General features: G+C 46.6%; 1 protein-coding gene, 1 long non-coding RNA gene, 1 other non-coding gene and 2 pseudogenes across 3 annotated transcripts; 3 read left to right on the plus strand and 2 right to left on the minus strand.

Annotated features, from left to right (window-relative positions):
* Window positions 1–857: 857 nt before the first annotated feature.
* LOC120695174 lies at window positions 858–4,229 on the plus strand. Its single transcript, XM_039978480.1, has 5 exons — window positions 858–1,261; window positions 1,356–1,469; window positions 1,590–1,821; window positions 1,905–2,065; window positions 4,016–4,229. The coding sequence occupies exons 1-5, from the start codon at window positions 1,149–1,151 to the stop codon at window positions 4,227–4,229; spliced, it is 834 nt and encodes a 277-aa protein (XP_039834414.1). The 5' UTR covers window positions 858–1,148.
* Window positions 4,230–49,021: 44,792 nt separating this feature from the next.
* Window positions 49,022–50,134, minus strand: LOC120695960. The gene is made up of 3 exons (XR_005683960.1): window positions 50,044–50,134; window positions 49,599–49,657; window positions 49,022–49,341 (listed from the first exon to the last, which is right to left on the minus strand). It is a non-coding gene; the product is annotated as an uncharacterized LOC120695960 (long non-coding RNA).
* Window positions 50,135–50,913: 779 nt separating this feature from the next.
* Window positions 50,914–97,182, plus strand: LOC120695176 (annotated as a pseudogene).
* On the minus strand, window positions 80,166–80,274 carry LOC120696291. The gene has a single exon (XR_005684069.1). It is a non-coding gene; the product is annotated as a small nucleolar RNA R71 (small nucleolar RNA).
* Window positions 97,183–142,963: 45,781 nt separating the features above from the next.
* LOC120669963 overlaps window positions 142,964–144,179 on the plus strand; it is a 1,674-nt pseudogene continuing 458 nt past the window's right edge.

Below are 144,179 nucleotides of genomic sequence, written 5' to 3' on the forward strand. Positions count from 1 at the left end.
GCATGCTAACAGTTCACTATTTTCTTTATCTGCAGTGCCCTGTGGTGAACAACAGTATCAGCTGTACTGCATTTCCTGTCGTGCTTCCGGGTATCCGTGCAACTTTGATTTTGTGTTATGTGGCAGCATTTATATCGACACCTGCCGGAAAGTGTGAAATTTAAATAAGATGGACTAGTAAGTTGATAGATTGATTGAGTATACAAGATAACACCAGAGTTCTAATCACCTTCTAACCCAACACCATACTGCATAATAATCTTCATCTGAGTTGCCTTGGCAATGATATCTGAATCTATACGCCTATTTTTTACCACACATAAATGATAGTTTTGAATAACATCGGGTACCTGTTCAAGACCTACTTCATCAACCTGTAAAATGCATGGACATAGTCATATCTGATTCCCATAAAAAGGCTTGATTATTTCTCTATACTAGTATGAGGTAAGAAACTAAACTACAACATTGTAATATGATGACTCAATATTTTTATCATGGTATTCAAATGGAAGAAATAGAATCAAAAGCACGGACATTACACATCTTATTCCAAATAAACATAGACAATGAATCAGTGACCAGCCTAACTTACCGAACTACAGAACTATTAGTAACACTGAGCTTTCACAATTAGTCACGATTTCAAGGGATATGCCAGTGGGTGCTGAGTCACCATCTCCTGTTGGTTCCTTGTGGAAATTTGTTGCCACGAGATGGAAAAGGGTCCTGTATCGCAGCAATTATTTGTAGTTCTCTACTAGTACTGAACAGCCTACTTATATCGCAGCAATTATTTGTGTGCTAGTGATTTTTTTGTAACTAAAAAAAAGGAAAAGTAATAACCTGAACTTGGCTTTGTTCATTTTTTTTGTATTTGTGATGATTGACCAAGTTTCTAACTAATGATTTGTGTGCTGCAGGTATATAAACTTTCCTATGATGATTTCTAGATTTTGGGTTCAATAAACAATCTGTAGATACATTCGCTGTTAAAAGCTGCTTATTATGTTACTAGATGGGCTGGCCGAGATAAACCACTTTTCACCTAAATAGTTACACCAACCGCACTGAGTATAACATAGAACTGTCGCTAAACCACTTTTCACCTGAATGTCACACAATATTATCAGATAAGAATTCAAATAATGGTACTGACGAAGCGTCCATGGGGCAGTGAAGGGGACAGCAACATAAGGGACCGAGTATCCCTCGAGACGTCAAATGCATGGAATCCCGGTGACTGCTGCTCCACTAACTTGTACGTTTGCGACAAAAGGTCCGAACTTCATTATTAATACAAACAGCCCATCACACCTATGTTATTGACTCTCTGTTATTGACTCTCTCTGCAGTGACCTTGTTCGCAGCGCTCCTGCACGTGTCAAGGTTTTGCGAGCGTTTACTGCTCCTGAACCCCGTCTAGCAGTTAGCTCCCCCTCGTCGTATGCAAGCTCAAACTCGTTCCAGTAAGTTATTTCGTGAATGCTTGACGTGGCCAAAAGGAACTGTTTACATGATGTCCAGAACTTATGATTGTTTTCTTTTTGGGTTAACCGAGTTACATGTCAATGTTGTTTCCATTCCAGCTGTAGGTCCATGGACAAGGTGGAGTTTGACGATGTCACGGACAGATTACTGCTACGTGTCATGAATGGCACTAAGGGGTTCATCTGTAGTGAGTACACATGGGATCCCGTCGCTAATGAATGTGTCCAGCCCTTCATTATTAATGCGAGAAGTGATCTGCACCTGGAAATTTCGTCCACGCAAGTCAAAGAGAGAATTGTCCACCTGCAAGAAAAGTTCCGCCAACACAAGGTGACCACTTCAATGAAGGCCATACTGGTTAATTACTAAAGCTTAGTAAAGTTTTCTAACCATCATGCCATTTGGTGATGCAGAGAGGTGAAGCGAACTTCGGAGCAAATATCGATATTGCGGAAAAAGTGTTCGGGGACCAGATAGACTCTCTCCCACCATCGTTGGAAATAGATGCACCTCGATTATCTATTCCACTATACGAGCATAGGAAACACTACTACAGATTTGGCCTTTTGTCCCGGTTCCAAACTGGCTTTTGTCCCGGTTTTGGAACCGGGACAAGGCTTCCGGGACAAAAGCCTCTCGAGGCTTTTGTCCCGGGTGGAAGAACCGGGACAAAAGGTGTCTGACGTTAAAAAAATTTTCGCTCACCACGGGATTCGATCCCAGGACCTCTTGCCCAACGCATGGTTTCCTTGCCAATTCACCTAAGTAGTACACGTGACTCAGTATAGAATAACTTCTTTTTGAACTATCACGTGGAGAGGCCTTTTGTCCGGGTTGGTAACACCAACCGGGATAAAAGGGGCCTTTTGTCCCGGGTGGTAACACCAACCGGGACAAAAGGGTCACCCTTTTGTCCCGGTTGGTGTTACCACCCGGGATAAAAAGGGTTGGACCTTTTGTCCCGGGTGGAGCCACCAACCGGGACAAAAGGGGGGTCTTTTGTCCGGGTTGGTGGCTCCACCCGGGACAAAAAGCCCCTGTCCCCCACGTTGGTCCGGCTAGCCGTTGGACCCGGGACAAAAGCCACCTTTTGTCCCGGGCCCAAAGGTAACCGGGACAAATGGCATGGAAGAAAGGCCTATTTTGTAGTAGTGAAACGTTCGTCCACTGATGGAGGTGCAGAGACCAGCAGGCGACCGAGCAAATCTCGTCGTTCTGCTGGCCCTTCCTATTCTAGATGCAGTGATGATGCCATCAGTCCTGAATTTGCTAAGTTGATGGACAGTGAATTTAAGTATGTCTCGTTGTGTTGCCAAACTTCAGAGGCTTGGTTTCAAAGACCCAAGACTTTTCGAGGCTATCGATTTGCTAAAGGTTGACCTAGAAGCGCGTGAAATATTCATGACGCTAGCGGACGAGACCGCAAAAGGATATGTCAACCGTCTCCTCGGCGTCGAAGGCAGCTAAATTTAGGAGTTGTGGCTAAATTTAGGAGTTGTATGGGAAGACATTGTGATGACCTGTGAATGTGCTTTGGAGCTTGTAATGAGATTTGGAGCGGTGCTTTGGAGCTTGTACTTGTGTTATGTGAATCATATGTGCTGATGTTGATGTGGGCATTGTTTGCATGTGTGTGTGTTATCGTAGGGATGCTAATTAGGTAGTTGCTAATTAGGCCGGGGGCCCGCGCTCTCCGTTCCTTTCTCTCCGGCCCGGCCCGCGCTCTCCGTTCCCTTCTCTCTCTGTGGCGCGGACCCCACACGTCAGCGCCCTTCTCCTTCTTCCCGTGTTCTCCTCCCCCCCCCCCCCGCGCTATCAGTTTTGGATCTCGACTGGCTCCGCCAAGATCTGACGCCGCGGCCAAGATCTGACGCCGCCTCGCCCTCCGCCCCGGCCTCCGCAGCCGGTCGCCTCACCCGGCCGCGGCCCGGCCCCCGGCCTCCCGCAGCGGCGTCCCCGCTCCCGGGCCTGCAGCGCGCCGCTGCCCCCTCCCAGTGCCGCCGCCGCCTCGCCCTCCCGCCCTGGCCTCAGCTGCCGGTCGCCTCACCCGGCCGCGCCCCGGCCCCCGGCCTCCCGCGGCGGCGTCCCCGCTCCCGGGCCTGCAGCGCGCCGCTGCCCCCTCCCAGTGCCGCCGCCGCCTCGCCCTCCCGCCCCGACGCTCCAGCGCCGCCTCACCGGCCCACCCCGGCCCGCCTCACCCTCCTGCCGCCTATTCAGGTCCATGCACTCTGCATTCTCTCCTATTAATCATTTTTTTTTGCTATATTTAAGAGAAATATTGTACTCTGCATTCTCTCCTATTAACATGGAAATTACTTAACAGTAAGTGATTAATATAAACTAGAAACTCTCCTATCAAAAGCATGGTGTATGAGTACAATATAAATCCAGAGGTCAAGCATTTTGGGTGCATCATAGACATGCTAGGTAGGGCTGGACGGTTGAGTCAGGCTGAGCAAATAATAGAGGGGTTGCCTGTGGAGGTTAATGTAATTGTATGGAGGACACTGTTGGGTTGTTGCAGTAAGTATGGAGAAATTGAGATGGGGCAGAGGGCAATAAAGAAGATACTAAACTTAGAAAAAGTATCTGGAGGTGATTTTGCTGTTTTGTCTAATATGTTTAATGAGCTTGGTTGGTTCAGTGATGCTGAACAAGTGCGAAAGCTAGTAGATGAGAGGAAAACTGTTAAGGTTCCTGGACTTGCTTTGGTTGGTGAAATTAGGCAGTTAGTTTGATAAGAACCAAATCTTGGGAGGAAGCTCTCTCAAAATTTTGTTGCAACCTTACTACATTATAACTCTCTCTCCCTGTAGTATGCAACTTTCAGGCAATAGCTAACTCTCCTAGCTGGAATCCTCGTATCGCACATGCTAATATTTCCCGTGAGCAATTGCCTGACCGTGTGTTGGCCTCCCCTATGTTTAAATTATTTTTAAGGTAAAAACCATTGTTAGTACTGGATCTCTCACCCACTACTAAAAGGCAAGTGTTTTGGCCTCGGTTTCATTGTACTAGTTTCAAAACAGAGACTAGCTTCTAATAAAAAACAGAGACTAGCCACTCTCAGAGTTTTAGAACATGTACAAATAGGCTGTTCTGCAGCAGTGAGTGTTGGACCAGCTTGTAATAAAAAATACAGGCATATGGTTATTTAGTTGCATTCTAGTGGATATGTAGATGCCAATACATCTGAGAGTGGCGGCCAATGCATAGGTAGCACACAAGTGTCTCATATATAGATGTATAACTTAACATAATTGATGCTATTGCTAATTTGCTATCCATGGTGGGTTAAAATTTGCTAATTGTCTATTCAGGGTTCAAATTTTCATCAAATTAGGATTCTGTCCACCGGCACAGCAAGTATGGGTGATGATCGCCGGTGGATGTATGATGGTTGGAATATAAATCAGGCTCACTCAGATGAATGGATAGCTAAGAGTAACGATTTCATCAATCGTGCCTTCTCTTTGTCAACTATCAATAAGATTAGGTGTCCATGTAGTAAATGTCAGAACGCGAAACTGTTGGACAAGGTCACAGTGAGCAAACACCTATGTCGCAATGGTTTCGTGCCATATTATGAAACATGGGTGTTTCACGGCGAGGAATACAGTACAGTTGCAGTACAAGAGGAGGAGAACGATTGGGAGGGCATTGATAGGATGGACGATATGCTTGACGATATGCAGCCAGAATTCAACCTGAACACTGAGGATGAGCCAACGCCGGAGGTTACTGAGTTCTTCAGGCTCCTGAAAGCTTCGGAAGAGCCATTACATGAACACACGAAAGTGACCTTACTCGCTTTCGTGACCCGGCTCATGGCTATTAAGTCCAAGTTTTTTTTCTCCAATAATTGCTACAACGAGCTCATGAAATTAGTTGGGGATGTCCTTCCGCAGCCTCATATGCTGCCCAAAGACATGTACCAATCCAAGAAACTACTGAAAGGACTCGGTATGCGTTATCAGAAGATTGATGTCTGTCCAGATAACTGCATGCTTTTCTGGAAGGAGCACAAGAGAGAGCAGAAGTGCTTGAAATGTGGCAAAATGAGGTACGTCGAGGTCGTAAATGATGACGGTGAAACGGTGACAACGGAGGTTGCACATAAGCAACTTCGTTACATGCCCATTACACCTCGACTGAAACGACTATTTCTCTCAAAAAGAACGGCCATGCACATGCGGTGGCACAAAGAAGGTGAGCGGGAGAACAATGAAGTGATGGTGCACCCTTCAGATGGAGACGCGTGGAAGGCTCTAGATAGTTTTGATTCAGAGTTTGCCAAGGATGCGAGAAATATTCGCATTGGGCTAGCGACTGATGGCTTCACACCTTTTGGTCAAACCGCTGCGTCCTACTCCTGTTGGCCTGTGTTTGCTATTCCGTACAATCTTCCTCCATCTCTTTGCATGAAGTATGAATTTATGTTTCTCTGCCTCGTCATACCAGGTCCAGAACATCCTGTACCAAAACTCAATGTGATGTTGAAACCCTTGATTGAAGAGTTGCAAGAGCTGTGGAAAGGAATTGAAGCTTACGACAACTTCAAGAAGCAGAAATTCACCCTTCGAGCCGCATATCTGTGGTCGGTTCACGATTTTTTGGCCTATGGCATTTTCTCCGGATGGAGCGTTCATGGCAGATTGACTTGTCCGATATGTGGCCCGGACACTGATTGTTTCCGCCTTGCCTTTGGTGGGAAGATCTGCTACTTCGATTGTCATAGACGTTGGTTACAACCCAGACACATCTTTAGAGGGCAGAAGGATAGCTTTAGAAAAGATACCGTCATAAAAAAGGGACCGCCGAAACGTCTATGCGGGCAAGAGATTGCTGATAATCTGAACAAACTGGCCGTAAATGAAGGAGATGGGTACGTAGGATTTGGAAAAGACCACAACTGGACTCACATATGTGGAATATGGGAGCTCCCATATGCTAAGGCATTGATTCTCATGCACAACATTGATGTTATGCATCAGGAACGAAATGTTGCTGAAAGCATCATAAGCACGTGTATGGATACGGAGAACACAAAAGACAATTTGAAGGCTCGAAGAGATTTAGCAGAGATTTGTAACCGTCCAACACTTGAGCTCACTGAAAGAGGGGGTAAACCTCGCGCTCCATTTTGTCTTAAACCCAAGGACAAAAAAGAAGTGCTGAGGTGGATGAAAAAATTGAAATTTCCCGATGGCTACGCGGCAGGATTGAAACGGGCTGTGAACATGAAGACGGGGAAACTTAATGGGTTAAAGCGCCATGATTACCACATAATAATGGAAAGGCTCCTACCTGTTATGTTTCGTGGTTACCTTGATGATGATGTGTGGAAAGCGCTAGCTGAGCTAAGCTATTTCTATAGACAGCTCTGTGCTAAAGAAATCAAGAAAGCTATGATGGAGAAGTTGGAGAAAGAAATACCGGTGCTTATATGTAAATTGGAAAAGATATTTCCTCCAGGGTTTTTTAATCCGATGCAGCATCTTCTTATTCATCTTCCTTATGAAGCAAAGGTTGGCGGCCCTGTGCAGTATAGGTGGATGTATCACATTGAAAGGGCCCTCAAATATCTTAGAGCAATGGTGGGCAATAAGGCAAGAGTTGAAGGTTGCATCGCCGAAGCATTTTCACTTAAGGAGATATCATATTTCTCCAGTGTATATTTTGTGGATGAACACAATGTCAATGATCCTACAATACGTTACAATGTGGATGACAATCCTCCTACCAGTAACCTCAAAATGTTTCAATGGAGAGGCACAACTTCCAGTAGTAGCAGCACGCCCTACTATCATACCCAAGAAGAACGAACGTCTGCTTTGCTCTACATGTATACCAATATGGAAGAGATGGAACCATATTTCATGTAAGTGTAGCCCGTATTATTCAGGTCCTTAGTCATGTTGCTCTAGCCCTTACCCACTTTGTCTGTACAGTGAGTTTGACAAGCAGAATTGGAGGTCTAAACAACAACCTACGAACAAGCAACTAGTTGCGATGCGACGGCGTGGGATAAACGGAGGACCTAATTTCATCGACTGGTTTCGAACTTATGTACGACCTTCTCCTATTTATCTTCTCCATCCTCTTACATGGTAATGGTATGGTCCAAGTAACTTGAAATTGTTTCCAGTGCACAAGATGTACCGAGGTCCATGATGACTTGCGGCAGCTGTCCTATGGGAGGGTGGTCGTTAGAAGCTATGGGCGTTATGATGTCAATGGCTTTCGTTTCCGGTCAGCCTCATTTGAAGCCGCTCGTCCTCGTGCTGCCACAGTTAACTCTGGAGTTGTGACTAGGGCAGTCGATGCAGAAGGACGAGAAATTAACTACTACGGAATCATTCAAAACATTCTCGAGTTCAGTTTTGCAGGCGACAAGAAACTGGAAGTATTCTTCTTTGATTGCAAATGGTTTGATAGCATTCATGGGATTCGACAAAACCAGTTCGGCATGGTTGAAATCAAACACAGCGAACGTCTATCTGGCAATGACAACTTCGTCCTTGCGCACCAGGTCGAGCAGGTGTATTATTTGTCATACCCATGTCAAAAGCTAGATGCTTGGTGGGTAGTGTACAAAGTGAATCCTCGAGAACGGTTACATACTCCTGCTGAAGCTGCTTATCATATCGAGAACGACAATGTTGATGAGGTCTATCAAGAAGAAGAAATGCCAATGTCTTTTGATATCGAGCCTGGTGCAGGACTTGATTCTTTAGTTGGAGGCGGTGACGATGTCACCGTTCTACATAGACGGAAATGACTACCTACCCAGAGAAAAGCTAGGAGGTGTACCGTAGGACGGAGGGGACTACTTGATCGTGATGCTCATGAATTTTGAGGAGTAAAACTTGTTTTGGTAAATGTTTTCCATGTGTTCTTATGTTGCTTAATTATACTTTACATAATTGTCGGACTAACTTCTACTTTGATTCACTTAACAGGATGAACCGCCGGATCAAGGAAGTCGCGAACAGAGTTGTGACCAAGGCGAGCAAGGCGAGCAAGTCACTTTTTCAAGGGAGTTCTTCAAGCAGCACCAGGCGGGAAGCGTTGATGCGATGTCTGCACCCAGAGTTGCAAGACACACCTATTGCGCTTCAAAGATCTGATGATGAAGATGAGGAGTACGAGGGCGGAGAGGGTGGACAGGAGGATGAGGGTGGACAGGAGGATGAGGGTGGAGAGGAGGAGGAGAGTGGACAGGAGGAAGAGGATGAGGGTGGAGAGGAGGAGGAGGAGGAGGAGGATGACGAGGACTCGTTGGGTGGAGATTCGGCCAGAAGCTCCGAATTTATGCGGCTGAGGCTTCGGAAGAGCCACGTCGTTTGCCCGCCTTCGATACCTACACGGCCGGATGGCAGGGTGCTGATTATCCCAACCGGAGACGGGTACGAATAACTTTGCTTGTTTAGATTATTTAATTATGTACATGACGCTTTTTTTTAATTATCTTCGTCCAGCTCGTGGCAGGATACGGGGTTCGACGGCAGAGGTCACCATAGGCAGGTTAACGCCGTCTTGGGTAACCTCTGTCGTTTGCACAACCCGGGAGTTGTGACGAACAAGCACGGTGAGCCTATTGCGTGCACAGCGTGGAAGGACTTTGCACTTGCTCCAGATGCACGGTTTGGAAATGCGCAGGGAGCAGTCAAGGATGCCTTCTGGGTAAATTACTTGGTCTTTTTTTATATTTGTGCCATTTTTATAAATACTGCACTAACAATATTAATTCTGATATTGTAGAAACGTTACCGTGTGGATCCTGCAGACAAGGAGCATGCAGATCGTGTCCTTGTAGTCTGTGCAAAGAAGGTTTGCAGAGATGCATTCTCAAATGCAAGACTCCAGGTTACAAATCAGTTCATGAAGACGGTGAAAGGGCTTCCAGTATTCCATTTTCGGCAGTATTCAGATATCTATTTGACCGCAGAGGAGTACCAACAGGTAAAGGATATCCGTGATCAAGTTTACTTATTTACCTTAAGAATATCTGAATTACATTAATATGTGTGCAGGTCCAACTCCCGTGGTTGGAGGACCGTCCAGATGCTTATCGGGCCCTTTGTGTACTATGGGCTTCTGAAGCATTTCAAGAGAAATCAAAGAAGAAAAGACACTGTGCCACGAAGGGTGTCAACCATACGTTTGGAGGCGATGGATACATTCGTACGGCTAAACGAATGGTAAGATAGTACAGAGCTCTTTCATAAACCTATATATAGTTATATGCTACTAATTGCTAAAAGCAGGAAGTGGCAACTGGTGTCGAGCCGTCACCCATCGATGTGTATCTCCGGGGGCATAGGGGACCAGACCCGGCACATCCGGAGGTCCTATGTAGTCAGCAAGCGTCAGACCGATTGGTTAGTTGTTCGCTATTTAGAAATAGTTCTCAAACATTCAAACTCTAAGTTCGAAATTTGTTTTATAATTGCAGGAGCTATATGGGCAGGAGATGATTAGACGCCATGGTGAAAACTTCGATTGGCGGAAGGGACCTATTGATCCAGAGGCGTTGCATGCTAGCAGTGGTGGAAAGGCGCATGGACGGTGAGATCACTATCTCTTAAATTGTTTTCTTACTACAATTAAAATTTCATACTTTGAATTTTGAAGGTACTCCATGTTTACCGGGGTGGTCGACTCGAGAGACATTCAAACACGTAGTGGATCTTCCTCTCAGAGTTCGGGTTGTACTTCGAGCCGATATCGCCGCACGGAGCAAGATGCCGTCATCGAGAATCTGCAAGAGGCGCTGAGGGCGCAAAACGAGTATAACTTACGGCAGCAAGAGTACCAGAGGCAGCAGCAAGATTGGATTGCTGTAAGTATGATTCCTGAACAATTAGCATTTCGACCATTCCTCACTTTGTGTTACTAACCGGTTGCATTTACAGTCGGTGTTACAGCAGCAGCATGGCCATGGAAATATCTTGCCACCGCCACCACCACTGCCACCTCCGCCAGTGTTGCCTGAGTTATATCCTCTGAGACCTCCTGCAGCCGAGGTTCGATTAACTGCCAGAAATTCAGTTTAATTAACCCAATGCTGTTGAATTTAGTTGATTCTAAACACATGTAGTCAATATAGCCGAATCAGTAAATCAATTTCATCTCCTATACACTAGGGATCAGGAGTAAATGTGAGAGACATCAGCCAATCCCCTCCAGCACAAGTACGAAATACACCTAGAGAGGAGGTTAGTTTGTTAGTTCTCAATAGCTATTGGTTACTTATAATTGATAACTCCTAATTTCTCTCTAATACCGGACTTTTCTCCTATTAACAGGATGATCGGGCTACTGACTGCCCCAACAATCTATTCGCTTCCGGAGGTAGCGGGCACAACTCCAATGACCCTCAAATGCCGTGATATATGCCTTCTTTGCTGAACTTTCTTTTGTTACCTAGCTTGTAATGACCTATGAATGTGCTTTGGAGCTTGTAATGAGATTTGGAGCGGTGCTTTGGAGCGGTGCTTTGGAGCTTGTACTTTGTTATGTGAATCATATGTGCTGAGATTTGATTATTGTCGTCTATTGTTGCGAGATTGTTTATCTATTGATGTGTGAATGTTATATGGATTATTATCTGTTGATGATATTAACAAAATATGGGTCGTATTTGACCTGGAAATACTTTTATTTTCGGCGGTCTGGACAAAACCGCCGAAAATAAACCTGAATTATTTTCGGCGGATCGGTTGAACCGCCGAAACTTAACCTGGCTAATTTTCGGCGGCTACACAGACCGCCGAAAGTTAAAGTGGCGAGGATAATTTTCGGCGGTTCACCTGAAGCCGCCGAAAATTATCAACTTTCGGCGGGGCCGCCGAAAATTGTGCTAATTTTCGGCTATCCATTTCCGGCATCCAAATCCCGCCGAAAATTAGCTAAAAGCCGCCGAAAATTACCTGTTTTCGGCGGTAGTTGCTTATTTTCGGCGGTTTTTGGCCGCCGAAAGTATCTGGATTTCTTGTAGTGTTAGCATGGGAATGAGCGGCACTGGGAAACCGTTTTATGGAGCAAGGACAGCTCACAGGGCTGTTCCGACCTCTGAGCATTGGGACGCATAGGTTGCCATCGAGGGATGTCATGCGCCTTCTCCTCGTCATGCAAGCGTGAAGCGGACCTGATCCGCAATGACTACTCAGCGTGGTCGGAGCTCCGACTAGTCCTGCTGGTGGGTTGCCACACAAGCAATTGTGACTTTTGCTGCCATGTTGCTGTTTTCTAGCTTTTCTGAACTAGGACAATTTTCGCACGCTCTCGAATTGCAGTGCTCCAAGTCCTGATGGAGTGGAGAGTTGTCCAGGCAAATAGAGAGCGGAATCTAGTTGCAAGAGTTAGCATACATTTAGCTAGAAGGAATGTATCTATTTGCTTAGGATGAGTGCCTGCGTGCGTACACGTCCTAATCAAGAATGATGATTGTAATCCTTTGGTCTAACTAACAAATAAGGTTCTTTTTTACCTGCAAAAAAAGAAGAAGAATTGAGATGCTTTGGCTTGAGTTCAGCATTTTCTAATTCTCCAACATTACAGAGGATGTATTTTTCCTAGTGCAATCAAGCTAACAAGGAGTGAGCAGCAAGACAGATATTTGAATCGATATAACTACTACTCCGTACTTAGTAATACTGCAAGAATTAATGGAAGGGTCATTAAAGATAAGATTGAAACTAGCTAGTTTGGTTTAGGAGCATCCTAGGGTGGTAAAACCTGAGGTGTTACAGCGTGCGCTTCAGCATGTCAGCGCCCAAGAAGTGCAGAAGTTTTAGTTCGATCTCCTCCTTCAAAAGTTTAAGTTTGATCATTGGTTGCCACATCACCCCCTTCATCCCCCCTTCAAAAAAAAACTCTTCATCCCCTCCTAATTTGGCCTCCCCTTTCCCCAGCTCATCCTGAAAAACCATATTTCTTTCATACCCAATAGCGGGATTTGATAAGTATGGTGTCCTCCTACTTCTCTTAGTGGACATTGAAATTCAATTGTACACATTAATTAAAAGATAAAGGTAAGGTTTCATGGCATAAAGGATATTGTGCATTATACCGTGGTAATGCAGGCTTTTGTTGTGAGTTGAGACAGAAGTAACCATGCATCTTATTGAACGAAAGCCCTTGTTACCTAGGCACATTACATTACATACCGTGGTTAAATGAGGCATTTAGTACAGGATTTCTTGCTTGTCATTCAACAGTATCAGTACTGGCCTGAAATGAGTATAATAGTTGGATTAAGCTAACACTTTTGCTGGACATAAACAAGCGCCGGTAGTGATAATAATATATCCATGCTGGCCAAAAAGTTGCAATCCTATTTGGATAGATGTTTATCCGGAATCAACTCCTCTACAGTCGACTGCAGAGTGACATCGTCACTGCACGTGGGCCCAGCAGCTCGTCGGGCCCACGCGTCGGTCACTGCAGTCGACTGCAGAGGATCTCAATCCGTTTATCCATGTCGAGTCAAAAAGTCACAAGAAGAGATAATCAATTAGCCGTGTCGGCTCCGGGTCCGACATGGACAATCAATTACCCACGTTGGCTTCGTTCTGTCAGCTTGATAATCATCATGCACGAATGAAGTTTTTGAGCCAGCATGGATGAAATCCCATTCACTAGTGAGTAGCTCGTGCAGAGATCGACTAGTTCTATGAACCATATATTTTTCGAGTTAAAAAGTTTCATCTAGTAGCAGAAAAATGAAGTTTCAGCCAATTCGTGTGAGATTTAATTTCTTGTAGATATAGATTATTGTATCTAACAGATTCGTATATTTTATCTATACCTCACTGATCCAATCTGGATAAGACAATCCTAATTTTTATGATGTTAAAATTTAGGCAGTATACATACGTCAGACAAATTATGGAAGACATGTAGACGGATAGTAAATTCATTTAGAAAGAGGGGGCCGTTCGGACCAATATGTCTGAGGGGACACATGGGAATGCTCTATACCTACGCTACCTTGTACACATTTTCATGATAAACCCATGATAATGAGTGCCAGACCAGAAGCGTTACTACCAGAACTATGGCCGTGTTTAGTTCCAACGCAAAAAAAATTTGCGATGGAATCTTGCTAATTTAAAGTACTAAATGAAGTCTATTTACAAATTTTTTTGCATAGATGGTTTGTAAATCGCGAGACAAATCTAATGATGCTAATTAATCCATGATTAATCCATAATTAGCGGATGGTTACCGTAGCATCACTGTTGCAAATCATGAATTAAGTAGGCTCATTAGATTCGTCTCGCGATTTATAGCCCATCCATGCAAAAAGTTTTGTAAATAGATTTCATTTAGTACTCCATGCATGTATCAAAACATTTGATATAATGTTTTTTTTTGTGTTTACGGGGTTTATGAGTTAAGAAACAGGGCCTATATATGGAGTCCCGAAGCGCCCACAACTCCCGAATGCAAGTCGAAGACATACAGCTATATATACTGTTGGGGCGTTTCCCATGCGAGATCTCTGTTTTTACCTGTGTGAGTGAGTAGCCCTGTCAGGTGCTGTGGAGTTTCAGTTTTTACTAGGGCAGCGATACCTTATGGTCATCGAGCAGACGATCGAACATTGTAAGGTTCCAAGTTCTGAATGATTGCATAATTTGGAGGTGAAATAATACCATCGCAGTGATAAGAACTCTTGGTTTGAACCAGCAGTGAAGACATTTTTGCCATCAATAATATTGCACCGTTTGTACAATATATATAATATATATAATTATAGCAACAGAATTCAACCATATGAGCTCATATATTGAGATTAAAACAAAGAGTCCATACATCGTGATTAAAACAAAAAGTCCATACATGAAATATATTACAATGTTTGACAAGAACGATACGATCTATGCATTACACCTATATTATGTTGTACTCAGCTATCTCTGTGGCTACATAATCATCTCTAGTACATCAGTGTTCATACATGCTCATGTGTGCTTCTTTGTTTACATTGTCCTTGTTGGATGATGGTTACATAGACAGAATGCCTTCTCAATAATAGCGCTATTGAGAGACAGAGAGAGAAATACATATGTTGAAGAAGTGAGCAATAATTGTGCTGAAGAAACTCCAGGAGTGCCCCAGGTGTTGCAACAAAGAGCTAAAGCTGCAACTTCCCCACAGCGCCGAGTGCTCCCTGCCCCGCTCCCGCCGGCGGCCACCGCCCTTCCCGCCGGCGCCCATTCCGGGTCCGGCGGCCACCTTCCTGCTCCCCTCCCTGGTTCCCTTCGCTCCCCCCGCTCGCTCTCACCGGACATGGCTCAACACAGTGAGGAGTCGGCCGTCGATGGGGACGAATCCCCCCACCTGATCTGCCCCCTCTAGCTGCTGCAGCAGTCGCTGCTGGTCTTGCTGCTTCCCCGGTGCCTGGATCGACATCCCCCAGGCTTGGCACTCGCCTCTCCCGCCCACACAGGCTGGATCTACGCCGGACGCTGGAGCATCGGGCTGCACCCCCGACTGGCTGCTATTCTCTGCCTCTTCCAGCGAGGAGGACTCCCCCGGTCGGCGTTGGCCCGCCTCAAGGGCAAGCAGGTCGCCTCCCCCTCCGACGAGCGCATCTGCCCTGCTCCTGGGCCTGCCTCGCCGGCCATTGGTGGCTTCATGGCCGATGCGCGGTGCGCCGCTGGTGGGCGTGTGGTCGGCGCTCGGCGCAATCCCCCTGGTGTTCCTTCGGTCGTCCCTCACCCCGCCTCGACGGTCGCCCCGGTGGTCGCCGCTCCTACCGGCGATGCGGACGGTTGGGTCAAGGTTCGCCGTCACTGGCGTCGTCAAGTTCGGCAGCCGCGCCCCCCGCCACGTCCGGTGCCAGCGGATCTCGTCAGGCGCTGCTTCAATTGCCTAGCCAGGGACCACGTGGCGGCGGCTTGCCGGAATCCTTCCCGCTGCCTGAGGTGCGGCAATGATGGTCACCAAGCACGAAATTGCAAGCGTAGTCGGGCTTTCCGGGGGGGGCACTACATCCTTCTCGCCCCTCCACCTCGACTCGCCTGCCGCAGACCTCGAGGTCTCCAATCTCATACGGTGCTGGTAACTCCAGGCCAGGTCGCTCACCGGCCTCCAACTCCACCCGATCGGCCAGGTCGCAGTCCACTAGTCGTTCCCCATCCCTGCCTGAAGTTTGTGCGCCTTCACCATTCCGTGGGGAAGGACCTCCCCCTCCTTCCGGGTCGCTATCCCCCTCCCCCAAGCCCGTTGGCGATCCTTCACGGCGTCCTCGCTCTGAGATTTGTGTCATTCCTCGTACACAGGAGATTGATGCCACAGAGGCGCGGCTCTCTGCCTGCGCCTTGGTCGCGGTGATTGGTGGCACTCGCCCTTCGGTCTCCTGTTGGCAAGTTGGCATGCTTCTTGAGGAATTCTTTTCTGTCCAACATGGGGACTACAGGGTTTCTTCCTTCGAACCGGAGGACTTCTTGGTGGAATTCTCCTCGGCTGCTGATGCTGACAGAATCCTCCACGCTCACCAACCTACCGAAGCTCCGTTTAAGCTGTTTTGGAAGCGCTGGAGAAGACAAGCTTCAACCTCCCTGGCTTTGCTGCGCTTCAGGGTGCTAATTGAATTTCGTGGTATTCCGGCTCACGCCAGGAGCATTACCACCGCCAGGATCATCTTGGGCACCTCCTGTTCTAATATTGTTGAGGCTCCACCTGAGCTTGTTGGGGATGACTGCAAGAGATTCTTTGTGGGCGCCTGGTGTATTCATCCAGACCTGGTACCACAAGTAAAGATGATGTTTATTAATGAACCACCTGAACCTTATGTCGAATCGGGTTTGTTCCTGCGTCCCCATGAAATCATTCATTCTAAGCATGATGGGCTTTGGTACCAAGTTAATGTGCTCATTGTTGAGATCCAAGACTGGAACCTCTCAGGTGATTCATTTGACGATGACGATATTAGGCTGGACTGTTTCGACAATGATGATGATGGACATCTTGGTTTTGAGCCACGGAGGCGTTCCAACCCCTGGCCCAAGAGGACGAGATTCCACAATGGCTCTGGTTCAAGCTCTGACCCTCAGCTCAGTCCGGGTTGGGGAGCTCCTTTCCTGCCACGGAGTCGCGCGGCTGCGGATACTTTGGTCGGCAAAATCCGGTGCTCACCGGCCTCTCCGCTGCTACTGCCACTTAGATTGGCACACACCTCCTGGACAGCCAGCGTGAGGTGGTCCAGCCTACTTTGCACGGGTATGCTACCATGTCCTAACCTGCTGATGATCCGGTGACTATTGGCACTCCTCCTTCCCCAAGCCCTGTGCCTTGCTTCTCCGACCCGATGATCGCGGAGGCTGATGGGGATCGTCAACCGTCATCGCTCTGCTGTGATTTGCTGGGCGCGGCCTGGCTTCCTCAGCACCCGACTGCTGGTCCGGCTGGAGCTCGGTGGGACCCCATTCTATTGGAAGCTCCAGTATGTCCTCTCGAATCCTTCGTCGCCGACGTCACCTCGCCATTTTTGCCTGCTGCTGTTAATGAACAGGCCCAGGTCGCGCTTGAATATGTGCGATTCAGTCTTTCTCCTTCAGAACCGGTTCGTGACACCGTTCACGACTATGTGCTGGGGGACTCCACCCCTTCCCGCCGTAATATCACGATGGCGCGAGGAACGCGTGATGCGCTGCCTCTCCACTTGGTTTCTGATATTCCGTCCTATGTTGACGATGAGGTCGCTATTTTTGCCCACGATGTCTGTAGGGAGGCCCCCCGGGCGGTCTTGGTCGCCTCGCCTCCAAGAAGAAGTTCCCGGCAGCAACCTCAGGACTTCGTAATCCAGCGCAGTGAGCGCTTGGCCAAGAAGTCACATCACCGGGCCACAAATCCTGCAACGCAAGCGCAGAATGTTATGATGAGGAAACTGGGCATCACGTCGGACATCCACCCTCCGGACGCCTCAGCTTTCCAACAATTCGAAGAAGCTTTCAGCTCCTCCCTATCAGCTTCGCACTGTGAGGCGCTTGATGCCCTGTTGCCAACTGGAATGGGCAGGTTGGCAATGGAGGTAGCGACACCGCTGCGGGTGTCCTGAGCTATGTTTGGTCGGTCCTTTTGGTCGCCTTTTGTTGATCCTATGTTATCGGAAAATTGTATGGTGTGGAATGTTAGGGGGCTGAACTCTAGGGCCCACCGTAATGTTGTACAAGAGCTGGTCGCACAAGAAAATATATCGTTATTGTCGTTGCAAGAAACTAAGCTTGATTGCTTCTCTGAAAACGTCTTCAGAGAAATTTGTGGGGTGGGTTTTGACTTCTTGTCTCTCCCTGCAATGAACACTCGTGGAGGTATCCTGTTGGCTTGGTGATGTAATATTTGGTCGGTTTCCAACCCAATTCGTAAATAATACAGTCTAATGGTGAAAATAACCCTGCTGGCTTCTGGGAAGTCATGGTGGATTTCATCAGTATATGGTCCACAATCTGACCAAGAAAAGATTCTGTTCCTGGATGAACTCAGGGAGGTGCGTGCTGGGTGCACGGGCACTTGGCTGATTTGGGGTGATTTCAATCTTATATATCAAGCTGCGGACAAGAATAACTCCCGTCTTAATAGGAGTATGATGCGACACTTCAGGCAATTCATTAATGACTGCGAGTTACAAGAGCTGTTTCTTAAGGGGAGACTTTTCACCTGGTCGAACGAACGTGACAACCCAACCTTGGAACGGCTGGACCGGGTTTTCGTTTCCGAAGATTGGACCTTTACCTTGCCCAACCATGAACTGTCCGCGCTGGCCTCGGAATGTTCTGATCACACACCCCTTCTCCTCAAAACTGATTGCTCCCTCCCTCGGTGCCTACGGTTTCGTTTTGAAAACTTCTGGCCCAAGTGTGATGGCTACCTTCAGGTAGTCGAAGAGGCATGGAACTCCCCTCCTCCCTGGCCACCAGAGTCGGCCGATGTCTTCCGTTGCCTGGACTACAAGCTAAGAAATACTGCCAAGATGTTAAAGAGCTGGAGTGCAAAGCACGTTGGGGCGGTGCTCCTACAGCTAGCAATTGCGAAAGAAATTGTTCTAAGATTAGACGCTGCATAGGACAGACGCTCTTTGGCACCTCATGAGCTTGCCCTGCGCCGCAAGGCAAAACTTTGCTCGCTGGGCCTTGCCTCTTTGCAGCGTACCATGGTCAGACAACGTGCCCGAATCACTTACTTAGCTGAGGGAGATGCAAGTACTAGATTTTTTCATCTCCAAGCTTGCCACAGGAACCGCAAAGGGCATATTCCCAAGTTGAAAACCAGTGATGATGTGCTTGTTAATGATGAGGAGATGGCCTCTGCCTTCTTCGACCATTATGACACTCTACTTGGCACACCTGGAACCCAGCACAACCTGATCAACCTAGAGGCTCTTGGGTTACCATCTTTACAAGGAAGTCTGGTCGACCACTGTTTCAGTGAAGAAGAAATTTGGCAGGCAATCTGTGACATGCCGGTGGACAAAGCTCCCGGACCCGATGGCTTCACGGGGTTATTTTATAGAACAGCCTGGCCGGTGATTAAGAATGACATATTACGTGCTTTCCAAGCCATTTGGTCGCTTGATGGTAGAAGCTTCTACCTGATGAATCAGACTTTCATGGTTCTGCTCAGTAAGAAAAAAGATGCCATTTGTGTGGGGGACTTTAGTCCAATTAGCCTCATTCACAGCTTTGCCAAATTGCTCACCAAGGTTCTTGCACGCCGCATTGCACCGTTCATGAATACTATCATCAAATTTAATCAGAGTGTTTTCATTCAGAAGCGTCTCATCCATGAGAACTACAAGGCGGTGCAACTTTCTGCAAAGCTCCTACATCGCAACAAAATACCATCTGCTTTGATCAAAATTGACATTGCGAAAGCCTTTGACATGGTGAATTGGTGTTTCCTCTTGAATATGCTTCATCAGCTTGGTTTCTCCAGGCGTTGGATTGACTGGATTGCTCTAATCCTCTCCACGGCAAGCACCAAGGTTATTCTCAATGGTTCGCCGGGTAGAAGAATTTGTCATGCCAGGGGACTTAGACAGGGAGACCCCCTTATCCCCCCTTCTCTTTGTGATGGTTATGGAAGGATTGAACCGTCTTTTCGCCTTGGCAGATAGCAGACAACTTTTGAAGCCATTGCACCCTAAGATTACTGACATGACCTTCATGTATGCTGATAATGTCGTACTCTTCCTCACCCCACATCAGAAGGATTTGTTGCTTTCAAAGTTAATACTGGGTATCTTTGCGGGCGCCTCTGGCCTCAAAACAAATCCAGATAAGTGCTTGATTTCACCCATTCAGTGTGATCTTGAGGCCACGGTGACTCTCTTGCAGTACTTCCATGGGAGAGTTGATCCTTTTCCCATCACATACTTGGGCATTCCACTTGGGCTGAAAAGATTAAACAAGACAGTACTGCAGCCACTAGTTGATAAGGTAGCCAATCGATTACCATCATGGAAAGCAGGGTTGCTGAACTGGGCTGGCAGAACTGTGCTCATCAAAAGTACTTTATCGGCCATTCCTACACATACTGCTCTTGCAGTCAGTCTCTCTCCCTGGGCTATCAAGTGCATTGACAGTATCAGGCGTGGTTTTCTCTGGACGGGTGCTCGTTCTGCCAAAGGTGGGCACTGTCTCTTGGCTTGGCCTAGGGTATGCCGACCTCCCGAACTGGGTGGTCTAGGCTTTGTGGACTTGTAGCATTTTGGGGATGCCCTACGCATGCGTTGGTTTTGGCTGAAAAGAACAGAGGAGTCCCGGCCTTGGCAGCTTCTTCCTGATGATCGTGATCCTGTCGTCGAGGCCTTGTTCCACGTTTCCACCTTCATGGAGTTGGGTGATGGTCGTAAAGCCTTATTCTGGGAAGATCGTTGGCTGCAAGGAAAAGGTCTAGCAGATATTGCCCCTTGCCTTTATGCTGCAGTGAGCCCATGTGACAGGAAACAAAAAACGGTGTCAAGTGCTCTGTGCGGTGATATTTGGATTTCCGACATTTCAGGGGCGCTGACAGTTCAGGTCATCCTAGAATACCTTCTTGTTTGGGACATGACGAGAGACATTCAGCTAACACAAGGAGTGGAGGATTGTTTCTGCTAGAGATGGACTGCTGACAAGATGTTCTCCACAGCCTCCGCCTACCGCTCCTTTTTCATTAGACAGCACCCGGTTGATGGTGCGGGGTTACTACGCAAAACTCGTGCGCCGCCGAAATGCAAATTCTTCATATGGTTGGTTATTAATGATAGGTGTTGGACGGCTGCCCGAAGGAAAAAACATGGACTCCAGGACGACGATGCTTGTGTCCTTTGCGCCCAGGCACCTGAAACTATTGATCATCTACTGGTCGAATGCTCTTTTTCAAGGGATTTGTGGTTCAATTTCTTTCACAGGGTGGGTTGGGGCACACTCTCCCCTAATGTCAATGATCGTGAGCTCATTGGTTGGTGGAAGGCGGTGAGGAAACGTCTTCAGAAGGCTGACCGACTTTGCTTTGACTCGGTGGTCGTTCTCATCTCCTGGTTTCTGTGGAAGGAAAGAAACAACAGAACTTTTGATCGTGTCTCCAACTCGATACCTCAGTTACTCTCCCTGCTGCTGGACGAGTTGATTGCCTGGTTCTGGGCAGGTTGTAAGTGACTAGAACCGCTCTTGTTGTTGCTTGGTAGATTGTCGAGTCGTGAATTGCCGACTGTGTAATTTTCCCTTTCTTGTATCTCTTTCTAGGTTGTGTTTCCGCTCTCTAAAACCAACCTGTTTGTTGTCGCTGTACTTTATTTCTCTTCCTCTTAATGAAAAACGTGCTTAGGCACGATCGCGAAAAAAGCAATAATTGTGCTAATGAGAGAGCAATAATACATGTTAACATCGTAAACTCCTAACTATATGCCCCCTCCCTCCAATCCAGTTTTTTCCCTGTTCTCTCTCTACATCAGGAATTTTCTAGTGTTGTATATACCTTGGGATGTAGAAGAAGTATAAATGATGATGCATTGTTCTTTGACCAATCATCATCAATCTTATTTATTTCATCCGAGCACCCTAGGAATTAAGATTTTTACAATAGTGGATTCATGTGCATTACATCACCATATATGACCATTTTAGTTAAACTAATGAGCATCGGTGTCTTCTTCTTGCTCGATCATAATTAGTCATATGTAAACCACTCATTAATGAAACTTAGAGTAGATGCATTGAATCTTGAGGGACCGAAGCCGGCGACCAGATGGGGGGTGAATGGGAGCCGATCAAAATTTCTTTTGAAATTCAAACCGTCGGCCTATATCCCAAAATCACCCAAGCCCTCAAGCGTTCTGACCAAAGTTTGGAATAGCTATGGAAAAGCTAAGCCAACACAAAAGGCCTAGAACGAGCAAGCGAAAACTCAGAGGCAAATCGGAAGCGAACCGGGAAAACAGCAGACTTGATCTGGCTGGACCGGTCTGACCGGTGCACTGGACCGGTCTGACCGGTCTTGTCTGTCCAAAGGCGAGCAGACCGGTCTGACCGGTCTTGCCTACCGGTCTGACCGGTGGCACCCAGAAAACTCCGAAAACTTGGATCCAAATGGTGAATCTCGACCAAACGACCAGGGAATTCGATGAAACTTGGGGGATAGCTTGGCCCCTACCCCGTGAACATATCTCCAAGAGATCTCGTCCTAAAGATCATCATAATACGAGAATTTCGGGATGAGATCAAAAGGGATGGGGATTTCTCAAGAACTCACGAAATCCAATTCGAAAGAGCTCTCGATTCCAGAGGGTTTGGGTTAGAGCTAGAAGCAAGGGAATCACAACAAAGAGCTCGTAGAACCATCGCAATCGTGTGCACCAAAAATGAAACCAAAATCCATCACAAAAGGGCACAAAAACGACGGGATTGGATTGATTCAAAAGCCCAGAGGGCACAAAGAGGATGGGGCCTCCTTTCCCAATCGAATACAATACAAAGTCTCACAAATCCATAATCAAATCCTACACTAAAGAGAGGAACGGGGAGGGAGACACAGAGGCGGCAGCCTGGGAGGAACAAAATGACCCACCAACAGAATACCCAGCCGCGCTTGACCTAACACAAGTGAAGGGGTATTTATACCCGCGGGACCGGTCAGACCGGTACGCTGGACCGGTCAGACCGGTTGGTTAGACCGGTCAGACCGGTGCCAGGGACCGGTCAGACCGGTTGGCCTGCAGCACCCCCTGTACACGATCTCATCTGACGACCGAGGTTCTTTCTTCGAAACAAAGTCTTCTCCGCGATGCCGCCATAATTATGAAGATTAGGTCCGCGGTTATGGAGGGTCCGCGAAACCCGGGTAGGTGGCCGGTTTTGAGAAAACCGCCAAAACCTCACGCGCGGGAAGATTCCCACCTCCACGCCGTGGCCCAAGATGTCATTCCCGCCTCGGCCTTCTGACGGCCACTTGACGTGAGCCAGGATCTAGAAGACTCCACAGAAAAACTGCTTGGCTCCCAAAGAAAAGGATCACAGCTCAACGCCGCCAAGAAGTTAAAGGACATCTTCGAAAGACCCAAGAAGCAAAACACTCAAACCAATTTCGACAAGCGTTGTCAATCACTCATCACCAAGCAAACCAAGGTATTTATTGACATGGTTTGGAACATTTCTCCCCCTTGATGAGTGACTTGACACGAATCAAGCACAAAGAAATGGTTTGAAGTGCAAAAACCCAAAAATCTCATCCAAATGATCAAAAGCCAAAGAAAAGTCAAGAAGGATCACTCGGAATGAGACAAACCAAAGCCAAAAATCAGTCCCCAAAGACATGGGCAACTGCTCTATGCAACCGATCAACAAAGCATGACCCCTCAAGAAAGAGGCAGGGCCCAACACAGTCACGCAATGGCAAAGCACCGGTTCCTCCAGAAAGAGGCAAAGGCTCAACACAACTGATGCAAGAGCATGCAAAAGCTCAAACTCCCCCAAAATGCTTAACCTCTCACAATATGCAGAACTCCCCATGAATGCAGCACTCAATCTGTTAACTCCCCCTGGATAAATGCTCAACCTGAATGCCTACTCCCCCTCAAAGCATGCTATGCAATGAATGCTGTGCAGAGGGTGTACGTGAAACATTCAGGCATACAAAGATATGATCATCGAGTGACAGACATGTGTGCTTCATAAACAGGAACTGAATCTAGCTCAACAGGATATATCAATCAAGTCTAGAGCTAGCAAGTTCAGTTTAGCAAAATATAAAAGCATCACCCATGATCTAGCAACAGCAAATAGGAGAAAGAAAGCAGTGCTAGTCAAACTCATACAAGGTGATCCAAGGCAGCCATTATATTTTATCACGAATTAATTCTGCATATCAAAACTTATCAAGCAAGTGATTTTGCCAGGGGTTGAAAGCTTGTCATGCTTTACTTAGCAACGAGGCCAAGCCTATGCCAAAGGCAGTCAGAAGCTTAAGACACTCGCTTCAGTCATGCATAGCCTTGCCCGGATTCTCACTAGTGCTATGTGAGCCGTCCCGAAAGCTCGATCAGTGCGACAAGCAATCCCACCTGGACCTTTTCATTCCATTTCAGACATATTTTAAACAAATTTAACAATTTTAGCTCATGTCAAAGAATACAAGCCACACTAGCATGAATGAGATAGCAAAGCACATCAATACATCCTATCATGCTAGTAGCCATGACAGGGTGACCATGTTTTTAGATTTTCAAATCAAAAAGCTTAACTCAGATGATATGACATATACTGTGGAGCAAGCTATAGATGATCAAGTCTAAGAAACTACACTAGCAAGCACTAGAAGATCATAACAGTGTATACAAGAATGCCAGTGCAGTGAAGCAATGCAAAATGCAAACTTGTACAATGCATATGCACAATGCAACTAACCAAGCTAAAACTAAGAGAAAGACAAAGACTAGCCAAAAGCTAAGCAAATGAAGCACTCAGCAAATACATAGGCTCAAAGACACACAGGACTAGACAAAATGGATCCAACTGAGTACCATGAAAAGGTAACAATCAGAAAACCACAAGTCTATCCTGGGAAGAAATCGTACAAGTCAAACACTTACATACCTCGGTGAAGATCCCGCTGGACCTAGAGCATAGCAAGCTCGAGGTCACCTCCCCTGCGTCCTCAGCGGATCCACCTTCTGCTCGAATAGGTTCTTGTAGAGGTGAACGATCGAAGTGGAAGAAGTGGTACTGGATTGTCCTCCTTAGCTGAGGTAGTCGAAGCAGAAGGGGCCGGAGCCTGCAGCCGGCGCAGTAACTCCGAATCACGGTCATCAACTTGGGGTAGAGCTCCCCCCCTCAACAGATTGGGACTTAGCACAAGACAAAGCGGCATGGAGAACCATCTTGTCTTGATCTACCTTGCAAAGGATCAAGAACTGTGGAGCACATGTTCTCCATCCGCGTCCTCTCACCTACAAAAGAGAGGAAGAAGAAGCCCGAGTCTTGGATCCCGAAGGGTTAGCGAGTATCTACTTGGGAACCCAAGACTTGGCCACATGATCACGAGAAGCATGGATAATAATGCGAGGATTAGCATGATGCAAATGCAGGTTCAAAATAGTTTTTGAAACATCCTTGGAGTTATGTCTCACAGGAGAAACTCGAGGAAAACGAGTGTCACCACTGGAAAAGAGACAATGACCATCCAAGGTCTTTTGAGACTCACCCACACACGTACCCTGGCTTACCTCACTAGAGCTAGCATACTGCTTCTCAGAAGGCTCACAAGTGTTCATGCCATGAGAAGGGCAATGAACATCCAACGGCCTAGAAACCTGAGCACGGCGGATGCATTTGGCACGCCTATAGCAAAAGCTATCTTGATGCCCATCTCTCTCACAAAAAGTGCAATGGTACAAAGGCCTAGAAGGAGGCACACCATTCTCAAACAAGTGAGAGATCCCTTGGGACTTAGCGCAAGGAGCACTAGCCTGAAACTTAGTGCTCGCACTAGGAATGCTCGTGCCATGGGAAAAGCCACGAGACTTCCTAAAAGCCTTAGCTCGAACTCTTCGCTCATGTTTGACACGACGGAAGCAGAAATCGAATGTATGTCCATCATTCTTGCAAAAAGTGCACTTGAATTTTGGTTTGGGAATCCGAGTCCCGAATATGGAAGTAGCACCATTGCCATGTGAATTCCCTTGGACATCACTTGACTCAACACACGGCTTAGGACTAGCTATGGAAGAGCTATCCTTAGCCACACCACAAGTGCTCTTGTCCATGGATTCACTCTCAACATGAGAATCTAACTCTGGTGGCAAGGGGGAAGAAAAGCCAGCAGCAGAGTGGAGAGAAGTGTGAGAACCAAGGAACTGAGCACAAAGACCCTTGCATGTTGTGACCAAAACCTCATTTTGATATTTGAGACGATCACAAGTACCACATGGAGCATTTCTCAAGTTCTCCATTTCCTTTTCGATGCACTCGGCATAAGTGGTACGCAAGAGGTCAACTTCCTTCTCAAGGTTGGCACTCATATCCTTGTGCGCAACCAACTCAGTGCTCATATCATTGCGCAAGATCTCCAAAGCCATAACCTCAACTTTCAAATCAAAACACGATGTGCAAGAAATAACACTAGAAGAGGCATCAACATCATGCAAGGAATCTGAAGCACAAGAGGTCTGACAAGCAACATCAGCAAAAGAGCAACAGCTGGCCTACATCTCATCTTATCAATCTCAGCCCTAGCATGCTCAAGATCAGCTACACATGTGTTGTGGACAAACTTAAGCTCATCAAACTTAGCATTCCAAGAATCGCAACAAACACATGGTAGAGAGGCAATAGAATGCACCAAAGAAACCTCATGTCTAGCAGCATCATGATTATCATGCAAGACATCAAGCAAAGCCTTAGCATGTTCAATAGTATCAAAGCTAGACAAGAAATTATTGTGCAAATGATCATGCTCAAAGTCACATGCAAGCAACATATCCAAATCATCCTTATCAAGCATGGCAGGATCATCAACATCATCTGGCAAGAAAGCTACAGAATGCAACAAAGCAATCTCATCTCTAGCAACATCAAGATCAACATGTGAGGCAACAATCAAAGCCTTAGCATGTTCTAATTGGTCTAAGCTAGAGGTAAGGTTCTTCTCTAAAAGCTCATGTTCAGATCTAGCACAAGCAAGTAAGGAGCACAGTTCATCATTTTTCCTATGCAAGGCTACACAATCAAGGCATGGAGCTAAAGCACAAGATTTCCAATAAACAAGCCCACATCTAAGCATAGAGCAAGAATCCTTTAACTTCCCAACTTTTCTATGTAAAGCATCACAAAACTCGTGAGACTCAACAAGATTGTCATGCAAACATTCACAAGAGTCACATGAAGAAGATGCAATAGAATCCTCAAGTCTGTCGATCTTTCTTATGAGCTCATCACTATGCTCATCATGCGCACAAAGACGAGTGAAAAGGCTAAGCATACCTTGAGCAAGACGGCTTCGGCTCATCTTGAGAAGCTTGTCCTTGAGTTCTTCTGGTTCTTGTTGCTTCTCAAACAAGAGCGTCAGCAAGGCCATCTCTTGCTCCTTCGCAGTCAACTCCTCCTCAGTCTTCAGCTCCATTTCAAGCTCACTCCTCATCTTTTGGTCATCTCCCGAAGCCATCACTTCACCACTCAAACCTGGAGACAAGGATGCACAAAGAGAAGAGCTTGGTGCCAACGTAAAGGCATGGTTAGGGTTAGTGCAACCAAGGCTCAAAACAAAAGCCCCAAAGCCAAAACTCCCACAAAGGTCGCCAAGTGGTTTTTGAACCGGTTAGGGCATAGAAAACCTTAACCAAGCTCTGATACCAATTGAGGGACCGAAGTCGGCGACCAGAGGGGGGTGAATGGGAGCCGATCAAAATTTCTTTTGAAATTCAAACCATCGGCCTATATCCCAAAATCACCCAATCTCTCAAGCGTTCTGACCAAAGTATGGAATAGCTATGGAAAAGCTAAGCCAACACAAAAGGCCTAGAACGAGCAAGCGAAAACTCAGAGGCAAATCAGAAGCGAACTGGGAAAACAGCAGACTTGATCTGCCTGGACCGGTCTGACCGGTGCACTGGACCGGTCTGACCGGTCTTGTATGTCCAAAGGCGAGCAGACCGGTCTTGCCTACCGGTCTGACCGGTGGCACCCAGAAAGTGGCACCCAGAAAATCCCGAAAACTTGGATCCAAATGGTGAATCTCGACCAAACGACCAGGGAATTCGATGAAACTTGGGGGATAGCTTCGCCCCTACCCCGTGAACATATCTCCAAGAGATCTCATCCTAAAGATCATCATAACACGAGAATTTTGGGATGAGATCAAAAGGGATGGGGATTTCTCAAGAACTCAAGAAATCTAATTCGAAAGAGCTCTCGATTCCAGAGGGTTTGGGTTAGAGCTAGAAGCAAGGGAATCACAACAAAGAGCTCATAGAACCATCGCAATCGTGTGCACCAAAAATGAAACCAAAATCCATTACAAAAGGGCACAAAAACGACGGGATTGGATTGATTCAAAAGCCCAGAGGGCACAAGGAGGATGGGGCATCCTTTCCCAATCGAATCCAATACAAAGTCTCACAAATCCATAATCAAATCCTACTCTAAAGAGAGGAACGGGGAGGGAGACACAGAGGCGGCGGCCTGGGAGGAACAAAATGACCCACCAACAGAATACCCAGCCGCGCTTGACCTAACACAAGTGAAGGGATATTTATACCCGCGGGACCGGTCAGACCGGTACGCTGGACCGGTCAGACCGGTTGGTTAGACCGGTCAGACCGGTGCTAGGGACCGGTCAGACCGGTTGGCCTGCAGCACCCCCTGTACACGATCTCATCCGACGGCCGAGGTTCTTTCTTCGAAATGAAGTCTTCTCCGCGATGCCGCCATCTTGATGAAGATCAGGTCCGCGGTTTTGGAGGGTCTGCGAAACCCGGGTAGGTGGCCGGTTTTGAGAAAACCGCCAAAACCTCACGAGCGGGAAGATTCCCGCCTCCACGCCGTGGCCCTAGACGCCGTTCCCGCCTCGGCCTTCTGATGGCCCTAGACGCCGCCCGACGCCCGTCACCTCCTCGCCCACAGCGGGCCCTAGACGCCGTCGACACCCGTCGCCTCCGTCAGTCCCGAGACCGACGCCCGTGCCTCCACAACTTGGCGTCTTCAACCGCCGTCCGCCTCCTTGGTTTTGTGGCCGCTTGTGCCCTCGATCCAGGAGTGGACGCCACATCTGCCGCCCGGTCCAAGCTCCGGTCCCGGCTGCCCTTCACCGCCGTTCACCGCTCGGTCCATCGGCCACAGCACCTCCACGGCAGCTCCCCGTCGACACTCGACGCCCGTGTACCTGCAATCCAAAGACCAAGCGCACGGCGCAATCTCCACAGAATCGCGACTACACCACGGTTAGTCCACTCCACGTGTTGACCACCCGTCAACACCTAACGCTCCACACGGGCACTGAAGAAGGAAACACAAGAACATAAACAAAACGCACACACAGCGGTTAACCTGACACAAACACAAGCCAAAATCAAGCTAACACGCCAAAACCTCCAAGTCATCACGACAATCACTCATCACAATATATGAGGTCAAGGTACTTGTCAACTTGACCTCTCAATTCTGTTGTAGAATAAGTGTATATATAGCTTAACTAGACAAGTTTTGAAATAACAATGGGTTGCCTTTTATCACAGAAGATTTCTCGAGAGTGATGTAAATGCATGTAGTATGTATTTGACTTAGTTGAGGTGCATTTACTAGAACCTTTTGGTCATTGTACTTAATAAGATGGTGTGTATCTATATATATCCATTTCACCCCTCTTTCTTCTGGCTCCATATCTCTTTAGGTTTCTGTCCTATGCAGTTGAGCCCACAGCTATATCTCTCTCTCACACACGGCAGAAGAGCTTGCTAGGAATGAGTAGCAGAGGGAAGCAATCAACATCCCCAACGCGTTTAAAGCGTCTAATTGGTTGCCTGTATGTCTCGGCACAGCTCATATCTATGAGTCAGGCTACCTCAATCTGGCTGAGTTTATGCGAGCATCCTATGTTTGGTTGGTTGTATCATTTCGCCTTCAAAAGACATGTAGTTTGGTTGACCGTACCAGGATATATTGTTAAATAATCATCATCATGATATTTGTTTTGCATGGTTATACACCAATTGCCCTTAACGTATCTTATTATATACTATTTTTTTTCAAATACATTAATATGAATTAATACATACTAATCGCGTACTGATTTTATCATTAACTATGCTAATCAAGTATTGCATGAGCCAAGCCTGCGGGAAACGCCCGCTTGCTGTGTTTCTCGCGAGCCAGGCTCTGGCCTCCATTTTGCATCTCTGGAACCTATCTCTGATCGGAGTGCTGGCAACCAAACAGACGGCACCTGCACCTATAGAGCTTGGCTTGGGGACTTGCGAGTAACCAATAATCAGGGCCATAGTGACGGCGGCAAGGCATGGCGTGCATGCTGGGCAGTACGGTCCGGGCAGGAACAGAGTTGGAGACACTGTCGACGACCAGAACACACATACATGGCAGCACGGTCGGGATAGCTAGAGATCATGATTATCGAAGTAGGTGCATGGACTCGATCCACCCCACATGTAAGTGGCGATGCAACAAGCAGTGGAACTCGATCGGTAAACCTCCTAGGCAGGCCGCGGTCCCCTGTAATGTTAAGAAGAATAGGCAATGACAGCCACTCGCTGCCCACAACACATATGCATTGACCTCTACTATTATGTAATCAGTCTGTTAATTTCACTACTCCCACAACACAGAACCAAACTTGTGAATGTAAATTTGAAATGAAAATGAAGATTTTTCTTTGAAACCTCTATTAGTTACTAAGCCATAGAAGTTAGCATGAGCTAGCTAGCTGCGTTCCTTGCCAAACAAACTGAAAAGTAGGTTTTTCTATAAAGGAAAAAAGGTGAATGAAGTAGGACTAAATGAAAATTTGGGTTGCAAAATATGTTCGAAGGTGGAAATTTGGAATTTGCTTAAGGAAAAGTGGAATATACACCAATTTTGACATTATGTTTATACTAGTAGAGAGGATTGCTTTGAATATTTGAGGCTACAGAAGCATTGTGAATTTTCATATATAGCAAGTTGATGAAAGGACCGGGTCTAGTTCTATGGTTTTTTAATTTGTTTAACATCATTATATTCTTGTTTCGTACCATTTTCTAGCATAGGTCTTGTCAAAAATATAATTTCTATTGGACCCCTGGATCTGGTTCGGTGTGAATCAGGCTAAGCTAGAATAAAAGCACCGAGCTACGCCACAGCCTCCGGCTGCATCTTTTAATTTGCAAACATTAGTACTAGGAATAGTAGTGGAACTAAAATATTGACGCTTCTTTCTCCCAAGGAGAGATACATTAATTATTTGTTGGAATAAGCGCTCGCACCGTGGTTGTTCGAGAGGAGGGATTCCGGATTCCGAATACTGTATTGTACCACTACATACCAAACATACTTATTAGTTTCGTTCACTGCAGGCGTAGGCTGGTCGGCACATGCGCGCAACTAGCAGCAAAATTCTCTCGGGCCATATTTTCAACTCCTTTACAACTTATTTCTATATAATAAGGTACCCAACATTCTTGCCTTACGCTGATGCACATTTTCCATGTCTTGCCTTGTTATATCCTTCACTGTGATAAGGTTTGCAGCCAAGAATCTAAAGGGGTGCAGCTTGGGAATGAGCAGCATTGAGGAAACGTGTTCTGTAACCTGGCCACCTCGTTGGGCTAGGGTGTGCCCCGCATTTGCATTGGTGCATTGAGAGCTACTGAGGGTCACAGCCTAAACAAACCAACTGGATTGTGTATGCACTCGCTCTCCCACAATCCTGTCGAGTTCTGCTACTGAATGGGGTTGTGGGATGCCCATTCCAGGCTTTTCTTTTGTTCAAATCTTCCATTTAACATGAGAATGATATCTACGGACTTTGACTTACCAATTTTAACAGTTTCGTCTAGAAGCAGTGGAAAAAGGAGAAATTTGTATTACAATTTATTATGATTTATGAACACTAAATTTGGATTTTAGGTAACATAATAGTTTTTATCTGAGGACATTTTCAGCTGTGCATTTTGTAGCTCTTATTGTGATCTCCAAGTAAACAATACTACCTCTGTTCAAACTATAATTTGCTTTGAATTCCCATCAGAATTAGTCTCACCCTCAATAGATGAAAATTAAGTAGATTAAAAATGGAAGTTCGATGTTGAGAGGATTGTGGCCCTAAGAAGGGGGATGAATTGGATGTTTTTCAATTTTTAGTAATCCTTAGCCTAAATCTAGTATTGCCCAACCTATGAGTTTTGATCGAACCTATCAACTAGAGCATACTGATATGAAGATTCTAGGTAGATAACCACACTAACATACTCATTTTCCTAGTGTAAGATCACACAAACAAATATTTCATCTAGTCAAGTACTAGTAGAAATAGTAGCTTCCATGGCGTCTTGCGCGTGATGTTTTAAAACTTCGTCACTGAGCAAACCACATCTATGACAAAAATCCCAGGTTCGTCATAGTTCATCAGCGACAACCTTCAGCCACACAGAATTATGACCAAAGTAAAATGAGCAGCATAGAACAATATCTCATATCGTCATAAAACACGGTGGCACAAATATTTTGCTTACTTTAGAAAACTAATATTCGTAACTTTCTTTTCTTAGAAAATGTGGGTGTAGTACTCAGCAGGGAAAAAGAAAAAAAAAAGAGTATGGCGCCAAAAGAAGAAAAGAAATTTGGCAAAGGAGATTCAAACCTGTGACCTCACAGGTGGGAAGAGCACCATTGAGTTAATTGTTCGAACATGCTCTTTGTGTACATTGAAATTCAATTGTGCACACTAAAAAAATAAAAGAGTGATAAAAAACAAAAAAGTGGCGCAGGTGATCTGGAGTTTCAAATCCATGACCTCACAGAAAGGGAATAACATGACTTGCCACTGTGCTGGTACTTCACTTATGCTATTTTCTGGCATTTTGTTTAAATATACTAGATATCTGTGCGCTAGTGTCCGGAAACAATAACCCAAAAAATGTGGAACCATGGGGTTCGAAACATGCATTCGTGACTTATAGAAGAGTGAACCTACCACAAGACCCACCTCCTCATTCATGCCAAGACTAGTTTAACTATAATTATATTTCATTATGCCATGTGGTGAATGTAAACTAGGAAAAAAAATGAGCAAGTGCTCTAGCTGAGATTCAAACCGGAGACATTTTCTTCATCTTCACCAAGAAGATCGATGTGCACATTGAGCTAGAGTCATGTATTGTGATTTTTTGAACAGAAGACCTTTACATATAAAAATTGAAGTTTGGTCAGCTGATTGAGATGAAGAACACAAGAATTGTTGATCTTTCTCTTTTTAATCTAGAATTAACACTTGTATATAGTATTTCTCTATCATAAATAATCTAAATTTGATGGTTCTTTTTTTTAAAATTTTTCTAAGATAAAGCTCTTTCATTCAATGTTTTTTGTTTGTATAGAAATTGTTAGTTCTCAGAAATTTTTATGTAGCTTGTTTCCTTTGAACTAAGTATAAAATAGAAAATCATTTTTTGACATAATAATTTCTAATGTAATTCCATATTTTCTAATACTAATGTAAACATAAGGTCGTGCTCGGATTTGAGGAGCATACGAGTCCAAAAATAATCCGAGATATGGAAACTACATTGTTTGAGTTTATGTATCTAAAACTATGTAAGAGATGTGTCCTATTTATGAACACTGATATGTTCAATGCATGCGCCGGCTGGTCGGCACATGCGCGCAACAAGCAGCAAAATTCTATCAGCAGTCCCTTCCAACTCCTTTACAACTTGTTTCTATATAAGGTACCAACCTCCTTGTCTTATGCCGATCCACAACTTTCATGTCTTGCCTTGTTATATCATTCACTGTGATCAAGGAGTGCAGCCAAGAATCTAAAGAGTTCAGCTTGGGAATGAGTGGCATCGAGGAAACATGTTCTGTAACCAGCCCGGCTCGTTGAGCTAGGATGTGCCCCACATTTGGGTGTGTCGACAACAACTGAGGGTCAAGGCCTGAACAAACAAACTATATTGTTCGCCAAGTTCAATACTAGCATCAAGTTGAGAAGCCCCGATTGGTGCCCCTCGTGCTCGATCCACTAGGCGACATATTCATGATTTTCGTAGATCTCATCCAAGATGATCAAGAGGTCGATCTTCACTACTCTCCACAAAAACCATGAATTTTCTGAAGTGTGTATGCACTGGCTCTCCAACAAACCCGTGGATCGATGCTGCAGATAAGGCTAGTGGGGATGTCCATTCCAACTGTGACATACCTATCTAGATTTCCAGGTTAGGGTGATGGTCCAATAAGACATGTTTTTTATGTCACAAATGTATGTGACAACATAGAATAAAATCACACATATTACACAACCATTTAATTTTTTTTATAAAATGGATAGATCCGACCTTTATTACACAACCATTTACAAGTTTGCTAGAATCCTACTTTAATACGATAGCTGTCAAATTTCAAACATGCTAGCATCTAGAGCTAGCTCATTAGACTACGAAAGGACGAGAGCACACAGGAGAGAAGGCACAAACACCATTCGGGTGGCTCTTTGCGCAAGACATGAGATGCACTTTGCATTGGATCTTAGGATGGCCACAGGCCATCTGGCCCACCCTCTAGATCATCCCATGCATTCTAGTCTTTTATTTTGTTCACGTGTTGCTTTTAACATGGAAACCATATCTCTGGACTTTAACTTACCAATTTAAACAGTTTCATCTACAAGATATCAAAAATGTTGAAATTTGTACTACAATTTATTATTAACATTGAATTTGGATTTCAGGTAGCATAAACTTTTTCATCTGGGGACACTTTTAGATGTGGATTTTGTAGCTCCTATTGGGTGCTCCAAAAAACAATACTCCCTCTGTTGAAAATACAATTTGCTTTAGAGCATTCCTATACGATTTAACTTGACCCTCACTAGATGAAAAATGATGTGTAACGAAATTGTAAGTTTGATGTTGTTAGATTCATCATAAAAAATACTTTTATGTGTAATTATTTTTCTTTAAATATTATTTTTCACATAAAATAATAGCCCTGATGGCATCTAGATTTGGCCCAAAGACTCCCAAGCTCTGGATTTTCCAGCTGCTTGGGTTTAGCGGTTTGGGTGCACGTTCCTGTGTGGTGGATTGGCTAGGGGAAGGCACGGCCATGCAGGCGTTGCAGCCTTGGGCCATAGGAGCAGCCTGAATTTCTGCAACTGCGAGATGGCGACGCTGCTTTTGTCGTGCTAATAAGACAGAGACAGAGGGAGGTGCACCGTAGGGCTGCTCTTGCCCCTCAGACTACGCACTAGCAAATCTGTGCACGGTGTAGGAAGCTGGCTCCTTGACCGCTTCATGCCAGTTCGCATTGCATTTTTTTTGGCAAGCACCAAGGAGCAAGGTAATTTACAATGAAAATTGATAGCCATGGTAGGGACATAATTTATTAGTTGGCAATGAAATTTGTTAGCTTTTTCAAAAAAAAAGGGGATAAAGTTTATGATTTAGTAAACTACTTGTTTCTCAAAAAAAACCTTATCAGACTACCCTAGATTGAAATCCTAGATACACCACTGCTAAATGGCGATACAATGCTTACAAGGTAACAACAGGCGGCAATAGCGCCCATTCTATAGCTTTCCCTCTTCTTACCTCAACTTATTCACAAAAGCCAACCATGTCTTAGAAGGAATAATCACCTTTTCAATCACTATTAGTAGTAGATTCACCTGCCATCTCTAATCTGATTTGAATCACATCCAAGTACTTGCATTAAAAAGATTTCATTGTATAGATAATGCTATCCGTTGTTGTGAACAACATAAGCTTTTGGATGGAATGAAGGACTGTCTATTCTTTTATTGCCAAGGTCCTCTGCTCTCTTGACCCAATCATGTCGGTCAGGTTTTAAGGTGGAAATGGATGATCATGTGCATCTTTTTTTTCATTAGCTAAACTCTCAGTTGTAATCTGACAGGACTTCTCTCCTCTCATTCCTTGTTAGAATTCCATCTCTTCTCCTAAAAAAATGCAATTTCACTCTTCTCTCATTCGACGCACTTGTGTTGTGTTTCTCTCTAAACAACATGACATTAAAATACGTCAATTATTACCAACAATTCAGCTCCCTCACTCGCAACACTTCCATATGCCAAGCATGGAGATGTATGTATTGGAGCGCGGAGCGCCAGAACAATATATATGATGTATGTTCAGGTGAGAACCAACCACATGACTGATTAGTATTGATTGCACTGCACCTACCCACGTGTCGTGGTACGTGTGCTTCATCAGAATTTCATATATAGTAAACTTTGTAGGACATGGCTGCAATCGAGATAGCTGAGGTTGGTTTCCCGTTAGCTAAAAAAAGTAGACTTTGCAGGAGCATATCAACCTATCTCTAACCCTCATCATATCAATTAAATCAGTGTCCTATTGCTCGTGTGTGCTATCTCTATTCATTATTATTGTTATTTAGTGATCATTTCATATATAGAAACAATGCCTTGTGAACAATAGTGCTAGTGAGCGGGCAAAACATGTCATATTTATAAATTTCTCACTCTATGAACCCGTATTATCCAACCCAGATTTTTTTCCTAAGTTAGCATTTTTTTACAATTGTGTTCGCAGTAGAGAAACCACCCTGAGCAAGCTGTGGTCGCCTTAACATTCGAAAAAAAAATGGAAGCTACTCCCCACACACATATGCACGACCTTTGTGCGTACGCTAGCTCCCACAAGACGACACACCAAATTAGACTTTGTGAATGTAAAAAATCAAGAGCGAGAAGGATACATGTATGTTTCGAAATGATGTTTCTTGATGTGCACAAATTAAACAACTTATTATTATTGCTATACTTCAAATCACACACAACTCGTGATGCCAGGGGTAAGGACCGCCCGAGACATTTGTGCTAGCGCAAGGGACGCTAGCGAGGTTTGGAGCACAATGCAAGATTGTTGCAAACATACATAAATTCCACATTATTTGGTAACAATATAATAGGGGCAAACCAGCCAGCCAGCCACTACAGCACTTGTACTAGCAGTATTGGAACTGGAATATTGAAGCTTCCTCCAAAGGAGTGATGCATCAATATGTTGGAATAACCGAATAAGCTAAGTAAACTCTTGCATACATGTCATGGTTGTTCGAGGATAGCTATGTGAATTCTGATACTATTTATACCACACACAATTAAGTTCACTGTAGGCGTAGACCGGCCAGCACATGCGAGCAACCAGAGGCCAAAATCTCTTGAGGCCATACTTCCAACGTCTTCCAAAGTCATTTCTATATAAGGTACCCAACAAACATCCCGGCCTTGCTTCCATATATGCTACTTTCATGCATGTCTTGGCTTTGTTATACCATTTCGGCATTTCCTGTGATCAAAGGAATCCAGCTGCGTGGGAGTCTGGAGAGTTTGGCTTGGGAATGAGAAACATGGGGAGGACGCGCTTCAGAGCCACGTCAATTCCATGGGCTGTACGAGGAATCCAAATTCATGGGTGATTGGATCATGCACCTTCCTCCATGTTAAAGTGCATCTAGGCCGATAGATGTAATGGTAAGTTTCGGTGATTAATGACAACCGTATGCGACTAACGTGTGTTTTGAAGGAAAAATTAATGATTAATTTAGTCTCATATGAAATGCGAAAAGAGACCCCTCAATTCGGAACAACCATGCATGCCAAGGACTCAATTCTAAAGGTTAAGGACATTTCTAGTCTCAAGTGTCACAAGGAGATGAAGGACACTTGATTTAGATAGGGTTTTATAGTTTTTAGTTCTTGACCGTACTATTAAAAGGGGTTCATGAGTTAGTAGCTTGATCAAAATTGAGTTGGCCTTAGAAATCATGCACACTCGCTCAAAAACAGCCCAAGATGGTCAATAGAAGTCAACACAACACTTGAAAGAAGAAACAATTGAAGTTACATTCAAATCCAAGTCAATTTAGCTGAAAACAATGAAAAACACCAGCACCGGTTGAACCGGTGCCCTAGCGTCGGAGCATCCGATGCTTGGCGGAAGGACCGATGCCCTGTCGGTCTATCTTCTCTGGATGAAGGCAGGAATCAAGTCAAGAACTCTATAGCACCGGTTGAACCGACGGTCAAAAGAAAAGCACCGGTGCATTAGATGTGCCTTGTTCCAGAGAGCATGTTCTAGTGGACTTAAACTTCTTTTCAGCACCGGTTGAACCGACGCTTCAGAATCAAAGCACCGGTGCATTAGACGCCCTATGTTCCAGAGAGCTTGTTTGTGTTGATCAGTGAAACTCTTCAGCACCGGTTGAACCGATGCACCTACGGAGCATGCACCGGTGCATTAACACAAGCCTGGATACTGTGTCAGAACCCCAACGGCTACAATTTGGACACAGAGAGACCGGTTGAACCGACGCCTCAAATCTGACACCCATCGGTTCTTCCGGTGCTCACGGTTTTTCTGCAGTGGACTTCCAACGGCTATGTAACTCTTTCCACTCTATATTAGGGCACCCCATGGCTCATTTCAGTTGTCTTTGACACCCTAAATACTTGAGGCCACCCTTGAGAAGAAGAGAAAGTGCTTTGAGCAAACAAGAGAAGATCTAGCACTTTGTTTGTACTCCAACTTTGAAGAATCTATCCTTTGCAAGTGTAGCAAGTGTGCTTGAGCTAGGGCCAACTGAGTGTAGGTCAAGTGAAGGCTTAGGAGCTTGTTACTCTTGGTGTTTGACGGCACCTAGCCGGTCTTGGTGATCGGGAGGTTCTTGGTGAGCTCTTGGTGCTTGTGGGAGCCCCAAGACAAGAAGATTGTATACGGTGTGAAGCTCGCCGTTCCGGAGATGGAGAAAGAGCATTCTTAGTGATCACTTGCTCCTTGGTGAAGCAAGGGAGCTATACCCTTGTGTGGGTGCTCCAACATGGATTAGGGGGGAGCGTCAACTCCTCGATACCACGGGGAAAAATCCGGTTGTCTCGTGTCTCTTACTTTCATTTCAAGCAATTAAATCCTTTTGTTGTTACTCTTGTCTTTGATTGCTTGTAGTTTGACTAGGACAACTTGCATGGTAGTGTGATCTTTTGCTTAGGTTTTGATCTTACTAGTGTGATATCTTTTAAACAACATGATCATGATAGTGTGTTTACCTACCTAAGGATCTTGTGCTAGCATGCTCTAGTGAATAGGTTTCAAATTTATAGATTGGGCAATACTAGTCTAGGTTAAGGACTAGATAGAAATTTAAAAAAGTCCCAATTCAACCCCCCCTTCTTAGGCCACGATCCTTACACATGTGGAGATGAAGCTGCTGCTGCTCTGGGCTGCAACACACTACACGCCTATTATGGTCATTTGCTGCAATGTTGCTACTTCTTCGCTAGCTTCTCTGCTAGACGATCTACGCAGGCTGTCAAATATGGTTTCAACATTTTCAGGAGGGTTGCATTGGATAGCTCTTTCCTTGCACAATCAAGCAAACAAGGAACGACTCGCAAAAAAAAAGCTAACAAGGAACGAGAAGTAGGGCAGACATTGCAATCTGTCTTTTACCAAGTACTACCGCAGAAAGGAAATTTCCGAACCAGTGCAAAATCGGCAGGGTTGCATGTTTGGTGCCTCTCATGCTCTGTCCACCACGCACATTATTTGAGCTTCTCATTAAACACATCTTGGATGTGCTTCAGGGTGTTCAGTCTTGACGGCCAACAAAACATTGAACTGACTGTTGCATATGCACTTTTGAGCCTTTTATTTTGTTTGAAAATTTTCCCTTTTCATGTTCAAAAAATTATTAGGACTTCTACACATTATGTTAATGTTATATTTAATCTGAAGACACTTCCCACTGCTAGAAAAGGGCCCTTTAGTACCGGTCGGGAACTCCTGGTTTGTACCGGTTTCCCGACCGGTACCGCCCCATCGGTACTAAACACGCCTGTCACGTCGCACCTCCTGTGGCGCGGCAGGTTAGTACCAGTTGGTTTTACCAACCGGTACTAAGTGTTTTTTGGTTTGTTTTCTTTTAATTATGTTTCTCCTCTTATCATTTTAGTTTTAGATAATTAGTATTCATATTTCGTAGCCATTTGCGTATTTTTATTCGTATCTAGCATTCATATATATTGTTTGCGCAAAACAAAAGCAATTATGTATACATATTATATTAATATACACTTCATTAATTATAAGTACTTATAATAGTAATTTGGAGTACAAAAATATTTACAAGTATCCATGATGATTAGTTTTTTCCGACAATTATCCAAAAAGGAGAATAATACTAGTCGTCGTCGTCATTGTTGTCGCCCCCGCGGTTGTTTCTATCAAGTCGACCCATGCTTATCCTTTGATCCGAATAAAATTCTCCTTTTCGATTTATGACCTCATCTAGCAGGAATCCACAGAGTGATTCTTGAATTGCCCTGATTCTTTCCGGTTCGATGAGGTCCTCCTTCATACACCAAATCTGACAAGTGCAAACACCAAAATTTTCTATTAGTACCCGCATGGAATTAAATGAAAGAAATTTAGACTATTAATCTACGCCATGGTGCACCGGTCGCCGTACATCCATTGTCGGTCCATCAATCTACAATTTTGTATTAAGTAACAACATTATTTTACTTGTATTCATATCATTTGGCACATAACATAATGAAATACAATTTCCATTTCCGTGAATTTAACATTGAAATACAAAAGGTCCGAATATCCATCACATAACATGCTTAAAATAAACAACATGATAAATAAAAGTTTAAATTAATAAATATAGATTACACTACATGTTAGCTACCTAATACAAACTACTCACCATGAGATCTTTTGACCGATGCCTCGTGAACTGCCTCACAAAGTCTTGACATTGAACGGTCATATTCCGCCAGCCCCGACTCTTCACGTCTTGCATTATATCGAGCCATCAACTCACGATCATCATCAGTACCATGCAACTCGACGTTAAATTCATGATAAAATTTACGGCTTTCTTTGCCAATGGAGAATATATGAAAAACTTTCTTAATCAAACGACGAATACGACCACTAACAAGACCAACACGCTTTGCAGGGTGGAACTCAAGCGAATGACCGGTGAGCTCCAATTGATTGCGTACCGCCGCCCGAGCCGTAGGTCGACGCTCAAAGGCATCATGTTGCAAAGGCATTTCTAAGAAGTAATATTAATAACAGGTCAACTATATATCTCATTAAGAAACAAAACTAATTTCAGTACTCTAATCAAATAAATGTAAAAAATGAACAAATTATTAGAATTAAAATAAAAACATAAATTGTAAAACATAATGAAAACAAAGATTTTTTAAACTTCTCGATGCTTTCCAATATGAGCCCGAATAAATACATCATTAGAGTGTCAAAATAATCGACGTAAAAGTCGCATTAAGAAATAAACATTTGTTTCTAATGTTAGTTCAAATACTAAACTAAATTAATTAACGAATAAAACTAATGTCGTCATTATACATGTAAAAGTACTGAATAAAACTAATTTACAAAACAAAAAAATTATCTACCTAAATGGAAACAAACTAACCATGACATTTGAAAATAATTGAAAAAAATCATTAGAAATTAGGCATATTCAAACTATCTAATAAATCTTCTATATGTTCAATTTATCAGTTCTATACATCTCAAAACAATGTATAAATCAAAAAAATTAAGCTCATACTCACTCTTTCTAAAAATTCTAAATTTCTCTAAATATGGAGCATTAAGCAAAGAATAAAGACCATCAGACAAGAGAAGATGAAGTTGCAAACCTTTGACACACTTGGATGAGTGAAATCCCCACAAAAATTGAAAAAATGGGCAGCACCTCCTCTCTCACGCCATGGAAGCACCCCGAGCTCGGTGAAGAAATGGTTGGCTCGGGCTCGGGGAGGAAGAAGGCGCGCCGTTTTATAGTGGGCAAGTTAGTACCAGCTGGTGTCTACAGCCGGTACTAAATCTCTCATTTAGTACCGGCTGGAGCCACCAGCCGATACTAAATTTCCTCGGAGCCATTTAGTACCGGCTCGTGACTCCAGCCGGTACCAAATGGCTCCCAGCCGTTGCGCACCGGTATCGGTGCCGGCTCTTTAGTACTGGCTGGAGCCACGAGCCGGTACTAATAGGCTCCGATTTTTTGACCGGTACAAAATGGAGCCGTTAGTACTGGTCGAAACTTCGACCGGTACTAACGTGCAGGGACGAATGCCCCGTTTTCTAGCAGTGTCCAACTGCGGTTTCTAAGCCCTGTGTAGCAGCTCTTATTGGGATCTCCAATAAATAGTACGCCCTCCGATCCAAAATACAATTCGCTTTAGAATTCCTACGGTTGTGATCATCAACAGATGAAACAACAGGTAGATTTAACAAGATAAGTTTCAACTTGTTATATGTATCATGCAAATTACTTTCCTGTGTAATTATTTTCTCTAAAATGTTATAGTTTCCATAAAATACGCTGATATTCTAAATCATTTATATCTAGCATCAGAGGTATTAGTATTAATAAAATTCCAAAGACAGAGCTATAGAAGGACAATGAAGTAGACAGAAGAACAAAGAGGCATACTCTTCTATCCTGGAGAAAGAGCTTATTATAGTTGTATTCTATTACAAGGTAAGTAGCAGGCAGAAATACCCTTATTAGTTTTCCATCCTATGGCTCGCGTACGTTATTCACAGATCGAAGCCGATCAGGTTTTATTGAGTTGAACACACGAGGCTTGGAAGTTTCAACGTCATTGTAACTTTTTTTGCCTCCTTTTTGCGAGAGATTCACCTTGTCAACCAGTAGTAATTTTTTCAACTGCCATCTGCAATCTGATTTGAAAGACATCCATGAACTTACTTATATTAAAAAGATTTCATTGTATAGACAATGTTGTCCGTCGTAGTGAACATGTAACACAAGCTTGCCTGGACACTGCACCTGTCGTCGTCTGTTTGGGATTGGTAATGGGAGGCATCGAGAAAAGCTATTACCAATGGATTGGGCTGTCCAGTCGAATTGCAGTGTGATTATGCAGTTGGGTTTACCCTCCACCGCTCCGTCATAAAACTGCCTTGCCCTCCCCCATGGCTTGCCGTGGGGATTCATACGAATCCTTGTTTGCACCGTAGTGCTCAAACACTCCAACTATGGGCCAGAACGCAATGTGTCTTAACAAGGAGAGGTTCTGTGACCAAAAGGGCAAGCATAAACATATCGCTCTTATTGTGATTGTAAATTTGCATGATCTGCCATGGTGGATGGAATGAGGGACCTTCTTTTCTATTACTCCAAAGTTGCTTTAGTTTGTTCCCATAGAACTAATCATATTGCTGGTTAGATTATGAGCTAGAATTGGATGGTGGCATTTTTCCACTAGCTTTACATCACCACATGATACGTACATTGTGACTCAGTAAAATAAGTGAACATTGATGTCCACATCTCGCTCAATTAATTGTGTAAACCATATAGTACAGCATTTATCCGTCACTGTCTGATATACGCCTTTAAATTACACAACATCTACAGATTGATATCATTTGACATCTACAGATTGATATCATTTGACCTTATTATATATTGGGTTTGTCTATCCGATATATATGTTGTTCCTCAGAATTTTCTACCAGCAAGCGTATACCAATATGTGAAGCCATCAACTAGGTGTGATTGTGACCTTTCTAGGAATGAGTGGCATCTCTGGAAGCACCACAATGGGGAGTTGTTCTCATTCAGGTTGCTATTTGTTGAAGGGTGGGTAGTGCACTACATGCCCGTCTATTTATCTCTCTCGTCGTGTGTGCTCCACCACATGGACTTGATCGGCCTTGGCTGCTTCTAGCTACTTGGCCCTAAAGAGTTCTTCCCACCAGGGGAAGATCTCTAAACAGTCATGCCAGCCAAGGAGTCCCTGCGCCTGAGGCCAGTCTACGGGGAGGCGCCTATGTCACAAGGAGCCAAGGAGGAGCCTCGAGCATGGCCTCGGGGGTATCACTGGTGAGATTGGTAGCATGGAGGTTGAGCCCTGCACTGACAAACACTTCCCAGCCATCGCTGCTAGCGATGTCCGTAGGGGTGACCCAATGGCGCCACTCGACTTGTCACCAGCAGAGCCACGCGATCATCACAGCAGGTAGTGGTAGTAGCTAGTTTAGGGGCCATCATTGCAGCAGGGTTAACCTAGAGTCAGGCATATGGTTTACCACTCGCCATGCAATTGGGTCGGTTTTGGGTCAACCAGTGTGGCCAAACCACTAAATCCAGTATCCAAAAGAAGCATAGAATTATCAAAAACCGTTGGGTTACCCCAAAAAAACATTGGCCAGTGCATTCTTGCTGCAATTCGAGCTCCGCCATTTCTGAAATGCATCAAAACAAAGCACTGCTTCTTATGAAACAATGGTATGTGTTGTAGTTCAAACAATGTTTTTCTAGATGTAGCTACAGGCATGGAAGGCATCGGGGCTTCTTATGTGAACTTTCTCATATATATTCACTGTTCACAAATTTTTTGGTGACTGCTTTTATACACACACACACACACACACACACACACACACACACACACACACACACACACACACTTCTTAGTTCTCACTCAAAATACAAGTTTTCGCACTTGCCATTTGCAAGATGCACATTTGATTGAGTAATTAACATGTATATATACCTGCTATTAGTTTCGTGAATAACATGGATCGAGTGTACATCTAAGGTGCCATCAAGATCATGTTTACATCTTATAACAGAACTGGATGCACTTGATTTCAGAAGTGGTTACTTTTTGGTAGACCAAGAACCTCCAAGATCGTAGGATGATAGATCTTGACCTTGATGAATTCAGAGCACATATGTTTTGCTATCAACAAGCAATAAGTCGTGTAACATTGAATGAACATAGCATTTTTTTTATTCCTATAATAAATTTAGAAAAATATGTTTCATGAGTCTTACTCTTTTTTTCATTTGGCATCGACTCAAAATAGGCCTAAGTCAGCACATGGACTACTACTCATCTTCTATACCTATCGTATCATAGAACATATTTGATACCAAGGATTTCATAATTTGAGCCAGCTCTAGATTGTTTTTTGTTTGTTTACTTAGATTCACTAACATAACCTTCCTTGACGAGCTTTCCTCGTCCTGCCAGCATGGGGAACCTCATGTTATCAATCGCTTGCTCGTTATAACAAGAACAAGCATGCAAATACAGGCCAACCACCTCCAGTTTCGAGGTTATATTAGGTAGGCAAGAGAAAGGATTGCCGAACATCCAAACACACCTTTGATTGTACCTTAATTTTTTATTTATTAGATATTCATATTGTATTCACCTAATATTTTGACAAACCTATATGTCCACTCTATGCACAAAATATCTCATCTTTTGTTAAAGAAAGGTAGGCTTTTCTTTATTGGGGTGGTGAAAAGAGTCTGGTATGCTAAAAGCAACTTTTATTCTAAAAGGATTAAATTATTTTTTAGGGAAGTTTGTCCGAACTTGGGTATTTTGTTATGTTATTAAGCCTAGTGAAAATAGACAAACACCAATTTAACGTTGTCGCCAATGCTTACCCTAAAAAGTTTATAAACATTGGAGCAACCTCTCTTGCGTTATAGGCAACTTGATGCCATCCTAAGGTATTTTCTGCGAGGCATCATAGAATCCTCTGGTTTTATAAATTTCATTCAGCATGTTTCGTTCTTGTTACTAATAAGCACCAGTTTAGCGGCATTTTTTACAAGCACTGGTACTAGCAGTAACAATAATGGGACTGGAATAATATTGAAGGCTTAGACAGGCATTTTTTACAAGCACTCGTACCACACACTTAAGTTCACTGCAGGCTTAGACAGGCCAGCACAGCTTGCAACGACCAGCCAAATTCGCTTTCAGGCCATATTTCCAACTTCTTCCAAAGTCATTTCTATATAAGGTGCTCAATTGAAAGCGATCGTGTGCTCTAGCCTAAGAGGCGGAGGAGGTGAATTAGGCACTATTAAAATCTTAACCTATGGCTCCAACTAGTTTGCACAAAACTTAAATTAAAACAAGCTATCTAGATGTGCAACTACGGTTCACCTTAGTGTAAAACCCTCATCCCAAAAGAGTTTTGCAACCTATAGTCAATCCTAACAAGATACTACACTAAGAAAGTAAAGGCACACAAGTTGCAATATGAAATGCGGAAGCTTAAATAGAGAGATGAGAGGAAGCAAACTCTCGACACGAGGATTTATCCCGTGGTTCGGATTGCCACAAAGGCGCCCCTACGTCCACGTTGTTGAAGCACTCACTAAGAGTATCGCTTCCCGGCAATCAAGTCTCTCCCGTGAACACAATCACGGTCACCTTGATCCCGATCTTCACTAAGGGAGATTGCCCACGAAGGAGGGGTCTCCGTCCCCCGCACAATGTCGTCGACGCCGCTCCACACCAAGCCGGAGGGTCGTTGACTTGCTGGCGAGCCACCAAAGCTCCAAGGATGGCCGGCGCATCAAGATACAATGTTGGTTCACTCTAGAACCACAGCACAAGGATCTAAACCTTGCTTGATCACTCTCTCAAGAGCTAACCTAGCACTAACACTCACAAAGCTTGTGCTAAAGACTAATGATTTGATCTTTATGCTCTTGGATGGCTTGGAGGTGTTCTTGGATGTGTATGAGATGTCTTGAGACTCCAGCAATCTTCAAATGGCCGGGGTGAGGCATATATATAGGCCACCAACTCAAGAGAACCGTTACTAGCCGTTGGCCAGTTTTCTGCGTAGGCATCGGAACTTCCAGTGTAGGGACGTCGGAACTTCCGGTCACTCACAGCAACTGAAATAGCCGTTGGCTTCCTGACACAGTTGCAGTGCCTCCAGGGACCACCGGTTGAACCGATGCATAGGGCGTCGGTCAAACCGGTCACACACAGCGCCAGGACTAGCTGTTGGACCTCCCACTTCTGCTGACGTCATTGCACCGACGCCATGCTCCGATGCACCATCGGTTGAACCGGTGCTGAAGGCTTGGCTCCTGTGTGCTTGACATCGTCTCTGAAACATAATACATCCAATGCACCGATGCCTAGCTTTACGCCGTCGGTTCAACCGGTGACCTGGCAGTCTTGACTTGGTCTTCGCTTGATCTCCATTTGGTGCTCAGACTTGCACCGATGCCAGGGCGTCGGAACTTCCGACAACCATCGGATGCACCGATGCTACAGGCATCGGTTCTTCCGGTGCTGCTGTTTTCTTCAGAACTCATCCAATTTAGCGTTTCTTTGAGTTCTTTCTTCGTGTATTGCTTTGTATGACCTTTTTACTTCATCCCTGGGATCTAGAAATGTTCACTTAACAAAAGCATTAGTTCCATTGATTGCGTTGTCATTCGATCACCAAAATAACTCGAAATGGCATAAATGGTGCCATGTTCGTTACACCAACAACAACATCCCGTCCTGCCTTGTCTATACCCTACCTTACCCTTTTCTGTGATCAAGGAATAATCCAGCCACGCGGGACCCTGAAGAGTTTGGCTTAGGAATGAGAAACACCAGGAGGAGGTCCTCCGGGGCCAGACCGGCTCCGTGGGCAGCCCGGGAAGGTACAACGCATGGGTTGCCTATTATCAAGGGAGCATGGGGACCTGAACAAAGAAACGGGACAAATTGATCAGTCACGCACCTGTCTTCCTTGTGGAGGTGAAGCTGCAGTCCGCAGCTCGTTCCCCATCAAGGAAACAACTATGCTCCGATCAGTGCTGGGTTGCAAGCAACGCGCATATTTATGGCTGTTAATTGCTACGCTTGTGGCCTGGGCGATTTGTGCAGGCCGTAGGCTGTCGAGTATTGTTTCGGCATTTTCACTTTTCACTAGGGTTGCATTTCCTCGCACAATCAAGCTAACAAGGAATGAGAAGTAGGGCAGACATTCCAACATCAATCTGTCTTTTACCAAGTATATACTACCCCAAGAAAGGAAGTTTAAACAAGTTCAACTCCATTGTAAGGAACATGGCCCCAATTAGGCCATTGTTTGTGATTTTGGTGATTGAGTGACAACATAATCAATAGGACTAATAAGTTTGTGAGATCACATTTGTAGGAGTCTTTAGGTCCCATGGATATGATTCAACACGTCTAATTCATCGTCAAGACGCAATGTCCAATCTATCGTCAAGACGTCATGTCCAATCCACCATCAAGATGACAAGTTCAATAAGTCGTAGAGGTGCCAAAGTATAGTAGAAATCCAGAGATAAAATATATTTCAAGGATCCAAATGATTGCCGCGACGGTTTGGACGAAAAGGATGCAGAGTCAGCTGCACCGGTTAAACCGACGCCCCACCATCGGTGCATCCGATGGTTGCTGGATAAACCGACGCTTAGGCATCGGTGTAAGTTTGGGCGCCAGATGGAATCAAGTGAAGACATCCCTAAGGCACCGGTTTAACCGACGGGTCAGGAACAGGCATCGGTGCAATCGACGTATTATTGTCCAGAGAAGATGTCAAGTGCGCAGAAGCCAAGCCTTCAGCACAGGAAGAACCGATGCCCCATCGGAGCAAGCGTCGGTGCAATGACGTCAGCAAAAAAAAGATCAGGTGTAACGGCTACGTGAAGATCAAGTGTCACCGGTTTAACCGATGCCCTAGCATCGGTTGTGTCAGAGAAGCCAACAGTTATTTCAGAGCTCAGTGTGACCAGAAGAACTGATGCCCTAGCACCGGAAGTTCTGATGCCTACGTAGAAAATTGTCCAACGGCTAGTTCAAGATTTAGGCCTATATATATATATATATATATATATATATATATATATATATATATATATATATATATATATATATATATGTGTGTGTGTGTGTTCCCCCGGCCATTTGAAGCTTGCTGGAGTTCCAAGACACCACACATACATCCAAGAACACCTCCAAGCCATCCAAGAGCTTAGTGATCAAATCTTTAGTCCTTAGCACAAACTTTGTGAGTGTTAGTGCTAGGTTAGCTCCTAAGTGAGTGAGACTCTCCTAAGTGAATGAGAGAGCAAGGTGTTGCAGCCTTGTGCATTCACTACCAGAAACAGGGACATTCCTGTCGGCCAAAAACCGTCAGGAAAAGCGAAAAAGCCGTCAGGGAAAGTCATAGGAGTCCGGTGACAGGAAAGGTCGACCTTTCCCGTCGGATGGCCGTCAGGAAACCTTTCCTGACGGGAACTCCTGACGATTTGTACAGTGCTGTGGTTCGATGGTCTGATGACGTGCCAAACTGTCAGGAATAACCAATCTGGCCGTCAGGAATAAATGAATGGACAGAAGAAAAAAAAATTCACATATAGCTCATTTCTTATTCCATGATTAGGCTACATCCGAATCAGTAATTACAATATTCAGAGAGTCCAAACGTTTGAGCATAGATTACACAATTCACATAACCATCCATACTGTCAAGGTAGAAATTGTACAGAGCATTCAAAATCCAGACTTCATAAATTCCAGAACTCAATGTAGTGTTAAGCCTGAGAAAGTTTCAAGAACAAAATTGTGCTACAAAAATTAAAGAATAAAATATCATTGCTATTCCATCGTCCTCAAAGTGCTTGTTATTTTGATAAACATATAAATGCAAGTAAAAGACTAAAGGCCATATTATATCTAACTATCTTGCTTACCACTTGTATCAAATCTTTCAATTCAAATATGAACCGTTCGTACCTGTTCCAATGTACAAGAAAAAGATAGTAAGATAATGGAAGAAGTGATACAAGTCATGTTCTCATGACCAACAATTTATGATCCAAATGACCAATACTTGAAATTTAGATGAAATTTCAGAGTTCCTGATATATGTGATTATTATATACATTGGAAATAACTTCAAAGTTCACACATATAACAGAAGTTTCTCCACAGACTAGTAAAGGATCATCAAATACTATTTATGTGGGATATCTGTAGTTCAAGATACTCACAATGTTCAGTGCGTGCTTGCAGCTTTAACTTAATAATATTGGACTACTCCATCATCTGACTACACAACAAAGCAAAACAAGCTAATAAGATCAGTAATCAAACAAGAAATTCTGATGCAACATATTTGTTCTTATCGGATTAACATAATGTGAGTAAATAATTGTTATTATTGGATAAATATAAGTCACAAAGCAAGCAAGCAACCAGGACAAATATAAGCAAGCAAGCAAGTACATTCTGTTCTCCACAAAATAGATTAAAGTTATACACTCACTCATGAGTAGTGAAATATGTAAATAACTAAATATATAGGTCATTGCATAAGCTTATGATCAGCAATAGAAAGTTCCCTTTACCGAGAGATCAACAACTAAATAGAGAGTATGCCGCAAACTACTAGGAAGTCATGAGAAATTGATAAGATTCTTCCAGGTCTAGTCTCACCTTATAAGCAAAACTGGGGGTGCTGAACTGCTGATGAATCAAGTCCCTGTGAATCTGAATCTTATCCCTAAATAGCAGAGCTCAAGATTAATTTTCAACCAGCTGTGCGTACAATGACACAGCAGAGACCAAGTGATTAATAGAGCTCCAGAATCGCTAACCTAACAATATGGGAAAAACTGGCACATCGGTATCTCCGGCTCGAGGACGAGGACGACGACCCGAGTCACGCGACCATGAGGAGATGGCGATGGGACGACCCATGGCGACGGCGCGCGTCTCGGGGACGACGGCAAGGCCACATAGCTCAAGGACGACGATGGCGACGACCGCCGACGACGCTGCCTCCTGCGACTCCACACCGGGATCTCACCGTGGCGTTGAGCTCCGAGGAGGGGGCCGCCACACGCCAGATCTTTGGATGGGGGCGGTGGTGGCCGGGCTGGGTCAGATCTGCTGCAGATCTGCCGCCGGAGGGAGGAAGGAGCAGGGGACGTTGTCGGCTGCATCGTCGGTGGTGGGAGTGGCGGCGTCGACGACTGGTGACGGGGAGACGGGCTGGATGTGGGACTGCAACCTGCTCGGCCGGGAGGAGAAGGCCGGCGGACGCTCCTGCGTTGGGAGGAGATGCGAATGCCTCGTCGCTGCTCGCTGTGGAGAAGCAGGGGTGCGCGCCCTCCTCGGACACCGGCGGCGGCACCTTCCTCCTACCACCACAAGAGAGATGCGGGGATTGGGGAGGCCTGTGGCGGCGGCACAGCTTCGGGAGAGCGACTGTTGCGTGGAGATGTGGTGGCGGCGGCTGAGTGCGGTGGAAGAATAGGGTTCGGGCGTGCGTTTCGGCTTTCCTGTCGACTTGAGATGGGGCGAATGCGGGGGCGGGCCACCATCGGTATGTTCCTGTCGATTGGCCCAAAGGCCGTCAGGTACCATCCGTTTTCCGGTAGTGATTGGTTCTAGAGTGAACCACACTTGTATCTCGGTGCGCCGGCCCCTTGGAGCATTGGTGGCTCGCCGGTACGTCAACGACCCTCCGGCTTGGTGTGGAGCGGCGTCGACAACATTGTGCGGGGGACGGAGACCCCTCCTTCGTGGGCAAGCTCCCATAGTGGAAAGCGGGATCAAGGTGACCGTGATTGTGTTCACGGAAGAGATTTGATTGCCGGGAAGCGATACTCTTCGTGAGTGCTTCAACAACGTGGATGTAGGGGTGCCTTTGTGGCAATCCGAACCACGGGATAAATCCTCGTGTCGAGAGTTTGTTTCCTCTCATCCCTCCTACTTAAGCTTCCACATTTTATATTGCAATCTTTGTGCCTTTACTTTCCTAGAGTAGTATCTTGATAGGATTGGCTATAGGTTGCTAAACTCTTTTGGGATGAGAGTTTCACACTAGAAGAACTATAGTTGCACATCTAGATAGCATGTTTTAGATTAAGTTTTTGTGCAAACTAGTTGGAGTCATATGTTAAGGTTTTAAAGTGCCTAATTCACCCCCTCCCCCTCTTAGTTTAGAGCACCCGATCACTTTCATCCATGATTAGAAACATAGAAATCCAGGATGTGTTTCATCAGTCTTCACCGTATATAAAGGACCGTGATATGTGCTATGATATACTGTTCATTCTGTTGTATATACGTGTGACTTGATCCTGGCACGTATATGATTGCTCAGTTTATGTTCTTTTATAAACCGGGTGTTACAGAGTGGTATCAGAGCCGTATCGACTGTAGGACGAAGCCTAGATAGAACTGGTCGAGTTTTAGGACTTCTTCTCTCTAATCCTTGCCTGCTGAAGCTATTTTACTATTATACCCCTTGACTTCTATGACTTTTTACCCTCCTTGCCTTGAGTTCTCTCTGGAAAATAGTTTTCGTAGATTTGGCCTGAATCAGTCATCTGACCACCATGAGTATTAGCTAGGTGACCTTTTTATAATAATACGATAGCACGTTCTGCGACGCGTTGTGTTAGTCGAGTCTTTTGCTAAACTCGGCTAAGTCGTGAAAATTGTCTGCTTGTTATTATGCTACATGTTTGATTTGGATTTTTGACTGATTGCATAGCTTAGCAGTTTAAATTTGTTCAAAGAAAATCACTCTGACGTTAAAATTAACTAATTAATAAAATGAGTTAGATCGTTGGGGGTAAAACAGTCAACTCTATCCTGTCTACTTTATCATGGCTGAGTCTTTTTCCGCAAAGAGTTACCATATCCATCTGAATTTATTCCTGCAATATTCTTACTCGTGAAATCTTTTGTTCAAATCAGATGGTGAACACCAGGAGCACCGGTTCCGGTTCTGGCCAGCAGCAGGGTCAGAACAACCAGGGTACCGGGATCCCGATGCCTCCGCCTTTGACTCCGGAGCAGTACTTCCAGCTCCAGATGCAGATGATGGCTACCCTGAACAACACTGTTCAGGCTCTTCAGCACGCTCACACTCAGCCTCCGCCTCCTCCACCGCCGCAGCCTCGCGACAGGCGTGCTGAGTTCCTGAGGGGTCACCCGCCGACGTTCTCTCACACGTCCGACCCTCTTCAGGCCGACGACTGGCTCCGTGCAGTGGAGCGTCAGCTGGACATCGCCCAGTGCGATGATCGTGAGCGCGTCTTGTACGCAGCAGGACAGCTGCGAGGGGCAGCTTTGGACTGGTGGGAGTCCCACCCGGTCCATGACCGCGAGGCTCTCACTTGGCTCCAGTTCCGAGAGCGCTTTCGCAGCCACAACGTCCCCGCGGGCGTTATGAAGATGAAGCAGAAGGAGTTCCTTGCGCTGAAGCAGGTAATCTTAATTATAATCATTCAGCGTTTTCTTTTGAGCTAATGCCCCTTGTTCTATCCTTATGGATCTTGAGTAATCTTCCGATATCTATCTGTCTTTGTGAATTCAGGGGACTATGTCGGTCACAGAGTATCGTGATCGTTTTCTTCAGCTGGCTCGCTACGCCCCTGCCGAGGTTGCGGATGACCGCAAGAAGCAGGAGCACTTCATGGAGGGTCTTGAGGACTACCTCCAGTACACGCTGCTCAACCTCCGCTTCGACGACTTCAACCATCTGGTTGACAGCGCGCTCAACACTGAGCGTAAGCACTTGGAGATGGAGGACAAGAAGAGGAAGATTGTCCCCGTTGCTTCCGGCAGCAACACTCGTCCTCGACTCCAGCAGCCCCAGCAGTACCAGCCTCAGTACCGGCCTCCTCAGCAGTACCAGCAGAGGCCACCACAGCAGTACCCACCTCGACAGCAGCAGCAGGCGGGGCAGGGCCAGAGGTTACCGGCACCTCCGGCTCGTGCTGCTCCACCGGCACCGCAGGCTCCACGTCCGGCAGCTCCTACCGGACAGCAGGCTCAGGGACCTCCTCGCACCTGCTTTCACTGCGGCCAGCCGGGGCACTACGCCAACGCTTGCCCCCGGAAGGCGCAGGCGGGACAGCAGGGGCGCCCAGCTCAGCCCAGGGCGCCAGCACAGGGCAGGGTGAACCACGTGACGGCCGAGTCAGCGGCCGAGGCTCCCAACGTGGTTATTGGTACGTTCATGGTTAATTCATATCCAGCTACAGTGCTTTTTGATACTGGTGCTACGCATTCCTTCATTACTCAGTCTTTTGTCGAGCATCATGGTATTCATACTAGCACATTAAAGAGGTGCCTATTAGTATCTTCACCGGGAGGACAGTTGAGGTCTCACACTTATTGCCCGAGAGTCAGTGTTTCTTTGAGGGGAGTAGAGTTCTGTACTGATCTGATGGTGCTAGACACCAAGGGCATTGATGTCATTCTGGGAATGGAGACTCTGGCCAAATGGGGAGTTCGGATAGATTATGCTCAGAGGACAGTCTTGTTATCAGCTTCCAGTGGCCAAGAGGTTGTTATCAGTGCAGTAGAGCCTTCTGGATTTCTTCATCAGATGGAGGCTAGACCCACGGACGGTATTCGCGTGGTGTCTGAATTCCCGGATGTCTTTCCGGATGATCTGCCAGGTATGCCGCCTGAACGCGCCATTGAGTTTTGTATTGATCTCTTGCCTGGCACAGCTCCTATTGCAAAGCGGCCCTACCGTATGGCACCTATAGAGCATGAAGAAGTAAAGAAGACTATTGATGAGTTGCTAGCCAAGGGCTATATCCGTCGCAGCTTCTCTCCTTGGGCTTTTCCGTTGTTGCTGGTAGATAAGAAGGATGGCTCGAAGAGGATGTGTGTGGATTATCGTGAGCTGAATGCAGTTACTATCAAGAACAAGCATCCACTGCCCCGTATTGAGGATCTCTTCGATCTGCTTCGAGGTGCTCGTATATTCTCGAAGATTGATCTTCGTTCGGGATATTTTCAGCTGAGGATCCGTCCTGGGGATATTCCGAAGACGGCATTCACCTGCAAGTACGGGCTATATGAGTATACAGTCATGTCCTTCGGCTTGACTAATGCCCCGGCTTACTTCATGCATCTGATGAACATGGTTTTCATGGATTATCTGGATGTTTTCGTGGTGATCTTTATTGATGATATTCTGATCTTCTCCAAGACAGAGGAAGAGTATGAAGAGCATCTGAGGCTCGTGTTGCAGAGATTGAGAGAGCATCAGCTGTATGCCAAGTTCAGCAAGTGCGAGTTCTGGATTGACGAGGTTCCATTCCTCGGTCATGTTATCTCTCAGGGAGGCATTGCTGTTGATCCGAGCAAGGTGAAGGATGTGCTCGAGTGGGAGACACCGCAGACAGTGAAGGAAGTCAGGTCTTTCTTGGGCTTAGCAGGATATTATCGGAGGTTCATTGAGAATTTCTCCAAGATCGCGAAGCCTTTGACTTCTTTGCTAGAGAAGAATGTGGCTTTTGTATGGACTGATGAGCGTCAGATGGCCTTTGATGAGCTGAAGAAAAGGTTGACTACGGCGCCAGTCCTGACTCTGCCAGACCAGACGAAGAGGTTCACGGTATATTGTGATGCTTCGAAGGATGGTCTTGGGTGTGTTCTGATGCAGGAGGGCAGAGTGATTGCTTATGCTTCACGGCAGTTACGTCGGCATGAGCTGAACTATCCTACTCATGATCTTGAGTTAGCCGCAGTTGTGCATGCTCTGAAGATTTGGAGGCATTACTTGTATGGGCAGCGTTGTGATATCTACACTGATCACAAGAGCCTCAAGTACATTTTCACGCAGAATGAGCTGAACATGCGGCAGAGAAGATGGCTAGAGTTAGTCAAGGACTATGACCTGGAGATTCACTATCATCCGGGCAAGGCCAATGTTGTAGCAGATGCTTTGAGCAGAAGGAGTTATGTCAACACGGCCGTTGCTTTCCAGATGCCTCCAGAGTTATGCGAGGAGTTCGAGCAGTTGAGTCTGGGTTTCTTGCATCATACTTCCAGTGCAGCATTTGAGGCAGTACCGACTCTAGAGGCAGAGATCAGGCAGCATCAGAAAGATGATGAGAAGCTGCAGGAGATTCGTGAGTTGCTCAAGAAGGGCAAGGCTCCTCATTTCAGAGAGGATGATCAGGGTACCTTGTGGTACAAGAACCGGATCTGCGTGCCTGATGTGCGTGATCTCCGGAAGTTGATTCTGAGTGAGGCCCATGATACAGCTTACTCTATTCATCCGGGCAGCACGAAGATGTATTATGATCTGAAGGAACGTTTCTGGTGGTATGGTATGAAGCGTTCGGTGGCAGAGTACGTGGCTATTTGTGACACCTGCCAGCGTGTCAAGGCTGAGCATCAGAGGCCAGCAGGTCTGTTACAGCCTTTGAAGATTCCAGAGTGGAAATGGGAGGAAATCACTATGGATTTCATAGTTGGATTGCCTCGTACTCAGAAAGGGTACAACTCCATTTGGGTAGTAGTGGATCGACTGACGAAAGTTGCTCATTTCATTCCAGTGAACACTACTTACTCCGGTGCTAGACTTGCAGAGTTGTACATCTCTCGGATTGTCTGCTTGCATGGTGTGCCCAAGAAGATTATATCTGACAGAGGGTCTCAGTTCACTTCTCGGTTCTGGGAGCAGCTCCATGACTCATTAGATACGAAGCTGCGTTTCAGTACGGCTTATCACCCTCAGACAGATGGGCAGACAGAGAGAACCAACCAAGTGTTGGAGGATATGCTGAGAGCTTGTGCTATTCAGTATGGTACCAGTTGGGATAAGTGCCTGTCATTTGCTGAGTTCTCATATAACAACAGCTACCAGGCCAGTCTGAAGAAGTCCCCCTTCGAGGCATTGTATGGCAGAAAATGTAGGACTCCTCTCTATTGGGATCAGATTGGTGAAAAGCAGCTCTTCGGCCCTGAGATCATAGATGATGCGGAGCAGATGGTTCAGGCTGTGCGAGAGAATCTGAGGATTGCACAGAGCAGACAGAAGAGCTATGCTGATGGCAAACGGAGAGACCTGACTTTCAGTGTTGGTGATTATGTGTATCTGAAGGTATCTCCGATGAGAGGAATCCGCAGATTCAATGTCAAAGGGAAGTTAGCACCTCGTTATGTGGGGCCATTCAAGGTGCTAGAGCGGAAAGGCGAAGTTGCTTATCGCCTGGAGTTACCTCTCAGTCTCTCAGGAGTTCATGATGTCTTCCATATATCTCAGCTGAAGAGGTGTTTGCGAGTACCCGAGGAGCAGGCACCCCTGGATGGAGTCGATGTCCAGGAGGATCTGACTTATACTGAGCATCCGGTGAAGATTCTGGAGACATCCGAGAGGGTTACTCGGAACAAGTGCATCAAGATGTGCAGAGTTCAGTGGAGTCATCACAGTGAAGCTGAGGCTACATGGGAGCGAGAAGATGAGTTGAAGAAGACCTATCCAGATCTCCTTGCTAGCTAGCCCAGCTAAATCTCGGGACGAGATTTCTTTAAGGGGGTAGGGTATGTAACACCCTAATTTAAATTTCAGTATTTATTAATAAATTAATTGGCTTTAGTTAAATTTTCTAAGGTTTATTGTGTTTAGTTGGCATTTAATCTAATTTTTGTTCCTTAATTAATTAAAATTTATCATAGGTTTAAATTTTTGTTGCATTCATGCTGGTGCATAATTTTATTTGAGTGTGGTTTGAATTCAAATTCAAATTTGAATTCAAACTTTGTTTGAATTAGATTTAGAAAGGAGAAGAGTAGGAAAAAGAAAACCCAAACCCTCAACCCAGCCCGGCCCACTTTTTCCTTTCCCTCCCCGGGCCCGCTCGCGAGCAGCCCAACCCACTCCCACGCCAAAACCCGCATCGGCCCATCCCTCACCCCGCGTCGCGCCCCGACCTGCCCCGCACGCTGCTCGGCCCAGCTCACACGCCGCAGCCCAGCTCTCCCCGCGCCCGGCCTGCCTCGCCCGCGCGACGCTCGCCCCGCATCCAGCCCAGTGCCCGCTCCTTCCCTTTTCTCCCTGAGTCTGACACCCCGGCCCCACACGTCAGCTCCTCCCCCTCCCCGCGCCTTCGCTCGCCCGTCACGCCGAGATCTCCGGCGAGCTCCCCGTCTCGGGCCCACACGCCGAGACCCTAGCTTTCCCCTTTTAACCACCCCGCGGCCGCTCCTAAACCCACCGCCGCCACCTCAACCCTAGCCGCCACGGCTGCATTGTGCTCGGAGCACAGAGCCGCCACTGCTCCATCGCGAACCCGCCGCCTCGAAGCCCCTCGCCGACCCCTGCGCACTGCCGGAGCTTCGTGAGGTGGTGAAGTTCGACACCGGGCACATCTACCCCCCTCCACCCCGCGCTGTACTGGGAATTTCCTTGCCGGAAAGGCACCAAGCCGCCGCGCCACCACGAATTTGACGCTTTACCGCCGATCTCCGACGCCCGCGCGTCCCTGCAGCATATCGTGTTGGTGAGGCAACTTCCTGAGCCTGTTTCCCCTCCGCTCCTCCCTCTGCGCTGCATTAATTTTGCTCGCCGTCATGTGCTGTTGCGCCGCCGTGCCACCCCGCCGTAGGAGACCCCGCTCCGGCCACCCCCACACCGCGCAGAAGGCTCTAGCGGGTCACGCATGAGGCGCTGACCCTCCCAGGCCAAAGCCCCGCTCGTTTTGACCCCCGGAGGATCGAGATTGCCCGACTCCGGCGGGTTTCCCCTGCGCGCCGCCGCGGGATTCCTCGCCGGCGGTAGCGCGCCGCCGCCGCCCACGCCCCAAATGCCATTGACCGTCCGATCCGATAGACGCGGCCCAGATTAGATCCAGCACTCATAAAATCCTGGCCATCCGATCTAGATCTGACAGCCCCTGAGCGAAGATAACGGTTCAGCCTGTACTTCTTGCAAAAGAACCCCTACGTTTTCCTAGAATAAACCCGCGGTCCTGCTCAGTGTTAAAGTTTTCCCAAACAAGCCCAGAATTTTACACGCAGCCCCCTAGCCTTTCTGGAAATAGAACCCGCCGTCCATAGCTGTTGTTTTTACACGTTAGACCCTAGGTTTATCCTTTAATTATGTTTTAGCCCTCGGTTTTAGCAGAAAAGCCCCTGAAACTTCAGTTTTCTTACAAATAAGCCCCTGAACCTTGTTTTAGGCCTAGTTTATGCGTTTTAGCTCCGTTTTTAGCGTTCTTTATATCCACGCGATCGTTGTAACGCGTAGAATAGTTTTAGGGTAGTTCAGTGTGCTGTTTTTTATGTATTGATGTACTGTTTCTTAGTTTTTGTTAATGTTTGTTTGTATGCTTATTTTTGTGCTTTGTTTTGGCCATGTGTTCGTGAGTAGACGCTGAGCTACCTGAGGAGCCCCAGTACCAGTACCCGGAGCAGCCGTCTTCGGAGCAGTTTGAGCAGCAGCCAGAGCAGTACGAGGAAGGTAAGTATAACATGAACAACCTATCATCTTTAAATACAATTTCATACTGCATTTTAATACTGTATGCCTATAAGGATTTCCTAGCCACTTTATATCTTTTATATATACCTTTGGGTTGCATTTTGGTTAGTTGTGCTAGGTTGCTGCGCTATAACACACTCTGGTCCTTTTTAATTAAATTGATTAATGGTTTACTTGAATTTAATTCTGAGAGTGGCACTCTGTGTGGCTTGAGTGGCTCACTTCTCGTTAAAAGATGTTTTTTTTAGAAACATGGTTTAGGGGGCCAGCACGGTGCTTAGTGCTTGGTTGGCCACTCTCCATAAGGACCGGTTCATAGAGTGACAACCTGGGACAACAGCGCTACCACAAGGCTAGAATGGGATAGACTTGGCGTAATAATTAGATCTTTTTGGTTTGGAGTAACTTACCTGCGGGGCAAGAGTAGTAAGCTTCAATGGTCCCTGCTCCTCCGGCTGGTCTGTGCTTGGATTGCGCTCCTGTGCTTGTACCCCCGTGAGGTGGGCCCCATCGTCGCCGACCTAACTCTCGCGGTTACGCCTTACCAACGAGATTCTTTTTAAAGGCCTCGTAGTGAGTCGCTAGCCATCTCACCTAAGGAAGTGTGATGAACAACTGGCGTAGCTCACGACTTGTGGGTAAAGATGTGCAACCTCTGCAGAGTGTAAAACTGGTATACTAGTCGTGCTCACGGTTATGAGCGGCCCAGATCCTCCTTTTGATTAGTGAAGTTATCTCCTTCCGACGAGGGAGGTGCTTCTCGGGGTTTACCTTGGTGGCTTGGTTTTGGTTCTCAGTAGTATCATGTTTAATCTTGATTAATTACTATGTAACTGGGTTAATGGTAATTCATCAACTTGTAGTAAATAGCTTTAATAAAATCTTGCCAACACTTAAAAGCTAATGCAGTTGAGTCAGCCAACCTTAGAGCCTCATAGTTTGTGTTATACTTGTTGAGTACAAGTTGTGTACTCACTCTTGCCTCTTCTCTACTTTTTCCTCTTGGCTACGCTACTGCTGCTCAGTTCCTGCCGACACGAGGGAGTTCGTCCAGCGCTACCAGGACTACGAGGACTTCTAGGTGTTCGTCTCCCAGTCGACGTCCCTGTGGCGCCCTGCTTCAGCTTCGGAGAGCTTTTTCGTATTTTGTACTTCGCTTCCGCTGTATCAGACATTTTTGTCATTATTGTAATAAATAACATTCGTATTCGCTTTATTATGTCTTTTTACGTGATATGTGCTATGATATACTGTTCATTCTGTTGTATATACGTGTGACTTGATCCTGGCACGTATATGATTGCTCGGTTTATGTTCTTTTATAAACCGGGTGTTACAAGTCTTCACCGTATTTTCACTTTTCAATGAACAAATGCATCCAGCACTGTTGCGTGTATGCGCTGGATTTGCCGTTGAGCTCTGCTGCTAAGAGCTGTGCTGAGGATGCCCTCTCGAGACATTTCTTTTCTCTGAAATCTTCATTATTTTCATGTGGAAATTTTAGTAGGCCTTCTACAATATTATATTTAATAATCTCAGGACTAGTATTAATTATTTTCTTTAAGATGCTATACTTTTCATAGAAAATAGTAGTCATGGTGTCAGCTGGTGGACTATGTATGTTGATATTCGAAATCATTTGCATCTTGCATCTGAGAGATTAGTTTTATAAAATTTCAAATATAGAGCTATATGAGGAGAAAGAACCATTTCATTTGCATCATGGCACACTCTTCCATCCGTGAGAGAGCTTATTATAGTTATACCTTAAATGCAAAATCCCCTAGCTTTCCGTCTTGACGCCTCACGTTAATTATCCACAGTGAGGGACCGAAGCCGGCGATCAGAGAGGGGTGAATGGGAGCCGATTAAAATTTCTTCCGAAATTCAAACTGTCGGCCTATATCCCGAAAAATCACTCAAGCCCTCAAGCGTTCTGGCCAAAATTTGGAATAGCTATGGAAAAGCTAAACCAACACAAAAAGCCTTGAACGAGCGAGCGAAACCACGAAGCAAATCGGAAGCGAATTGGAAAAACTGCAGAACTGATCTGCCAGGACCGGTCTGAACGCTGCACTGTACCGGTCTGACCGGTCTCGGCTGTTCAAAAACTAGCAGACCGGTCTGACCGGTCTTGCCTACCGGTCTGACCGGTGGCACCCAGAAAACCCCCCGAAAACTTGGATTCTAACGATGAATCTCAACCAAACAACCACGAAAATTGATAAAACTTGGGGGATAGCTTCGTACCTACCCCAAGAACGTATCCCAAAGGGATCTCACCCTAAAGATATCCATAGCACGAGAATTTCGGGATGAGATCAAAAGGGGTGGGGTTTTCTCTAGAACTCAAGAAATCGAATTCAAACGAGCTAGTGATTCCAGAGGGTTTAGGACAGGGCTAGAAGCACGGGAATCACAGCAAAGAACTCGTAACCTTCTCGCAATCAAGTGCGCCAAAAACGAAGCCAAAAATCCATCGCACAAGGCACAAAACGAGGAGATGGGATTGATTCAAAAAGCCCAGAGGGCACGAGGAGGTTACGGCCTCCGTTCCCAATCAAATCCACACAAGGTCTCACAAATCCATCAACCAAATCTACTCTAAAGAGAAGAACAGAGGGAGAGGAATACAGGGCGGCGGCCTGGGAGATAGAACAATTCACACACGAAATAAAAAAGCCACAATTGACCTAACACAAGTGAAGGGGTATTTATACCCGCGGGACCGGTCAGACCGGTACGCTGGACCGGTCGGACCGGTTGGTTAGACCGGTCAGACCGGTGCCCGGGACCGGTCAGACCGGTTGGCCTGCAGCACCCACTGTACACGATCTCATCCGACGGCCGAGGTTCTTTCTTCAAAACGAAGTCTTCTCCGCGATGCCGCCATCTTGATGAAGATCAGGTCCGCGGTTTTGGAGGGTCCGCAAAACCCGGGTAGGTGGCCGGTTTTGAGAAAACCGCCAAAACCTCACGCGCGGGAAGATTCCTGCCTCCACGCCATGGCCCTAGACGCCATTCCCGCCTCGGCCTTCTGACGGCCCTAGACGCCGCCCGACGCCCGTCACCTCCTCGCCTGCAGCGAGGCCCTAGACGCCGTCAACGCCCGTCGCCTCCGTAAGTCCCGAGACCGACGCCCGTGCCTCCACGACTTGGCGTCTTCAACCGCCGTCCGCCTCCTTGGTTTTGTGGCGCAAACCAAGAAACCCGCCTTCCATCGCCGCTTGCGCCCTCGATCCAGGAGTGGACGCCACAGCTGCCGCCCGGTCCGAGCTCCGGTCCCGGCTGCCCTTCACCACCATCCACCGCACGGTCCATCGGCCACAGCACCTCCACGGCAGCTCCCCGTCGACACTCGACACCAGTGTACCTGCAATCCAAAGACCAAGCGCACGATCACACCGCACGGTTGAGAATTCACTCATCACAGGCAGGATAGATTACTCAACATTCCTCAATCTCCCCCTTGATGAGTGCATTGTCAACACACCACCAACGAACCAAGAGAAGTGAAACTAGAGAAGAACAAAGAAGCACGAAAGAGAAGAACTCAAGCAAGTGACGAAAAGCTCAGAAAGGCAAGAACAGTCACTTACTCAAGCAAAATCGATCCCCTAAGACAAGGGCAAAGGCTCGACGCAATCGATCAAAAGCCAAAACATGACTCCTCAAAGATAGAGGTAACGCTCGACACAGTCATGCAAGAAGCAGAGGGAAAACGAGGAAACCAGGAGCCAAAACCAAAGCAGAAACTCCCCAAGCAAAGTTTTTCCCTCTCTCTCACAAGTGCAACTCTCCCAAACTGATGCACTCTCAAAGCCCTGTGCACAACAAGTTTTTCAAAAATCAAACAAGTCTCCCCCTTTGTTCGATCACTTCTCCCAAAATTCTCCCCCTTGTTGGCACATGCACACATCAAGGCTAAAAAGACCTAAAGCTCCCCCTGAAGCTGAGACTCCCCCTGAACAGATGCTATGCAATGAATGCAATGCAGGAGGTGTAAGTGAAAGCATTCAGGGATACAAAGATATGAGCAATATCAAGTCACAAGCGCGTGTGCATCCATAAACAAGACCTGCATCTAGCTCAACATGGTATATCAAATCAGTCTAGAGCTAGGCAAGTTCAGTTTACGAAAAATAAAAGCATCACCCAAGATCTAGCACTAACAAGTAGGGAATGAAAAGCAGTGCTAATCATACTCATACAGGTGAGCCAAACCAGTCAAAACAAGTTGCCAACATTCATTTTTCAATCAAATTTATATCAAGCAATTTTTAATGCCAGGGGTTGAAAGCTTGTCATGCTTCACTTAGCAATGAGGCCAAGCCTATGCCAAAGAAATCAGAAGCTTAAGTCACTCGTTTCAGTCATGCACAGCCTTGCCCGGGTTCTCACAAGTGCAAAGTGAGCCGTCCCGAAAGCTCGATCAGTGCGACAAGCAATCCCACCTGGATCTTTTCAATCTATTTCAAGAACAGTTCAAGCAATTTTATCACATTTAGATCATTTCAAATATAAATTGCTGAACGAAAAGCTACACTAGCATGAATAAGATAGCAAAAGCATATCAACACGCCCTAACATGCTAGTAGCCAAGACAGAGTGATCATGTTTTCAGATTTTCAAATCAAAATAGCTTAACTCAGATGATGTCATATACACAATGGAGCAAGCTATACATGATCAAGTTTATCAACTCACACTAACAGGCACTAGAAGATCATAGCAATGTATACAAGAATGCTAGTGCAAGTGAGACAATGCAAAATGCAAACATGTACAATGCATATGCACAATGCAACTTCCAAACCTAGAAAACCAAGAGAAGCAAAACAAAGACCTACTAAGCTAACCAAAACAAAAGTCAGCGATCAAAAGGGGTAACAAACCCCAAGCTCACCTCGCAAGCGAGCAAAGGTGTCCTGCTCTAGTGGTTTGGTGAGGATATCTGCGGTTTGCCTCTCTGAAGGGATATGGATCAGGTCTATGTGTCCACTCTCATGGTTGTCTCGCAGGAAATGGAATCGAATGTCTATGTGCTTGGTTCTGGAGTGTAGGACAGGGTTCTTTACAATGCTAATGGTTGACATGTTGTCTACAAAGATGGGAACCCTACCGAAACTCAAGCCATAATCCTGCAAGGTTTGTTTCATCCAAAGTATCTGGGAGCAGCAGCTAGCAGCGGCAACATACTCAGCTTCTGTGGAAGAAAGCGCTACGCTAGCCTGCTTGCGAGAGGACCAAGACACCAAAGTTGTACCGAGAAATTGACAAGTGCCGAATGTCGACTTCCGATCCAACCGACACCCACCGAAACCGGCATCAGAAAAGCCCACCAAAACCAGAGAAGAATCCGCAGAGTACCAAAGACCAAATTCAGGGGTGAATTTCATATACCTGAAGATGTATTTCACCACCTGCCTGTGGGAGGTGCGCGGCGAAGCCTGATACCGCGCGCAGAGGCAGACACCGAACTGGATGTCCGATCGCGTCGCCGTCAGGTACAGGAGAGAACCGATCATGCTCCTGTACTCCTTCTGATCCACCGCCTCGCCGTCCAAGTCCTCATCAAGCGCCGTAGATGTGCTGATCGGAGTCGGCTGAGGAGACAAGTCACTCATGTCGAACTTCCACAGCAAGTCTCTAGTGTACTTGGCTTGATGGACAAAAGTGCCCTGAGGAGTTTGCTTGATCTACAGCCCGAGGAAGAACTGCAACTCACCCATCATGCTCATCTCGAACTCCCTGGACATCTGCTCAGAAAACTTGGAGACAAGAGCGTGAAAGGAGCCACCAAAGATAATATCATCCACGTATATCTGAACTAAAAGAAAATCAGTGCCAGATCGCATGAGGAACAAAGTTTTATCAACACATCCCATTTTAAAGCCCTGAGCCAGCAAAAAGGTTTTCAATCTATCATACCAAGCTCTAGGTGCCTGTTTCAAACCGTAAAGAGCTTTCTGAAGTTTGTAAACACGGTTTGGAAACTTGGGATTTTCGAAACCAGGGGGTTGTTTCACATAAACCTCTTCTTCGATAAAACCATTCAAGAAGACAGATTTAACATCCATTTGGAAAACCTTAAAACCCTTGGAAGCAGCAAATGCAAGAAAGATTCGAATAGCTTCCAAACGAGCAACAGGGGCAAAAGTTTCCTCAAAATCAATACCCTCTTTTTATCAAAACCCCTGGGCAACAAGACGAGTCTTGTTTCGAACAACCAAACCATCCGCACCCTGCTTGTTTTTGAAAACCCACTTCGTTCCGATGGGATTACAAGCAGGTGGAGGCTCGACCAAAACCCAAACTTGGTTTCTCTCAAAATTTTCAAGTTCCTCATGCATGGCGTTGACCCAATTAGAATCAGAAAGAGCGTGTCCAATATCTTAGGGCTCAAAAGAGGCAACAAACGCTGAATGAGAAAAGCCAGCGATACTTGTTACCTTGGACCTGGTGACTCGCTCATTGAGATCACCTAGCATCTGTTGAGGTGGATGGCGACGCTGAATGTGTCGCGGTGCTTCCTGTGTCGAAATCGCCTCCTCCTCAACCAAAGCTGGTGCCTCCTCAGGTGCAGCTGGTGAAGCCTGAGTCATCTCCTCGATCAGCCCTCAGGAAGTAGACGTAGTCGGATCGGGGCCGTCGTCATCGTCCGAGCTCGTGGCAGAGACGGCTGGGTCCACAGCACGCGTGGTAGCCTCAGCCTCGCCCTCCGCAGCTTCTTCCTCCTCATCTTCAAAGATGGAGGTGTCGAGCTCATCATCTCCTGCAACTTCAAAGACAAAAGAATTGCACGGTGCAGTCTCGTCGAAAGTGACTTCACAAGTCTCTCTGACGATGTTAGTATCAAGAATCAGCACACGGTACGCTCTAGAGTGAGAAGCATAACCGAGAAAAATGCCGTCAGACGAGCGAGACTCAAACTTATCAAGATTTCCATCTTTCAGCACAAAGCACCAGCAACCGAAAACTCTGAGATGGTCAACATGGGGCTGGCGTCCAAACCGCAACTCATAAGAAGTCCTGTGCATGAAAGCACGCAAGAAAATGCGGTTGGACATGTAACAAGCGGTGTTAACCGCCTCAGCCCAGTATTTACGTGGAGTCCTATGCTCATCGAGCATCGTCCTCGCCATCTCAACCAGCGTCCGATTGTTCCGCTCTACAACTCCATTCTGCTGTGGAGTGTAGGGAGAAGAATTCTGGTGTTCAAGCCCTTGATCACTGCAAAAGGAGTCAAAACAAGCGTTTTTGAATTCTGTGTCATTGTCACTGCGGATCGCTCTCATGGCCTGGGGTAACTCATTTTTCAACCTCAAGATCAAGTCTCGAACAAACTCGAAAGCCTCATCCTTGGTTCTCATGAAAAGACCCAAGAATAGCGAGAAAAGTCGTCCACAATCACAAGAACGTACAACTTCCCACCAACAGACATCACCCGAGAAGGACCTACTGTGTCCATGTGTAGCAATTCTCCAGGGTGAGCGGTCATCACCTGATTAACAGGCGGATGAGAAGCGGCAATCATCTTCCCGTGGCGACACGGATGGCAAACAAGGTCCTTTTCAAACTTCAATTTGGGCAATCCTCGGATCAGGCCAAGTGAGCTCAGTCTCGACAACAAATCGAAGCTCAAATGTCCAAGTCTCCTATGCCACTTCCACAAATCAGAAGAAGGACCAGCCAATAAGCAATGAGAAGGGCCAAAAGGAGTTCCAGAGAAGTCAACCAAGAAAACCCGATCGCGAGGTGTAATCCGGCAAACCAAATCTCCCCTGGAAGCCAAAACACGCGAACAGCCCTTCTTGAAGCGAACCTCAAACCCCTCATCAAGAAGTTGCGAAACAGAGAGCAAATTGAACCCAAGGTTCGAAACCAAAGCAACCTCTCTCAGGGTAAAGCAATCAGAAACTCGAACAGCGCCAAGTCCACGTACCTTTCCTCTTCCGTTATCCCCGAACACAATGTACTCCTTTGAGCGCATCGGGGTGAGGCTGGAGAACCATTTGTCATTCCCGGTCATGTGGCGCGAACAACCGGAGTCCATGATCCACCTGTTCTCCAAGCCTCCGACCTACACATCAGTAGTGAGACAAAGGGTGAGCAAATGTCTCAACACTGGGGTTAGCAAAGTGAGAAGCAAACCCGTGTCGAGCCATTTGCTCTACAAAAGGGTTAGCAAAACCAGACAAAGCGTATCCCCCATCCCGTCTACCGCGTGACTGACGAACACCACCATGAGGAAAGAGTGGAGCCTGAAAACCTCCTCCAAAGCCTCGGTCCCATGGTCCATAGCCGTACTGAAAACGACCGGCAAAGCGACCACCCGCTGGAGCACGGTAACCACCACCGTCTCCCTGACCTCCACCTACACGGCGCGCCCTAGCATCTAGCCTATCACCACGCCGAGGAGGACCATGCACCCAAGCAGAGTACATGTCCGCGTTCCGTCTCTCCTGCTCTCTCCTCACAGCCTGCTTCCTCCTGAAGCAAAACTCCTCTAGGTGACCTTCCCTGTCACAGAACTCGCAGTGGTACCTCACCTCACGCTTGGGAGGTGGAGGCCTAGCCTGCGGACGGGGAGGAGCAGCCCTCTTCTTCTGGGCAACCTGGGCTGTGGCAGCAGGGAGCGTGTCGAGGGGATTCCTCAGCGCATTGGGCTTTGGAACCCAAACCTGCTTCTGCGGAGGTGCTTTCGGTGGTTCTTTAAGCACACCATCCGCGGGGTCAACAAACGAAGGCTGCATGCTCGTGCTAGCAGTGTTTCCAGCAGCCTTCTCGTGCTCTGTGTACTCAAGGGCACCAGCAGATCTGTCCGCATTGACTTTGTTCACAATCGACTGAAAACGACTGAACATCAAGTCAATGCTCTCACCCGGCTCATGTGTGAAGTTCTCGTATTCACGCCGGTGAGTCTCGAACAGTCTGGCCTTCACCTAAGGTGTACCCTCGTGGTAGTTCTCAAGGCACGTCCAAATCTTGTGGGCTTCCTGAAAACCCTGGACGCGTGAGAACTCCGCACGAGAAACGCCAGCGAACAAGTCATTGACGGCCTTGGCGTTAGCCTCGTGCTGGGTCACCAGGAGAGGTGTGGACCGAACAACAAGCACCTCGTAAAGCTGGTTCGTGGTAATTTCCCAAACATCGGCTCCCATGCTCTGCAGGAAGGCTCTCATGCGAACCTTCCAGTAGGCATAATCCTCGCCGGAAAACACCGGAATCTTACCAAGACTCGCCATGGTCGCCGAGTGGTTTTCGAACCGGTTAAGGTACTGAAAACCTCAACCAAGCTCTGATACCAATTGAGGGACCGAAGCCGGCGACCAGAGGGGGGGGGGTGAATGGGAGCCGATCAAAATTTCTTCCGAAATTGAAACCGTCGGCCTATATCCCGAAAAATCACCCAAGCCCTCAAGTGTTCTGGCCAAAGTTTGAAATAGCTATGGAAAAGCTAAACCAACACAAAAAGCCTCGAATGAGCGAGCGAAACCACGAAGCAAATCGGAAGCGAATTGGAAAACTGCAGAACTGATCTGCCAGAATCGGTCTGTCCGCTGCACTGTACCGGTCTGATCGGTCTCGGCTATTCAAAAACTAGCAGACCAGTCTGACCGGTCTTGCCTACCGGTCTGACCGGTGGCACCCAGAAAACCCCCGAAAACTTGGATTCTAACGATGAATCTCAACCAAACGACCACGAAAATCGATGAAACTTGGGGGATAGCTTCGTACCTACCCCAAGAACATATCCCAAAGGGATCTCACCCTAAAGATATCCATAGCACGAGAATTTCGGGATGAGATCAAAAGGGGTGGGGTTTTCTCTAGAACTCAAGAAATCGAATCCAAACGAGCTAGTGATTCCAGAGGGTTTTGGACAGGGCTAGAAGCACGGGAATCACAGCAAAGAACTCGTAACCTTCTCGCAATCAAGTGCGCCAAAAATGAAGTCAAAAATCCATCGCACAAGGCACAAAACGAGGAGATGGGATTGATTCAAAAAACCCAGAGGGCACGAGGAGGTTAGGGCCTCCTTTCCCAATCAAATCCACACAAGGTCTCACAAATCCATCAACCAAATCTACTCTAAATAGAAGAACAGAGGGAGAGGAACACCGGGGCAGCGGCCTGGGAGATAGAACAATTCACGGACGAAATACAAAAGCCACAATTGACCTAACACAAGTGAAGGGGTATTTATACCCGTGGGACCGGTCAGACCGGTTGGTTAGACCGGTCAGACCGGTGCCAGGGACCAGTCAGACCGGTTGGCCTGCAGCATCCCCTGTACACGATCTCATCCGACGGCCGAGTTTCTTTCTTCAAAACGAAGTCTTCTCCGCGATGCCGCCATCTTGATGAAGATCAGGTCCGCGGTTTTGGAGGGTCCGCGAAACCCGGGTAGGTGGCCAGTTTTGAGAAAACCGCCAAAACCTCACGCGCGGGAAGATTCCCGCCTCCACGCCATGGCTCTAGACGCCGTTCCCGCCTCGGCCTTCTGACGGCCCTAGACGCCGCCCGACGCCCGTCACCTCCTCGCCCGCAGCGAGGCCCTAGACGCCGTCAACGCCCGTCGCCTCCGTCAGTCCCGAGACCGATGCCCGTGCCTCCACGACTTGGCGTCTTCAACCGCCATCCGCCTCCTTGGTTTTGTGGCGCAAACCAAGAAACCCGCCTTCCGTCGCCACTTGCGCCCTCGATCCAGGAGTGGACGCCACAGCTGCCGCCCGGTCCGAGCTCCGGTCCCGGCTGCCCTTCACCGCCGTCCACCGCACGGTCCATCGGCCACAGCACCTCCACGGCGGCTCCCCGTCGACACTCAACGCCCGTGTACCTGCAATCCAAAGACCAAGCGCACGATCACACCGCACGGTTGACAATTCACTCATCACATGCAGGATAGAGTACTCAACATTCCTCACACAGAAGCCGATCAAGTTTTCGTGAGTTGAAGTATAAATATGCACACAAATGCTTCGAAGTTTCTAAGTCATTGTGTACTTGCTTCGTGAAATTTTTCCTCCTTTTTGCGAGGAAATCATCACCTTGTGATCAGTAATAATTGTTTCATCTGCCATCTCCGATCTGATTTGAATGACATCCAAGTACTCATATTAAAAGGATTTCACTGTATATATAGACAATGTTGTCTGTCATAATGAACCAAACAAGCTGTTGGCTGGCTGACACTGTACCCGACATAGACGGTTTGGGATTGGGAACGGGAGGCACCGAGGAAAGTTGTTGCTGGGTTGGGTTGGCAAGTCGCATTGCAGTGTGATTATGCAGTTGGGTTCCACCTGCATGGCTTGGTCAAGAAACAGCCTTACCCTTAGATGGCTTGCCATCTTGCCGAGGGGGTTCACACTGTTCAACAAGTAGATGGTTTGATCCTCTCCGCGTATCTTTCTTACCTGACTGCGCCGATATTGCTGGACGCGCAGCGCCTTCTCCTGAAGTATAGGTGCCTTGCCTTCATATGGAACGGATCATATGATATCGATGGGCCTCTGCTAATTGGTGAGCGTGTGATAGAAGAGTTCCGAGTGCTCGATCTCAGGCAGCTTGCGATTTTTGCTTTTCTAGAAAGTTTTTGTCCACTGCTTTCTATTTTTAGAAAGTTATATATTTTTCTGCAAAACTATTAGATGATAATTTTTTTTCAGCACATCTTTTATGATATGCATAATTTTTACCCACAATTTTTTCAAATAACTTTTTATAGGATACTTTTTAAAACAACTTTCACAACACGTACAATTTTTATGCATAACTTTTCAGTCTACTTACTCAAGGATCATTTTGACCACTTCTATATGAATATTATTAGGAAAACTTCTCATACAATTTTGATACATAAGTTCGTTATATAGTTTGTAAAAAATGCAACTTCTCGAGACAACTTTTTTAGCATACTTTGTATGGAATATTTTTCAAAAGAACACCTCAAAAACACAGCATAAAGAAGGTAAACAAAAAGACTAAAAATGAAAAAGAATATTAGGTATCACAAAATTTAAAAGAAAAAAGATTAGATAGGAAAGAGAAAAAGTAATTAAAACCTGGGCACATCACATGGATGTACGCTCATAATAATAACCAACTGCGGAGCGGGAGGAGGCACGGGGGTTAGCTGCTCCAGCTTTGGAGTAAGCAACTCTCGTGTTCGAATTCCATCGAACACGCCTTCGCTATAGTGGAGTGCAGTCCTGCCGCCGGGGGTAATCCCGGTGCCTAGTGACCAATGATCCAGGGGGCTACTCTAGCCTCTAGCCCCTCATAATAACAAATTGTATTAGTTGGACGTAGAGTTCGAATACATAGGAGTATGTGTTTGAGACTCTCATGTATGCAACAGGCATAGGCATACGGACTCCAACTAGACAGCAAGCATGTGTATGCCACAGGTTGCGTTGCTGTCGCCTGTCGTGTCGCATGCAACAAAGCCCTGGTTATCGCAGGGTAATTGCCTAATTGGATGTTCGGCAGGATACACTTCACATGGAAAAGAAAAATGAAAGGAGAAAGGTAGTTGTAGGGCCCACACACGTGGAAGGTCAGAAGTGATTACACGCGATCTAAATCGATCGCTTCGCTGGGAAGCTCACTAACACTCGCTTGCAGGATCGGATTTGTGCATATATATCATGCGTGCATGGCAACTATCTCAGCGATCTCTCCATGACTATAATATAGGAAAGATGTCTTGTTTGATATTTGTTGTACTCCTTGCATCCCAAAATATAGTTACCTTTGGAATTGTTTAAAGTCAACTATTTTTATCTTTGATCAACAATATTTCCAAAATTTTTAATTTTAAATTAAAAAAATTACATGTTATGATAGTTGGTTTCATTATGTTATTAATTTTAAATAAAATAATTGCATGTTATGTTAGTTGGTTTCATTATGAATAAACTAGCTAGTATCATTTTCATGCGGTCAATCTTTATAATTTTTCTTACTATCCATAGTTCAAGCTTAAAAGGTTTGACTTGGGAAAACCTACTAAACGTAGGTATAGGACGGATCGAGTATACATGTATGTCTATTCCATCTAATGATTTGTCGCGTGAATATACTTTCATATGTAATTATTTTCGTTAAAATGGTATATTTTTCATAGAAATAGTGATCATCATTGTGTCACCTGGTAGACTATACTGAATTGCTGATAATCATTTATATCGCTTGAATCAGAGGGATTAGTTTTAATCAAAATAGAGCCTTCGATCGACAAAGAAGCATTTCATTTGCATCATCGCATCAGAGGGATTAGTTTTAATCAAATAGAGCTAACTGTAGTTGTATCCTATCTGCCTAGTACAATATGTACTAGGTAAGTAGCAGGCAGCAAAAGCTCTTGGTTTACTGCCACCCGACGGGTACGGTCATAACTGAGAAAATCAGGTATGCTGTCAGGCGGGCAAATGCCTTACCCGAACCTTTAACCAAGCTGTTGCCATCTCGATCTACAACCCCCCCCCCCCCCCCCCCCCCAATGTTATTCACACAAGCCGATCTGGTTTTAATGAGCTGGAGTAAATATGCACGCAAAAGCTTGGAAGTTTCAACGTTATTGTAACATGACTTGTGATTTTTTTTTTGCCTCCTTTTTTCCAGGGATTCTCCTTGTGAACCAGTAGTAATAGTTTCAACTGCCATCTGCTATTTGATTTGAATGACATCCCAGTACTTATATTAAAAAGATTTCAGTGTACAGACGATGTGTTGTCCGTCGAAATGAAGTAACAACTCAAGCTGTCCACTACCGGAAACGACTAGTATGTCGTGTGCCAAATAGTTTGCCGTGTGCTAAAATACGGGCACATGGCAAACAGCCACTTTGCCGTGTGCCCAAAATAAAACACACGGCAAACACCACGCACACGGCAAACACCATGCACACGGCAAAATTGCCTCTTTAATTTCTCAATGTCTGAAATGCGCCCTTTAATTTACATAATGGTCTGTTCGTTCACATTATTTGCCGTTGTATATATTATATACATATGCGTCTAAACGGAGTAGTTCATCAAATTGTCTACTAGCAAGCGTCCTGATAACACGAACCCATCGACTAGCACATGTATACCTTTTTAGGAATGAGCGGCATCTCTGGAAGAACCACAGCGGGGGGAGTCCTTGGTCAGGTTGCCGGGTGCATCTTGTGCTACATGTCCGCTTAGGTATCCGTCTCGTGGTGTGTGCTCCACCGTGGGGACTCAACCGACCTTGGCAACTTCTAGCTGCTTGGTCCTGAGGAGTTCTTCCCAACTGGTGAGGATCTCTAAACAGTCATCCGAGCCTGAGCCCGGCCTACAGGAAGGCCCCTATGTCACAAGGAGGAGGTTCGAGCACGGCCTCAGGTATACCACAGACTCACTGTTGTCATCGGCCAGTGCACTGGTGTCTGCTCGGATGACCCAGCAGAGCCACATCGACCTATCAGTTGTCACCTTGAAAATTTTGGATTTCGGGATGTGATTAAAATTAAAAATAAATAAACAATTTTCTCATAGTTTTAAAATTCTCCCAATATTTATTTTCTTTACAGAGAATTTAGTGTAAAAGAAAATAGATTGGTTGTTTTTCAAATTAAATAAGGTTGTTCTTTGGTGTTGCATTCATGTTGCTTTTGCATCTTTTATTTGCTTGTTGTTCAACTTAAATTCGAATCTTGCAGTTTGAATTTATATTGAAAGTGTTTGAATCTTTTCGAAAAAATAGCAAACCCTTTTCTGTTTCCCTAACCCTTTCAGCCCAGCCCAGCCCAGCTTTTCTTTTTCCCTCTCCCTTTTCTTCCCCGCAGCCCAAACCGGCCCAAACTCCCCCTCCCGCCGGCCCGTCTACCTCTCCCTGCCCAGGTCGGCTCCCCCCACCTCTCTGCCGCCGACAGGCAGGCCCCGCCTGTCAGGGTCGTCTTCCTCGCTGCCAGAGCGGGACTCGAGCCGAGCCCGAGTCCAGCTGTGCGACGCCACCCATCGCCTTGGCCCGCACGCCAAGGTGCTCCTCTCCGCCCCTATTTAAGCACCCGCACGACCCCTCTTGGTTCCCTTCGAGCTCGCACCGCCTTCGCCTCAAACCCTAGCCCCAGCCACGCCGCCATTGCCGAGCTCGGAGCTCCGCACCGCGCCGCCGTTCCGCTGCTTCCCCTCGATGATTTCACCGCCACGAAGGTTCGCGTGGTGGTGAGGATCCTCTCCAGCCCCTTCGCCCTCTCTCTTTCGCCTTCTTGCGCGTGGAAACGCTCGCCGTTGCCGCCGAGCCGCGCATCGCTGACGTCCGCCGCTCTCCGGTCCTAGGCGCCTCGTGCCGACCCTCTAGACGTGTTCCCCATCGCACGCACTTGCTCCCGGGCCAAACTGCGCTCAAAACCGAGCCCCGGACAGCCGTTTCGGCCGAGTCCGGAGAACTCGCCGCCGCGCGCCGCCACCCTGCTTCGCCGCCAGCACTCAGCACCGCCGCTGCCCGCCCCTCTCAACCCTAGCCCTTAGATCCAGATCTGATGGTCCAGATCGGATCTAATCCAAGTCAAAATAGACCCCATACCGGTCAACCCTTGACTTTTTTGCAAAAGAGCCCTTAAGTTGTCTCGAAATCAAGCCGCAGACCATCCCAGTTCAAAAACAATTACGAACTAGCCCTTTTCTTTTCTGTTTTAGCCCCTACACTTTTCTAAATTAGAACCTGCCGTCCTTAGTGCCTAGTTTTTCAAGCTAGCCCCCGAGTTTAGGGTTTAATTATGTTTTAGCCCCCGATTTCTTTACCCAGAGCCCCTGTTCTTTCAAAACATTTACAAACAAGCCCTAGAACCTTGTTTCAGCCATAACTTCTTTGTTTTAGCCCCGTTTTCGTCCATTCTTGCGCTCACTTGATCCTTGCAATGTGTGCAGTAGCCTTATCACTTTGTCATCCTCTGTGAGTACATTTTGTTGTGTCTTACAAATCTTTTCTATTAGTCCTTAACCCTTTGGTTAATCGCAACTAGGTCCCTGCAACCTTGTTTCTCCCATAGATTCGCCATTTTAGCTCCGTTTTCCGTGTTTCTTGCGCTCTCATAACTGTAGCAGCGAGCCCTATCCTCTAGTGCATTATTTTAAAGCGTTTCTTTTGTTTTGGTGTATTGTTCTTAGTTGTACTTGTTTGCTTTGTATGGTTGCTCGTTGATTGCTCCGAGTAGAAGGATCGTTGTTTAAAGATTGAAGATCAAGAGTTCCAAGTGAGCAAAAGCTGAAGAACAGTAAGAGTAGCTTTTCGTTGGAGAAAGACAAGTGACCCTAACCATCTTTCTATCTATGCTTGTTTATGAGAATACTATGATTTAATTGGAATATGGAGAACCACCCAAGAAAACAGTACAACCACAATACTACATGGCTCTGGTCTTGGCTGATTAATTAGAGACTCTAGCTTGTGACAATCTTACCGAAAGGGCAAGAGGGGATGCATCGATGGGGTATAGCTCGGTCCTCTTGGGGCAATTGATATTGTTTAATGGTCCTTTGGCAAGGTACCACCTCATTAGGAAGTGTTATGACCACTTTGACTTGAAACCTTAGCGGATTGTCACATGTTAGGGAATCTTTGTAAAGGCCTCGTAGCGTCCCAATGCAATCACACCTCGGAAGTGTGGTATTGTGCCTGATCAGCACATATGCGTGGTTGGGTTCAAAGTTCTTCGGAACTTTTACGCGAATTGTGGTGAAAGTGTACAACCTCTCAGAGTGTAAAACAGATATATCAGCCGTGCTCACAGTTAAGAGCAGCTTGGACCCTCACATGATTAATAAATTTAAAGATGGAATTAAATCTCTTTCTGGTTATTTCTTGTGGCCTTGCTGAGTACCAACCATAAGTGTACTCACCCTTGCTTACTGCTGCTCAGAAGAAGAAGGTGTATAAAGTCTTTGAAGATGTTGCTGAGTTCTAGGCGTACACAACCCCTAGTCGATAGCCTGTGAAGTTTGGAGCCTTCACTTCCCGGATAAACTGTATAACTCTGATAGTCTTTTATTTGTTGTATTTCTCTCTTTTTTGTGATACTGTCACTAATTATTCACTTATAATGTCACTATATGTATGAAAATTGATCCTGGCGTACATATAGTTATGTATTCAGTTTTATCCTTAAAACCAGGTGTGACAGAAGTGGTATTAGATCCAAGTTCGACTGTAGGACATAAGCCTAGTTAGCAATAGTCGCTTTCTAAGGTTTCTTTTGATGCAAAATCTATTTCTGTTTATTCCTTGAACCCCTCCATTGAATATTCTCACTCCTTAACCATTTCTTTTCTCAATCAACCTTGACAGTCTTTTCTCACCTATCTATCTTATCATTTGCACTTTCTCATTTGCAAATGTAAAAAAAATCTTAAACTTTCTATTGACCTATTGTGCCCTTGATGAATTTTCTTTTTGATATTCGACCCTTGGTCGATTATCCTTTCTTGTTTTTCGACACCCTCAACCCTTGTCGAATTATTTTTCTCTCTCTGGGATCACCTCTTGCTTTCGATCATAGATCTCCTTTGATGAATGATTTTCCAGCTCACCTCCTTTTGATGTGCTGGTGAAATTACTCCTTGATTTTTTTTAACTTACCCTTTCGGACCTATCTTCTCTTTGCTTTATTCCAATGTGCCTAGTTTCCCCATTGTGCCTCTCCGTTCTTTCCAAATAAATGTCACATTGGATTCATCCCTTGACTTTTGATTTCATAGTATCTTTTCTGATTCAAAATTATTTAGACGATCCATGCACATATCCTAATGCCGTTCCAAGTCATCTGAAGAAATGGAGCTGCTAGTTCATCATGAGGAGTCAAGTCAAAGCAATTGGATACCACACTACCTGCCCATATCTCTGCTCAAGTTGGATGAAGGATTCAAAGCACCACCAAAGAATCAAACCTGAGCAAGGTTATGACACCCTCTATACCACCACAATCGCGAAGGTGAATTCAACGCTGGACAAGTTGAAGGAGGCATGTGTCATTATTGATGAAGCTGGAAGATATAATCATGCTTAGGAGTACCCCTTCTAACTCTCTGATTGTGTTGATTGGTGGAATTCGATGTTTGCATGATGATGTTTATCTTTATGACCTTGTTTGATTCGCTTCTTTGTAATGATTGTTGGTGTATTGTGGGTCTTCTACCTACGATGACATCAGTTGCCTAGATGGGCTCTTTTTTTATTCATCCTCTTCCTTGTTATCCTCCGTCTTTCTTCCTAATCCTTTGGATGTCAAGAAGGAAGTTCATGGCAACACTGACAGCAATAGTAGGAACCTTCAAGTGTCTACAATGATCGACAAATGGAAGAAGCTGAAGGCGAATGCTCTCTTTTCATTTTTGCTACCCCCATGTTTCTCTCCCCTCCACCTTGATTTATTTAAGTTGTGACCACCAAGATTTGGTGAAAGGGATATCATGGACTTTACCTTGTTAATGCAATCTTTCTTTATCCTTTATTCTCTCTACTGACCTTATCCCTACCACCCAACCAGATGGCGAGTCCCAACAGAAAGGAGAATGAAGACCTCAACATCCTAGCGCAAGCTCAGGGACTACAAGCAATGGTTCCAATCAGGATCAACATCCAACAGCATGTTACAGAGCAAGCCTCATTTTCTAGGAGCCACAACCCTATTAGCAGTGATAATCAAGTCCCAACTGGTCTGCTAGCGTTTGATAAAGAGAAGTTAATAGCTATGCAAGCTCATGTCTTACAAAGAAGGATGCAGTCCAATATGGTATCACCTCATCGCATGGTGTTAACCAAAGCAGAGATTCCTACCGGACCAGTCAAGAGGCAAGTTGCTGAAGCATAGAACAATGAAAAGCGTAAGAGGAACTATGAAGCACTGAAGACAGTGATAGAGGAGCAACATGAGATTAGTAAGACTCCGGGAGCGTGCCAATGTTGTGAACATCATGGTCATATGTGTTTCCAAGAAGATAGCCTAATGACAGCAGAAGCAAGACAACATTACCAGTCAGATATCAATAGGAGGCTATCTACCCAAGATCCAGTTCTAGAAAGAGTTGCTCAAAGTTGACAGTGCTTAAGTGCTAGTTTTACCCGTCAACTATACTCAATAATAAAGGAAAACTACATGCCTTACTCACATATTTGTATCACAAACCTCGCTCCACAGTTGTTTTTGAGTTTTGTACATTTCAGATGAGCAGGAGCGGAATAAGATGAAAACACGCAGCAGACGTCATACAACTATGCAGAATATCGCATCCGGCGTCACACTCTTACAAAGAGGGCCCACATGTCAGGGGAAATGGGGCCTCCACGCAATATGCACCAAAGGATAAGGATAAGGATCAAAGAATATACCATCCAGCAGAAGATTAGGCCGAGAGACTGCCAGGTGGGGTTCGACCGACCCCCTGGGTCGGCCGAACCTGGCCGGCCTCCCGTCCAGGTGCATTTCGAGGAGGAGTCGGCCCCAAGTCTCCTAATTACCTTCAATACGTGCATTTGGCGGGAACCGACCTCCACTAGTATAAATAGGGCCCCCTCTCACCCCTCCCAACACACACACACTCCATTCCATTCTCTCCAAGAAGGCTCTCCTCTCTCTTGCTCTCTTAGCTAGATAGTGGAGCTAGGTTAGTTCTCTTTACCGAGCAAGTCGTCCTCGGAGTCGTTGAGTAATCCTCGGCTCCTGATATGGCTTTGTATCCGACTTGTATTCATAATATAGAGTTTTGCCATGGTTGCTTTGCTATCTTGATAGTTTATCAATCCATACTTAGTTCGTTCATAATTTATGCTACGGTCTTGGTTAGGCCAGATGATCCGGGTACGGATAGAGGTTCGTTGTGCTTTCGGGCTTGCTCTAGTGTTTTACTTGTCCATCCGAAGGGTGGGAGACCTGGGGGCACTAGAGTAGTGACTTCATGCACGAGCATGGTGCTCGGGTATGTGGGATCCTTCGAATATGACCGTGCTCCATGGTGTGACTGGGGTAGATGGCAGGTGGTGACAGCCCTGTCCGTCCGGCGTAACAGCGGTGTTGCATTTAGCGTACTCCCCGACGTTCGGGTTCGGTGTAGGAGTTCATGCAAAGAGGTAACGGGACTGGATGTACTCCGAAGCGGGACCTCCTCGCTATCCCATTTTCCTGGCACCTACAGTCCTAACCATGATCTAACATAACCCCAGCTTTGGGTTGAAGCACTAGGACACCTAACCTAGCCTAAGCTCCAGTTGACTTGACGTAGGATAGAGTAGTCCTTTGTTTTATAGTTTCTCTCCTTTATTCCTTCCTCTTGGAGTGTGGATGTGTGCTGTGTCACATTACCCTTGCTTATTCTTTATCTGTACTTACACCTGTTAGAGTATTGCCTATTGCTTGAGGCACAATGCCATGGTTAATGTTGAGTACAATACCTTTGCCGCTGCCGTCCTTTGGGGCACAAATAAATAACGATACCCTTACTCTCCGGGTGAAATGCTACAATAGTATATCCGTGTGCTTGTGGATCCATCTGTAATCGTATTGATTAAACCACGAGAGTGGCACCCCTTGGGTGCAGTTGCTAGGTTGGGTTCGGCGCCCTCATTTCTAGTGATTGCACTAAGGACTGCCAACATGCATTTCTGGCGCTGTTGCTAAGGATTAACAATTCCTAGTGATTGCGCTAAGAAATGTCAACAAGCATTTATGGCGCCGTTGCTAGGGACGGCATGTGAACAAAGATATTGTGCTGATATTAACTTAGACCTTGTACTCAGGATATAGTCTTTTATTTTTTATTTGAAAGAAGACAGGGGTAGTGTATGACTGGTTTCTCCCTGCCGGAAAACTACACAGACAATCCAGAGAGACTCGTGAGAAGGGCACGACCTCACGTCGTTCCTCCTCTCGCTATCCTCCCGGCACAGCAACCCATTCCGGAAGCACCACTCGTTCTTGAGGCTATGGCTGAAAAGATTCTCCGCGAGTTCTCCGTCCCCTCCACCGACAATGTGGCCACTAGCCCCAACATCAATGTTGGGGACGTGAACTTCGAGCTCAAATCAAGTCTCATCAACATGGTGCAGGATAGCCCATTCTGTGGCAAGCCGAATGAGGACGCAAATGCACATTTGCAGAACTTTCTGGAGCTCTGCGACACCGTAGTCATACGGGGTATCGCCGCCGACGTTGTCAAGCTTTGTCTGTTTCCCTTTTCCCTGCTGGGGAAGGCGAAACAATGGTTTTACAAGGAAACAGACATCGACACCTGGGCCAAATGCTCCAAGGCGTTCCTCGCAAAATTCTTCCCGCTGGGCAAAACAAATGCGCTGCACGGGAGAATATCAAGTTTCCAGTAGACAGGGATGGAATCCATCCCAGAAGCTTGGGAGAGGCTGCAGGAATACATCCTGGCCTGTCCTCATCATGGCATGGATGAGTAGCTCGTCCTGCAAAGCTTCTACAACGGGCTCACAATGACATCTCGAGCCAATATTGATGCCGCTGCTAGAGGAGCCTTCCTCGACCTGACCATTACCAAATCCAAAACATTGGTCGAGAAGATGGTCTCTAATCTGGGGTGGAGCGATGAACAACTCCAACCCTGTACAAAAGGCATGCATACCGTTAAGGAGACGGATATGATAGCGGCAAAGCTGGACCTCCTAATCAAGAAGATGGAGGAAGGGAGCAAGCAACCGATCCATGCTCCCGTTTACGCCATGGGTTCGCACTACACGTGCGAAGTCTGCGGTAACGATGGACATTCGGGGAACGATTGCCCCGAAACCCGTGAAGACTGCGCATACCTCAACAACAACAACAACAGGTACCGTCCACCACAAGGAGGCCAGGGGTGGAACCGGCCACGTCCACCATTTCAGGGAGGTAACCATTATAATCCTTCTTTTTATTCGAATTTCAATTCAAACCAACCTCCCTTAAGAGAACTTGTTCTTGGCCAAGTTACAATCAATGAAAATATAAATAAAAAGCTTTTGGCCAATGATAAATCCCTGGAAAGTTTAAATGTTAAGCTTGAAGCTTTGTCTTCAACTCTTAAAAACTAGTTGGCGCGGACTAAAAGCTGGGCTCAGGGATTCCCGAGTCAAACGAAGTTTCAATAAAATGATCGAAACCCAGCTTGCACAAATTGCTTCTTCGTTACCTGCTGTTGAGAGCGGGAAGATCCCGGGGCAACCCGAGTCTCCCATTGAAAATGTTAGCATGGTGTCTACCGGACGGGATAACTCGTCCCGGAGGCCACCACGCAATAACCATGCAAGTAGATACTATCCCCCAAGGAACAACATTTGGGATGGCATGGTGGCAGCAGTGCAAGAGGATCCAGGGGTCCCCATTATCAGCTGCTCGATCTACATCAAACACTTCGAGTGATGCCTATGCAATCTGTGGGCAAGCGTAAACATAATACCCAAGGTAATATATGAAGCACTAGAATATCCTGCTCTTTCCGCAACAACTATGCTCCTACAGCTTGCAGATTCAACCATTCGGTACCCCGAAGGGATAGCCGAACACATTTTTGTATGAGTACGAGACTCCTTCGTCCTTGCCGACTTTGTGATGATGGATATGGAGGGCAACCTCGGAGTCGACCTCGTACTTGGGCGACCTTTTCTAAGGATTGCCAAGGCAAGGATCGATGTCGGAAAGGGAGAAATCCATTTCTGTGTCGGAAGGGAGGATATGTTTTTCAGGTTTAAGAAAAGGGAAGAGCAGCGCTTCATGATCCAAAAAGATAGTGAAGGGCAAGCACTCTGGGGTGCACCAGAACCCCAGCCAGAACAACGACCCTCTGCACTTAAAAGAACGAAGAAGGAAACAAGATGTGGCGGAAGGTCGAGAGTTCAGCCTCGTCCAGTTCTCCAGGATGAACCAACGAATGGTAAGTATGGTGGAGAAAAGTCGTGCACGTCAGACTTTAAGCGACGCGCCCTTGCCAAAGGTAAATTGGTATTTATCTCATATTTGCTTTTCCGCCTTTTCAAATTTTCTATGCACCTTATTTGTTTTCCTCCACTGCATGTTTGAAATTTTCAAAATTATTTTTTGCATGCTGGAATATTTCTAGCACCTTTCCCTTTTCACAAAAATACCAAAAAAATATTTTCTGAGTTTCAAAATCTTTTGGGAAAAATAATTTGGACATCTTTTCGAGCAAACTTTTGGCTATGCACCGTATTTTCGAAGTTTATGACCGTTGAGGAATCACCTGGCCAAAGAGAGGCACCAGGGGGCCCACCCTGGGGCCGGCCGACCCCACAGGCCGGCCGCCCCAGGGCCAACGGCTCCTGGGCCCCACCTTCTCCAACGGCTTCCTGACCGTTGTGCCTGGCTTCTCCTCGGGTGCACTCGCCCAGTTTCCTTCAAATAGAGGGCAAGAGAAGGGTGATGAGCTCTCATGCTCACTCTCTCCACTCTCACTCCCTCTCACACATTCTTGCTCGGGTTTCCTTTGGATTTTGCCTCAAGTTTGATTGCAAGAACACTCTCTCTCTCATTTCTTTGCTGCAAGACTGTATAAGCATTTGGAAGAACAACTTTCGGGTAAGAGTCTCATTTTCATTTCACTAACGTAACCCGGATCGAGTTGTTCTCATTTGTCCTTGTTCATTCTTGTTGCAAGCATGAGAGGTGCAGGGCGGAAAATTTCCGGAGCTCTCAAGAGGATGACGAGGTTGGGCTCATCCCGTTCACAGGGCAAGTCAAGTTCTTATCATTCCCCCGAACCTGCACCAACACCGACCACGATGGACTATGAACAAGATGAACAAGGAGAATAGTTAGAGGAGCAAGCTGCAGACCTGCAAGATGAGGACATGGAGATAGATGAAGATGATGCACCATACCTCGACTTGCGAGATGACCGTGAGCGTCAAGCCTACGCCATGATCATGAATCGAAGCTTTGGTCATACCAGAGCTTTCGACCTGAACCTTCTCGAGAAAACAGGTATGGACATTGACTTTGCTCGTGTTTTGCATGCAGTTGGATGGGATGGTTTTGTTCCTGTTGAGAAGAATGGTTCTCGTCTCCTCACCATCCAGTTTCTTTGCACTCTTCGGGAGGTGGATGATGGTGTTTCTTCCCGACTTTTTAGAGTTGAACGCTATTTTAATTGGAGAAATTTCAGTTACCTCCTTGGTTTTAGCGCGCGCTTGCCAGTTTCCCTTGCAAAAGCTTGTCGCGGTTTTGATCGACATGAGTTTTGGGGTTTGATTTCGGGTCAAGTTGTTCATGGCAAGTTTGCACCTCGGTGCAATGACATTCAAAATCCGACTCTTCGTTTGATGCACAAGTGGGTGGCTATCACTCTCTTTCCAAGAGATGATCCACGACCAGTGCGGAACGATGAGTTGATGATATTATATGCCATGGTCAACAAAATCCGAATCTCCCCCGCACAAGTAATGGTTAAGTAATGGTTCACAAATTTTCGGAGGACGGGTCCTATTGAATGCACTTCTTTGGTTATCCGCATCGCATCAAACATGGGAATCTTAGACGGGAACCCCGTTCCTTTCATTGAGGAGCCCTGTGTTATGATCGATGAGGCGTACTTGGTTCAAGGCCACACACTCAAGAAAGGCCCGGATGACTCCTTGATTTTCTTTTCGCTTGGTTATGCAAATGAAATCCCGTTGCCAAATGCGGGGTATCATCTGTATAACTGCCGCTCGCTAACCATCCCTCTTGTTCCACAAGAGGAGAGCCATAGACATAGTTTTTGTGGTCTTCCTGGCAGGGTTACAAGAAGCAGGGCCAGAAGAGAGGAGTTCATGCAGCAGCAACCTCAGCCTCAACCATAGCAATATGAGGCTGGAGGTTCGTCATGGCAGAGTGCCAGCTCCACCGAGTGGGCACGGCAGGCCTCAGGGCACCGGTGCACCAGTTCCAGCTCCAGTGGTCCCCCGCGACCTATAGCTTCGTCCAGAGGCTTCGCCACTCTGACTCGGCAGATGGGCGAGCTGAACGTGCGCACCACCAACATCGATGAGTCGCTGGGCCAGCACATCGAGTCAACTCAGAACTGGCAGCAATACACAGGCGAGAGGATCCGCAACCTGGAGCAGCAACAGCAGCAATCCCAGGAGGAGTGGAGGGCCTACTACCGTTGGGCTGGGTTTAATCCCAACCAACAGCAGTGAGTCTGAAGCTAGTTTGGGGGAGGACTCCCACGAGAGGTACCTTGTATCAAACTCTATCTTTACTGCAGCCAAAACCTTGCATGAAACCAAACAAAAATTTGCAAAATTCTAAAAATCCATAAAAATTTGCATGACTAAAATTAAATAAAAATTGGTAAAACCTTTAAAAACCCAAAAATATTTACTTGCTTTCCAATATGTGTAGTAAGCATGTGTAGTTTTTCCTTGTTAAGATGATGAATAGTTGCTCTGTTAGTTCCTCTCATATGCCTAGTTACAACCTTGTGCTCTCCCTAAAGTTCTGAGTTTGGTGGCTAGATGTTCAAACCTTAAGCTTGAAACTTGTGGGGAGCGAAAAGCAGAATTCGAATCTAGGTTGTTGTGGGTTATGATATGGCTAAAAAGAGTTGCTATGATCTTCTCCTACGTGATGCTTGATATCCGGAATATTTCTTTTCAAAACTACAAAAATAAAAATAAAAGTTCCTCGATGATATGCATTTCCCATCTAGAGCCATATGAGTTACAAGTTTAAACAGCCTTTCCACATATGCAACTTGTCTTCTCATTGAGCTTTGTCAAATTGTTGTGACCCTTTGTGAGAATCACTTCATATGCCCATGATCAAGATCACATACACGTCCACTCACATGCTGTACTTCTACACTTGGAAGATAGCAAGTACATCCACCCACCCACAAATAAAACTCCATGTTGTACCATGTCTATCTCTCTGCAAAGTTATCGTTATAACGTATGGGCTATACAAAAAAAAAGAAATAAAAGATGCATACCCAAAGAAGGTATGCCACATGCCCACAAGGCATGTCAAAAAAAAAGAAAGAAGAAGAAAAGATGCATGCCCAAAGAAGGTATGCCGCATGCCCACAAGGCATGCCATATATATATGTATATATATACATATATATATACACATATATATAGCCCATACCAAAAATATTCCAAGAGAGAGAATTCATATGAAGGAGTTTCATCCATCATTCACCAAAAATATCCACACACTTGCACATCTTGATCAAGGCCTATGACTTGTTTCTCCTTTGGATCCGGTCTTTGACTTAGCAAAATATGAGAAGCAGGTTGTCTATACATTCTCCATACCTACAGATCCACCAAAAAAGAGCCATTAGAAGTAGGATGGAAAAGAAAGGCACATAAAAAGGCCTTGGTGAGGAATGAAATATATTTGAGCGATCTAAGAGATCACCCGAGGAACTCACAAAATTTCTTTTCAAAAAACTATATAAAACCTCTGGATTTACGATTGAACAAAGGAGTGGTAAGTGGTACTCTACAAGCCGTTCTGACCCTCAACCACCAAAGATGAGGATGATGCTATAAGCCCCACAGGAGTAAGGTAAAAGGTGCGAACAAGGCAAACTTATTCAGAATGAAGGTAAGAACACTCGGTTGTGCCTTGGGCATAAGTCAGGAATGCGACATTGTAGCAACTCCTGATCAACAACCTAAGTCTAAAACTTTGCTCAAGACGAGCAAAGGGCTAGCTTGGGGGAGTTGTTGACGGTGCTTAAGTGCCATTTTTACCCGTCAACTATACTCAATAATAAAGGAAAACTACATGCCTTACTCACATATTTGTATCATTAACCTCGCTCCACAGTTGTTTTCGAGTTTTGTACATTTCAGATGAGCAGGAGCAGAATAAGAGGAAAACACGCAGCAGACGCCATACAACTACGCAGAATATCGCATCTGGCGTCACACCCTTACAAAGAGGGCCCACATGTCAGGGGAAACGGGGCCTCCACGCAAGATGCACCAGAGGATAAGGATAAGGATCAAAGAATATACCATCCAGCAGAAGATCAGGCCGAGAGACAGCCAGGTGGGGTCGGCCGACCCCCTGGGTCGGCCGAACCTGGCCGGCCTCCCGTCTAGGTGCATTTCGAGGAGGAGTCGGCCCCAAGTCTCCTGATTACCTTCCATACGTGCATTTGGCGGGAACCGGCCTCCACTAGTATAAATAGGGCCCCCTCTCGTGCCTCTCAACACACACACACACACTCCATTCCATTCTCTCCAAGAAGGCTCTCCTCTCTCTTGCTCTCTTAGCTAGATAGTGGAGCTAGGCTAATTCTCTTTAGCGAGCAAGTCGTCCTCGGAGTCATTGAGCAATCCTCAGCTCCTGGTATGGCTTTGTATCCGACTTGTCATACTTCTATTCATAATATAGAGTTTTGCCATGGTTGCTTTGCTATATTGATAGTTTATCAATCCATGCTTAGTTCGTTCATAAGTTATGCTACGGTCTTGGTTAAGCCAGATGATCCGAGTACGGATAGAGGTTCATTGTGCTTTCGTGCTTGCTCTAGTGTTTTACTTGTCCATCCGAAGGGTGGGAGACCTGGGGGCACTAGAGTAGTGACTTCATACACGAGCGTGGTGCTCGGGTATGTGGGATCCTTCGGATATGACCGTGCTTCATGGTGTGACTAGGGTAGACGGCAGGAGGTGACAGCCCTGTCCGTCCGGCGTAACAGCGGTGTTGCGTTTAGCGTACTCCCCGACGTTCGGGTTCGATGTAGGAGTTCATGCAAAGAGGTAACGGGACTGGATGTACTCCGGTGCGGGACCTTCTCCCCGCTATCCTATTTTTCTGGCACCTGCAGTCCTAACCATGATCTAACATAACCCCAGCTTTGGGTAGAAGCACTAGGACACCTAACCTAGCCTAAGCTCCAGCTGACTTGACATAGGATAGAGTAGTCCTTTGTTTTATAGTTTCGCTCCTTTATTCCTTCCTCTTGGAGTGTGGATGTGTGCTGTGTCACATTACCCTTACGTATTCTTTATCTGTACTTACCCCTGTTAGAGTATTGCCTATTGCTTGAGGCACAATATTATGGTTAATGTTGAGTACAATACCTTTGCCACTGCCGTCCTTTGGGACACAAATAAATAACGATACCCTTACTCTCCGAGTGAAATGCTACAATGGTATATCCGTGCGCTTGCGGATCCATCTGTAATCGTATTGATTATACCACGAGAGTGGCACCCCTTGGGTGCAGTTGCTAGGATGGGTTCGGCTCCCTCATTTCTAGTATTTGCACTAAGGACTGCCAACAGGCATTTCTGGCGCTGTTGATAAGGATTAACCATTCCTAGTGATTGTGCTAAGAAATGTCAACACTCAAGATGAAGACCGTACCCAAACTGTAAACATCGAGGATTGGAGTATCTCTTTCAAAGAGTTTAAGCCCAAAAGAAGCAAGCAGCCTAAGAAACAAATTAGTAAAGCAAGCCAAGAGAAGATGGAGTCATCACAACCATTGGCAGATATAAGTGTTCAACACAATTCCAACCAATTGCAGCCAAAAGCTGTTCGACCTCCACATGACAACTCTATCAAGAAGAATCCTGACGCACAAGCCATTACACCAAAATTGGAGGTGGAGCAGAAAGAAAGTCGGGATGGACATGTTAAAGGAGTAGTGTGCTTCAGATGTGGTGAAAAAGGCCACTATGCCAACAGATGTTCCACAAAGCGAGGAAGTCAGGATGGGTATGTTAAAAGAGTGTGTTTTGTATGTAGTAAAGAAGGGCACTATGCCAGTAGATGTCCAACAAAGCGTAAGGACTAGATCCCGTGATCTTGGATTATACTGCCTCAAGTGTGGAGAAGATCGACATCTTGCCAGTTGGTGTGAAAAAGAAAATGATAATTAACTCCATGACAAAAGAACATGAAGACTTGAGAAGTGATGCTATATGCTCAAGCGAGAAAGAAACAACCAAGCTCTATTCAAATCACTTTATCAAGGTACGAAGGATGTTCTTCGAAAGATGTGCCAACGAAGCTGTGGAAAGAATGGAAGTTAAAGGAGGAATTAAACTGAGTATCCGTGAAGTGTTTTGTGTGAGTTATCAGGAATTAAGAAGTATACATTGTAAGAGGAAATGACCGAGAAGAAAGTTATATGTGTTGAAAGCTACCCACCTAAACCTCTGTCTCTTGCTAGCCTTCTGAATCTCGGGATGAGATTCCTTTTAAGGGGGTAGTTTTGTCACACCCTGAAATTTTTGGATTTCAGGATGTGACTAAAATTAAAAATAAATAAATAATTTTCTCATAGTTTTGAAATTCTCCCAACATTTATTTTTTTTACAGAGAATTTAGTATAAAAGAAAATAGATTGGTTGTTTTTCAAATTAAATAAGGTTGTTCTTTCGTGTTGCATTCATGTTGCTTTTGCATCTTTTATTTGCTTGTTGTTCAACTTAAATTCGAATCTTGGAGTTTGAATTTAAATTGAAAGTGTTTGAATCTTTTCGAAAAATAGCAAACCCTTTTCTGTTTCCCTAACCCTTTCAGCCCAGCCCAGCTTTTATTTTTCCCTCTCCCTTTCCTTTCCCGTGGCCCAAACCAGCCCAAACTCTCCCTCCTGCCAGCCCGTCTACCACTCCCGGCCCAGGTCGGCGCCCCCCTCCTCTCTGCCGCCGACAGGCAAGCCCCGCCTGTTGGGGTCGTCTTCCTCGCGTGCTAGAGCGGGACTCGAGCCGAGCCTGAGTCCGGCTGTGCGACGCCACCCGCTGCCTTGGCCCGCACGCCAAGGTGCTCCTCTCTGCCCCTATTTAAGCTCCCGCACGACCCCTCTTGGTTCCCTTCAAGCTCGCGCCGCCTTTGCCTCAAACCCTAGCCCCAGCCGCGCCACCATTGCCGAGCTTCGAGCTCCACACTGCACTGCTGTTCCGCCACTTCCCCTCGACGATTTCATCGCCCCGAAGGTTCGCGTGGTGGTGAGGATCCTCTCCAGCCCCTTCGCCCTCTCTCTTTCGCCTTCTTGCGTGCGGAAACGCTCACCGTTGCCGCCGAGCTGCGCAATGCTGACGTCCGTTGCTCTCCGGTCCTCGGCGCCTCGTACCGACCCTCTAGACACATTCCCCGTCGCACGCTATTGCTCCCAGGCCAAACCACGCTCAAAACCGAGCCCTGGACATCCGTTTCGGCCGAGTGCGGCGAACCCGCCGCCGCGCGCCGCCACCCTGCTTCGCCGCCGGCACTCAGCTCCGCCACTGCCCACCCCTCTCAACCCTAGCTCTTAGATCCAGATCTGATGGCCCAGATCGGATCTAATCCAAGTCAAAATAGACCCCATACCGTTCAACCCTAGACTTTTTGCAAAAGAGCCCTTAAGTTGTCTGGAAATCAAGACGCAGTCCACCCTAGTTCAAAAACAATTACGAACTAGCCCTTTTCTTTTCTGTTTTAGCCCCTACACTTTTCTAAATTAGAACCTGCCGTCCTTAGTGCGTAGTTTTTCAAGCTAGGCCCTGAGTTTAGGGTTTAATTATGGTTTAGCCCCCGGTTTCTTTACCCAGAGCCCCTGTTCTTTCAAAACATTTACAAACAAGCCCCTATAACCTTGTTTTAGCCATAACTTCTTCGTTTTAGCCCCGTTTTCATCCATTCTTGCGCTCACGTGATACTTGCAACGTGTGCAATAGCCTTATCACTTTTTCATCCTCTGTGAGTACATTTTGTTGTGTCTTACAAATCTTTTCTGTTAGTCCTTAACCCTTTGGTTAATCGCAATTAGGTCCATGCAACCTTGTTTCTCCCATAGATTCATTGTTTTAGCTCCGTTTTCCGCGTTTCTTGCGCTCTCGTAACCGTAGCAGCAAGCCCTATCCTTTAGTGTGACATCAGTTGAAGCCACATGGCCACGGCATCTGCTAGTGGTAGCTTGGGGTACTGTCATCGCAGTGGGGTCAGCCTGGGCCCTGGCGACACTGGATGATTTACCACCAGTATTGACCACCGAACAACAAAAATGTGGTGGATGCTTTAAAGTACCATATAATGAAATGCTTGGAGTCACATGAGAACCACCATTTGTACTTATTATATATGATAGGTAGTTTTTCCTTTAATACAATTTATATAATATCAATTATTTATGGTAGGCAGGTCAACCAGTAATAATAATAATCCTTTCTTTGGGGGTGGTTGTGCAATTTTGTCACCATGATCTCAACTTCAACTACAAATGGAGACATATATATAGTGCCCTAGCTAGACCCTAAGATCTATTTCACAAGTTGATAGGGGTAGTGCTGCAACCTGCAATGCACATAGCTATGTTTTTTCTTGATGATTATACTTTAGGTATGGAAGGCATTAGCGGCATACCAATAGAAGGGTACCGAGTTCCTCCGAATTGTCTCTGATGACATGTTTTTCAAGATATCCAAAACTTCGTTTATGCTGCTCAAAATTTAATGAGTTTGATTCTATATTTAATTTTGTACCTTCATTTATCCTCTCAGACAAATACAACATGATGCTGCGCATTGGTGATTAGGCGTCGATGACATCACCTGTTAACAGCACACAGCTTGCCCCCGAGCGTCGCTAGATCAATCAGAAGTGACAGGGCCATGGTCCCACTTTGCATTGTGCATTGCATGAAATGGACGAACCAGCTCTGTGCGCAATATAGGGTTAGACATGTACTTTGTGCAAAAGCTGAATTGAGCAACTTTTAGCAGTCGCTTCAGGTATTTTTGTACAGATCTACTTGCAACAAAAGACAATGTTTTATACCAGAATATTTGATATTGCCAGCTTGCAAGCAACAAGCCAATCTTTTTTTAAAAAAATGTAAGATCTCACAAAAAAAATTGTAGTGCCTAACTATGTTGGCTTATAAATTCATTGATGGAGTGTGAATTGCACTGAGACGAACATGTTGAATGCTTGGCTAATTAATAGGAGTGCAGTACTTGTAAATTCTGCATTAAAACTGTTTACGGGAATGTAAGATCCACCCACCATACATTATTGATTCCAGAGTCATCTCTAATTGGCAGCATTGGGTTGTTCAAACCGAAGGAACCAATCCATTTATTGGAACTCAACTGGGTTTAGCTACTGTATCAATGTATCTGTGGTTTTTGACACACAAGAGATGAATCACCTCCCCAGTACTGTACTAACCGTCATCAGATTTTGCAAACTTCATTAGGAAATTTCTCTCCCATTAAACTTCTAGGCCGGAATGATGTCGTAGAGATATATGAAGGCTTCAGATTTTGCACAGCCAGGGTGTTATGTGCTCGTAGCCCAATCTAATTCATGCAAACTCTATACACATTCACTAGCTCTGAAGAACTAATTTTGGTACAAACTCTATGAAAAACTGGTAAAAAAATATGTGGTACGAACTTTCACGTGTGTTATTATTATTGAAAAGGATGTGGTAAAAGTACATATAATGAATAGCTTAGCCTCACTTGGGAAGCATCATTCCAGTTGATATACTTATTGTTCATGGCAGAACGCTATATTTTCCACTGCCCATTTATATATAATTGAAGTTTCATTTACAGCATTAGTTTGGGTTGGTGGTGCTATATATAATTTGACAGCATTTACTCAAACTTCTATAAACGGAGACCAGTATAGCATACTAGTGCTAGTACCCAGTTCAATGAATATGGTGATGCTCAGTTTGCACCTTGTTGAGATAAGTTCGGTGTGTGGTAACGATGGCTTTCTTAATTACTGATTAAAAATTTACAGATGCCCGTTTGAGGCAGCAAGAGAGTATAACTGGGAATGTAATGAGCCGGGTATGCGCAAAGATTTTTTCTGATTTTTAGCATTCATGATGATTGGGATACAGCAACGATATGATTTGAGTAACACTTGGAGCTTGCGTCATTGGATGAATTTTCACTCCGTCAAATTTGCTAGGAAAGATGTCCTGGACATATAAGAAGGCTCAGGCTTTTGCAAAGCCACTATTTCTCCCCAGACAGTCTGGCACAAAATTTTCAGTATATTTCAACATATCAATGGAGTACAAAAGAGTGAACAAGTATACTTTAACATATCAATGGAGTCCAAAAGTCATTTGTTGTTATTTTTTATCATTATAGGCACTAGTCTAATAAAAAACTTGTGTGATTCCCAGTACACGCAGAGATGTACAAAGATGATCAAAAACATACACAGTTAAGTTTGATCAAGAAAATAAACAGCAAAGTTGCTCAAAAAAATAAACAGGCAACAGCAAGAGAGAGATTCTTATCCTTACATAAATATTAGTATACTTTTCACGTGTTTGAACATATTGATTAACAAATATTATTTCGGTGCTGATTGCAATTAATAGATCTTATTTTGGCTTTAGATAAGGATCATGCATGGCTTGTTTGGTTTAGTTTCCTCCTTCAGTAAACCAACTGCTACACCAATGAAACCTACGAGTTGTTTTGTGCAAATTAAACGAATAGCTTTGGTGAAAAAGTTGCCAGACCAATAAAATCTGACTATAATGGAACTTTTGATCACGACAATGAAATTGCTTATCAATACCGATTCATATCAGTACAATCACAATCTATGTTTTAACAGTTCAGGTGGGGGTTTGGACTCTTATCTGGATAATTGAAATAGTTCAAGGGAGAAAAATGTTTTTTAGTAAATTTTTTTGCAGCTGAAGAATTAATAGCTTACAAACTCTCTATGATCATATCAAAGGTCCTGAAGACTTTCAGGAGTTATTGACAAAGAATGTTGTAAAATTGCATATGGTGAACAACATGCTTGACTTGGGAAGCAACATTCCAGTCAATTTATTGTTTATGGTAGTAGCCCATTGTATTTTGTACCGCTTATTTATAGAGTAAATAGTTGATGTTTGATTTATAGAATTTTGATTGGGGTCGTTGTGCAATAATTTGGCCCCGTGCACTCAAGCTTTTATAAATTGAGACCTTTAGTATGCTAGTATCCAGTTCACTGACTGGTATGGGTAGTGCCAAAATGCACAACATAGCTGTTTTTCTTGGTGTTCACTACTAGGCATGCAAGGCATCGGGAGTAAGGATGCAAGCGGGACGGGCTTTGCCGCAAACCCGCTGAGCTGACCTGCACCACAAACCCGTGAAGCGCCACAACTCCGCCCACACAGTTGAAGCGGTGCTACACGGCATGCCAACAGGACCCAGCGGCGGCGCGAAGCCCGCAATAAAATATCGTTCAGCAGAAACGGAGAGAGAGGAGGTGCCGCCGCCGCCGCCATCTGGTTGTGCGAGGATGTTGTGCGCGTCCGCCCTAGCCATAGCATCGCCATCAGCTTGTGTGCCGTCGCCGCCGCCAGTTGGTGGAGGATCTATGCCTGCCCTCATCAACCACACTTCCTTTGTCGCCATCAACCTCATCAGTGAACCTTTGATTGCTCCCTCTCATCGGCGGCCTCCCCAACATCTTCCAGCGCACAGAGCATCCGTAGAGCATTCGTACCTGAGAATGGCTATGTTTTTTCACAAGTTGATAGGGGTAGTGCTGCAATGCACATAGCTATATTTTTTCTTGATGATTATACTTTAGGTATGGAAGGCGTTGGGGGCATACCAATAGAAGGGTACCGAGTTCCTCTGAATTGTCTCTGATGACATGTTTTTCAAGATATCCAAAACTTCATTTATGCTGCTCAAAATTTAATGAGTTTGATTCTCTATTTACTTTTGTACCTTCAGTTATCCTCTCAGACAAATACAAGTTCTGCATTTGTTAAGGTTCACACTTCTGATAGTTAAGTGCGTGATAATATCAATTGATATGAGCCCCCTTATAATATCATGATCATGTTTGCAGCGTTGCCGAAGAGCGTCAATGGGCAAAGGGGTCTGCAACAAAGACAACATGATGCTGCGCATTGGTGATTAGGCGTCGATGACATCACCTGTTAACAGCACAGCTTGCCCCCGAGCGTCGCTAGATCAATCAGAAGTGACAGGGCCATGGTCCCACTTTGCATTGTGCATTGCATGAGAATGGACGAACCAGCTCTGTGCGCAATATAGGGTTAGACATGTACTTTGTGCAAAAGCTGAATTGAGCAACTTTTAGCAGTCGCTTCAGGTATTTTTGTACAGATCTACTTGCAACAAAAGACAATGTTTTATACCAGAATATTTGATATTGCCAGCTTGCAAGCAACAAGCCAATCTTTTTTTAAAAAAATGTAAGATCTCACAAAAAAAATTGTAGTGCCTAACTATGTTGGCTTATAAATTCATTGATGGAGTGTGAATTGCACTGAAACGAACATGTTGAATGCTTGGCTAATTAATAGGAGTGCAGTACTTGTAAATTCTGTATTAAAACTGTTTACGGGAATGTAAGATCCACCCACCATACATTATTGATTCCAGAGTCATCTCTAATTGGCAGCCTTGGGTTGTTCAAACCGAAGGAACTAATCCATTTATTGGAACTCAACTGGGTTTAGCTACTGTATCAATGTATCTGTGGTTTTTGACACACAAGAGATGAATCAACTCCCCAGTATTGTACTAACCGTCATCAGATTATGCAAACTTCATTAGGAAGTTTCTCTCCCATTAAACTTCTAGGCCGGAATGATGTCGTAGAGATATATGAACTCTTCAGATTTTGCATAGCCAGGATGTTATGTGCTCGTAGCCCAATCTAATTCATACAAACTCTCTACACATTCACTTGCTCCGAGGAACTAATTTGGTACAAACTCTATGAAAAACTGGTAAAAAAAATATGCGGTATGAACTTTCATGTGTGTTATTATTATTGAAAAGGACGTGGTAAAAGTACATATAATGAATAGCTTAGCCTCACTTGGGAAGCATCATTCCAGTTGATATGCTTATTGTATATGGCAGGACGTTATATTTTCCACAGCCCATTTATATATAATTTAAGTTTCATTTACAGCATTACGTTAGGGTTGGTGGTGCTATGATTTGACAGCATTCAGTCAAACTTCTATAAACGGGGACCAGTATATAGCGTACTAGTGCTAGTATCCAGTTCAATGAATATGGTGTTTGCACCTTGTTCAGATAAGTTCGGTGTGTGGTAACGATGGCTTTCTTGCTGACTAAAAATTCACAGATGCCCGTTTGAGGCAGCAAGACAGTATAACTGGGGATGTAATGAGCCGGGTATGCGCAAAGATTTTTCTTGATGATTGGGATACAACTATATGATTTGAGTAAAACTTGGAGCTTGCGTCATTCACTACTGGAAAAACAAGCCAAAGGTCCAGGCCAAAAGTACCAGCTCATGTTGCAACCGGTACTAATATTAGGCATTGGTACTGGTTGAAACATCAGCCGGTACTCTTGGCCTGCGTCAAGCGCCGGAAAGTTACGCTGCGTCAAAAACCGGTACCAATTAAATATCAAAGATACCGGTTAATACCATGAGCCGGTTCCGACTGGTCCAAACATAAATGGAACCGGATAATAATAAGAACCAGTGTCTTTGGAGCAGCCATTAACACCTGGTCAAGTCATGACCCGGTGCAATGCATGCCTTGTCCGATATTTTAAAGTCCTGGCCGTCGGCACTGAGCTCTCATATCTCTACCCCCTCATTTTTCTACCTCTCATCTCTCTCTCCCTCATCCTCGGCGCGAGGGTCTCCGCGGCGGCGAGGAGCTCCGTGGCGGGCGAGCAACTCCCGGCCGGCGAGGGTCTCCACGGCGGCGACCGGCTCCACCTCCCCGGTCACTCTCTCTTCTCCCTTCCTCTCTCTCCCACGCGCGCCGCCCCTCCCTGCTCCGGCCCCTCCCCTGCTCCACCCCCTCCCCTCCTCCCTCCAGTGGAGAGCACCCGCGCAGCCTCCTGGAGTTCGCCGTCGTGCACGGGCCGGCGGCGGAGGGGCAGGGCCGAGGAGCGGCCTACCCCCGACGGCGGAGCGGCGGGCCGAGGAGCGGCGGCGGCCGGCACAGGCGTGGGGTGAGGCGAGCCTCCCCTGCTCCCTCCGCGCCGCCCCTCCCCTGCTCCGGCCCTGCTCGCCACGGCACATCCACCGGCGAGGTCCCGGAGGCTTAGCAAGGGACCTCTCCTCCCTGCTAGCCGGTGGATCTCGGCGGCGGAGCACATCAAGGACACGGCGCAGCATGCCAAGGACCAGGCGTCGGACGCCGCGGGGCACGCGGCAGGCAAGGGCCACGACGCCAAGGAGGCAACCTAGCAGAAGGTGTCCGACACCGGCAGCTACCTGGGCCAGAAGACCGATGAGGCCAAGCACAAGGCCGGCGAGACCACCGAGGCCTCCAAGCACAAGGCCGGGGAGACCACCGAGGCCACCAAGCAAAAGGCCGGTGAGACCACCAAGGCCGCCAAGCAGAAGACCGCCGAGGCCACCAAGGCCGCCAAGCACAAGACCGCCGAGGCTCTCGAGGCTGCCAAGCACAAGGCCAGCGAGTACGCCAAGGAGAGCGCCGTCGCCGGCAAGGACAAGACCGGCAGCGTCATCCAGTGGACGAGCAAGAAGCTGCCGCCGTGGGTGATTTTTTTTCTTTTTTCTCTTATTTTTCTGGAATAGAGATGCATATCGAATTGTATGGATTGTATCTAGTGATCGATTCTTTGAATGATTTGCGAAATCTATGAATTGTATCTATATTTTGTGGTTGATTTTTTGAATGATTGGTGGGGGGTGCGAGGGGAACGGGAGAGGATGCGAGGGAATGGGGAGTGGATGCGGAACGCCCGTGGCGGCCTTTGGTACCGGTTGCTATTTCCAACCGGTACCGAAGAAGACTTTAGGCACCGGTTAAAAAAACCGGTATCCTAGACCAACGCCTTTGGTCCCGGTTTCGGGGTACCGGTTCGAAATCCGGTACCTATGCCTTTTTCAAACCGGTGCCCATGGCCCTTTTTCTAGTAGTGATTGGATGAATTTTCACTCCGTCAAATTTGATAGGAAAGATGTCATGGACATATAAGAAGGCTCAGGCTTTTGCAAAGCCAGTGTTGCAAAGCCACTATTTCTCCCCAGACAGTCTGGCACAAAATTTTCAGTATATTTCAACATATCAATGGAGTACAAAAGTGTGAACAAGTATACTTTAACATATCAATGGAGTCCAAAAGTCATTTGTTGTTATTTTTCATCATTATAGGCACTAGTCTAGTCAAAAACTTGTGTGATTCCCAGTACACACAGAGATGTACAAAGATGATCAAAAACATGCACAGTTAAGTATGATCAAGAAAATAAACAGCAAAGTTGCTCAAAAAAATAAACAGCAGCAGCAAGAGAGAGATCCTTATCCTTACATAAATATTAGTATACTTTTCACGTGTTTGAACATATTGATTAACAAATATTATTTCAGTGCTGATTGCAATTAGATCTTATTTTGGCTTTAGATAAGGATCATGCATGGCTTGTTTGGTTTAGTTTTCTCCTTCAGTAAACTAACTGCTACACCAATGAAACCTACGAGTTGTTTTGTGCAAATTAAACGAATAGCTTTGGTGAAAAAGTTGCCAGACCAATAAAATCTGATTATAATGAAACTTTTGATCACGACAATGAAATTGCTTATCAATACCGATTCATATCAGTACAATCACAATCTATGTTTTAACAGTTCAGGTGGGGGTTTGGACTCTTATCTGGATAATTGAAATAGTTCAAGGGAGAAAAATCATTTTTTAGTAAATTTGTTTGCAGCTGAAGAATTAATAGCTTACAAACTCTCTATGATCAATCAAAGGTCCTGAAGACTTTCAGGAGTTATTGACAAAGAATGTTGTAAAATTGCATATGGTGAACAACTTGCTTGACTTCGGAAGCAACATTCCAGTTAATTTATCATTTATGGTAGTAGCCCATTGTATTTTGTACCACTTAATTATAGAGTAAATGGTTGATGTTTGATTTATAGCATTTTTTGGGGGTGGTTGTGCAATAATTTGGACCGTGCACTCAAGCTTCTATAAAGTGAGACCTGTAGTGTGCTAGTATCCAGTTCACTGACTGGTATGCATATATAGTGCCATAGTGCACACAACATAACAATGTCTTTCTTGATGTTCACTACAAGGCATGGAAGGCATCGGGAGTAAGGATGCAAGCGGGACGGGCTTTGCCGCAAACCCGCTGAGCTGAACCATGCCACAAACCCGTGAAGCGCTGCAATTCCGCCCGCATAATTGAAGTGGTGCTACACGGCATGCCAACGGAACCCAGCAGCGCCGCAAAGCCCGCAAGAAAATAGTGTTCCAGAGAAATGGAGAGAGAGGAGGTGCCGCCGCCGCTGCCGCCACCCACCCGGTTGTGCAAGGATGCTGTGCGTGTGCGCCGTAGCCATAGCATCACTATCCGCTTGTGTGCCGCTGCCGCCGGCGGTTGGCGGAGGATCTACGCCTGCCCTTGTCAACCACGCTCCCTTTGTCGCCATCAACATCCTCGGCGAACCATCTGTTGGTCCGGCGGCCTCCCCAACATCTTCCAGCGCACACAGCATCCGGGCAGCCTTTGTTTTTATGTTCTCTTCTAGGAGTTAGTGGAATTTGGGATGCATGGGGAGAAACGAGAGCGCCTGTAACACAAACAATAAAAAAATCAGCTCTGAGTTTGGCAAGAGGGCAAATGTGCTCCGACCTGCACATCAGGGTTCCTCCTCTGTAGCTGCCATCCCTACTGTTGGACATCAAAGGCACCCCTCCTTGGTAATTTCATTAAAACGACCTCTCTTTTTTCACATTGTAAATTGTGTAGTTGATGCTGGTTTCCCCTTGTTGACACCGTTTTTTGACATGTGTCAAGGAAGGTGATTTGATGAAGAAAGGTTGCCGATTTGGAAGAAACCAAGAGGTGTACAGGATCCAGATCAGCCAATGAGGTGCAGCCGATGGGCCAGAAGGAATATTCCATGAAGATGCTGATCCGCGCGATTTGGTGATCGGTCGATGAGGAGTTGCCGATGAAGTCAGTAAGAAAGAAGGAAATCTGAACTCTATGAGAAATTTGACAATTCGGTTATAATGATTAGTTTGTTTATTTTTAGAAAAAAATTACTTTTTAACCAAGTAATGAGTTTGCCGTAATCGGCTAGGACTTGATAGCGCTAGGCAATATATATCAGTTGTACGGGACCGGAAAAACTTGATACACATCCAATACAACAAACACTTTACAATTCCTTTGCACTTTTTCGGCGACTTCGCCTTTGTTCTTTTCTTTTCGACGAGTTCTTTCAGGTTGATCAAGGATGCCTCATATTCGAGCGACTTGGTTTGCTGGTGATTTTTGTTTTACCGAGTATATTTGAGCTTTAGCTACCGGGCGTATCGCTATGGCTTCGTTCAAATCTATTCAAAAATTATCGAGTTTATCTAGGCTTTGATCTCGGGCGCATCGCTGTTTTCTCGTCTAGATTTATTCACAATTTATCGGTATCATCTAGATTTGTAGGTTTTTCCTATGTTTTTTGCCATTATCCATCTACCCTCTTAGAAGCATATTAGATTGGCTTTAGATCTTATAATAACACAATGTTATCTTAAAAGCCGGTTTAGATCTGTTTATAGCTCGCATCATCTGAGTTACACATTCGTAGCTTAGATCTTATCATATACATGCAATCGGCTACTCTAAGTTGATCTTGTCGTTTTCCGCATCGGCTGATCCTGCCGACGCGCTTGTTTATTACACACCCGTGTTTAATATTCTTTTGTCGTCTTCTGTGTCGGCAGATACGCCCGTGTGAGAGATATTCGGAACCCCAGCCGATACGCTCTCAAATTTGACTTTGTTTTATCCCTTGTCAATTACAGGTCAAATTGACTGATACGCTTGGTTGGCTTTCCGGAGCTTGGTGAACACTTGCCCTCAGATTCCAGTGTGTTGATTTTTACGTCAACACATCTTTGTCAAATTCTGGAGCTTCAACATGGTGGGACTTCAACATGGTCTCTATTTCCGGAGCTTCAACATGGTGGGACTTGGTGATCATTCTGAAGTCAATGAAGACAACTATGTCTCTGTTGCTGAAGACAAGCTCAAAGAAGATCAAAAGCAAGAGTACTTGGAGCTGGTGGAAAGATTCAAACATGAATGCCTCAAGTCGTACAGCGTCACCAGATCTGGTGATGTGATCAAGAAGTTTAATCTTCCATCTTTCCAGCCATTGACAGATGCACAATGTGACAACAAGATGATAGATGCAGTTGGTCAAGCTGTGGCACAAGTATTTGTCAAGAGTGCAACAGTCATATGCAACACGGTACACAACGCAGTGGTCAAGACTTTTGCAGAAGGTACGTTCTCAGGGTGCATGGGTCCTTGTTACGCGTAGCCAGATCAAATGCAGTATATCCCCTTAGAGGTGTCCATGGCAGCGGATCTATCGGCTCAAAATAGCCAGGCAGAAGCGAGTAACAGTCAAACTCCACCACAAACTACAACTACTACAACATCAACGGCTCCAACTACTAAAATCTTTTCAACTCCCAAGGCTGCGCCTACAGTCGTGCAGGGAGGATCTGCATCTGGATTTCCAAAAGGGTGGAATCCGGCTACTGGGAACGGCATGCCGCCGGATTTCTACACTTCACAAGCCAATGCACAGTTTAATGCATCGGTTACTCAGCCGATGACCGCTCAGCCTGATCCATCGGCTACTCAGCCGATGGGTTCCCAGCCGGATGCATCGGCAACACATCTTTTGGCACAGTTCAATGCATCGGCGCCACCGCCGATGACCCCACAGCAGCGTCTCACAATCCTGCTCCAACCCAAGTCTCCTACAGAAATTCTGCTTTCACAATCTCCTCACCAGAATGGAGTCAATTGGGTTTTCCATGATCAAGCAACTGGACAGTTGTGATATGTCAACGTGCCATACATGGAGTCTACTAGTCATCAGTCAGTTAGTCCATTGACCCAGCCACCAGCGACCCAGCAGACACCCAATCGGATGGCTCAGCAGGCACATCAGATGCAATTGGCTGGACAGCCGATGACCCATATGTCACCACAGCTTGCAATGATGACGAACTCAGCGAACATGGTTTCTCCTCAACAGATGCCAGCAGTTGATCAGCAGGTGGATTGGAACACTAAGATAGCTGATGTGATGAGGGAATAGTTTGTCTTAAGGCTAAAGCAGCAGTCTGTTATGTACAAGACTCCTTATCCTCCGGCTTATAATCAGATTCCTCTCCCACACAAGTACAAAATGCCTGACTTTACCAAGTTCTCAGAACAGGGAGAAGTTTCTACAATGAAACCTGTTAACATGTTCCTTCTACAGTTAGGAGAAGCAGGCAAACTCCATATTGTATTGGGCCGATCTGGAGAGACAATTCCATCAGCTCTTCTTCTCTGGAGTTATTGAATTAAAGTTGACCGATTTGATTGGATTAAGACAAAGGAATGATGAATCGGTTGCTTCTTTCATCCAAAGGTTCAGAGATGTCAAGAACCGGTGCTACAGCTTGGTATTGTCCGATTAGCAGTTGGCCGATCCGGGCTTTTAATGGACTCTTGCCACACATCAAGGACAAGTATGCATCGCAAGAGTTTGAGAGCATCAGCCAGATCGCGGGTTGGATTTCAGGGGAGACTCAACCCTACGAGTCCAAGAGGCCTTTTCAGAAGAATATAAATTATGTAGAATATTCTGCTGATCATGATTCTGATGACGAGCAAGAAACGGTCGCATCGGCTAGATGGATCCAAAACAACAAGAAGCCGGTGATGTGTCCATTTGGGGAAAAAGGAGCCTGAATCATACAGGTTTGACGTTACCAAAGCCGACAAGATCTTTGACTTGTTGTTGTTGGAAGGGTTAATCAAGTTAAAGCCGTATCATAAGATCCCATCGGAAGAAGAGCTCAAGAACATGAAATACTGCAAATGGCACAATGCCACGTCGCATGATACAAATGAATGCAAAGTCTTCTGACAGCAGATTTAGTTGGCTTTTGAGCAAGGGAAGTTAAAGTTTGAAACTCCCAAGAGGACGATGAAGATTGTCCAGCATCCTTTTGCCACTGACATGGTAGATGTGGCTAGAGACAAGGGTCCTCCTCAAGCTAAGATCCGGACATCATCATCAGCCAGAAAATCCGGGGCTGTTGATCCCAAGGCGCAGATGGCGGCTGATAAGATCAAAGGGAAGAGTCAACAAGATGAGGCCGAACGATCTTCGGCGCCACGTAGACATGTCATGTCTAAGATGCTGCTGAACAAATTCCAATGTGACCGTGAGAGACAGCAGCGCAAAGAGGAGGAAGCACATCGTGAGAAAGAGCATTGGAGATGTCCTTTCATTGTCTACTGCTGGGAAAAAGGGTTGACCTTGCCATCGGCATATGATTGTCCCGAGTGCAATGGTCAAGGTACTCGATCATATAAAAGGCCATGTCAGGTTGATGAATCTTATCGACGTGAGTGCACTCCTGTGCATGATCGGCTAGGAAAAAAAGGTATTGGTGCATGATCGACTAGGGGGCAGGACCATGCTACTTGATCCTACTGGAAGAAGGATACCCGCACATGATCGGCTAGAGCAGATGGCTGTTGACGCTCGCTAACGACTCATTTCAGGCATCATCTTAAGCCTAAAATCAAGAGAATAAAGTCTCATACCTGCTGATGTTATCCAGAAAGAGCCAATTCCACGTTTCCTCTTAGAAATATTGCTATATCGGAATTCGAGCAGAAATGCAGGTAAAATAGGCTCCAAGCGTCAAGATACAAATCCAACCATCAGAGCAAGCTATCAGCTCATGCATGAGCATATGAAAGATGAGCATCAACACTAGTGGTAGAAGTTATTACTAACAAATTTCACAAAGTGTTGATGTACATTTATGTGCAGGTTGCTTATGCTTGGAAATGAGAGGAGAATGTAGCCCAAAAACAAGGTGACACATCATGGATCCGAGGCAACAACTTCTCAACGAATCAGATGCATTCATGAGGATCTACGGGCCCACCAGAGCTACCAAACCGACTTAAGACAGGCCCTTACCCATATACATGACATGGGGGCCCACCTAGCAGTCTTCTGACCAAAGACCTGGGCAAACGGGGCCAGCCCAAGGCTGGACGACCTACAAGGTCGCCCGACCTGGTGGTGGCGGCCCACAGGCCCCACCGACTCTCAGTGACACATGGCGTTTCATGGTTGGTGCTCCATGGTGGTTTGGCTTCATTCCCGGGGTGGCTCCCTCCTACAAAGACAAAGGGAGGGGTGAGAATTAGAACACACACCACACCATTCACTCTTCTCTTGAGTTCTCACTTGGGTGAGAATTGTCTTAGGGAGTTTAGGAGTAGAGGTACTCAGGAGGGGCACCGGCAACGGCGCTCTTCTCCAATTTGTACCTCTACACGAGAGTAAGGAGGAGTCGGGGGATGTACTAGGCTTGTCGGCGCTCTTCTCCGCTTGTACCTCGACGGATGCTTATTCGGTTGTAAGTGTTCGAGACTTTCTTTGTTTATTTAGAATTAGAGTTTAGATCGCAAGTTATCATCTCTGCCTTATATTAGTTGATGTGTATGCTTAGCGAGTAGCATTTGACTCTAGAGTTGGGCTCCGGATAGAAAATGATAACCCTGATCGCCTCTAGAGTTAGTACGGAAAAGTGTAGATGTGGTGTCTAGGCTGGACTATACCACTCAGTTGTCCGATAGTCCCACGGTTTGTAGAGGTAGCCGGCAGGTGGTGATAGCCCTGTTCAAGCCCTAGTAATCCTCCACGTTCGGATATCAGATAGAGCATTATTAATGGAGCTATCAGCTTGTATAAGCTAGTCGAAACTAGTAGCTCGAAGTATAACGGCAACGTGATCTCTTCTTCTAAACATTGATTCTAGATCTTAGAAAGTCCTCTCTTTCCTATCCTCCTACACTAGTGTGTGTTCTTGGACTGTCTGAACCCGTAGATAGTGTACTCACATTCCCCAGTGGATACGATACCCTAGAATACTCTTGGGTGAAAGCTACAACGGTATCCATGCGCTTGCGCATTTTATTCATGATGTTACAAAGTACCAACAAGCTTTCTGGCGCCGTTGCCGGAGAATGGGTGCTACATTATCTGCGCACTCAGTCGTCCTGGTATCTTTTTCCTTTTCTTTCCTTCTACCTCAACCCCCGCTACCCATGGAGCAGCTATCCTTTCCACAACTCTCTACCCCAAGGGGCGAGTTCTCTGAGCCATTATCATCTTCCTCATCTAACCATGAACTCGACCCTGGCTTTATAGCCATGGTTCGGAAGAGACCCTTCTCGGGAGAGATTCATGAAGATCCCTATGAGCATTTGTAAGAATTCGAGCAACTGTGTTTGGGTCTAGTAATCCTAGGCATGACACAGGAAGCCTTGCGGTGGAAATTGTTCCCCTTCTCTCTTATAGAGAGGGCGGAGCAATGGTACACCCGCACGATAGGAAATATGAGCGGTGATTGGGAGGAGCTTCGAGATGACTTTTGTTACTCATTCTCCCTCTCCGAATGCATAGACTCCCTACCAACCGACATCCTTGATTTTGAGCAATTAGAGAAGGAGTACATAGGTGCAGCATGTCCTAGATTCTCACGCCTTTTGGCATCTATCCCAGACATGTCTATACCCGATGAAGTATCGTTGAATGTTTTTTACTCGGGTTCAGACATGGAAACTACCCTAGAGCTTGACGTCGCCAGTGGAGGATGGTTTGCACACACAACTCCGGAAGAAGGAAGAGACATCCTAGATAGTTTCCTAGAAGACTCTTTCTTCGCTATCGACCATAGTAAACCCCGCCGGGAGGAATCTGTGTCGAGCCATGAGAGTCTCTCAACACCCGAATCTAAGCCTTCATCTTCCGCATCCCAATATTCATTTGTTGATCCCTCTCCCGAACCACGAACACCGAAGGAAGAAGAAATTCAACCATCGGAGTTCTCTTTCCGATTCGAGGATGAACCTTTAGGAAACATACAAAACCCCTCGAATCATCTTAGTCATTAGGAGTCTACGAAATTGATGTGTCTTTATGAGACCCTCGATATAATTTCCCGCCATACAATGATTGCTTTGCTTGGGAGTACTATGAGATGCCTGGTTTGGATAGATCCATTGTTGAGCATCGTTTACCTATAAAACCGAGATATCGGCCGTATCAGCAAGGGGCAAGACGATGCAATCCTAAGATTTTACCAGATGTAAAGGCCGAGGTCACACGGTTAATTGAAGCTAATTTTATTTGGCAGTATCGCTATGCTGAGTGGATCTCTAATGTGGTTCCTGTCTACAAAAAGAAGGGGAAGTTGCAAGTATGCATTGATTTCAGGAATCTCAACAAAGCCACGCCAATGGATGGTTATCCAATGCCGATAGCGGATATGTTGGTAGATGATGCTGCTAGGTACAAAGTGATCAGTTTTATGGATGGCAATGCTGGATATAATCAGATATTTATGGCAGAAGAAGACATTCACAAAACTGCATTTAGGTGTCTAGGACATCTCGGTTTGTTCGAATGGGTGATTATGACCTTCGGACTAAAGAATGCCGGCGCCACGTATCAAAGAGCCATGAACTATATTTTTTATGAACTCATCGGCAAGATTGTGGAAATATATATTGATGATGTGGTTGTGAAGTCAAAGGGGTACCAAGAGCATTTGGCCAATTTGCATAGAGCCTTGGAATGCACAAGAAGGCATGGTTTGAAAATGAATCCAAATAAATGTGCCTTTGGTGTATCGGCTGGCCAATTCTTGGGTTTCATGGTGCATGAGCGAGGAATTGAGATTAGTCAGAAGACTATATCAGCTATTGACAAAGTTGAAGCCCCTACGACAAAAGTTGAACTTCAGTCATTGATCGGCAAGATTAATTTTATTTGGAGGTTTATATCTAATCTATTCGGAAAAATTCAGCCATTCAGCTCACTACTGAAGTTGAAGGCTGATCAGGAGTTTGTTTGGGGAGAGGAACATCAGAAGGCACTAGACGAGACCAAATATTATTTGGTGAATCCTCTAGTATTGGTTCCTCCCCAAAAGCACAAGCCGTTTAAATTATATTTATCGGCTGATGAGCGTGCTATCGGATTGGTCCTTATTCAAGAATTTAAAGGAAAAGAAAGAGCTATATATTTTGTGAGTAGAAGATTCCTGGATTCTGAAACCAGGTATTCTCCAGTCGAGAGACTATGTCTTTGCTTATATTTTTCCTGCACTAAGCTTAGACATTATTTATTATCGGCTGAGTGTGTTGTCGTGAGCAAGGATGATGTGATTAGATACATGCTCTCGCTGCCAATTTTAAATGGGAGAATAGGAAAATAGATTTTAGCTTTGTCAGAATTTGATTTGAGATATGAATCGGCTAAATCAGTTAAGGGTCAAGCCGTAGCCAATTTTGTTGTGCAACATTGTGGGCGAGAGCTAATCATGGTAGATCTTGGTCCTTGGACTTTATTCTTCGATGGTTCTTCATGTGGGAATGGCTCTGAAATTGGTGTGGTGCTGATTTCCCCTCGGGGGGCAAACTTTGAGTTTTCTTTTTCAATTGAAGCATCTGCAACCAATAATTAAGTTGAGTATCGTGCTATTCTCAAAGGAATCCAATTACTTCGAGAGATCAAAGCCGATGCGGTTGAAATTTTTGGAGATTCTATGCTAGTGATTAATCAGCTAATTGGGGAATATGAATGCAAAGATGATATTCTGCGTTTGTATCATGAAGAATGTCTCCAATTGTTGAAAGAGTTTAAAAAGGTGACCATCGAGCATGTTCCAAAATTTTGTAATAGTGATGCAAATCGGCTGGCTCAGCATGCTTCAGGGTATCGGCTGATGGAAGAGGTAATGGTCTTGGAGTTGGCAGCTGATGACTGGAGGAAAGAATTTGATGATTATTTAAAAGTGTGACAGCTCAGGTGTCAGTACACTCAAATACAATCACTGTACCTTACTTAAACTTAAAAGAAAAATGGGGGAAATTAATTCAAAAAGATGGGGTCAAATAAAAGTCAAAGTAAACAAAAGAAATTAAAGGAGAAAGGAAAAAGAGTGAAAAGCTACTCAGATTTTAATTCAAAAAGGTGCACAAAATTTTAGTTGGCTCATGAGAGGTACTTCAATTGACATGTGCTCAATTGAACTTCAGCCAAAAACAAATCAAAAACTGATTAAAATCAAAGCCCTTTTGTGCAAGTTTGCAAATTTACAAATAGTTCAAAATGTGAGTTTCAAATGAAAATTTGGATAACACGAAAGTTGTAGATCTTGAAAAGTTATGCAAAATTGGTATTCAACACTTTTTCATTTGAGCCCTCTAAGTAGGAGATATTTTTAGTTTACCGACAGGTCCCTGGAATTTCAGAAATTGCAGATATGCCCTCACCTCCATCTCTCTCCTCTCGGCTTACTCTGTTTCGCCCGCCGTACGCCGCCGGTGGACCTCGTCCACGGTGCGTCCGCGGCCAAGTGGACCAGGGAACCCCTCCAGCGCCACCTGGCTTGCCCCTTGGCACCTCCCCACGCGCACACGCGTCCCAGACGCTTCCCCGAGCCGCCACGCCACCCCCGCCATGCGCAGCGCCGCTGCCCTCTCCGCCCGCTCGCCGTCGAGTCGCCCAGGGCCAAATCGACCGCCCCCAGAAGCCACTCCCCTCACCCAGGAGCTCCCTGACCTATAAGTACCCCCAGAACTCCACCGTCGCGCGGCTTCTCCTCTTTCTTCCTCCTCCCGCCGTCCGCCATGGCCGGCGAGATCTAGCTCGCGCAGACCGGCCGCCACCGCCCTGCATTGTCCCATCCGACCACCGCAGCAGCTTCGCCACATCCTAGTTAAGCTACACGCGCGCGGAATCGAACCCAGACGCACCCCCGTCGCCGTTCCCCTTCTGTGCTGCCGCCGGCGAGCTCGGGCTCACCGCGGACCGGCCAGCCCAGAAGGAGACCGAGCACGACAGCTACCCCAGGAGCATCCTCAAGCTCTCGCGGTGCTCGTGCGCACCCCGTTCCCCTACCCTGAGCCCTCCTTCACCTACAACGCCGGCGACCCGAACATCCGCTCCGTCATTGACGCCGACGAGCTCGATTTCGTGCACCAAACCCTCGAACGCCGACCAGGGTAGGTGCTCCTCGATCTCTACTCTCCCACGCGCCTCCCCGTTGCATCCCCGGTAAGCCCTGCCTAGCAGAACACCACCGGGCGAGCTTTAGCGGCGGAGAAGGCCGGCGAAGGGCCCAGTTGTAATTTCTTTTTTTCGTTTAAGGGTGTGTTTGCAAGAATCCCAGTGTATGGCAGTGAACTTCTAAAATGCAAAACAAATCACAAAAAAATCCTAAAAATGTAAACTCAACTGATCTGGAATCCTTGTAACAAGATCTACAAATTTTGTAACATTCACATCTGCAGAAATGCAACCAAATTTAATCTAGGAAAAAGAATAAGAAAGTCACCATATGCATGTTCAGGAAGTTCCACTCAACAAATGACCTTGATTTTTGGCTAGGTCATCACTGATGGAATATTAAGTTCATAGTAAAAATATGGCTCCCAACCAAAACAGTTATCATACTTGAACAATCAAGATTCTCTAATCTATTGATGGCCTCCTCGATTTAATACTGGAAAATATGTGCATGAACTTGCTCTGTAATTTTTACTGCATTCATGTGTAACTGAAACCTTGTTAATCCATGAATTTCAGATTTATTAGATTTCCTTTGCTATATACCATGTTTTATGCTTGTTTAATCAACTTAATTCATCATATATAGTTGTTATGCTCAGAAAAATCTAGATTTATTTCTGAAGTCTCATTTTAGTTCTATGTTCCTGCCTATAAATTTTGGGTTGCAGTTACTGAGTCTAGCTTTAGTTAATAATCATGCTTAGTATAGCATGATTAGATTTACCATTTTTGTGCTGAGTAAACTACACTATATCTGATCTTGATTTTTGGATATGTTTTTTTTAAAATATGTTATGTCTGTAATAAAAAGTTCACATACAGTACTGGTCAAATGAACTTTGAGAAATTTATGCTAACTCATGTTAAGTTAAATGCATAAATAATTTATCTAGTGGATATAAAGCTTGATAATTTTTCTAGAGTATGATTATCTCATGTTTTGGCTCTGGTAAAAATTTGAGAACCATATTCCTAGTAAAACTCTCTGTAGAATTAATCTTATTTAAAAGCTTGCTAAATTTGTTCTTTTTGTCACCTCTTCTGTATAAGTTAATAAAATCTGGATAAATTACAGTACTAAGTAGATGTTTGGTAGATGCTCCCATAAAAATTGTAGCACCAGAACCCATTTTAAACGTTCTGTACAAAAAGGTGAACTAACTAGAGTAATCTACTTACATGAATAGTTGTGGTAATTGCTCTATGGTTAGAATCTGAAAATTTATACCATACACACTTAAGTTTGGATCTGTGTTACTTTAGTTTTTCCATCACTAGCTCATGAGTAGAATTGTGGTTATGAAATAATGAAAGCATGCTATGTTGTAAATTTGGAAAGGAAAAACAAACCCACACTCCTTCATGAAGAAACATAATTATGGTTACTACTCTATAAATGACTGCCCATGAAATGAAATGTGAAATCATCACTAAATTAACTTTTGTTGAACTACAACTTTATCGTGAAGGAAAGAAATCGTTATCCATGAATAACTCATAATCTTGCATTGCATATAGAAACGGTCAATCTCGCGGACGGTGACTACGAGTTGGTGCCCGCGGACTCTCGTGTGGATCAGGAGGTCAATTTGAACTGTGCTAACTTATCTCAAGACCTGGGCCAAGCCCTAGAGGATTTTCTGCCTGACAGTGCCCAAGAAGGCAAGCCCCGGTGCATAATCTCAGTATTTTACGCATTATATTCATCTTACTATTGTGTATATGTTGTAATATTGTTATTGTGCATTACGTTTCCTAGGAGTTGATCGAAAACCATATATGCATGATCCCTAGTTACCTATGTTTGACACCGGATCTTTTTATCGACTAGTTGCCATGCTAATTAGGTACGGTAAAAGTCAAGGGGTTTCCTGCCTCTCGCGAGCAAATAGGAATTTTTTTTACTGACTTTAATTCCTGCTGAAATATAAGGACAACGGGCGGGGTTGTGTAATTGTGATACCCCGCTGGTGTAGTCAAAAATGGCTAAGGTCGCGGTGTGTGGCTCATTTCATTAAGCGTTTAAAAGTACTAGCCACATACCGAGAAATATGATAATCAGTAAGCTTAAGTACCTGATTGGACCGGCGAGTGGAACGATCTCGCACCCTCCTGATAGAAGTAGGGTTTATATTTTTGTCGTGACGTACGGGTGCAGAGTGGTCGGACTCTGTAGTCGGGGAGGGTGTTCCGGATCCACGGACTGGAAAGAAAGGGGAAAAGTAGCGTGGGCGGGAGCGAAGTCGATCCCCATGCGTGTGGTCTAGGTTCCCCTGGCCAGGTTGAAATTCGATTCAAAATCGTCCGCCTCTCACGGCATGAGATTGCTTAATGTTTTCGGTCACACAGAGTAACAAGTGGAACATGATGATGGTAATACTGCTGGTTGATAAAATGGTTGCTCTACCATGTTTGTGTAGAGTTAGTTGCAAATTAGAATGGTTATTCCAACTAGAATATGGCTAAGTAAAACCTGAAAATAAGGATCAACATTTAGTGGTGTTTTTGGCAAAATAAACCCCACCAACCAAAAAGCCTTGCATGTCTAGTTATCGGACTATGTTATATCCGGAGACGGGTCAGTCTTGCTAAGTATTAGTATACTCAGCCTTGCTTGTGACACTATTTTTCAGGTACTAACTTCAAGGATCTGTTTGCGAGTCTTACTTGGCCGTGTACCTTGCCTCCGGGTTGGTCTGTAGAGTGGGATGGCCCTACAGCTGGTGCTGACCACCCTCCCGCTGAGTGACGCTTTCGTACGGGCTTTATTGATGCGTCACGTTATCTCGCTAGTTATCTTTTACTGCTTCCGCTGAACAATGAGACTTGAATAATTTTAGTAGATGGAACTCTATAGTACTTTGCTACTCTGAACATGGTTTGTAATAAATTTTCCTTTCCGCTGCAATCACTCTGAGATGTATGAAATGTTCTGTGTTGTAATCTCTGGGCTCATCTTCGTGTGAGTGTTGTCTGCTGATCCTGGAATAGCGTGGCTTTTATCGATGCTTCACTCGAGGAACTACCGGTGAGTGCCAATTTGGGTCAGAGTTGCTTAGCAACAAAGATCAGTGCACCCGGGCCCAGTAGTTTTGGGTGGTTCCGCCACAAAAAGATCCCTCCAAAAAAGTGGACAGAAAACACAGATTCCAAGCGATCAAATACATGCTATTAGAAGAAGAATTATATTATCGGACGATTGATGGAGTTTTGCTCAAGTGCATTGATAAAGAAGAGTCAAAAGTTTTGGTGGGTGAAATTCATGAAGGTGTTTGTGGGTCTCATCAATCGGCATATAAAATGAAGTGGGTGATCAGGAGAAATGGTTATTTTTGGCCAACAATGCTATAAGATTGTTTCACATATTATAAAGGTTGTCAAGAATGCCAGAAGTTTGGAAGTGTGCAGGGAGCTCCTGCATCTGCTTTGAATCCGATAATTAAGCCGTGGCCATTTAGGGGATTGGGAATTGATTTGATCAGCCAGATATATCCACCATCTAGCAAGAATCATAAGTTTATCTTGGTGCCCACAGATTATTTCACCAAGTGGGTTGAAGCGATTCCTCTGAAAAATGTCACGTCAAGAGAGATGTTCGAGTTTGTCAAGAAACACATTATCTATCGGTTTGGTATTTCACAAACCATTACAACCGATCAAGGTACTATGTTCACATCAGAGGAATTTGAAGAATTTGCCACTCGAATGGGGATTAAACTGCTGAATTCTTCTCCATATTATGCCCAAGCTAATGGCCAAGCAGAAGCATCTAATAAAGGAGTCATCAAGCTAATTAAGAGGAAGATTGATGAGTATCCAAGGAAGTGGCTGTTGTCAGTCGAAACCCACCGGCGAGCAGCGACGGGCAACACGAAGAGCCAGGAGGTTGCTGGGGCGCTGGCAGGCACTGCTCCCTCGTCGACGGCCCGCAATTCCGTCACGCGCCCGGAGCAAACCATAACAGATCAGATCTACTAGACATAAGAGAAGCAGGGTGTTGCCTATGTGCAACTAGTTCTATGCGACAAGAACTAGCATGAGATTGAAACGTGACTGCACAGAGACAACATGATATTCGCAGATGATAAGCAACGAAGCACAACAGATCTACTAAAAGTCACGCTACGAACATCAAGATAACTAGTACTACTCGCCATCAAAAACGCTTCAGTACGAGTAATACCAAGGTAAAAGCAAGAACAATACTGCCCTGATCGCAAGAAGCGATCAGGGCAGCATGACGCTTACTTGGATGAAACCCTAGGGTTAGGGGTGGCGATGCGCCGAGAGTTGTTGTTTGCGAGTCATGATGACGCTCTCTTTATGAATAACAAAGGATACATATTTATAGTCCGGAGACTTGGGAAACAATCTAAACTAATCTTGTCCTGATCGGACTCTATCTCTAACCTTGAACTAAATCTAAAGATACATGGCCCATGTGGCCCAGATGCTCACGCAGGAGCCGATTTACAAGTCTTCTTCAGTTTTCTGCTTTAAGCCCATCTTGATTTCGGCCCATAAATTAATCCTGTTAATTTATGGCGATAACACATGCCCCCCTGGTTTTGGCAATGATAGTTCCAAAACCAATCCGTCGCTTCATCTTCCCGTTAATGCTCATTAAACACACTATAACCACCAAGGAAGACGCAACGTCCCTGCAACTGGCTCCTCGTAGAATGTGAAACTGCCGATCCATCTTCCATCTTTTCACTATTTAATCTCACCCGAATCGGCTCTTTTCCACAGCAAACTCCTTCTTCCTCCTAGAGCCAGTAGCGCAGAAACCCCAACTCTCCACCAGCCATGGCCATCTCCTCTTCTTCCGGCTCCAACTCTTTTGGAGATTCCTCTTCTACCTCCTCCTCTCCTCCTTCTTCCTCCCTCTCGGCCTCCTCCATCGACTCTATCCCAGAGAGCCGAGAGCCGACCCCCGAGTGGGACCCGACAGCAGCCTATGAGACTCTGGCTCCTCTGCATTGGGATGCAGAGGAGTTTGATTTCAGGGTCGCCTCCGAGGAGGAGGAACCCACAACTGAGGGAGAAGACCTCCAGTTCCTGCTCCATGAGGAACCGGAAAGCAGCGAGGATGACACCTTCTCATGGGAAGGAGCCGACTCCTCCGAAAAGATCGACTCTTCCACCAGTGACGACAGAACGGCAGGGGGAAACCCCCATCAATTCCTCAAGGCCCCCATGGAGGGAAGCGAAGAGGGAAGCAGCAGCAGCAGCGGGCGAAGCAGCAGCAGCGCCGAGGACGATGGCAGCAGCAGCGGCGACGACGGCGATGATGACGACGACGATGGTGGAGACGCACCGTCGCGAAGCCCGAAGCGCCGTAGGTGTTCAGACACCTACGACTGGTAGATGTAGGTAGCATCGTAGGGGTAGAATCACAAAGCCGAAGGATTGATTCCTTTGTAAAATCGGTTTTCCTTGTAATGAACTTCCCTTTAATGAAATCGAGTTCCTTTAAATTTTGTGTGTTCGATTACCTTCCAAATAAGCCGATGGCAACGCATCAGGCTTCTATAAATATCCAAGAGCCGACAGAATTCAAACTAGAAGCAACCCGCAGAAGAATAGGGTAATACTTTCAGCCTGAACGAAACCCTCGAATCCGAGCAAATTTCGAAAACCAAGCTCTACAAATCCGAGCAATAACTCCCCAAGCAATCGGAATTCGAATCAGAACCCACAGCAACTAAACCTCGAGTCAACAGATCTGAACCATGGCGGATTCTGCAGCTCAAACAACAAGCTTTGCGAACGATGATGCGGCAATCTGCGGCCTGAAGGTAATATTCAGCCCAATCCTTTAATTTTCTTCAGCTTACTAAGCCTCCGAATACTGAACTCTGAAATATGACACCATATGCATACTTCTGAACTTCTGAACTTTAGGTGTCAGACATCCTTCTGCCGCATCCCTTCAACCCAAAATCTTTCTGTCTTGGCCCACAAACCCATGAAAATCCCATAGATTTGATCTCTTGTGAAGCAAATAGGATCCCTTTTGTGAGTCAAAACATCGATATGAACCTCTGCGCCAACTGCTTAAGAGCCTGGCCTAATCCCCCTGAGAGTTGGATTACATGGTACAACAGAGTAGCAAAAGCTCACATGCCCTTGTGGCAAGATCTGAACATAGCCGATGCACTTAGCCTATCACTGTCACCCCTTGACAAAGATGAAAATCTTCTGAAAACCATCAGCTATTTCTGGTATGATGCTCTGAATTGTTTCCTTTTTGGTCATGGACCCATGACCCCTACTCTGCTAGACATTACCATGATCACTGGACTAGACATTAGCTCTCCTAATCCTGCTGCTCACAAAATGGCAGAAGTCCCCTTTAAACTCTCTTCCAAAGTCAACTGCACAAATTGGGGTACTTACATGAGTCAGCACATGAAAACAAAAGGTCCAGTGACTGAGAAGGAACACACAGCCTTCTTAAATCTTTGGCTAGAGCACTCCATCTTCTGTGGCCCTTCCTTAGCTCCAACTAAGAACTATCTCCCCTTGGCCTACCACCTGGCCCATGGTAATCACACCGGCCTAGGCAAACTCTTCCTTGGAGAAATTTACAGATATCTCCATTTGATGACATCTAACTTGGTTAATAAAAAGAAACTGAGAACTGGAGGCCCTTGGTGATTCATTCAGTTGTGGGCACAACTGTACTTTCAGCACCATATCCCAAACTTCCAAGGCCTGACCAAGAACTCTTTCCCTGATGAAAGTGGCAAACCAATCAGATGTACTAGTTGCGGCCAAGCTTTGTTCAGCCTTCCTGGCAGTAAACTGAATTCAACAGATGCAGCAAACTAGTTTAGAGTCTTCTACAAAGGACTAGATAATCCTCTCTACTTCCCATTTACTGAATCTGAATCCTTTGAGAACCCAACTGCCTTTAGATTAGATAACTTTGTCGATGACGACAGCACTCGGCATCTGTATTCTTTGATGATTCGACCTGGCTTCCTCCCCGTTGGCATCAGCACCTCTAATAGAATTATCAAGCCAGGTTATGAATTTTACCAACTAGCCATAGCAGCTCGGCAATTTGGCCTAGGACAGGTCCTTCCCCACTTCCATATTCACCACTCGGTGGAGAGCAGAGCCGATCTGCCTGACGGTCTTACCAGTTCAAGATGCTACAGCATGTTTGATGACCTCCACATCCCAATACCAGCCGATCTGTCCTTTACCTCTTCATCAATCAGCTTTGATACTTGGTGGAACATGTGGAAAACTCATGTCTTCAGAAAAGCTCTAGGTCCTCGACTGCAGCAAATCGATCCTGAATATGTAATCCCCGAGGAAGAGGTACTAAATTTATGTACTTTATTCCTCCTGAGTCCTCTATCCCTTTCTCTTGGCTAATTCTGCTCATCCTATTAGCAGCAACAAGATGGTCCAGAACCTACGACCAGCACTGGGAAGCCATTCCACTTCTTTCCAACTGCTCCTGATGTACTCTTCTGCAAAGGATCACCACCAATGAAGAAAGTGATAATGTCTGTTCAGCCAGACTTACTTCAGTCAGCTTCCAAGCGAAGACAAACTTCTGCAAGCGTTGCCCCCCGAGTCTTGACCAAGAAAAGGAAGATGATCACGAGGCGAGTGATCAAGAAGCCAGCACCAGCTTCTTCGAGTCCATCAGAGTCTAATACCAACCAGGTAACTCATTTCTCTGAAACTTCTTCTTTATCCCATACATGTGTACTCCGGTTGACTGTAATTCTATTTTCAGGACGCAGCTGAAGACATCCCCAATCCGGATCAACATGAGATGGCTGCAACTCCTGATGCACCGTCGGATGCAAGCGAGGAACAAGCCAATGCAGTAGATGCTCTTGATGTCAACACCAGCTCTAACAGGACGATTGCTCCTGAATCGCCCAACACTTCTCCAGAACAGGTAACATTACAAACCAAATTCTGAATCAGCCGATAGCCCCATAAATGCATCTTGCTCTAACTCCAGATATGTCCATAGGATTTTGACATTTCAGGTTTGCTTTCCTTTGACCCTGCATCAATGGGTCTGACTCTCCCTGGAGCAGAAACATCATCTTTACAGCAATCGGCTAGCTTGGCACATCAGCTTCAACTCATCAAGGATCTACTATCTGCTCCGATCTCTGCTCTGGTTGATGATTCCAGCAAGATAAAGAACATCTTCGAGCAAATAGAAACCCAACTTCCAAAGCCGTTGCAAATCAAGCTCTGGCCAGCCAGCAACCTTCCCTTCTTTCGGATAGAAGTGAATAAAGCACAACAATGGATGGAAGCACGTCGCTCTCAAGCTTCTCTGAAAGCTGACATTACCCAAAAGTGCAAGGCCCTCAACCAGAAGAAGGCAACTCTAGATACCAAAGCTGACGTGTCTATCAACAAGAAGCGACTCGACCTCCTGAAGAAAGAACTGGCAGAACTCGAAGAAAAGGTTCGTACCACCAAGAAGCTCATCCAGGCCGAAGAAACTTCCATTGCAAACTCCGAACAAGAGACCCAGGAAATAACCGAGCAGATACAAGCAGAGTTTGCAAAGATAAGCATCTTGAGTCGGCAGATAGTAACAGGCGATGACAAGGATGACGAAGCAATCATAGCACGAGCAGACGCCGTCCGTATAGAAGCCATCCATGTCATAGAAGAATTCCTGAACCAGTAGATAGGCTCAAGATATAATTAGTACTGCCTGTTAACCTGAAAGTTGTACTTGTTTAAAAAACATCTTAAGTCGATGGTTATACATCGGTTATCCTTCTTTGCCGGCCAACTCAACGTGTTGGCCTATCATCATCATTTTTTTCTTTTTTTTTACCGGCCAACTCAACGTGTTGGCCTGTCATCATCATATTTTTTTTGCGGCCAACTCAACATGTTGGCCTATTACACTGCAGCCAGATGGATCTCATCGGCTTTTCGTTACTCGCCTTTCCACATGCTCGGGAAATACTTCTTCAGATGCTGTCCATTGACAGCAACAGGAAACTTGACGCCGTCCAATTCCTCGAGCATGTACGCATTCCCAGGCAAAACCTGATCAACCTTGTACGGCCCATGCCAAGTTGGAGACCATTTACCGAACTTTTTATCTTTAGTTCCCAATGGCAATACTGCCTCCCAAACCAAGTCTCCTACCTGGAAATCCTTAGGCTTGACCTTCTTGTTGTATGCACGGGCGACTTTAGCCTTATTTTCTTTGACCTTTTCCAACGACCAAAGTCTTAGTTCCGTTAGGTCCTCCACATTGTCATTCATCAAGGCTGCATACTCTTCAGCGGATAGACCATTCTGAAACTCAACACGCCTTGATCCGGCCGTGATCTCCCACGGTAGCACAGCATCCTGGCCGTAAACTAGATGGTACGGCGACGTCTTGGTGGACCCATGACACGAAATACGATATGCCCACAAGGCTTCTGACAACACCTCATGCCAGCGCCTAGGATATTCATCGATCTTTCTTTTTATGAGCTTGATAAGGCTCTGGTTGGATGCTTCAGCCTATCCATTAGCTTGGGCATAATATGGAGATGATCTGATCAGCTTAATCCCCATGTCATCGGCAAACTTTCTGAACTCCTCCGATATAAAGACCGATCCTCCATCGGTCGTAATGGTCTAAGGGATCCCAAATCTATGAATGATGTGCTCTTTGATAAAGCTGATCATATCTCTTGACGCCACTGACCTCATGGGTACTGCCTCTACCCACTTTGTGAAATAATCTGTGGCAGCTAAGACCCATTGGTGACCTTTGCTAGACGACGGGTTGATCTGTCCAATCATGTCCATGCCCCAACCTCTGAATGGCCAGGGTTTGATGATAGGATTCATCACTGATGCTGGCACTATCTGAATTTTGCCAAACCTCTGACATGCTTGACATCCCTTGTAATATTTAAAACAATCTTCCAGCATACTGGGCTAGTAATAACCCGATCGCCTAATCAGCCATTTCATCTTATGAGCCGATTGGTGAGTACCGCAGGCTCCTTCATGAACCTCATGCAAGAGCCGATTTGACTCTGAAGGTCCCAGACATTTAAGTAGCAGTCCTTCCAAGGTCCTGTAGAACATGTCATTCTCTATCAGAACATACTTCATTGCCTTGAGTCTTATCCTTCTGGGCGCCCCCCGAGCCGAATCCTTCAAGTAATTGAAGATATCGGCTCTCCAGTCTCCGGGTTCTAGAAACTGAACCTCCACCTCGACTCCATCGGCTGTCTCCTTATAGCCAGAAGCCATATGTGCCAAATCATTGGCTTCATTGTTCAGAGTCCTGCGTATCCAGTGGAAATTGATGTACCTGAATCGTGACATCAACTCACGGTACTTCATCCATATCGGGAAAAGAGCCTCGCTCTCACACCTATATTCTTTCGTGAGCTGAGAAATCACCAGCTTCGAATCTCCAAAAATTTCCACCGCTTCTGCACCGGCTTCAAGAAGCAATTCCATCCCTTTGTGAACGGCTTCATATTCCACCAAATTATTGGTGCACGGGGCAGTCATTCTGATGGAGAAGGAGTAAGTCGCCCCACGAGGTGACACCAACAGAATTCCCACACCGCATCCATCATCACAAGCCGATCCGTCAAAGAACATAGCCCAAGCACGAATAAACAATGCAGCAATATCAGTGCTGATCCTATCCGCAACAAGATCCGCCAGTGCTTGTCCTTTGACTGCTTTTGCAGGCTGGTACCGGATATCGAATTCTGACAATGCAAACATCCATTTTCCAAGTCGGCCTTTAAGGACAGGGGCCGACAACATATGTTTTATGACATCCGATTTGCATATGACAATTGTTTCCGCCGAGAGCAAAATATGGCGAAGCTTCGTACATGTAAAATATAAGCAAAGACAAAGCTTCTCGATTTCAGGATACCTAGTCTCAGCGTCTAACATGCGTCTGCTGAAGTAGAAATCCACCCTCTCTTGGCCGTCATGCTTCTGTACTAGCACCGAAGCAATGGAAGTGTCACCCATGGATAGGTACACATAGAACGGCCTATCTTGCTGAGGAGGAACCAATACTGGAGGCTTTGAAAAATATTCCTTGATTTCATCAAAAGCTTGATGCTGTTCTGCCCCCCAGCGAAACTCATCATCGGATTTGATCTTTACTATCCCCATAAACGGCTCAATGCGTCCAGACAGATTAGAAATAAATCGCCTGACAAAATTAATTTTACCGATGAGTTTCTGCAACTCCTTCTTTGTAGTAGGTGGCTTCATCGTCTTTACAGCTTCTTGACTCTTTAGGCCGATCTCGATTTGTAACACCCGGTTTATAAAAGAACATAAACCGAGCAATCATATACGTGCCAGGATCAAGTCACACGTATATACAACAGAATGAACAGTATATCATAGCACATATCACGAATAAGACATAATAAATCGAAATACGAATGTTATTTATTACATTAATGACAAAAATGTCTGATACAGCGGAAGCGAAGTACAAAATATGAATAAAGCTCTCTGAAGCTGAAGCAGGGCGCCACAGGGACGTCGACTGGGAGACGAACACCTAGAAGTCCTCGTAGTCCTGGTAGCGCTGGACGAACTCCCTCGTGTCGGCAGGAACTGAGCAGCAGTAGCGTAGCCAAGAGGAAAAAGTAGAGAAGAGGCAAGAGTGAGTACACAACCGTACTCAACAAGTATAACACAAACTATGAGGCTCTAGGCTGGCTGACTCAACTGCATTAGCTTTTAAGTGTTGGCAAGATTTTATTTAAGCTATTTACTACGAGTTGATGATTTACCATTAGCCCAGTTACATAGTTATTAATCAAGTTTAATCATGTAACTACTGAGAAACCAAACCAAAACCAAGCCACCAAGGTAACCCCGAGAAGCACCTCCCTCGTCGGAAGGAGATAACTCCACTAATCAAAAGGAGGATCTGGGCCGCTCATAACCGTGAGCACGGCTAGTATACCAGTTTTACACTCTGCAGAGGTTGCACATCTTTACCCACAAGTCGTGAGCTACGCCAGAGGTTCATCACACTTCCTTAGGTGAGATGACTAGCGACTCACTACGAGGCCGTTACAAAGAATCTCGTTGGTAAGGCGTAACCGCGAGAGATAGGTCAGCGACGATGGGGCCCACCTCCGGGGGTACAAGCACAGGAGCGCAATCCAAGCACAGACCAAGCCGGAGGAGCAGGGACCATTGAAGCTTACTACTCTTGCCCCGCAGGTAAGTTACTCCAAACCAAAAAGACCTAATTAATAAGCCAAGTCTATCCCATTCTAGCCTTGTGGTAGCGCTGTTGTCCCAGGTTGTCGCTCTATGAACCGGTCCTTATGGAGAGTGGCCAACCAGGCAGTAAGCACCATGCTGGCCCCCTAAACCATGTTTCTACAAAAACCATCTTTTAACGAGACGTGAGCCACTCAAGCCACACAGAGTGCCACTCTCAGAATTAAGTTCAAGTAAACCATTAATCAATTTAATTAAAAAGGACCAAAGTGTGTTATAGCGCAGCAACCTAGCACAACTAACCAAAATGCAACCCAAAGGTATATTTAAAGGATATAAACTGGCTAGGAAATCCTTAAAGGCATACAATATTAAAATGCAGTATGAAAATGTATTTAAAAGTGATGGGTTGTTCATGTTATACTTGCCTTCCTCGTACTGCTCTGGCTGCTGCTCAAACTGCTCGGAAGACGGCTGCTCCTGGTACTGGTACTGGGGCTCCTCAGATGGATCAACGTCTACTCACGAACACATGGCCAAAACAAAGCACAATAATAAGCATACGAGCAAACACTAACAAAAACTAAGAAACAGTACATCAATACATTAAAACAGCAAGAAAAACTAAGCTAAAACTATTCTACGCGTTACAACGATCGCGTGGACACAAAGAACGCTAAAAAAGGAGCTAAAACGCGTATTCTAGGCCAAAAACAAGTTCTAGGGGCTTATTTGTAAGAAAAAACAGGGTTCCAGGGGCTTTTCTGCTAAAACCGAGGGCTAAAACGTAATTATCCATTAACTCCAGGGTCTAACTCGCAAAAAGACTAAGCCTGGACGGCGGGTTCAATTTCCAAAGAGCTCAGGGGGCTAAGTGTTAAAACCTGGACCTCAACCTAATTATTTTTCAACGCGCTAGGACTGCGGGTTTATTTCAATAAAACCCAGGGGGTCTTTAACAAAATGAGCAGGGCGAAGCGGTACGCTCAGATCTGGACCGTCAGATCCAGATCTGATGGCTAGGATCAAAAGGGACACCGTTCTAATCTTGGACGTTGGTACCGAATCGGGCGGCATCAGGGCCATCGCGGCCTACGGCGCCGGCGGGGATCGCCGGGAGCAGGGCTCCGCGGCGGCGGGCTCGCCGGGGACGCCAAACCCGGCGCTCCAGGGGTCAATTAGGCCCGGACTTGGGTCTGAGGTGGGCTTCGGGGTTTGTGTAATACACCTAGAGCATTGGCGGGGCACGGTGGTGCTCGGAGTTGCGCACGCGTGGACGGCGGCGGCCCTGAGCGGACAGGCTCGCCGGCGTGCGCACGTTCTAGCGCCTAGGATGCGCCTTGGCTACGGGAAATAGCGCATAAGCAGGAGGGGGTCGGGGCGCGGCTCACCGAGGGGTCGAGGCGTCGGATTTTGCAGCGGAGCGGGGTCGACGTCGAGGTCCGGCGGCGGCGGTGGCGTGGATCTCGCGGTCCAGAAGTTGGGGTGGTCCTCCGGGCTCCCGGATCCCGCGGTTCGGAGCGTGGAGGTGCTGCGGAGGTATATCGTGGGTCAGGGAGGCCGGAGCTTCCATGGCGGCGTGAAATTGCACCGGTGGGATGACTTACCGGTGGCGGTGCCGGGCCGAAATTCGGCGCAGGTGCGGCTCGAATCGGGGCAAGCAAGCTCGGGCTTGCTCTTGGGCGCGGGGCGGAGCTCCAACGGTGCTCGGCGAGGGCGGGGAGGTGGTGAAGCGGCATGGCCGCGGCTGCGGGGTGCTCTGCGCTGCAGAACAAGGTGAGCGGCGGCGGCTAGGGTTGGAGGGAGCAGGGGAGGTCCGCGGGCGGTATTTATAGGGCGGCGGAGCGCCCTTGGCGTGCGCGCCCGGGCGGGGAATCATGGCGGGGACTTCGCCGGGGATCGCGGGCGGTCCCCGTTGCGCGGGCGAGCGACTCGGGAGGAAGGCGACGGCCCTGGCGCGTGGGGCCGGGCTGGCAGCGGGAAGACACGGGCGCTGGCGTGGGCTTGGTGACGCGGCTGAGCGAGCGTGCTGGGCTGGGCGAGTGCGCTCGCGCGGGCTGAGGCGAGTTGGACGTGGCGTGCGCCGCGGGGGGAGAGCGGGACGGGCCGCTGCGAGCTGGGCCGAAGCGGAACGCGGGAAGGGAGAGGGAGGAGTGGGCTTGGGCTGAGGGAGAAGGAGTGGGCTGCCTGCAGGGAAGGGAGAGAGGGGTGCGGATTGGGCTGCGAAGAGGGTTTGGGCCGGGTTTTGGGTTCACTGATCCAAACCTCTTTCCTTTTCTAATTCTATTTCCTAACACTTTTCTATTTCTAAATCAAATAAAGTTTGAATTCAAACACAAATTTGAATTCAAACCACACTCAAATAATTAAAACTATGCACCAGCATGAATGCAACAACAAAAATTTTTAAACTTAGTCAAATTTTAGTTACTTATAGAACAAAAATTAGATTAAATGCAAGTCTAACACAATAAACCTTAGAAAATTAAATAAAGCCATTTAAATTTATCATTAAATGCTGGAATTTAAATTAGGGTGTTACAGACCCTACCCCCTTAAAGAAATCTCGTCCCCGAGATTTAGCTGGGCTGGCTAGCAAAGAGATCTGGATAGGTCTTCTTCAACTCATCTTCTCGCTCCCAAGTAGCCTCAGCTTCACTGTGGTGACTCCACTGAACTCTGCACATCTTGATGCGCTTGTTCCGAGTAACCCTCTCTGATGTCTCCAGGATCTTCACCGGATGCTCGGTATAAGTCAGATCTTCCTGCACATCTACTCCATCCAGTGGTGCCTGCTCCTCGGGTACTCGCAGACACCTCTTTAGCTGAGATATATGGAAGACATCATGAACTCCGGAGAGGCTGAGAGGTAATTCCAGGCGATAAGCAACTTCGCCTTTCCGCTCTAGCACCTTGAATGGCCCCACATACCGAGGTGCTAACTTCCCTTTGACATTAAATCTGCGGATTCCTCTCATCGGAGACACCTTCAGGTACACATAATCACCGACACAGAAGGTCAGATCTCTCCGTTTGCCATCAGCATAGCTCTTCTGTCTGCTCTGTGCAATCCTCAGATTTTCTCGCACAGCCTGAACCATCTGCTCTGCATCATCTATGATCTCAGGGCCAAAGAGCTGCTTCTCACCAATCTAATCCCAATAGAGAGGGGTCCTGCACTTTCTGCCATACAATGCCTCATAGGGGGACTTCTTCAGACTGGCCTGATAGCTGTTGTTATATGAGAACTCAGCATATGACAGGCACTTATCCCAACTAGTACCATTCTGAATAGCACAAGCTCTCAGCATATCCTCCAACACTTGGTTGGTTCTCTCTGTCTGCCCATCTGTCTGAGGGTGATAAGCCGTACTGAAACGCAGCTTCGTATCCAACGAATCATGGAGCTGCTCCCAGAACCGAGAAGTGAACTGAGACCCTCTGTCAGATATAATCTTCTTGGGCACACCATGCAAGCAGACAATCCGAGAGATGTACAACTCTGCAAGTCTAGCGCCGGAGTAAGTAGTGTTCACCGGAATGAAGTGAGCAACTTTCGTCAGTCAATCCACTACTACCCAAATGGAGTTGTACCCTTTCTGAGTACGAGGCAATCCAACAATGAAGTCCATAGTGATTTCCTCCCATTTCCACTCTGGAATCTTCAAAGGCTGTAACAGACCTGCTGGCCTCTGATGCTCAGCCTTGACACGCTGACAGGTGTCACAAATAGCCACGTACTTTGCCACTGAACGCTTCATCCCATACCACCAGAAACGTTCCTTCAGATCATAGTACATCTTCGTGCTGCCCGGATGGATAGAGTATGCTGTATCATGGGCCTCACTCAGAATCAACTTCCGAAGATCCTTCACATCTGGCACACAGATCCGGTTCTTGTACCACAAGGTACCATGATCATCCTCTCTGAAATGTGGGGCCTTGCCCTTCTTGAGCAACTCACGAATCTCCTGCAGCTTCTCATCATCTTTTCTGATGCTGCCTGATCTCTGCCTCTAGAGTCGGTACTGCCTCAAAAGCTGCACTAGAGGTATGATGCAAGAAGCCCAGACTCAACTACTCGAACTCCTCGCATAACTCTGGAGGCATCTGGAAAGCCACGGCCATGTTGACATAACTTCTTCTGCTCAGAGCATCTGCTACAACATTGGCCTTGCCCGGATGATAGTGAATCTCCAGGTCATAGTCCTTGACTAACTCTAGCCATCTTCTCTGCCGCATGTTCAGCTCATTCTGCGTGAAAATGTACTTGAGGCTCTTGTGATCAGTGTAGATATCACACCGCTGCCCATACAAGTAATGCCTCCAAATCTTCAGAGCATGCACAACTGCGGCTAACTCAAGATCATGAGTAGGATAGTTCAGCTCATGCCGACGTAACTGCCGTGAAGCATAAGCTATCACTCTGCCCTCCTGCATCAGAAGACACCCAAGACCATCCTTCGAAGCATCACAATACACCGTGAACCTCTTCGTCTGGTCTGGCAGAGTCAGAACTGGCGCCGTAGTCAACCTCTTTTTCAGCTCATCAAAGGCCCTCTGACGCTCATCAGTCCATACGAAAGCCACATCTTTCTCCAGCAAAGAAGTCAAAGGCTTCGCGATCTTGGAGAAATTCTCAATGAACCTCCGATAATATCCAGCTAAGCCCAAGAAAGACCTGACTTCCTTTACTGTCTGCGGTGTCTCCCACTCTAGCACATCCTTCACCATGCTCGGATCAACAGCAATGCCTCCCTGAGAGATAACATGACCGAGGAATGGAACCTCGTCAATCCAGAACTCGCACTTGCTGAACTTGGCATACAACTGATGCTCTCTCAATCTCTGCAATACGAATCTCAGATGCTCCTCATGCTCTTCTTCTGTCTTGGAGAAGATCAGAATATCATCAATGAAAATCACCACGAAGACATCCAGATAATCCATGAAAACCATGTTCATCAGATGCATGAAGTAAGCTGGGGCATTAGTCAAGCCGAAGGACATGACCGTATACTCATATAGCCCGTACTTGCAGGTGAATGCCGTCTTCGGAATATCCCCAGGATGGATCCTCAGCTGAAAATAACCCGAACGAAGATCAATCTTCGAGAATATACGGGCACCTCGAAGCAGATCGAAGAGATCCTCAATACGGGGCAGTGGATGCTTGTTCTTGATAGTCACTGCATTCAGCTCCCGATAATCGACACACATCCTCTTCGAGCCATCCTTCTTATCTACCAGCAACAACGGAAAAGCCCAAGGAGAGAAGCTGCGACCGATATAGCCCTTGGCTAGCAACTCATCAATAGTCTTCTTAACTTCTTCATGCTCTATAGGTGCCATACGGTAGGGCCGCTTTGCAATAGGAGCTGTGCCAGGCAAGAGATCAATACAAAACTCAATGGCGCGTTCAGGCGGCATACCTGGCAAATCATCCGGAAAGACATCCGGGAATTCAGACACCACGCGAATACCGTCCGTGGGTCTAGCCTCCATCTGATGAAGAAATCCCGAAGGCTCTACTGCACTGATAACAACCTCTTGGCCACTGGAAGCTGATAGCAATACTGTCCTCTGAGCACAATCTATCCGAACTCCCCATTTGGCCAGAGTCTCCATTCCCAGAATGACATCAATGCCCTTGGTGTCTAGCACCATCAGATCAGTACAGAACTATACTCCCCTCAAAGAAACACTGACTCTCGGGCAGTAAGTGTGAGACCTCAACTATCCTCCCGGTGAAGATACTAACAGGCACCTCTTTAATGTGCTAGTATGAATACCATGATGCTCGACAAAAGACTGAGTAATGAAGGAATGCGTAGCACCAGTATCAAAAAGCACTGTAGCTGGATATGAATTAACCATGAACGTACCAATAACCACGTTGGGAGCCTCGGCCGCTGACTCGGCCGTCACGTGGTTCACTCTGCCCTGAAGTGGCGCCCTGGGCTGAGCTGGGCGCCCCTGCTGTCCCGCCTGCGCCTTCCGGGGGCAAGCGTTGGCGTAGTGCCCCGGCTGGCCGCAGTGAAAGCAGGTGCGAGGAGGTCCCTGAGCCTGCTGTCCGGTAGGAGCTGCCGGACGTGGAGCCTGCGGTGCCGGTGGAGCTGGTAGAGCAGTACGAGCCGGAGGTGCCGGTAACCTCTGGCCCTGACCTGCCTGCTGCTATCGAGGCGGGTACTGCTGCAGTCTCTGCTGGTACTGCTGAGGAGGCCGGTACTGCTGCTGGTACTGCTGGGGCGGCTGGAGGCGTGGACGAGTGTTGCTGCCGGAAGCAACGGGGACAACCTTCCTCTTCTTGTCCTCCATCTCCAGGTGCTTGCTCTCAGTGTTGAGCGCGCTGTCAACCAGATGGTTGAAGTCATCGAAGCGGAGGTTGAGCAGCGCGTACTGGAGGTAGTCCTCAAGACCCTCCATGAAGTGCTCCTGCTTCTTGCGGTCATCCGCAACATCGGCAGGGGCGTAGCGAGCCAGCTGAAGAAAGCGATCACGATACTCCGTGACCGACATAGTCCCCTGAATTCACAAAGACAGATAGATATCGGAAGATTAACTCAAGATTCATAAGGATAGAACAAGGGGGCATTAGCTCAAAAGAAAACGCTGAATGATTATACTTAAGATTACCTGCTTCAGTGCAAGGAACTCCTTCTGCTTCATCTTCATAACGCCCGCGGGGACGTTGTGGCTGCGGAACCGCTCCCTGAACTGGAGCCAAGTGAGAGTCTCGCGGTCGTGAACTGGGTGGGACTCCCACCAGTCCAAAGCTGCCCCTCGCAGCTGTCCTGCTGCGTACAGAACTCGTTCCCGATCATCGCACTGGGCGATGTCCAGCTGACGCTCCACTGCACGGAGCCAGTCGTCAGCCTGAAGAGGGTCGGACGTGTGAGAGAACGTCGGCGGGTGACCCCTCAGGAACTCTGCACGCCTGTCGCGAGGCTGCGGCGGAGAAGGAGGCGGAGGCTGAGTGTGAGCCTGCTGAAGAGCCTGAACGGTGTTGTTCAGGGTGGCCATCATCTGCATATGGAGCTGGAAGTACTGCTCCGGAGTCAAAGGCGGCGGCATCGGGATCCCGGTCCCCTGGGTGTTCTGACCCTGGTTGTTCTGCCCCTGTTGGTCAGAACCACGCCTGGTGTTCACCATCTGATTTTTGGACAAAAGATTTCACAAGTAAGGATATTGCAGGAATAAATTCAGATGGATACGATAACTCTTTGCGGAAACAGATTCAGCCATGATAAAGTAGACAGGATAGAGTTGACTGTTTTACCCCCAACGATCTAACTCATTTTATTAATTAGTTAACTTTAACATCTGAGTGATTTTCTTTAAACAAATTTAAACTACTAAGCTATGCAATCAGTCAAAAATCCAAATCAAACATGTAGCATAATAACAAGCAGACAATTCCCACAACTTAGCCGAGTTTAACAATAGACTCGACTAACACAACGCGTCGCAGAACGTGCTATCGTTTTATTATAAAAGGGTCACCTAGCTAACTCATGGTGGTCAGATGACTGATTCAGGCCAAAGTCTATGAAAACTATTCTTCAGAGAGGGAAATCAAGGCAAGACGGGTAAAAAGTCAAGGAAGTCAAGGGGTATAATAGTAAAATAGTTTCAGCAGGCAAGGATTGGAGAGAAGAAGTCCTAAAACTCGACCAGTTCTATCTAGGCTTCGTCCTACAGTCGATATGGCTCTGATACCACTCTGTAACACTTGGTTTATAAAAGAACATAAACCGAGCAATCATATACGTGCCAGGATCAAGTCACACGTATATACAACAGAATGAACAGTATATCATAGCACATATCACGAATAAGACATAATAAATCGAAATACGAATGTTATTTATTACATTAATGACAAAAATGTCTGATACAGCGGAAGCGAAGTACAAAATACGAATAAAGCTCTCTGAAGCTGAAGCAGGGCGCCACAGGGACGTCGACTGGGAGACGAACACCTAGAAGTCCTCGTAGTCCTGGTAGCGCTGGACGAACTCCCTCGTGTCGGCAGGAACTGAGCAGCAGTAGCGTAGCCAAGAGGAAAAAGTAGAGAAGAGGCAAGAGTGAGTACACAACCGTACTCAACAAGTATAACACAAACTATGAGGCTCTAGGCTGGCTGACTCAACTGCATTAGCTTTTAAGTGTTGGCAAGATTTTATTTAAGCTATTTACTACGAGTTGATGATTTACCATTAGCCCAGTTACATAGTTATTAATCAAGTTTAATCATGTAACTACTGAGAAACCAAACCAAAACCAAGCCACCAAGGTAACCCCGAGAAGCACCTCCCTCGTCGGAAGGAGATAACTCCACTAATCAAAAGGAGGATCTGGGCCGCTCATAACCGTGAGCACGGCTAGTATACCAGTTTTACACTCTGCAGAGGTTGCACATCTTTACCCACAAGTCGTGAGCTACGCCAGAGGTTCATCACACTTCCTTAGGTGAGATGACTAGCGACTCACTACGAGGCCGTTACAAAGAATCTCGTTGGTAAGGCGTAACCGCGAGAGATAGGTCAGCGACGATGGGGCCCACCTCCGGGGGTACAAGCACAGGAGCGCAATCCAAGCACAGACCAAGCCGGAGGAGCAGGGACCATTGAAGCTTACTACTCTTGCCCCGCAGGTAAGTTACTCCAAACCAAAAAGACCTAATTAATAAGCCAAGTCTATCCCATTCTAGCCTTGTGGTAGCGCTGTTGTCCCAGGTTGTCGCTCTATGAACCGGTCCTTATGGAGAGTGGCCAACCAGGCAGTAAGCACCATGCTGGCCCCCTAAACCATGTTTCTACAAAAACCATCTTTTAACGAGACGTGAGCCACTCAAGCCACACAGAGTGCCACTCTCAGAATTAAGTTCAAGTAAACCATTAATCAATTTAATTAAAAAGGACCAAAGTGTGTTATAGCGCAGCAACCTAGCACAACTAACCAAAATGCAACCCAAAGGTATATTTAAAGGATATAAACTGGCTAGGAAATCCTTAAAGGCATACAATATTAAAATGCAGTATGAAAATGTATTTAAAAGTGATGGGTTGTTCATGTTATACTTGCCTTCCTCGTACTGCTCTGGCTGCTGCTCAAACTGCTCGGAAGACGGCTGCTCCTGGTACTGGTACTGGGGCTCCTCAGATGGATCAACGTCTACTCACGAACACATGGCCAAAACAAAGCACAATAATAAGCATACGAGCAAACACTAACAAAAACTAAGAAACAGTACATCAATACATTAAAACAGCAAGAAAAACTAAGCTAAAACTATTCTACGCGTTACAACGATCGCGTGGACACAAAGAACGCTAAAAAAGGAGCTAAAACGCGTATTCTAGGCCAAAAACAAGTTCTAGGGGCTTATTTGTAAGAAAAAACAGGGTTCCAGGGGCTTTTCTGCTAAAACCGAGGGCTAAAACGTAATTATCCATTAACTCCAGGGTCTAACTCGCAAAAAGACTAAGCCTGGACGGCGGGTTCAATTTCCAAAGAGCTCAGGGGGCTAAGTGTTAAAACCTGGACCTCAACCTAATTATTTTTCAACGCGCTAGGACTGCGGGTTTATTTCAATAAAACCCAGGGGGTCTTTAACAAAATGAGCAGGGCGAAGCGGTACGCTCAGATCTGGACCGTCAGATCCAGATCTGATGGCTAGGATCAAAAGGGACACCGTTCTAATCTTGGACGTTGGTACCGAATCGGGCGGCATCAGGGCCATCGCGGCCTACGGCGCCGGCGGGGATCGCCGGGAGCAGGGCTCCGCGGCGGCGGGCTCGCCGGGGACGCCAAACCCGGCGCTCCAGGGGTCAATTAGGCCCGGACTTGGGTCTGAGGTGGGCTTCGGGGTTTGCGTAATACACCTAGAGCATTGGCGGGGCACGGTGGTGCTCGGAGTTGCGCACGCGTGGACGGCGGAGGCCCTGAGCGGACAGGCTCGCCGGCGTGCGCACGTTCTAGCGCCTAGGATGCGCCTTGGCTACGGGAAATAGCGCATAAGCAGGAGGGGGTCGGGGCGCGGCTCACCGAGGGGTCGAGGCGTCGGATTTTGCAGCGGAGCGGGGTCGACGTCGAGGTCCGGCGGCGGCGGTGGCGTGGATCTCGCGGTCCAGAAGTTGGGGTGGTCCTCCGGGCTCCCGGATCCCGCGTTTCGGAGCGTGGAGGTGCTACGGAGGTATATCGTGGGTCAGGGAGGCCGGAGCTTCCATGGCGGCGTGAAATTGCACCGGTGGGATGACTTACCGGTGGCGGTGCCGGGCCGAAATTCGGCGCAGGTGCGGCTCGAATCGGGGCAAGCAAGCTCGGGCTTGCTCTTGGGCGCGGGGCGGAGCTCCAACGGTGCTCGGCGAGGGCGGGGAGGTGGTGAAGCGGCGTGGCCGCGGCTGCGGGGTGCTCTGCGCTGCAGAACAAGGTGAGCGGCGGCGGCTAGGGTTGGAGGGAGCAGGGGAGGTCCGTGGGCGGTATTTATAGGGCGGCGGAGCGCCCTTGGCGTGCGCGCCCGGGCGGGGAATCACGGCGGGGACTTCGCCGGGGATCGCGGGCGGTTCCCGTTGCGCGGGCGAGCGACTCGGGAGGAAGGCGACGGCCCTGGCGCGTGGGGCCGGGCTGGCAGCGGGAAGACACGGGCGCTGGCGTGGGCTTGGTGACGCGGCTGAGCGAGCGTGCTGGGCGGGGCGAGTGCGCTCGCGCGGGCTGAGGCGAGTTGGACGTGGCGTGCGCCGCGGGGGGAGAGCGGGACGGGCCGCTGCGAGCTGGGCCAAAGTGGAACGCGGGAAGGGAGAGGGAGGAGTGGGCTTGGGCTGAGGGAGAAGGAGTGGGCTGCCTGCAGGGAAGGGAGAGAGGGGTGCGGATTGGGCTGCGAAGAGGGTTTGGGCCGGGTTTTGGGTTCACTGATCCAAACCTCTTTCCTTTTCTAATTCTATTTCCTATCACTTTTCTATTTCTAAATCAAATAAAGTTTGAATTCAAACACAAATTTGAATTCAAACCACACTCAAATAATTAAAACTATGCACCAGCATGAATGCAACAACAAAATTTTTTAAACTTAGTCAAATTTTAGTTACTTATAGAACAAAAATTAGATTAAATGCAAGTCTAACACAATAAACCTTAGAAAATTAAATAAAGCCATTTAAATTTATTACTAAATGCTGGAATTTAAATTAGGGTGTTACACGATTCCCCGTTCATGCACCAGGAATCCTAGAAACTGACTGGCCGACACACCGAAAGCGCACTTCTTTGGGTTCATTTTGAGCCCAAACCTCCGAGTCCGCTCCAAAACTTGACGCAGAACTTCTAAATGCCCCCCAGCTGATTTGGACTTGACCACGACATCATCAATATAAATCTCTACCAGCTTACCGATGAGATCATGGAAAATGTAATTCATAGCACGTTGATACGTTGCACCGGCATTTTTCAGCCCGAAGGTCATAACCAAGTACTCGAACAAACCAACTGCACCTGGTACTCTGAACGCAGTCTTGTTCACGTCCTCTGGGGCCATGAAGATCTGGTTGTAACCAGCATTGCCATCCATAAAACTCATCATTTTGTGGCCAGCAGCTGCGTTGATCAATGTTTCTGCAACAGGCATCGGGTATTCGTCCTTTGGTGTTGCTCTGTTGAGATCTCTAAAATTGACACAAACACGCCATCAGCCATCCTTCTTTTGTACCGGTACCACACTAGAGATCCATTCTGCATATCAGCATGGCCTGATGAACCTGGCATCCAGCATCTTCTCCACCTCTTTCTTAATTTCTTCTAGGACTTCGGCCTTCATCTGACGTGCTCGTTGCTGAAAAGGCCGAAACCCTTTCTTGAGCGGGAGCCGATGCTCGACTATGCTCCTATCCAGTCCGGGCATCTCGGTGTAGTCCCATGCGAAGCAATCCCGGTATTCTTTTAGCAGTGCAATCATCTCCTCTCGCAAAGCTGGATCCAACTTCTTGCTGATAAATGTCGGCCGTGGCTTATCCCCAGGACCGATGTCAATCTCTTCCAAATCTTCAGCTGATGTGAACCCGTATCCGAGTTTGCCGTCGTCTGAAAAATTAGCTGCGAACGCAAGCGAGTCTTCATTATCCACAAGATCAGCGGCAAACACAGGGAGATGACAAGAAAAATTATTTGGCCAACCGTGTGGGCTGGCCGCTTCTACACTTCCATTATCATTCGAAACCCAATAGTCGATAAGTGGCCAACTGCTAGGGTAGGCCATCGTGTGTACATGGTGTAACAATTCCGACCACAAACAAAAATTTTCTATTTTTTGGGGCCGATCGCTGGGACCGGCCTCTCTATTTCTATTACACCTCGTGGCTGGCCAGGATGCATCTATTCTATGAGGCCAGTGGATAAGACCAGCCTCAGTCTGTTTTTTGTTGCCTCGATCCGATCACAGTCTTCCAGGGCGATCCCTGAGATCGGCTCTTGTCCTTCCGCATCCCAGGTGTTCATATCTGCGACCGAGACCTCACTGGAATCGTCTATAGGGACCACTTCTACTTAATCGCCATCCTATTGGACGAGGTACTGATGCATTGTGGAGGGGATACAACAGTTGGCATGAATCCAGTCCCTTCCAAGCAGCACTGTGTATGTACTCTTGCTGTTAACGATGAAGAACGATGTTGGTACGATCTTGCGGCCCACTTTCAGCTCCACGTTTAGGACCCCCATCGCCTCTGATGGCTGTCTATTGAAGTCATTAAGCATCACATTGGTCTTGATCAGATCGGCAGAAGAACGACCCAATCGGCGCAGCACAGAGTATGGCATCAGGTTGACTGCGGCACCAGTGTCGACCAACATCCTATTCACAGGCTTGCCATTGATGAAACCCTTGAGATATAACCCCTTCAGGTGCTTGTAGCTTTTCTCCTTGGGCTTCTCGAAGATGACCGGCTGTGGGCCTAGATCCAACTGTGCGATGGCCGATTCTTCCGGTTGGGGTGCTCGAAACTCTGACGGGAGCACGAACACCATGTTCACATCAGCCGATGGCTTCTCATCGGCTTTTGTCTGCTTGGGGCGCCACTCTTTTCTTGGAGGGCGCCTTTCCTCCCTTCGCGGTCGTCTGACTTGCTCCGCGAGATCCGAACGCGCTTTCCTCAGCACGTCAAGATACTTTGCTTCTGCCTCTTCCAGATTGCGCAAGCACTGTACTCTGCGCTTCTGCGACCGATTAAGCCCATCAGGACACCACTGTGGGTGATGGTACCTGTCTTCTTCCTCTGGCTCGGAATCACCCCTGGATGGGCGCCTCACGTGGTCATCCTGATGCGTTCCGGGCCCCAAGCGCCGGAACACTGATGTCTTGTCCTGCTGGTGTCCTCGAGGCCTGCATCCAAGCAATCATCTATAGTAGGTAATCGGCTCATGCCGGAATTCCAACAGTACCTGAAGAACGGGCAATGCCAGTGGTCGCGTATAGCCTGGCGCCTCCCCAATGTCCTTCCTGAGCGATGCTCGTACTCGTCTTCTTCCGATTCATATCGGCGGCGTAGCTGGTACTGGTACTGGTATTTTTCCAGAAGCCGATTAGAAGCTGGAAGCTGATTGCGGATGTGGCGCACCTGCTCTTCAGTCACATGCCACTGTTCCAGCTCACGTTCATCTTGCGGCCGTTTGCCAGAAGCGGCCTCTCTCCTCTGCTTATCATGGCGGCGCATGGGTCCCACCATGTTGATCTGGAATGCCAAGTCCTGGCCCTCGGATCCGAAAGCTGACAGCTCCACCACATTAGCTTGCGGGAAAGGCTTGGTGTCAACCTTCATCGTGTGTTGAACTAGGATTAATCGGCCTTGCTCGATAGCCGATTGTATCTGACGACGTAGCTCCTTGCACTCACCCGTGGAATGAGTGAACGAGTGGTGCCATTTGCAGTACAGTCTTCCCTGCAGCTCTTGGACCGTCGGCAACTTGTGATTCTCTGGGAGCTTCAGCTGTTTTTCTTTGAGAAGCAGATCAAATATCTGCTCCGCCTTGGTCACGTCAAAGTCGAAGCCCTTCACAAGTCCCTGCTGTTTGACCCACTTGCACGGGACAGGGTTTGCCCCCCGGGTCCACTCTGCCACGGCCACTTCATGCTCTTCACCAGAGTCATCAGATTCATCCGCCTGGGCCATGTTTACATGGCGCTTGAACTTGTCCTGGTACAGCTCAGGATGGTAATGCTCGTATGCTGTAAGCTTCTGCACCAGGTGCGCCAGAGACGTGAACTCCAACTGAAAAGCCGCATCCTTGATCGGCTTAGTGAGTCCCAGGACAGCCAGATCGACTGCCTCCTTCTCTGTGATGCGCGACGAGTAGCATCGGTTCTTGACCTCCCTGAAGCACTGTATGTATTCTGACACAGTCTCTCCTCGCTTCTGCCTGACTTGGGCGAGGTCGGCAATTCCAGCTTCAGCAGCCTCCGAATGGTACTGGGTATGGAATTGATCTTCAAGCTGCCTCCAAGTCTGAATCGAATCTGGAGCCAGTGATGCATACCATCCAAAAGCTGGGCCCATAAGGGATTGGCCGAAGAACCGGACCCTCAACAGATCCGACACTGAGATCATCCCAAGCTGCGTTAAGTATCGGCTCACATGCTCGATGGAGCTGGCTCCCTCTGACCCGTTGAACTTGGTGAACTCAGGGAGCCGATACTTGGGTGGCAGTGGGATCAAGTCATAGTCGCTTGGATACGGCTTGGAATAGCCGATCGCTTTCCTCTTGGGCAGGATGCCGAACTGGTCTCTGAGTATCGCACTGACCTGCTCCACACTAAGAACTCCTGGGGCCGATGGCTCAGCACTCGGCCCAGTAGCGTACTTTGCCAGCCACGCTTGTTTTTCTGCGTCTGCTCCAGAAGCTCCTGGGTTCACCATCTGCACCGAGCGTGTTGGACTGACGTTGTCAGGGATGTAGGCGCACGTGTAGCCGTGCGGAATCTCCTTGGGTGGCTCGGTGAGGAACTGGCCTTCTCCAAGATCACCGCCGACCTTGTGGACGACGTAGATCGGCGAGCTCTGTGGTCTGGGAGCTGCAAATGAGAATGGTAGTTGCGGCCTAGAATGCAGTGCAACTTCCTCTGTGTGACTCCCCAGGATTGGCCCCGATGGAGAGTACTGGTTCTTGATTATCTCCTGGATGACGCGATGCGCCATGCGCTCGAGTTCGTTCATCAAGCTCTGAGAGTGCCGATGAAGCACATGGGCCACCATGTAGTTCATCTCCTGACGCAGGGCTCTGGTGCGCTCTTCAGATGGTACAGACAGATCTACATTGTCAAGAGCGCCTTCTGGTGAGAACCCCTTCCACCTGATGCCATGGTTGCGAGTCTTCTCAAAAGAGTCGATGAGATCGGCTTCCAGCAGAGCTTTGATCTCATCATACTTCTTCTTGTGTTCAGGAGGAAGCTCTTCATACGTGACGGGCTTGGGAGCGGGTTCTTGATCTTGAGCTCCAGTCATTGTTGCAGTGGATGTTGTTGCCGAGAAGGGTCCCACCGAGCGTGCCAGAATGTGTTGTCAGTCGAAACCCACCGGCGAGCAGCGACGGGCAACACGAAGAGCCGGGAGGTTGCTGGGGCGCTGGCAGGCACTGCTCCCTCGTCGACGGCCCGCAATTCCGTCATGCGCCCGGAGGAGGTGTGAAAACCGGGCGTGCCACCTGACCTATACCCGATCAGGAGGGTGCAGACGTGCTCCGAACAGTTTCCTGCATACAAAGACATGTGTAAACGTAAGTCCGAGCCGTGGTCGGCTCCCCGGGACGACTCTTGCATCGGCTTTAAAGAGCCGATCGAGTCCCGGTGTCAGATGGGATCTGATTGTATCCAGATATGATAAATAAAGCAAATAACTGTAAAACTGCTTCAATTAAATCTAATTGATCTAATCCACGATGGTAACAGCTTCACTGCTAGATCGGAACATCCTACACGTGACTAAGCCTAATGAACATAACAGATAACTAAACCACAACCCAAAACAGAGGCCTAAGAACTAGCAAAAGCCGATTCCCGGAACAATCCCTATCAAGGCTGAGATAAAGCATCTATTACACCACCGGATCATCCAATCCGTTTGCAAGGCCTAACCTAGCAGATATTACGCCAATTCTTAAGACAAGAGCAAACCATAACAGATCAGATCTACTAGACATAAGAGAAGCAGGGTCTTGCCTATGTGCAACTAGTTCTATGCGACAAGAACTAGCATGAGATTGAAACGTGACTGCACAGAGACAACATGATATTCGCAGATGATAAGCAACGAAGCACAATAGATCTACTAAAAGTCATGCTACGAACATCAAGATAACTAGTACTACTCGCCATCAAAAACACTTCAGTACAAGTAATACCAAGGTAAAAGCAAGAACAATACTGCCCTGATCGCAAGAAGCGATCAGGGCAGCATGGTGCTTACTTGGATGAAACCCTAGGGTTAGGGGTGGCGATGCGCCGAGAGTTGTTGTTTGCGAGTCGTGATGACGCTCTCTTTACGAATAACAAAGGATACATATTTATAGTCCGGAGACTTGGGAAACAATCTAAACTAATCTTGTCCCGATCGGACTCTATCTCTAACCTTGAACTAAATCTAAAGATACATGGCCCATGTGGCCCAGATGCTCACGAAGGAGCCGATTTACATGTCTTCTTCAGTTTTCTGCTTTAAGCCCATCTTGATTTCGGCCCATAAATTAATCCTGTTAATTTATGGCGATAACAGTGGCCTACTGTGCTTAATTAAGCTTTGTGGACATATAGGATGGCTTGTCATGGTGCTACGAAAGTGTCTCCGTATCAGTTGGTATATAGACATGAAGCTGTTCTCCCATGGAAATTGAATCTTGATTTGCGGCGTATCATGTTTCAAGATTGGTTAACCGCCGATGAATATTCAGCTTTGATGAAAGATGAATTGGAAGATTTGGCTGGGCATCGGCTAAAAGCCCTTGTGAATGTTGAAGAAAACAAAGCTAGGGTTGGCCGATGGTACGGCAAAAAAGTAAAAGCCAAGACTTTTGATCAAGGAGAATTGGTTTGGAAGTTGATTTTGCTGATAGGAACGAAGAATTCGAAATTCGGCAAATGGTCACCAACGTGGGAAGGGCCATTCAGAATAAGCAGGTGTATTCCTGGTAATGCTTATATTTTGGAAACGCTCGAATGAGAGGAATATTCTAGAGCCCTTAACGGTAAATATCTGAAGAAATACTATCCTAGCGTTTGGGTGGATGCATAGGCGATTGACTTGAGTTATCGATTGAGTTCTTATGGCCGATATGACATATATCGCCCTTAGCATAGAAAATCTACACATTCCAAATCGTTTGGATTCAGGTCAGTGTTGATTTTTACGTTATCAGTTGATGTGATGAGAAAATTTGGAGAATTGCAGTAGGAATTGAAAGAGAAAGAAAATAGTTAATTGATAATATTTTTACAAAAGGCCGATCAGATGATCTGGCCAATACATCAGAGGCTACTCCTAGAAGTTGCTACTCCTAGAAATCTAATCATCAGCAAAGACATTGCTGATGATCGCCTCTATACTAATGTCTTCGGAGATGGCGGTGGCTGCCATCTCCATGTCGTCGGCGAGCTCCTCGAAAGCCCACCAGTCCTCGCCGCCCAGCGGGAGGTGGACCGACTCGACCTGCAGGAAGTCATGGCCGGACTGGTACTGGGCTGTGGTGAGGGCCACAGCAGCACCGTGGCGGACCCCATGTCCAACAACCTCTCGGACATGGCGGGGGATGTCCTGCAGACGGGCAGCGACGGTGTCGCCGCGAGCGTTCCCCGATCCGGTGGCGGTGGCTGCTGCGGCGTGGAGGGTCTGGATTTGTGACTCCAGGACTAACAAAGCAAAGAGTCAGAGGTAAAGGTTTGAAAGAATGAAGCGATGCATGAGAAAGGTAACTTACAGGCAACCCTGGAGTCGGCGGCGAGGCGCTGAGACCTGATAGTCTCCTAGGAGTAGTTCTACCGAGCTTCATCCTCTCGTGGAGAAGCTGGCGGATGTACTCCTTGGTGTCTTCAGGGACACAAGGGAAGGGAGGACCCTCCGAATCGGAGGAGTTGGAGGAAGGAGGAGCGTCATCGCTGCTCAAGGAATAAAGAAATTGAAAATCAAGATCGAGCGAAAGTATTGTAATCGGAGGCAAAAGAAGAGGACTTAATCCCAGCGGCGGCGGGTCGCCGGGGGATCATTGGAGGGGCCTTAGCCGGAGTGCTTGGAGCCCTCCATTGCTACAGGAAAGGCTAGGGTTTTTCAATTGAAGGGAGAAGAGAAGAAGTGCTGTAGCTGATGGAGGCGTGCTGCCAATGCCAAGCAAAGGGGTGATATTTATGGGCTAAACCAAAGAGTTGGATCGGGTGAAAGGACGTAAAATGAATCGTCGCATTAGATTTGTGCAGACAAGAGGCAAGAGGCCAGGGGCAAAGAAGAGTTTTACCTGGCTGTACTAAGCGTGCCGCGTGCACAGGGTACGAGGAGTTGCTCTAAATGCTGATTGGAACGTTGGTACAAATGAGCAATCATGGATCAAAGTAATTTCGGAGCAAAAATAAATTACTCCGAAATTGGGTGGCATCTGTTGACACTGTTTTTTGACACGTGTCAATGAAGGTGATTGTTAAAGGAAAGGTTGCCAATTTGGAAGAAACCAAGAGGTGTACAGGATCAGGATCGGCCGATGAGGTGCAGCCGATGGGCCAGAAGGAATATTCAATGAAGATGCTGATCCGCGTGATTTGGTGATCGGCCGATGAGTTTCCGATGAAGTCAGGAAGAAAGACTCTACGAGGAATCTGACAATTCGGTTGTAATGATTAGTTTGTTTATTTTTAGAAAGTCTTTACTTTTTAGCCAAGTAATTAGTTTGTCGTAATCGGCTAGGACTTGGTAGCGCTAGACTATATATATCAGTTGTATGGGACCGGAAAAACTTGATACACATCCAATACAACAAACACTTTACAATTCCTTTGCACTTTACAATTCGAACTCGGGAACTGTGGAGTGCCGCTCGAGTGTCTTAAACGCTAGGCTAAGCACCCTTTGGCGCTAAAAAGAAAATGAAAGGTGCTTCTCTCTGTCACCCTCTTGCATCGTCTTCCTCCCGCAGCACTGCAACAGGTAGGACACGAACAACCCTCCTCGTTTCTCCACCACAAAACAGACCCTAGATCCACCGCTGGTTATGGGTTTCCTCGCTAACTAACAATGAAAATCGAAGCCCCTTAGAAGCCTTGGCACTATCTCCCCACTCTCCCCTTCAATTAAGCGCTTTGTGTTCTCGTCGGTGTCGCGGCACGTGGGTGGCCGCGATGGACCCGGGTCGCCCGCTGCCAGGATGTGGGTCCTTCCTCTCCTCCTTCGTGCATGCCGCTGCGACGCTCCTCCTCCTGCTCGTCCTCCTCGTCATGCTCCTCGGCTGTAACACCCGTAATTTCAAATTAGGAACCTAAGTAAGTTTAATTAGATTTGTTATAGGTTCAATAAAGTTTTATTTAATTTATCTTGAATTTAGAGCATGTGTCGGGAATTAAATAAAATACTTAGCCATGAAAAGAAATATAAGAGAAATAGGTTGTGTTGCATTTTCATGTTGCCTTGCATCTTATTTTGTTTGTGGCTCAGTTTGAATTCGAATTTGAATTGAATGGGTTTGAATCGTTTTCAGAAAATGTGAAACATTTCTTTTTCACCCAAGCCATTTCAGCCCAGCAGGACTAACCCTTCTCCCTCTCCCTCCTTTTCCTTTTCCTTACGCGGCCCAAACTCTCCTCCGCCGGCCCGTTTCCTCTTTCCTTCCGGCCCAGTCCGCGCCCGCCCTTCCCTTTTTCTTCCTGCCACCGAGAGGCGGGCCCCACCTGTCGGGGCCTTAGCCAATCCGTGCTCGGGCGGGACTCCACCGAGTCTGCCTCGACCCCGCGCTGCCGCGGCCTTCGTGGCACGCACGCCAAGGGCCCTGCTCCGGCCTATAAAAGGCGTCGTGCGCCCCCTTTGAACCCCCATCGAACCGAAGCCGCCGTCGTCGCAACCCTAGCTTCCACGCGCCACCACCATTGTTGAGAACTTGGGGCTCCGAGACACGCCGCAGTTCCACGTGGTTCCCGTCGATTTCAAGCCATCCAGGAGCTTCGCATCGAGGTGGTGAAGCCGCAGATCTCTTTTCCCTCTCTCTCTGTCTCTCTCTCTCTGCTCCGCCCGAAACTGCTCGCCGTTGCCGCCGCTCCGCCATGCGCCGTCGCAGCTCTGCTTCGCTTGCTTCTACCCCGCGCAGACCGTCTAGATGAGTTCGCGAGGTCGCGCCCGTTCTCCCCATGCAAGCTGCGCTCGAATTGAGCCTCGGACGGCCGTTTTTGGAGAAGTCCGGCGACCCGCTGCCACGCGCCGCCGCCTCAGCTAGCCGTCGGCCGCTTAGCACCGCCGCTGCTCGCCCCAACCCATCCCAGCTATTCGATAAAGATCCAACGGCCCAGATTTGATGCAATCTAGGTCAACCAAGCTTAGACCGGTCAACCGTGCCCCTTTTGCAAAAGAGCCCTCCAGTTTTTCTAAAAATTAACCTGTCGTCCACTGCTGTTGAAAAGTATTTATGAAAAAGCCCTTTCTTTTATGTCTTAACCCCTGAGTATAAGGTTTAATTATGTTTTAGTCCTTAAAACTTGTTTTGGCCATAACTTCATTGTTTTACATCTGTTTTCTATGAATCTTGCGCCCTCACGATCATTGCAACGTCTACAATAGTTTAGTAACCTCGTTTTGTACTGTTCTTGTTGTTTGGTGTACTGTTTCTTATCTTTTGCACTTGTTTGCTTGTATGTGCGCGTTTGGTGTGATAGACGATCCGCAGTTCGAGGAGCAGCAGCAAGACCATGGCTTCGAAGGACCGGACCAGCAGCACTTTGAGCAAGGCAAGTGGACCCTTGATCATGCTTTTGATCCATGAAACACCAAATCAACCACATTTACTTTTATGTACATGCATGTGTCTATAATATGATGGGACCCGAATTAAGATTATGCCTAGTGTTGTTTACCTTTACCCATGATCAACTTGGGTTTAATTTCATATTGGGTAGTTATGCTAGTTGCTATACTTTGGTTATGGTTGGTTAATGGTGAGACAAATGATATACTTATTTTACTTCATGTTCATGATGGCTTAATGTTGTAATCAAGATCATATGGGTTAATTGGAACATGGAGAACCACCCAAGAAAATAGTGCAACCACAATATCACATGGCTCTGATCTTGGCTAATTAATTAGAGACTCTAGCTTGTGACAGTCTTACCGAAAGGGCAAGAGGGGATGCATTGATGGGGTATAACTCGATCCTCTTGGGACAATTGGTATTGTTTAATGGTCCTTTGGCAAGGTATCACCTCATTAGGACAGTGTTATGACCACTTTAGCTTGAAACCTTAGCGGATTGTCATAGGTTAGAGAATCTTTGTAAAGGCCACGTAGCGTCCCTATGTAGTCATACCTAAGGAAGTGTGATATGGTGCTTGGCCTGCACTTGCATGGTTGGGTTTAAAGTTCTTTGAACTTTTACGCGAATTGTGGTGAAAGTGTACAACCTCTACAGAGTGTAAAACTGATATATCAGACGTGCTCACGGTCACGAGCGGCTTGGACCCTCACATGATAATTGAATTGGAAGTTGATCTAAATCGATGCTTTTACTTATGGTTATGTTATTTATCTTCATATATGCTTATCTTGTGGATTTAATGGTATATACTTATATCCAGTTAATGCTTGCTAATAAAACATAATCAACTAAAAGTACTGAGTGCAGTTAAACTGTGTCAGCTATTCTTTGCTTTAGCCTTGCATGTATTATAGTTGTTTCCCTACCACTTGTTGAGTACCAACCATAAGTGTAATCACTCTTGCATAATTTCTGCTCAGACCACAATAATTGTCCGGAGTATCCAGAAGACTTCGAGAATTTCTAGGTGTATGTCTCCCAGTCATCTGCCTGTGTTGAAGAAGATTCTGCTGCTACTCTATAGAGGTTTCTTTATTCGCTTCAGACATTCGGTTTCGTAATAAAGTTATTTAGTACTCTCTTTATGCTTGCACTCGTTGTGATATTCACTTTATAGTCAATTATATGTGTGTAAACTGATCCTGGTGCACATATGAGATGCAATCGGTTTGCCTTCATAAACCGGGTGTGACAGAAGTGGAAAATCTCCGAACACCAGCCCCGCCCTGACACTGGGAACCGTAACCCATGAGAATTGCATGGGCCATACACGGTCCTCAGGCCGGCCTGGAACGGCTCTAAACTAGTGCTTTGGCACACGGGACCGGCGAAAGGATTTTTTTAACTACACCTTGAAATTTGCACACATGGGGATTCGAACTCAGGACATGTAGACTGCCGCTCGAGTGTATTAACCGCTAGGCACCCTTTGGCGCTAAAAAAATGAAAGGCGCTTCTCTCTGTCACCCTCTTGCATCGTCTTCCTCCCGCAGCACTGCAGCAGGCAGGACACGAACAACCCTCCTCGTTTCTCCTCCACGAAACAGACCCTAGATCCACCGCTGGTTATGGGTTTCCTCACTAACTAACAATGAAGATCGAAGCCCCTTAGAAGCCTTGGCACTATCTCCCCACTCTCCCCCCTTCGATTAAGCGCTCTGTGTTCTCGTCGCCGTCGCAGCACGTGGGTGGCCGCGATGGACCCAGGTCGCCCGCTGCCGGGACGCGGGTCCTTCCTCTCCTCCGCTGTGCACGCCGCTGCGACGCTCCTCCTCCTGCTCGTCCTCCTCGTCATGCTCCTCGGCCTCCCCATCTCCATCTCCCCGCGTGCCGCCCCCGCCCTCACCGACCAGAGGCCTCAAGAGCCGACCTGCGACCCCGCCTCCCCGCTCGACTGCGCCGACCCACGCCTCTTCCACCTCATGACGCACAGCGCCATCGAGGCCTTCCCGGCCGTCCACTTCGCCCGCTTCGGCCGCCCCATCCCCGGCGACCCCCGTCCGCCTCCTGCGACATGGCCTGGCGCGCCCGCTCCGACTCCGACTCCCCCTCCAAGGCCACCACCAAGGACTACCGCTGCTTCGTCATTGCTCGCAACCCCCGCACGTGCGCTTACTCCGTCCTCTCCATCGGCGAGTACCACTCCGGCCCAAACGCCCGCAAGCCTCGCCGCGCCGCCACCAACGCCACCATCGCCCCTCCGTCCCCGCTCGCACTCTCCCGCTCCCAGTTCGCCCGGGGCTCCTACCTCGCCTACGTCGGGGGCGGCGACCGTTGCAAGCCCATGCCGCACTACCTACGCAGCCCCCTCTGCGCCCTTGCCGTGGCGCGCTACCTCAATCGCACCCTCATCCTTGATCTCACCCTCTGCCTCGCTGCCTCCTATGCTGCAGCGGGCACCGAAGGAATGCCTGAGGAGGGCAAGCGCCTTGCCTTCTACATCGACATCGACGGATCGACCACCTCCACTCCCAGGTCCCCATCATTGAGGAGGGCCAGTTCTGGGCGGACTGGGATAGGTGGGGGAGTGCAGGGCCAGCTCCCGGCGCGCCTTGTTGAGGACACCAGGCATGCACCTATCAAGTTATCCAAGGTCAGGGACACCCTCATCGTTAGGAAATTCGGGGATGTGGAGCCAGGGAACTACTGGTACAATGTTTGCGAGGGTGAGGCCAAGGATGTGCTCCGCCCAATGCAGCGGGTGATGCACCGAGCTTGATGCACATTGTCGATGATATTGTCTCAAGGATGCAACCAGACTTCGATTCGGTCCATATTGATGCCAATGGTGAGGACCTTAGACGGAAGGTCGAGGAAGGTCTTGATGCAAGGCGGCAAGTGTATGTCGCAGGGGAGGGGGTCAGCAGTGCACTGGTGGAGGCACTCAAGGCAAAGCTCACTGT

Source organism: Panicum virgatum, chromosome 2K (assembly GCF_016808335.1).
Source record: "Panicum virgatum strain AP13 chromosome 2K, P.virgatum_v5, whole genome shotgun sequence".
NCBI classification, from domain to species: Eukaryota; Viridiplantae; Streptophyta; class Magnoliopsida; order Poales; family Poaceae; genus Panicum; species Panicum virgatum.

What these genes read in the sequence shown, in the direction of transcription:
- LOC120695174 (XM_039978480.1), top strand. Translation starts at nt 1,149, where the DNA reads ATGGTACTGACGAAGCGTCCATGGGGCAGTGAAGGGGACAGCAACATA. An exon ending in GACTGCTGCTCCACTAACTT is followed by an intron (nt 1,262 to 1,355) that starts GTACGTTTGCGA and finishes CTCTCTCTGCAG; the next exon opens with TGACCTTGTTCGCAGCGCTC. An exon ending in AAAAGTTCCGCCAACACAAG is followed by an intron (nt 1,822 to 1,904) that starts GTGACCACTTCA and finishes TTGGTGATGCAG; the next exon opens with AGAGGTGAAGCGAACTTCGG.